We start from the raw sequence: 144,179 nt of genomic DNA on the forward strand, positions 1-144,179 counted from the left end.
TGAAATACTGTGTGTAAAGTAAAATGTTTCAATTTAACCCAGCTTTATTGAGACATCATGAACTGTTTATCCAACACTGCCTCTTAGGCAACACTAAAAACGCTAGTCTGTCTCAATTCAGTACCATTCTCCATCTGAAATATTGACCATTATAGGACAAATCGTGCCTAAATACAAATCATTAAAATCAAGACAGAAAATATTTACACAAGAAGCAACCTATTATCACACAGTCAAACTCTCATTACATTTAGTAAGTTCATGGTATCGGTCAGGTTTATCCAATGAAATTTGGTAGCTAATAGCCAATACTGTATGAGGAATATGTTGGGAAATTGAGACTATGGAAATATTGAGACAACAATGGGAATTTACAACCTACCAAGTTGAATAAATATTTATACAACGCATTGCACTTAAAAAAATATTACAATACCGACTAATATTGACAGATATCAATGTACAGAACTAAAATACACTATAGTACTATATACTCAAACGATGATATATTCTGCAAACCGCCTTAAAAGGAGGCTCCTCCTCAAGGAGAGTGACGTCAAAGCAAAGCCCCGCCCCTTTGAAAGCTTAACGGGATGTTGAATGCATCCAGTCTGGGTTAGCTAGCTAGCAATGTTCACCTTTTTATGTAACAAGAGTGGATGTTCAAGAGGTAAGAGAGTCGGAAACATGGCAACAAATTTGCGGGAGCATCGACATACAGCGCCGAAACTGTGTGTCTCACTTTTCGTCTTCCTCCTTTTTGTTGTTGTCCCCATCACGGCTCTGAGCGTCGGCGAGGCGAGGCTTGTCAGAAGCAACACCGCAGCGAAAGAGGTAGAAGACTATACAAAATACTACAATTATGTGCAAATGACCCGGCTACTGAAGTTCATGGCCTTGAAATACCCTCACATCGCCAACCTGTCTAGTATAGGCCAGTCCGTGCAGGGCAGGGAGTTGTGGGTTATGCGAATCACAAAGGACCCCAACGCTGACGTACCGGGAAAACCCAAATGTAAATACGTGGGGAACATGCACGGGGACGAAACTATCTCGAGGCAAGTATTGGTTTACCTTGTGGAATACCTATTGACGAGGTATGGAGAGGACCCGCGTATCACGGAGTTGGTGACGAGGACGGATATTTACATTATGCCCAGTATGAACCCAGACGGGTTCGAGATGTCCAGGGAGGGGGACTGCAGTGGCGGCGCAGTGGGTCGTTCCAACGCCAGGAACATGGACCTCAACCGAAGTTTTCCTGACCAGTTTGACAAAATCAACATCCAGCAAGAGGATATTCCCGAGGTTACAGCTGTCATTAAATGGATCCTGGAGAAAAAGTATTTATTTCTCTTTTCTATTTACATAGACCTACATACACCATGGTTTGTTTAGTTTACAATGTTTATAACCAAATTCAAATGGTGAGATGGGGCTCAACGTTATGGGCTACACCAGGGGTAGGCAACCCGTTTCCTCGAGTGGCCCAGGTACTACAGAATTTTGTTATGACAGCTAAACCAACTGAGATAATTGATCACTTAGCTAATTGCCTTAATTCAACACATCACACACCTGATCCTCCAGGTCAGTTAAATAAAAAATATGAAGTGGCTGCGGCACTCCGGGAGCCTGGGCTACACAGACATCCCTTACTGCAAATAAAATTATAACTGCTAAAACCAAGGATTTTACTGGCAGCCTGCATCTATCATTGTTCCTATTGTTCTGAAGCACCTCCTCATGGACCCTAAATACCCCCCTCCCTCCCTCCCTCTTTATTTATTTGATTTGTTATTTAACTAGGCAAGTCAGGACCCCTGAAGGATCAATCCATTTACCTAGGGGCCCACTGTTGCCAGCTAACAGTTGTGAATTCCCTCGATCAACATCAGACTCCAATAGGCCAACATAGGTAGCCTGCCGTACGACTTTAGTCCAGCCACCTTTGTCTAAAGACCTGTCAAAACAAACTATACCTCCTCTTCCAGCTGTCGAAAAACATCTAATGATGTCATGTTATTGCATATAGTTTATTTTATTAAAGCACATAGGGTTTGTCTATATATGGAAAAATACACATCGACTTTCGGTCGACCAAGATTTTTTTTTGTCGGCGACAACCCTATTTGTTATAAACCCGTATTGCAGCTCAGCGCTTTAGCTATACAGTCAGGACTATGCTATCTTATGTGTTGGTAATGTTTTTGGCCCTACTGCAGGATATGTTGCTGTTACCGTTATAGTCCCATCTGGTGTGTAGAACCTCCTGCATGGACAGGAAATCACTGTTATCTATTGGAACACAATAGACCAAATCAAATTATTTGTCACATGCGCCAATTACAGCAGGTGTAGACTTTTTACTGTGAAATGCTTACTTACGAGCCCCCAACTATTATTAATAAATAATAATAATAAGTTAAATAAAGAAAATTATTCATTATTAATAAAAAATGATATATTTTACTTTATTTAACTAGGCAAGTCAGTTAAGAACAAATTCTTATTTTCAATGACGGCCTAGGAACAGTGGGTTAACTGCCTTGTTCAGGGGCAGAATGGCAGATTTTTTTTTTTTTACCTTGTCAGCTTGGGGATTCAATCTTACAACCTTTCGGTTACTAGTCCAACTCTCTAACCACTAGGCTACCTGTCGCCCCATAAGTTAAATAAAGAAAAAATAGTAACACAATAGTGAGGCTTTATACAAGGGGTACTGGTACTGAGTCAATGTGCAGGGGTATGGGGTCGTTGAGGTAATATGTACATGTAGGTAGGGGAAAAGTGACTATGCAGAGATAATGAACAGAGTGTAGCAGCAACGTGTGTGAAGGAATGCTTGTGTGTGTGTGTGTGTGTTGGAGTGTCAGTGTGGTATATGTGAATGTGTGGTTAGAGTGCAGTGAGGAGTGTACATCGAGCCTGTGCAAAAAATTATAATAAGGGGGTCAATGCAAATAGTCTGTGTAGTCATTTGATTAATTGTTCAGCAGTCTTATGGCTTGGGGGTAGAAGCTGTTAAGGAGCCTTTTCGTCCCAGCACTCTTAGCACTCCGGTACCACTTGCCGTGCGGTAGCAGAGAGAACAGTCTATGACTGGGGGGGCTGGAGTCTTTGACAATTTTTAGGGCCTTCCTCTGACACCGGCTGGTATAGAGGTCCTAGATGGTAGGGAGCTCGGCCCCAGTGACGTACTGGGCCGTATACACTACCCTCTGTAGCGCCTTGCGGTCGGATACCGAGCAGTTACCATACCAAGTGGTGACGCAACTAGTCAGGATGCTCTTGATGGTGCAGCTGTAGAACTTTTTGAGGATCTGAGGACCCATGACAAATCTTTTCAGCCTCCTGAGGGGGAATAAGCGTTGTCGTGCCCTCTTCACGACTGTCATGGTGTGTTTGGACCTTAGCGATGTGGACACCACGGAACTTGAAGCTATCGACCTGCTCCACTATAGCCCCGATGATGTGAATGTGGGCATGCTCGTGTGTGTACTTCAGCTCAGCCTCGGATAGTTAAAGGTTTCCCCCCTTTCCCTTCCCCCTGCTACAGACAGGCAGACGGTAGATACTAGGCCTACTATATATCCCCTGCCTCCTGATAACATTGTGTTGTTGTTATGTCCCTCCAGGTTTGTCCTGTCAGGGAACCTGCATGGTGGCACTGTGGTGGCCAGCTACCCGTTTGATGACTCGGCCTCCCACATAATGCAGGGTCACTACAGCCGCTCTGTGGACGACAACCTGTTTAAACACCTGGCACTGACCTACGCCAAGAACCACCCCGTCATGAGGACCGGGGAGCCTAAGTGCCCAGATACCCCTGACGAGACTTTCGAGGATGGCATCGTCAACGGAGCAAAATGGTACGATGTACCCGGTAAGACTTTTTCCTCCTTAACTATCAGACCACTGATTATGCTCTTTGGGGAGCAAAGGTCATGTTCTTTTTCCTTCTTAGTTTGTTGAAAAAGAGTATAATTCACACGCAAAGTAGCCTAGACCAGCTCCAGTATCTTCCTTTTGTGATTTCTAATGTATTTTTTTCTCTTCTTCATAATTTGTTTCATTTCCATTTCTTGACAAAATATCTTCACCTGCTTTTTTTTTGAATGTTTCCCTCATTATCCCACCTCACCTCTCTCAGAACAATCACACATTATTGTTGAAACAGAAAGCGGAGTCCTGCGTTGCCATGACGATTAAGTCAATTGGGGTCTATTTTAAAATGTTCTCTTCTCAGAGACTGACGACATCATGTGGTATATTTACCTCTCAGGCGTTCATAATCAGCTGGATATCAGGTTTTACTCAGCTCAGTGGTGTATGAGTTCATGGAGGCACTTTGAAATGAATATTGAATGACATGTAGGCCTATAGTAAGGGAATAAAGGATATATGATAACATGTAAAGTGTGGGCTTTCACTGCCATGGTACAGGCTTACTTTTTGTCATTGGGACAAAGCCCAATGTGTGATGTCTAGGCTACGGGTTGCCATGAAAAGGGGTTAATTAATTAGTGTGGTGGTTTCCTCTGTCTTTGCTACTGTACATTTTCCATGGCCCAATTTTCTTTGAATATATTTCCCTAGACTCATTTTGGATCTATTTGAGAACCAAACCAGCAGCGCCACAGCTGTGATTGTCTGTCTAGTCTTGATTTAAAACCCCACTAATTAGGCTATTGAATCAGAGTACGACTTTGAACATACAGGTGTTCCATTGCGCTGACTTCACTATCTAGCAGAGCAGCTGTGGCAGGGGACAACAGACCCAGCTAGCTAGTATTGTATTATTCACCCCTGCAGGACAGACCTGCTCTCTGTTCTCTCTTCACAGAAAGCCTGACTGGTCTCAGGTTATCCTATCCGTCTTTTACAAGGTGTGTGTGTGTGTGTGTGTGTGTGTCCATGCAGCTTGCTGTCCCCCCACTACCCTCCTTCATGTTCAGGAATACCAGTGTCTGTGTTCACCAGGCAGTAACCGGACCCCCAGTCTCTGTTGTGCTGTGTGGCTGCTGGCAGGTCAGGGGGTTTGGAAAGAGAGCCAGACGAAGGGCGATGAGATGATACTCTAATCTGAGTCTGAAGGTTTCAGGTGACCGTCAAGGCTTTTCCTGTATAGACGTGTGGTGTCATCACCCTGTGTGTATTTGTGTGTAGGGGTTGTGTGTAGGGGTTGTATATTCTCAGCTATTCCTCAATAATCCCTGAATCTACTCTAACAGACTGCCTCTGCTTCAGTTGTAAATTATGACTTGGCAGAAGACTAATTCTGGTTTCTTCATTACTCACCTGAATCTAAATTGACTGCCTCTGTGGTTAATGGAGACTGCAGGAGGTCTGTGCATCAGAGGAAATCTGTCTTCTATAAGCACTACCAAAGGAACAGCAGAGGTGTCATTTAAAGGTGAAACTAGGAGGTGTAAAGTTTAGGTGTCTTAACAAGTCATGAAATATGACTCAATTCTCTGATGGAATTTGAGAATAGACTTACACAATGCTCAATGAGGAAATGACAGGAGTGAAATGTACCCAATGATATCGTAGGATCTTATTAGAACATTACAAATGTGAGTTTAGAATCTAGATAATTGTCATTATCCAAGAGCTGACTGTTGAGAGAGCGAATGATAGGGAGGGAGAGAGAGGTAGAGAAAATAGGGAGGAAGGGAAAGTTTGGGGTGACTTGGATAATTGCAATAGTGACTGATAACCTTTTGACAAGCTTTTTTTGTAGACCTAGTTTATCTTTTTCCTCTATGCCAGAGGTGGCAAATTCATTCCATGGAGGGCCTAGTGCAGCGTTTCCCAAACTCGGCTTTGGGACCCCAAAGGGTGCATGTTTTGGTTTTTGCCCTAACACTATTCAGCTGATTCAGATGATCAAAGCTTGATAATTAGTTGATTATTTGAGTAAGCTGTGTAGTACTAGGGTAAAAACCAAAATGTGCACCCCTTTGGGTCCCAAGGCCCAGGTTTGGGAAACGCTGGCCTAGTGTCTGCTGGCGAGGGGAGTTCCTATTCTAATCAGTGACGTTAATTCATCAATCAAGTACAAGGGAGGAGTAAAACCTGCAGACACTTGGCCTTCTGTGGAATGAGTTTGACTCGTGCTATTGTCTACTGTATTTGACATACCCGTAGTTTACACAGGGATATAGGCTACTCCTAGAGAAAAAGCCTTGAATCAACTGGATGTACACTGAGTATACAAAACAGTAACAACACCTGCTCTTTCCATGACTTAGACTAACCAGGTAAAAGCTATGATCCCTTATTGATGTCACTTAAGAATTTTAAGCCTTGAGACAATTGAGACATGGATTGGGTATGTGTGCCATTCAGAGGGAGAATGGGCAAGACAAAATATTTAAGTGCCTTTGGTAGTAGGTGCCAGGCGCACTGGTTTGTGTCAAGAACTGCAACGCTGCTGTGTTTTTCACGCTCAACAATTTCCTGTCTGTACCAATAATGGTCCACCACCCAAAGGACATCTAGCCAACTTCACACAGCAGTGGGAAACATGGGCCAGCATCCCTGTGGAACGCTTTTGACACCTTGTAGAATCCATGCCCCGACAAATTGATGAACTGATAATTCATGAAGTTTATAAACTACTTGGGCCTGTAGTCTATTTATAGCCTAAATCATTTTAACTAGCCTAGTCCTTTTACTCACCAGCAATACCCAGTGCTCTGTTTCTGACTGTTCATACTTGGATGACAACAGTCAGTTCTGTTGTTCTTGGTACCCTGTGGAATCTTATGTGCGGTTTAGTGTTATTTAACATGAGGCTGAAATGAGAACCACTGGACCTACTATTAGGGATGTAAGGATTCACCTGTACGCATCGGTCACCCATTCAAATAGTTAAGACCCCAAACCGATCCAAATGTTGATACTCGGTCAGAAAAACGTTACGAATCATTGGTTCACAATTCTTTTGTTGCTCATATTACTTTCTTTCTACCTTCTAAAAATACCTAATCTTTTGTGACAACTGCGTTGATCTACAAGTCATTTTGCATTCCGAACAACCCCAGGCCATATCAGTAGCCTAGTCAAACTGAGCACTGTGCCCTGCTTCATGTGTTGACCAAAGAGAGGTATGCGGCTTATTCCTGATCTTGCACATCTGCGTAGCACCTTCATCATTCAAATGCCTGTAAAATGGCTTTATTATTGATTTGATAAGTTATCAAATGCGCTGTTGTTACCGGAATATAAGTAAGCCACCAGAGACACAACTCATATGGCTATAGCTTACCTGCTGAACATGGCTTACATTACATTTGATTTTGATCAGGTTCGCCATCAGCTATAGTTTTGGTTGTTTTGCTTTATACGATCACTATATATGGTCATTTTTAGATATACAGGGTAAAGATGATCATTTCAAAATGATGACAGCCATCATCACTTTTGCGAGCGAAGCAGCACTGCATGGTCAAAAAAGGGAGGAGCTTACTCCATAACTTCCAAACAGTCAAAACCATTTCAGTTTGAGACTGGATGAAATCCAAAGTTATGCTATATATTCATTGGTTATGTCATGGCTAATTTTGTAAAGATAAATATTGATACATTACTAGCTCAAACAATTTTAATCTGGAAAAATGAGAAATGGGTGATCAAAAGTGGGGTTAAAAAAAACAACATACATTGCCTCCCCCTAATCTAATAGTGGGGAGGTAGATGCCCACTAGGATCCCTTATGGCTCAGGTGACTACATACACCATCACACATACATCAGACCAGGGGCGCAACTTTCACTGGGGACGGGGGGGACACCCCCCACATTCTGAAATTTCATTTTTTTTCCCCCCCAGTTTTATCATTGGAATGTGATACAAAACGAGACAACGATGTGCTTTAGGACCATGCGGAGGCCTCCGAGTGTCAGGTAGGCTGTTTGGAGTGTTTATCTGACTGGATAAAAAACTAAAGTTATGTCCTCCCAACTTCTAAAACCAAAGTTGCGCCCCTGCATTAGACAGACCAGACAGCAGCGCAGACAGTTCCAGCTCAGAGAGGCCCAGCTCATGAGTTCTATCAGCAGCAGATTTAAATTTAGTATGGAAAATGAATGTTTATTGACTAAATGTTAGTGCACCGAATCGCATTGATTTGTTTGTCGCATCGAATCATTTCAAACTAAAACGTTTCGTATCGGAGCCATGATACATATGAATCATCTTGAAAGGGAAAGATGCACATCCCTACCTACTATAGGTCAGTTATATTTGTTGAGCAAGGCAATCGGTCACTGGTTTGGGTGGAAAGCCTATACAAACAGTATTGCAGGGTTGATAGGCCTAATGCTACAAACAGGCATCACTGCAAACAGACAGAGAACAACAGACATGGTGATTGTAGTGATGACAAGGCTAGTTCTGGGGAATTTCTCTGTTTAAAAGTCTATTGCCATGAGACTCCCACTTGTCTTGTCGAAGGTATGTCCTCTTATGATTATCTGTCAGTCAGTGATCTACTTGTCTTTGGCTGTGAGGTTAATGTAGGGCAATTCCACGGTAACGGAATTGTGTTGAGACTCAGATTTTTCACTTAAAATGTATGCCAAACAAAAAACATTGGTTTCAAAGTTCAACAAACCATACAACTCTATGCATAAGGACAAATTGTACACAGAATATTTTACAAAAACATATTTACTGGAAGATTGCATAGTTGGGTATTCTACACATTGGCTATTATTTGAATGAGCTCTGCCAAAACAGGCAGACAGGTATTCAGTTACTGTTCGAATGAATGTTGGAATGGGCAAATTGAGCGACCTAAGCAACTTTGAGCATGGTATGCTCTGGTGCCAGGCGGCCCTGTTCCAGTATCTCAGAAACGCCCGGCCTCCTGGGCTTTTCACGCACAACAGTGTCTAGGGTTTACCAAGGATGGTGCGACAAACAAAAAAAACATCCAGTCAGTGGCAGTCCTGTGGGCAAAAAAACAGCTTGTTGATGAGAGGTCGAAGGAAAATGGCAAGAATCGTGCCAGCTAACAGGTGGGCCACAAACAAGCAATTAACGGCTCCGTACAACAGTGGTGTGCATAACGGCATCTCGGAACGCACAACTTGTCGGTCCTTGTCACAGATGGGCTATTGCAGCAGGTGACCATGTCTGGTTCCACTCCTATCAGCTAAAAACAAGAAGAAGCGGCTCCAGTGGACATTTGATCACCAACACTGGACATTTGAGGAGTGGAAAAACATTGCCTGGTCTGACAAATCCCAGTTCCTGTTGCGTCATGCTGATGGCAAAGTCAGGATTTGGCATAAACAGCATGAGCCCATGGCCTCATCCTGCCTGTTGTCAACTGTACAGGCTGGTGGTGGTGGTGTAATGGCGTGGGGAATGTTTTTTCATGACACGCTAGGTCCCTTGATACCAATTGGGCAATGTTTCCATGCCCCAAAGAATTCAGGCAGTTCTGGTCGGCAAAAGGGGTCCGATCCGGTACTAGCGATTTATCTACAGATAAATTATGAAAATATTAAATCAAGAGGTTGAATACCTACTGTTCCTGCAGTGAGGCGTGGTGAGAGACCCTCATTCTGGTCCAAAATATGATAAAACAGATTGAAGTTTATAAAATCGAATAATACCTAGTATTATTAAAGATATTGACATAAGCCTACTGATTTAATCAACGTGTCAAATGGAGTGGTCAATTGTTGCTTTCTGTATAGCAATGCCCATGTTTAACACGTGCTTCATTCTTCAGTCATACCTATAGGTCTATTAATGGACTTTGCACCCCCACTTTTATACAATCTGGCGGGGGGTTTGGGGGTCATACCACTGAATGTTTGCATTTTTTAAATAATTTTCCTGCATTTCTATATTGTTTCTCAAACTGTAAATATGACTTTATTCTCAAGAGAAGACAAGTTTAATGTTAAAGATGATCTTACTTAAAAAATGGTCCTGATCATATAGGGCTAGGCCTAGGCCATATCCAAAACTAAGAACACACTGAATTCATACATTTTCATTTTTTTGTGAAGTCATGTATTTCTACTCCAACTCATTTGACTAATCTGGGAGGTGAAGTCGTTAAAGTATTAAATAATTTGGTGTATTTCGGATGGACTCAAGGCATTAGAATGTACCAGAGGCCACCAAAATAGAGCTCGTTCTGCAAAGTAGCCAGCCAAAACTCCCTGGCTGGCTACTTTTTCTATTTGGCTGGCTACTCCATGTAGTTAGAGAAAACACTGGATGAGGGTGTGTCACTCACTGTGTATAGCCTATCCCAGGGGAGAATGACTGCCCCCTCTCATTGAAGCCACAGAAGTTCAAGGCTGACCACGGTACTGCAGGTATTGTTAGCAGAAAACAGGACCACCATTATAGTGAATGGAAAAATTGCAATCTTCATGGTTGTTTGTGTAAATAGAAAAGTGTTTAGAAGACAATCATGGCATCAATAATAGCTTCTAATACAGCAGATGTATGTACTTGAACCGATTCTTTTAAAATGGCACACAGTAGAAATGATAAGGAGAATTTAGTTACTAATGGAAGCCTACAGTACCCGGGTCGGTCCTACAACTCTCGAGTTACTCAATGAGAGGGGTCAGCCTGCAACTTCATTTCCTGGAGTAGCTCAGACGGCGCATGTTATGTCAACATGTGACGTCATCTTAACCGACTTCATTTGGCTTGAATTCGCTATTGAGTCTGCACATAGGAATAAATGGTGTCATGTGACTGATGGCTTTGTCCAGTCATACTGTGTGTATATACAGTCATTGGTGTATCCTGCCTGGAGGGAGGATGTGGAGGGTGGGGCTGATAGAGCTCACGACAGGACCTCAGGCCTATGTCTGGAGGATGTTTGCTCTCTGATATTGTCTAATGTGACATGTTGTCATATTATACACATCACGGGTGCTGCCGGGCAAATCATTAAACACAAAAAGTCACTGAGATTACTCTTATTTGGAGCATTGTTACAATGCAAACGATAGTCTTTTTTCATGCTAAGGTTATTAGCCAGTGTCCATAGAGGCACTGTCAGAGACAGCCTAGGCCTGTTGCACCCTGCTGGTGTCACCATATGGGACTAAGCCCCTGAGAACCATCCTGAACTAACATCCCTAAAGAACTCTGTAAAACAGGCTCACGTAGGGGACTGCCCTGTTGATCTGTTTCACCACAGCTGTCAGCTTAGCACAACTAGACTGGGGTTTACACACACCCTGCCATTTAACAGTCATGCAAGGCAGTCCAACATGTTTAGTAATGTTTCCACTGCCATGACTCAAGCAAAATACTATGAAAACTCTATGAAACATGTAGAAATATGTTATGCTGCTGCCATAAAGCCTGGCATCAAATAGATTTAAAATAACCCACCAAATGTCTTGTGGTTTTATATCTAAACTCTTTACCAGTCAACCAGAACCCAGAATCAATCTGCAGGCCAGGCAGTCACAGTGATGCAGCCATTTGAGACGATGTACAACAGCTGCATGTACCACTCTGGCTTGTATTCTGGCTTGTCCTAGGCTTACTCAGTACTGTGTTAGTAAGGGCTTACTCTGTGCTTTCTGATACCTTTCGTCTCTCAGTGAGAACTGGCCTAACACGCACACATTAAACCCTGATGTATGTGGATTAAACAGCCGCCTTACTGGAGATTACTTTTTTTAACTGGTGCCTGGTAAGTTAGTCACTCACTGATGATGGATGGATACCCGCTTCCTCTCACTTCCGTTTCTCCCCCTCTCCCTGTCTGTGCCAAATACCTTCTTAAGATTCCTGTACTAGAGACACGTCCTGTAGTTGGCTAAATCACTAGCAGCCACTATCCGTCGCTGCTGTGTGTGTGTCATTTTGATTATGAAAATTCTGGATCTGCTGTGTTGTCTTGCCCACACATGCTGTCTATCATATGCACACAACAAAAGTTCTAACCTGAGGCTGGTCGGCTCTTTTCAGATGAAAGAGCTGGCCTTGTTGTTTGTGCTGTTTGTCTTGTGGGTGGGTGTGCGCGTGGTTATGCGCACAAGCATGAATTTGCAAGCTGGATTGTGTCTGTGTAGAGGCGGCAGAGTGACTTGGCCTTGTTTTGTTTGTGTGTGAGGAAGAGGGTTGAGTTTCCTACTTTTATCGGGTTCCGTTAGCCAATAATAGTTGGCTTTTAGACATTTTTGGAACCAAGATTCTTCCTAGAGCTGGCCGCCTGGCCAAACTGAGCAATCGGGGGAGACGGGACATGGTCAGAGAGGTGATCAAGAACCCGATAGTCACTCTGACAGAGCTCTAGTTCCTCTGGAGATGGGAAAACCATCCAGAAGGACAACCATCTCTGCAGATCTCCACCAATCAGGCGTTAATGTTAGTTGGCAGACGGAAGCCACTCTTCAGTAAAAGGCACATGACAGCCCGCTTGTTTGCCAAAAGGCACCTGAAGACTCTCAAACCATGAGAAACAAGATTCTTTGGTCTGATGAAACCAAGAATTAACTCTTTGGCCTGAATGCCAAGTGTCACGTCTGGAGGAAACCTGGCACCATCCCTACGGTGAAGCATGTTGGTCATGCTGTGGGGATGTTTTTCAGCGGCAGGGACTGGGAGACTAGTCAGGATCAAGGGGAAAGATGAACGGAGCAAAGTACAGAGCGATCCTTGATGAAAACCTGCTCCAGAGCGCTCAGGACCTCAGACTATAAGGTTCACCTTCCAACAGAACAATGACCCTAAGCACACAGCCAAAACAACACAGGAGTGGCTTCGGGACAAGTCTCTGATTCTCTTTGAGTGGCCCAGCCAGAGCCCGGACTTGAACCCAATCGAACATCTCTGGAGAGACCTGAAAGCAACAATGCTCCCCGTCGTACCTGACAGAGCTTGAGAGAATCTGCAGAGAAGAATGGGAGAACTCCCCAAATGCAGGTGTGCCAAGCTTGTAACGTCAAACCCAAGAAGAATCAAGGCTGTAATCATTATTCTACATCAACTTTCTTTAATTGTCCAGTTGCCAAAGGCGTAATCGTAGTCATATTAGCAACACATGCTAGTTGTTGCATATCAGATCTCCCCACTTTCTAAATCTCAAATGGATATTTTCATCTCTGTCACATGAAAGCGCTCGCATGTGCGGTGCACTTTTGACGACAGTTTTCCAGCTAATTGCATTATGGTTCGAACATTTTCACTACTGCCTTGTGCACATTGCTGTGCTTATAATGCGAAGAAATAGTTCATCAAAATGTTAAGCTAAATGTTATTATCTGTTGCATCAGACTCGATGCTTTTTAACTTGCTTTTATGTAGCCTATGCTTACTGGTTGTATGAATTTGCGATCAATTGTCCCAGAGTCTGTTTGGAATAGGCTATTTCTTTTTCGACAAGCTGAACAATAGAATAGGCCTAGGTCAACTTTTCTACTATGGGGACTATGGTAGATTGACATAGGCTAGTGATTTTGCTGTTCCTTACTCATCTTGTTGGCTGAGGAAAAGTCAATGTGAACAGTTATTCTAACATCTTAAAAGTGTGTATCATATTTCAATAAGATGGATCAGACATTATTGCATCCACGTCTTGCATGGTCTAGTACGTTTCTCAAATGTCCAGTAAATTTTAAAAGCTGCCGGTCAAATTTCCAACACCACATTTTCCAAATGTAAACCCTTATTTGGTTACAGCGCCCAGTCATGGCAACCCTCCAGAGGCCTACTGCCTGCAACGCTGCCTGGGAGGCAGGTGGCACTAGGCCACAGCAAAAATATTCCTCCACCAGGCAGCCCTGGACTGGAGGAAAGGCTGGTGCTGGCCACAGCCACTTTGGATTTATCAACACCTTTTTAGCCTACTTTTTATTTTTTAACACTTATTTTACCAGGTCAGTTGACTGAGAACACATTTTCATTTACAGCAACAACCTGGGGAATAGTTACGGGGGAGAGGGGATGATTAGGTGACCATGATGGTATGAGGGCCAGATTGGGAATTTAGCCAGGACACCAGGGTTAACACCCCTACTCTTATAATAAGTGTCATGAGATCTTTAGTGACCACAGAGAGTCAGGACACCTGTTTAACATCCCATCCGAAAGACTGTACCCTACACAGGGCAATGTCCCCAATCACTGCCCTTGGGCATCGGGATATTTTTTTTAGACCAGAGGAAAGGGTGCCTCCTACTGGCCCTCCAACACCACTTCCAGCAGCATCTGGTCTCCTGACCAGGACCAACCCTACTTGGCTTCAGAAGAAAGCCAGCCAGCAATGGGATGCAGGGTGGATTGATGTAGATTTAAGGACATACCTGATTCAAAGCGTTAGGCCTGTGTTCATGCTGTTGCTTTCATGCCCTAAACAGACTTTCTTTTGACAGTTTATTTTGTATGCTAGCCCACTTTCTTTAGTTTGTGCTTCCAAAAGTGATATTGATGTCTTCATGAGTGGTTTTGAAGCAGAGAGACATTGTCTGCAGGAAAAATTATTGAAATAAATAATTTGTAATCCCTGTTCAGGAGGCATGCAGGACTATAACTACCTGAATGGAAACTGCCTGGAGATCACCATGGAACTGAGCTGCTGTAAATTTCCCCCAGCCTCCGAGTTAAAGAAAGAGTGGGACTACAACAGGGAGTCACTCATTGCCTACCTGGAGCAGGTAGGCTTTCACAAGACACCGTGTCACACTCCAACTTTCAAACTATCATACACATCATTTTATTGCACATATGAATATATGTAATATTACACTCTGGTTCTTACAACTGTACTCTTTGTTTTAATTGAAGAGATTTTTCTGTCTTGACATCTGTTTGCAGTAGTTACTTAGTTCTGGGCAGCACTTAGTTATTTCAGCTTCTTTTGTTCCCAGCTACTGAGGCAATAGAAAGTGTTTGAGGTCTCTCCTGTTTTCTCTCAGGTTCACATTGGAGTAAGAGGCTATGTGAAGGAAGCTACCAATGGGACAGCTCTGCCTGATGTCAGGATCATGGTGGCAGGCATCAACCATAACCTGACAACGGCCCAGTTTGGTGACTACTACCGTCTGCTGCTCCCTGGGACATACAATGTCTCAGCTATAGCTACGGGGTAAGTACTGCTGGAGGAATGAGCTCCTCTATAGTTGCTACAGTAACTTTCCAGGCACAAGTTACTGTAGTCTTTAACGAAAGAAGCATCCTCTACTCCTGATTTTAGTTCCTGTCTGTTTTCCTTAGAACTGATTTTGTGTATGGTGTTTTCTTACAGGAAGTAAATGTACATCTTAGAGCTTGTTACTGGTACTTTCCCATGTTACCTGACACTTCCTGGTGAAATACATTTAAAATCACTTGGATGTAGATACACTGCTGTGCACAGGGGTTTTACTTAGTTTTTTTGCATTACTAAATGTTTATTTTAACTGCAACAGAATAAACATATTCAATGTCTCTGTCTTCATAGGTACATGTCCATGACAGTAGTTGGGGTTCAAGTGGTGGAGGGCAAGGCCACCGAGCTCAATTTCACCCTGGCACCCCTGGGAAATGAACCCACAGGTGGCATAACCATACCCTTTACCCCCACTACTACCGTTCCTACCACAACCTCTGACCCTGACTCCACCAGCATCGAGACCTTCAGCACAACTTCTGAGATGGGGACCTCTGGGGCCAACGAGAGCTCCACTCCCCAGGAGGCTCGGCCCCCAGCCCAGCCTGAGCACCAGCCCATCCAGCCACAGGACTTCCGCCATCACCATTACAATGACATGGAGCTGTTCCTACGCAGGTACTGTTGTTATATTCGCTTTATAGCCTTTGCAGTGAAGCATTTAAAATGTTATGCTAGCCAGTACAGGCTACCTGGAGTGGCAGGTAGCCTAGTGGTTAGAGCGTTGGGCCGGTAACCGGAAGGTTGCTAGATCAAATCCCCGAGCTGACAAGGTGAAAATCTGTCGTTCTGCCCCTGAACAAGGCAGTTAACCCACTAGGCCGTCATTGTAAATAAGAATTTGTTCTTAACGACTTGCCTAGTTAAATAAAAAAAGTAATGTTAGGATGTTGGAGCTTGAATAAAATGTGAAAAAGCCTTGTTCTTTCAACACAACAGGTACAGCAATGGGTTTCGTTCCATCGCTCATCTCTACTCCATTGGGAAGTCAGCAGAGGACCGTGAGCTCTACGTCATGGTGATATCAGACAACCCCACTGTCCATGAGCCAGGTATGGATGTGATTTGGTGTAGCTCCAGAAGAGACTATTAGCTCTAAAGTGAGGCCTTCAATCAATGGCTGTTTGGTTTATGATGATCTAACTTCTTACAGATTGTGTTCATACACTGAAATTCATAGCAGTTCTGCTGTTTTCTTCCTTAAGAAGATCCTGATATTATTGCTTCGGCCCAATTATCTGATAGCTTCATAGCATGATGGCGATGACAGACATGGCAGCTCTGCAACTTTGCAGTATTTTGTTTTTTTTGTGTGTTATTTCTTATACTATTAGTCCAGAACGTTTTTTTTGTGTAATTACATACAGCCGGAAATAACTTTTGGATATCAGAGCGGCGGTAACTTACCAGCACTACGACCAGGAATACATATTTCCCGAATTGGATCCTTTGTTCGCAACCCCCAGGGCAATTGAACTTCTCCAAGACGCCGCCGGCGGAGAAGAGGTATTCGGAGTGGACTTCTAGTCTGACTCAGGAGGCGGGCACACCATCCACCGCTTCCAATTTTATTACTCACTAATGTTTGGTCTGTGGACATTAAAGTAGACAAGCTCAGGACGAGGATCTCCTTCCAGAGACACATCAGGGACTGTAACATACTCACGGAAACATGGCTCTCCGCATATATTGTCCCCGTCCATACAGCCAGCTGGGTTCTCAGTACATAGCGCAGACAGGAATAAAGAACTCTCCGGGAAGAAGGGTGGTGGTGTATGTTTCATGATTAACCACTCATGGTGTGATTGCGATAACGTACAGAAACTTGTCCTTTTGTTCACCCGACCTAGAATACCTCACAATCAAATACAAGACCGTATTATCTCCCAAGAGAATTCTCTTCGGTTATAGTCACAGCCGTGTATATTCCCCCTCAAGCCGATACCACAACGGCCCTCAAGGAACTACACTGGACATTATGCAAACTGGAAACCACATATCCTGAGGCCGCATTTATTGTGGCTTGGGATTTTAACATAGAACTTCGGGAGCATTTTCCTAAAATGTTCTATCAACACATTGACTGTAGTACTCACGCTGGGAAAATACTCACTGCTCTTCTCTCTTCCGGGATGCTTACAAGGCCCTCCCCCGCCCTCCCTTCAGCAAATCGGATCATAACTCTATTTTGCTCCTCCCTTCCTATAGGCAGGAACTCAAACAGGAAGTACCTGTGCTAAGGTCTATTCAACGCTGGTCTGACCAATCAGAATCCATGCTTCAAGATTGTTTTGATCATGCGGACTGGGATATGTCCCGGGTAGCCTTGTATAATAACATTGATGTATACACAGATACGGTTGTTCCCACCGACTATTTAAACCTACCCAAACCGTAAACTGTGGATAGATGACAGCATTCGTGCTAAACTGAAAGCGTGAACCACCGCATTTAACCATGGCAAGGTGACTGGGAATATGGTCCATACAAACAGTGTAGTTATTTCCTCCGTAAGGCAATCAAACAGACAAAACGTCAGTACAGATACAAAGTGGAGTCGCAATACAACGGCTCAGACACGAGACGTATGTGTCTACAGACAATCACGGACTACAAAGGGAAAACCAGCCACGTCCCGCTTTGAGAATAACACAGTGCCATCGACGCGGCCCGCACCCAAGGACTGTGGGCTCTCCTTCTCTGTGGCCGACGTAAGACATTTAAGCGTGTTAACCCTCGCAAGGCAGGCGGCCCAGACGGCATCCCTAGCCGCGTCCTCAGAGCATGCGCAGACCAGCTGGCTGGAGTGTTTACAGACATATTCAATCTCTCCCTATCCCAGTCTGCTGTCTGCACTTGCTTCAAGATGTCCACCATTGTTCCTGTACCCAAGAAAGCAAAGGTAACTGAACTAAATGACTATCGCTCCGTAGCACTCACTTCTGTCATCATGAAGTGCTTTGAGAGGCTAGTTGAGGATCATATCACCTCTACCTTACCTGACACTCTAGACCCACTACGATTTACTTACCGCCCCAATAGATCCACAGAGATGCAATCGCCATTACACTGCCCTACAACACCTGGACAAGAGGAATACCTATAGCTCAGCCTTCAACACCATAGTACCCTCCAAGGTCACCATCAAGCTCGGGGCCCTGGGTCTGAACCCGCCATGTGCAAATGGTCCTGGACTTCCTGACTGGCCGCCCCCAGGTGGTGAAGGTAGGAAACAACAACACCTCTTCACTGATCCTCAACACAGCGTACTCAGCCTCCTCATGTACAGCCTGTTCACCCATGACACACGCCTCCAACTCCAACCATCAAGTTTGCAGACGACACAACCATAGTAGGCCTGATTATTAACAATGACGAGACAGCCTACAGTGAGGAGGTGAGCGCCCTGGTGGAGTGGTGCCAGGAAATTAACCTCTCCCTCAACTTTAACAAAATGAAGGAGCTGATCGCGGACTTCAGGAAAAAGCAGGGGGCGCACGCCCTTATCCACATTGACGGGACCACAGTGGAGAAGGTGGAAAGCTTCAAGTTGATCGCCGTACGCATCACTGACAATCTGAAATGGTCCACCTACACAGACAATGTAGTGAAGGCGCAACAGAGCCTCTTCAGCCTCAGGAGTCTGAAAATATTTGGCTTGGCCCCTCACACCCTCAAACCTTTACAGGTGCACAATTGAGAGCATCCTGTCAGGCTGTATCACCGCCTGGTACGGCAACTGCACTGCCCACAACGGCAGGACTCTCCAGAGGGTGGTGCGGTCTGCCCAACGCATCACCGGGGGCACACTGCCTGCCCTCCAGGACACCTACAGCACCCGATGTCACAGGAATGCCAATAAGATAATCAAGGATATCAACCACCTGAGCCACTGCCTGTTCACCTCGCTACCATCCAGAATGCGAGGTCACTACAGGTGCATCAAAGCTGGGACCGAGAGATTTAAAAACAGCTTCTATCAAGGCCATCCGACAGTTAAATAGCCATCACTAGCCGGCTGACACCCGGTTACTCAACCCTGCACCTTAGAGGCTGCTGCCCTATATACATAGACATGGAATCACTGGCCACTTTAATAATGTTTACATACTCCTTTACTCATCTCATATGTACAGTTGAAATCGGAAGTTTACATACACCTTAGCCAAATACATTTAAACTCAGTTTTTCGCAATTCCTGACATTTAATCCTAGTAAAAATTCCCTGTTTTAGGTCAGTTAGGATCACCACTTTATTCTAAGAATGTGAAATGTCAGAATAATAGTAGAGAGAGTGATTTTATTTCAGCTTTTATATTTTTCATCACATTCCCAGTGGGTCAGAAGTTTACATTCACTCAATTAGTATTTGGTAGCATTGCCTTTAAATTGTTTTACCTCTTTTGGGGAGCGTCCCACCCACGGTTCACACTATTCAACAGCCAGTGAAATCAGAGCGCCAAATTCAAAACCACAAAATGTCATAATTCAAAGTTCTCAAACATACGACTATTTTACACCATTTTAAAGATGCACGTCTCCTTAATGTAACCACATTGTCCGATTTCAAAAAGGCTTTACGGCGAAAGCATAAAGTTAGATTATGTTAGGACAGTTCCAACACAAGAAAAACCACACAGCCATTTTCCTAGCAAGGACAGGCGTCACAAAAACCAGAAAACCAGCTAAAATTATGCACTTACCTTTGACGATCTTCATCAGATGACACTCCTAGGACATCATGTTACACAATACATGCATTTTTTTGTTCGATCAAGTTGATATTTATATCCAAAAACAGCATTTTACATTGGCGCGTGATGTTCAGAAAATATTTTGCCTCCAATACGGCCGGTGAATCAGCACAACAATTTACAAAAATACTCATCATAAACGTTGATAAAATATTAAACTGTTATTCAAAGAATTATAGATGAACAACCGCTGTGACAGATTTCAAAAAAGCTTCACGGGGAAAGCACACTTTGCAATAATCTGAGTACTGCGCTCAGAAAAAGACATCAAGCAGTACAGATACCCGCCATTTTGGAGTCATCTAAAATCATAAATAGCATTAGAAATATTCACTTACCTTTGATGATCTTCATCAGAAGGCACTTCCAGGAATCCCAGGTCCACAATAAATGTTGTTTTGTTCGATAAAGTCCATAATTTACGTCCAAATACCTCGTTGTTGTTTGCACGTTCAGTAAGCTACTCCAAATGTAGGAAGCGCGGCCAAAATGTCACGACGAAAAGTCAAAAAAAGTTATATTTACGTTCGTTCAAACGGTGTATAGCATCAATCTTTAGGGCCTTTTTAACTTAGAACTTCAATAATATTCCAACTGGACGATTCCAATGTCTTGAAAAACGTTTTGGAACACAGCTACCCCTCACGTGAATGCACGCCAATGAACTCGTGCTTTCCTGAGTCAACAACTTCCAACTTCCTTTGTTGGCTCTCTGTTCACCATAGAAGCCTCAAACAACTTTCTAAAGACTGTTGACATCTAGTGGAAGACTTAGGAAGTGCAAAATGAACCCTAAGTCACTGTGTGTTGGATAGGCAATCACTTGAAAAAACTACAGCCTCAGATCCTCCACTTCCTGGTTGGATTTTTTTCTCAGGTTTTTGCCTGCCACATGAGTTCTGTTATACTCAGACATCATTCAAACAGTTTTAGAAACTTCAGAGTGTTTTCTATCCAAATCTACTAATAATATGCATATTCTAATTCCTGGGCCTGAGTAGTAGGCCGTTTAATTTGGGTACGTTTTTCGTCCGGCTGTGAAAATACTGCCCCCTACCCAAGAGAGGTTAACTTGGGTCAAACGTTTCGGGTAGCCTTCCACAAGCTTCCCACAATAAGTTGGGTGAATTTTGGCCCATTCCTCCTGACAGAGCTGGTGTAACTGAGTCGGGTTTGTAGGCCTCCTTGTTCGCACACGCCTTTTCAGTTCTGCCCACAAATGTTCTATATGATTGAGGTCAGGGCTTTGTGATGGCCACTCCAATTACCTTGACTTTGTTGTCCTTAAGCCATTTTTCCACAACTTTGGAAGTATGCTCTGAGTCATTTGTCCATTTGGAAGACCCATTTGTGACCAAGCTTTAACTTCCTGACTGATATCTTGAGATGTTGCTTCAATATATCCACATAATTGTCCTTCCTCATGATGCCATCTATTTTGTGATGTGCTCCAGTCCCTACTGCAACAAAGCACCCCCACAACATGATGCTGCCACCCCTGTGCTTCACGGTTGGAATGGACATTTCTTCAAAAAGTACGTTCTTTGTCCCCATGTGCAGTTGCAAACTGTAATCTGTTTTTTTTTTATGGCGGTTTTGGTGCAGTGGCTTCTTCCTTGCCGAGCGGCCTTTCAGGTTGATATAGGACTCGTTTTACTGTGGATATAGATACTTTTGTCCCTGTTTCCTCCAGCATCTTTACAAGGTCCTTTGCTGTTCTGGGATTGATTTGCACTTTTCACACCAAAGTACGTTAATCTCTAGGAGACAGAACGCGTCTCCTTCCTGAGCGGTATGACGGCTGCGTGGTCCCATAGTGTTCATGCTTGGGTAGTATTGTTTGTACAGATGAACGTGGTACCTTAAGGCGTTTGGAAATTGCTCCCAAGGATGAACCAGACTTGTGGAGGTCTACAATTTTTTTTTTCTTCTGAGGTCTTGGCTGATTTCTTTTGATTTTCCCATGATGTCAAGCAAAGAGGCACTGAGTTTGAAGGTAGGCCTTGAAATACATCCACAGGTACACCTCCAATTGACTCAAATGATGTCAATTAGCCTATCAGAAGCTTCTAAAGCCATGACATCATTTTCAGGAATTTTCGAAGCTGTTTAAAGGCACAGTCAACGTAGTGTATGTACACTTCTGACCCACTGGAATTGTGATACAGTGAATTATAAGTGAAATAATCTGTCTAAACAATTGTTGGAAAAATTACTTGTGTCATGCACAAAGTAGATGTCCTAACCGACTTGCCAAAACTATAGTTTGTTAACAAGAAATATGTGGAGTGGTTGAAAAACGAGTTTTAATGACTCCAACCTAACTGTATGTAAACTCCCAACTTCAACTGTATATACTGCATACTATTGTACTGTATTTTAGTCAATGCCACTCCGACATTGCTTGTCCTAATATTTATATTTTTCTTAATGAGGTTTTTTTACTTTTAGATGTCTGTATTGTTGTGAGTTGTTAGATACTACTGCACCAACAATAACATCTGCTAAATATGCGTATGTGACCAATAAAACTTGATTTGATATCCTTTTGAATGTGGTGTACTCACTCATATCAGCAGGTCCATTACAGCATTGTGTTTTTTTCAATATTTGGTGGCCTTGAAATGGCACTGCAAGGATAAGGAGGGTTTTAAAATGATTGTCGTGCTTTATTTTAATTGAGTATGAATTTGTTCAGGAGACTTCCGCCCTCATTCTCTCTCATCCGACTCTGCCCTACTTCTCTTAATAGCACTCTAACACTTTTTGTATTTATTTTTCCCGCTCTTTTCTCCTCTCTCCTTCAGGTGAACCAGAGTTCAAGTACATAGCTAACATGCACGGAAATGAGGTGGTGGGACGCGAGCTACTCCTCAACCTTATTGAGTACCTGTGCCGTAACTATGGCAGCGACCCTGAGGTCACCCAGTTGGTCAATACGACTCGGATACACATCATGCCTTCCATGAACCCAGATGGATATGAGATCGCCAGGGAGGGTAAGAGAGGAACGTGTTGGGTGTGTGTGTGGGGTCTATTTGTGAAAATGTTGCCTGTACACATGCCAGATGAAGAAAAATGCAGTGTAGCTCTAAAAGGTTTTAACATGATTAGCGGTAGCATAAAGTCAGTGGTTCCCAAACTGTGCCCCCCCCACAAGTTTTATTTTTCTTAAGGAACTCGGTCCGGCTTTCAACTTACTCTTGAAAGTTTTAATAGTAGAATACACCAGGTGCAATTTTAAGGTTGGGTAGTGCATCATCAGTTCCTCTTGTCATGTCAGTCATTGCATACCTTAGAGAGCCATTTTTAACTTGCAAGAAATGTCCTGATCAACTAGCCCATGTCAGCCAAAACATTTTAGGTAGGTTTTTTACCCCATAGATTTTGTTGTAATGTTTGAGTCACTAAAATATCACAGGAATACACATTAGACATTTGTATAGAATTTTAAAAAAACAAAAACAAGTGTTCAGACCCAAATAGCTTGAATATGCTAACAGAAACTATCTGTAGGTCAAGTGTCATACTGAGACCTTGAAATACTTCTGAATGGAATTTCTTCTCTTTTGCTGCCTAGCTTACTTATTTGCCCTGTAGATTTTCTCACATTTCCTCTTACATAGGTCTAGTTTTACCTCAGCCAGTTGTGCTGCTGTTTTCCCCAGCACATTTATAAACAGGAAGTTGATCACCGGGGAAATATTTAAGGTGGAACTACCCTATTATTAAAAGAAGCCATGGAAATATGTGTTTTGGTACCTGGGGACTGTGACATGAGAATGATCAGTTTCTGTTGTCTCTGTATAATGGATTGAGATATAGGTATCATGTATTTGTATTGTTTTCTGTTCATTTTCTCTCGCAGGTGATGTCAGAGGGTACACGGGACGCAACAACAGTAACAACTTTGACCTGAACCGTAACTTTCCTGACCAATTTACTACCATCACTGAACCCAGGCAGCCAGAGACCATCGCTGTGATGAACTGGCTCAAGATGAATCCCTTTGTGCTCTCAGCCAACCTACATGGAGGTAAGCCCTAGCTCCCCCATTTTTCAATGTTTATAAAAATGGTATGTTGGCCTGCCACCAGTATATTGTCCCATTTTGGAGGACAGCTTTATAATTGTAGTAATATACTGTATTCTCATTGAATATTTCCTCTCTGCCCACCACAGGGTCATTGGTGGTCAACTACCCATATGATGATGACAAGCAGGGACGTACGGAGTACAGCAAGTGTCCTGATGACAAGGTCTTTAAACAAGTGGCCAGAGCCTACTCTCAGGTCAGTGGACTTCAACACACAATTCTGGTCCTTATATCAGTCCATTTAATGTAACTTTTTAATTAATACATTTATACAGTTGTAAACTATTTTAATTCTGTTAATAAAACCACTGGACAGTTAGAAGATACGTTTACTGTTTCAATTCTGCTGTTTTTATTGTGTGTGTGTGTGCGTGCGTGCGTGCGCGCGTGTCCAGGAAAACGCTCTCATGCACAAAGGACACCCTTGTGAGGACCTTTACCGATCAGAGTTCTTTGAGGACGGCATCACCAACGGCGCCAACTGGTACAATGTTCCCGGTACGTGCCCTCCCATTCCAATTCACACACTGGGAGGAACAATTTGTATGTCTGCACACCTGTGCCTGTGTATCTGACTTCTCTTTGTGTTCTCTTGCCAGGTGGGATGCAGGACTGGAACTACCTGAACACTAACTGTTTTGAGGTGACCATAGAGTTGGGCTGTGTGAAGTACCCTAAGGCCCAGCACCTGCCTTTGTACTGGGACCAGAACCGTAGAGCCTTACTGCAGTACATCCACCAGGTCAGCATACTTACATGCAGTCCTTCACACTCTCTCTCAATTATTATTATTTAAAAAGATGTACATGTAATTTCTCTCTTTCCCTATGTCTTACCTACTTATTTTGTTTCAAATGCACCAACTTGTATTTGAGGTATTCATTGTGTGTGTGGCTCTGTAGGTCCACAGAGGCGTGAAGGGCATGGTGATAGACATTAAAGATGGTACAGGCATCCCTAATGCCACCATCACAGTGGAGGAGATCGATCATCAAATTACAACCAACCTAGCTGGAGACTACTGGAGACTTCTGGTCCCTGGGACGTACCACCTCACCGCCTCTGCACAGGGGTGAGAGACAGGACCGTAGTAGTAACTTTGTTTAAAATGTAGACCTAAGACCGGTCCAAAAAAACCTGTTTATCTGCAGGGTAACCACACACTAACCCATAGAAACAGAACAACTAGAATGAACGACCTCTATGGCCTAACCCTCCCTCCCTCCCCGTCTTCTCAGGTATAACTCAGTAAAGATCTATGCCACAGTGCCAGAGGAGGGGGTGGAGCTGGTAGACTTCCGGCTGACACGGGTGCATTCTGATCCCAACGGCCAGGCCCCAATGGACCCCAGGGCCACCCAGGACCCCGCAGAGGTGGTGTTCCAGAGCTTCATTAAGGACCTGTCTCTGGGCCAGGGGCTGGAGCAGCTGGTTCAGAGTACTGCCACAGAGAGCAGCTTCAGATACAGACGCTACAAGGAGCTGTCAGAGTTCCTGAGGGGTTTGACGTTCAACTTCCCCAAGATCACCTCCCTGCATAGGTAGGCCTGAGTTATGACCCCTGACCTCTAAACCCTAACCTGACAACTAACCTCTAAACCTCAACTTTCCCAAGAGGAACTCCCTGCACAAGTAGGCCTGAGTTATGACCTCTGACCTCCTAGCTAAACGCATCAAATGTCACCTCCCTGCATAGGTAAACTTTGACCTCTAACCCCTAGTGTAACTGCACTTAATCAAAATCATTTATCTTGTCATATAAAAATAATGTATATGTATTGTCACATACACCAGATAGGTGCTGTGAAATGTATTGTTTTACAGTCTGCCATAGTAGTACGGCGCCCATGGAGCAAATTAGGGTTAACTGCCTTGCTCAAGGGCACATCGACAGATTTTTCACCTTGTTGGCTCAGGTATTCAAACCAGCGGCCTTTCGGTTACTGGCCCAACACTCTAACTACTAGGCTACCTGCCCCCCTGTACCTCTAATGGCTAACCTCAAAACATCTCCAAATGGTTTGAATTTCAGTCTACGTGTCTTTGCAGAAGTCTGCTAGGTGACCATATTATCTACAGTGGAACTGATAATAACATGCATGCTTCTGTGTAGTTTGGGCCAGAGTGTGGAGTACAGGACCATCTGGGCCTTGGAGATCTCCAACAAACCAGACGAGCCTGAAACAGCCGAGCCCAAGATCCGCTTGGTGGGAGGTATCCATGGCAACGCCCCCGTGGGCACAGAGCTGCTGCTGGAGTTCGCGGCCTTCCTCTGCATCAACTACGGCAAGAACCCCACTATTACCAGGGTGAGATGTTTTAACTGAGATGGTTTTACTACACCAATCATAACTACGTTACCTAGTGAAATTATTCACACACTTGCACAGTTGTTGCCTTGAAATTGCTAAATATTGTGGATTTCTTGATCTACCACACTTTCTAAAGTTTAGAGATGTTGTAAAATACAAAAGCTCCCATTTAAATATCTCTGATGTCCTGTTCTACCCATCATTCCTCTTTATCCTTCTCCCTCTTCTCCTCTCCACAGCTGATAAACGAGACGCGGATCGTCATCCTTCCCTCCATCAATCCAGATGGACGAGAGCTGGCCAGAGAGAAACAGTGCACCTCTACTGTGGGCATGACCAACACACACGGGAAAGATCTGGACACTGACTTCTTCGGTCAGTACCTGCTGCTGTTTGTGTATAGACAGAGATGTTTTGTGTTTGTCTATACTTGCATGCCCTTACATGTCTGATAGTGTCCTGTCTGTGTGTGCTGCTGTTGTAGGTAATGCCTCCCAGCGTGTGGTGGAGGCTCAGCCAGAGACCAGGGCAGTGATGGACCTGATCCTAGAGAGGGGCTTCACACTCTCTGTAGCCCTGGATGGAGGCTCCCTGTTGGCTACTTACCCCTACGACAAGCCTGTACAGCCAGGTAGGAGCATAGGGCTCCAAATAGAATACTTTAGTGGGAAAACTATAAAATAAATAGTTAACTAATAGTGTACTTTTTTTCAGTTGAAAATGAGGAAACTCTGAAGTACCTGGCCAATGTTTACGCCAGAAACCATCCCAAGATGCACCTGGGGGATACAGGATGTCCAAGCAATGACCAAAGTATGTACCAACAGCACCACAAATAGACCACTGTGACCTATAGACTGTCTAGTGAATTAAAAGGAAGTGGTGAATTGGAAAAGAAGATGGCTTCTATATATCTATTGACACCTCTGTTTCAGCCTCCTCTTCTCCTCTCTCCTCAGTGGGTAACATCCCAGATGGTGTACTCAGGGCAGCAGAGAGACAGAGTCACATGGGCAGCATGAAGGTATGTTCCATCAACCCCTGCTTTTTAATGCTATTTAATGCTATACCTCACAGGAGGAGGGTTGTTCTGACACCCCGGCCCAAAGAGGCATCTGCTGGTTGAGTCCTGGAACGACAGGACTATATTTATTGGTCACCAATATGCCTCTTCTGATCTGTGTGTTCCAGGACTTCAGTGTGGACTTTGGCCATTGTCCAGAGATCACGGTGTATACAGGCTGCTGTCTGTTCCCCCCGGCCGAGCAGCTGGCCACGCTGTGGGCTGAGAACAGGAAGGCACTGCTTAGCATGCTGGTGGAGGTCAGTAATACAAAAAATATATATATAATAGTACAAAAAAGGTAGCCTAGTGGTTAGAGCATTGGGCAAAAGGTTGCTGGATTGAATCCCCATGCTTACAAGGTAAAAATCTGTCTGTCTTCCTGCGATAGACTAGCGTCACAGATAGAACAATGAGACAGATATTTCATCCACGATGACTAATTTGTTCCCATTTAAAACAACTGGGTGTGGTCTATCTTGGTTTAGTTATAAAATCTTTGCTAGAGTGTGTACTTGTACTGCACATCAAGCTGCCTTACGCTACAGTAACAGGATATAGGCTCCTGCCCTATCGGCTGTTCTGGCTCGGACAAGGCTACTTACTTTTTGTTCTGTGTACTTTACATTCAATCTGTGTTTCTGTCTCTCAGGTCCATAAAGGTGTGCGTGGCGTGGTGAAGGATAAGAGTGGGAAGCCCATCGTGGGGGCCATGATAGTGTTGAACGGGGGTGTGAGGGTGTTCACTGCAGAGGGAGGCTACTTCCATGCTCTGCTGGCACCAGGAAACCACAACATAGAGGCTGTGGCTGATGGCTACCAGCAACAACGGCAGGAGGTGGTTGTGTCATCATATGAAGCCGCCAGCTCCATCATCATTGAGTTTGACATGGACAACCGCATTTTTGGCCTGCCCCGGGAGTTTGTTGTGGCTACTGCAGGTAAGCATGAGGAGAAATGGGTTTTGTGGAGATGTTACCTTTTATGTAATGTTGCCAGATGATTGCAAACAATTACATATTTTTCTACGTTTTTGTAATTTAGCAGACGCTGTTATTATAGGAGCAATTAGGGTAAAGTGCTTTTCTCAAGGGCACATCCACTGATTTTTCATCTTGTCGGCCCACGGACTATTGTAGGGAGTATAACAAGGTGAATAAGTGTCCTAAAAACCTACAGTATTTAACGTTTGTTTTGTGCCATGGTCAGAGTCCTTTAGGTGCCTTTTGGCAAACTCAGTGGGCTGTCATGCTCAATGTCATAAGTATTCATACCCTTTGGTATGAGACTCAAAATTGACCTCTGGTGCATCCTGTTTCCATTGATCATCCTTGAGATGTTTCTACAACTTGATTGCAGTCCACCTGTGGTAAATTCAATTGATTGGACATGATTTGGAAAGGCACACACCCATCTATATAAGGTCCCACAGTTGACAGTGCATGTCAAGGCAAAAACCAAGCCATGAGGTCAAAGGAATTAGCCGCAGAGCTCCGAGACATGATTGTGTTGTGGCACAGATCTCGGGAAGGGTACCCCAACATTTCTGCAGCATTAAATGTCCCAGCATTAAATGTCCCCAAGAACACAGTGGCCTCCATCATTCTTAAATGGAAGACGTTTTGAACCAACAAGACTCTTCCTAGAGCTGGCCGCCCGGCCAAACTGAGCAATCAGGGGAGAAGGGCCTTGGTCAGGGAGGTGACCAAGAACCCGATGGTCACTCTGACAGAGTTCCTCTGTGGAGATAGGAGAACCTTCCAAAAGGACAAGCATCTCTGGAGCACCACCAATCAGGCCTTTATGGTAGTGGCCAGACAGAAGCCACTCCTCAGTAAAAAGCACATTACCGCATGTTTAGAGTTTACCAAAATGTACCTAAAGACTCTCAGACCATGAGCAACAAGATTCTCTGGTCTGATGAAACCAAGATTGAACTCTTTGGCCTGAATACCAAGCCTCATGTCTGGAGGAAACCTGGTACCATCCCTACGGTGAAGCATGGTGGTGGCAGCATCATGCTGTGGCGAAGGTTTACCTTCCAATAGGACAGCAACCCTAAGCACACAGCCAAGACAACGCGGGAGTGACTTCAGGACACGTCTTTGAATGTCCTTGAGTGGCCCGGACTTGAACCTAATCAAACGTCTCTGGAGAGACCTGAAAATAGTTGTACAGCGACGCTCCCCATCCAACCTGACAGAGCTTGAGAGGATCTGTAGAGAAGAATGGGAGAAACTCCCCAAATACAGGTGTGCCAAGTTTGTAGCGTCATACCCAAGAAGACTTGAGGCTGTAATCTCTGCCATGGGTGCTTTTAACAAAGTACTGAGTAAAGGGTCTGAATACTTATGTGATATTAGTTTTTTTTTCCCTTAATACATATTTTTGCTATGTCATTTTGGGGTTTTGTGTGTAGATTCATGAGGGGGATTAAATAAATAAAAAACATTTTAGAATAAGGCTATAACGTAGCAATGTGGAAAAAGTCACGTGGTCTGAATACTTTCCGAATAAACTTTATGCTTGTCTCTCCTTCCCTGCAGCAGCCTCCATGACGGCCCTGGTGGTGACAGCCTGTATCATCTGGTGCGTGTGTTCTGCTAAGTCCAACCAGCAGAAGGATGGTTTCCACCGGCTGCGGCAGCACCGTGACGATTACGAGGACGAGATACGCCTCACGTCCATGGGCTCCAAGAAATCCCTGCTCTCCAATGAGTTCCAGGATGAGAGCGAGAGTGATGAGGACACGCTCTACGCCAACGCCGACAAACTCTGAGATCCCACATACATACACGGCCAACCTGGTTCGTATTCGTTAGGCACCAAACGGACGGAAACAGGGAAGGGACAACAAGAAAAGCTTGTTGTTGCTTTCTGTTGTTCAAAAACATTTTGCTACAGTGTGCCCTAATGAATATGATCCTGTTAGTACTGGACAATTCCACATGAACAGAGTGATGCTGAGACTCAGATTTTTCACTTTAAAACAAAAACCAATGATTGCAAAGATGAACACACCATAAAATTCTTATGCACAAGGACTACTTTTAACAATTTCCATAGAACATTTTACAGAAACACATTTACTTGAAGAACAATGCCAATGCAAAGTTTAGTAACAGAATGATGGTTTGTGCAGTTGGTGCTGTCATTCTGTTACCAAAATTTGCATCTGCACTGTTCTTCAAGTAAATGTACTTTTGTAAAATGTTCAGTGGAAATTGTAATAGTTAGTGCATAGAGTTGTGACGTTTTTGTTTGACCTACATTTTAAACATGAAAAATCTGAGTCTCAGCATCACTCTGTTACTGTTGAATTGCTCTACTGCCCATCCCTGTGACTGAGTTGGCTGGTATTGTGCTCTGTGGCTCTGCTTTACTGGAGGGAAAGGGAGGAAGCGGTGGAGCAGGGAGGGCTTGTTCTAGTCCTTTCCTATAAGATTCCACAGGTCCTATTTGCCTGTCCTCCTCCAGCCCACCAGGCAGAGCTGTTTCAGAGACTACAACTGTCCTCTGTGGCTGGTGTCCAAGCCGAATCGTCCAAATCAGCACCTGCTTAGCTCTGTTCATAAATACACACTAAAGGCCTAGTGGAGCTGGGCAACCTTTTTTTCTTTCATTCACGCAACACACACATGCACACTTATGCAGCTAACCACTCATCAACCTGTCCATATGTGTATTTGATACTTATACTTGGAACTAGTACCAATGAATACACGAACTACAGTAATTTGAAATTATTCAAGAAATGTCAGTTTCTCATGTTTTTTCTCAATGTTGTCCCAGTCCAGTTAGCCAATCTTTCAGAGGGAGCATCAAACACAGTGCCTTGGATGCTGTAGAGTTAGACACCCCACTCTCTTTTAGGGCTATAGTACAGAAGCGTGATGGTGTGGGTACTAGAAGCATAGTAAATATACTAGAATCTCGTCCAGATTATGGCCTAGTACAGATTCTAATCTGTGATCCATCAGATACTCAGGTGGCATGGAAGACATAATAGTCATCCAGGATTCATCCAAGTGTCTTGAGTATTTTAAGGGATGCACTCTCAGTGCAGAAGACTTGCAATGGGCCTGGGTTCACAGGCTGCATGTGTTTTCACTTCTATTGCCCTCTGCTTATTCATGTGCCCTCTTGGACATACAGCACAAGGCCCTCTATGCATTGTACTACACGCACTGTATGTTAAATACAAATACATGATTCCCCATTTAATTGTTCAGGGAAAGCACTTCGAAATAGATGCAAATACTGTAGATTACAAATGGATGGTTTTCTTAAAAAAAAATGCTTTTATTCTTTCTACACACAGACCAGCTTGTTTAAAATGTTTCATATCTTAAAATGACCTTTTTAAGATGGCAAATTACTTACCCATGCTTTAATAATCAGCAGCAACATAGATGTATATTTTATTGTAATTGACTTTATTTCTCTATTTTTGCTGTTAATTTTTTTCATGCATTCATTAATGATTTATTTGTACATCTGATATAATACATAATTCTATCAAATCCTTATGGTAGATGGCAGCCCTACATTACTGAAAAGGTGCAGGATGTCTGCTCTAGAACCATCCAGCAGTGGCGGGAGAGTGTTTAGAGAGGAGGGCATCTTCCTCTACAACAGTGGTCACCAACCCTGGTCATGAGGAGTATGAGGTGTGCAGACTTGTTCCAGGCCAACACTGACCCTCCCAATTCTATTCTCATCAATGTCTTATTGAGTAACTGGTTAGTTGAATCAGGTGTGTTAGTGCTGGGCTGGAACAAAATCCTGTACACCATGTAGTTATTCAGGACCAGGGTGGAGGACCACTAGTCTACAGGAGTGTCTGACTCCTAGCTTTCATCTCAGTTGCACATAATCAATATTGTAGCGAAGCCAGCTAATCTTAGGGGAGGGGGAGAAATTAAGTTATTTTTGTTTTACTTTCTGTGTATGTGTGTGTGTGTGAGAGAAAGATTGAGAGTGTGTTTCTGAATGGATGTTGGTGTTTTGATATAAATTGTTATTTTTGTTTCTTTTTATATGAAACTGAATTGATTGTAGATAATGAACTTTTGCCAAGTGTATTTGAGTGAGAAAAATAAGTGCAATTCAAGTTAACACACATTTCATAACAAACCAACCTGTTACTTTGTATGTGGTGATTATTTTTATTTTAACCTTTTATTTTACTAGGCAGTTAAGAGCAAATTCTTATTTACAATGGTGGCTTACCCCGGCCAAACCCTAACCCGGACGACGCTGGGCCAATTGTGCGCCACCCTATGGGACTCTCAGTCACGGCTGGTTGTGATACAGCCTGGAATCGAACCAGGGTCTAGTGAATCCCTGAGATGCAGTGCCTTAGACCGCTGCGCCGCTCAGGAGCCCCATATGACAGATCATGCTGACAAGAACATTCTTCAAGACACATTGATGAAATAAATCATTTTCTTTCAATATGGTTTTATGTCCTAATTTGTTGCATTGGTTTGATTCTACACTAATCTCTTCTCAGATGTCATTCAGCAGCAACATAGCAGCAAAATGTTGATGCAGATTCACAATTTTAGCATCTTCTATTGACCCACTATTGCCACTGGTGGACAGCCAATGAATGAATGTTTTCAATGAAGACAACTTGCATGGTGGCTGCTGTGAAAGATTAAAAATGTGTTACCGCAGATTTCGTTTAGTCAGTTTAATAGGCTGGGTTTTGAGATGTCAATGCAGTTTTTTTTAAAGTTTTTTATTTTGTATTTCACCAGGTTGTTGTGTTGCAGACTAGCATTTGCCATTTTATTTTTATGGGGAGGGGAAGAATAATGTAGAGAGAATAGGGCCAGTTTCACAACATTCCTCATTGCTTCTGTGGACACAGCTTATATGAAAAGAAGGCTATAACGGCAACATCCCATTCTCTTCTTCTGGCAGGTGTGGTTTGTAGCTCTCTTTAACATAAAATCATTCTGCTATCAATTACTGTTTATGAGGCTATACATACACTGCTTTTTTTTGTTCCCAAGGTTCTGACTAGTTTGTCAATGGATGCTGCACATGACTAGTTAGCAGCGCGGGGAGGCGCTGTTGTCGTGTACAGTTGTAGGAGTTTTCAGGTTCCAAGTACAGTAGGTGGGCCGTGCGTCAGCTGATGACGTTGGACAAAAATGGCAGGAGGAAGCAGCAACTACTGGGAAGGTGAGGTGGCAAACTGGCACAACTAGGGTGCGATCAGACAGAGCCATTGGATACATTTACAATGATGTTTGGTAAATTATAACGGGGTTTACAGGCCAAATGTGTTGTCAAATTTGGAGCAAATCGACACGCTGTTGGGTTGGGTGGCCTGTCTAAGAGCTCAGCTAGCTAGCTAGCAAAACAAGCTTTTGCTAACAAGTGAAGCGTTTACCGATGTAATGTTAACTTCGTCAGCTACCTAGCTAATGTTTGTTAGCATAGCCAGCTAGTTTCACATAGCTATACAAACTTTAGGTTGTAACTAACGTTAGCTATTCTACATTAATTGTATACAATAGTTAGTTTACTAGCTAGGTTGCTGTCGAGTTGATTAACTAGCTATGTGATTTCAGTTTCACCTAGCTAGCTAACAGTAGTTATTTAGCTAAATGATCAGCCAATCTAAGCAAAATTGTTTTTGTGCCAGCTAGCTAACTAAAGTAGTTGGTTAGCTAGCAAAGTTGTATTGTCAACAGCAGCAGGATGATTAGAGTGCTGCCTGATAGTTCTTTTTGTCTCCACTTAGCGAACGTTAGCTACCTACCACTATTGTATAGATAACTAACGTTAACAGAAATTCAGATGTTTAACTAGCTATACGAAAAAGACAAAGACATCTGATTTAATATGACTGATTTCAGCTATTTGGATTACAATCTTTCTGTAGGCGTACGTTGCTATTGACGCCAACCCCGTTAATCAATTCCAAACGGTGTGTGTGTGTCTGTGTGTTGCACATCCCAGATTTGCGAAAGCAGGCCAGGCAGCTGGAGAATGAGCTGGACCTGAAGCTGGTGTCCTTCAGTAAACTGTGTACCAGCTACAGCAGCTCCAGAGATGGCCGTAGAGGAGACAGGTAAGACTAAGACCAGTTCCTTTTAGATCCCTAACCCCTTCCCCTATGTCCTACATTACAGGTGACTAGTGCCTGCCACTAGCTTCATAGCCTACTACAACTTCGGGGCCAGTTTCCCAGAACAGAGATTAAGCCTTCTGGACTAAAAAGTACTTTCAATGGAGATTCTCCTTCAAACATGCTTTTTCTTGGTGTTTATGGATCTGAAAGAACTGATAAGTGTTACAAATATGGCGATACAGCACCTTCACCAAGCCCACATGTTGCGAGTCCTAATGGTCTTTCTCTCCCTCGTCTTCCTTTCTGCCCTATAGCAACTCAGATACTACTCCCCTCCTCAACAACTCGACACAGGATAGAATGTTTGAGACTATGTCTGTGGAGATTGAACAGCTGCTGGCCAAAGTAAGACTTCCCAGCAAATAATTATCATTATATGCAGTTTATATGACATTTCAGAATGGATTTTGGTCCTCAAGTAGTATTCAGCTTCACTATCGTAGGCATGCCAACATGGTTGAATCTTGCATTGTTGTGTGTATGTGTACTGACGGTGCTGTGTCTCTTAGCTCACGGGTGTGAACGACAAGATGGCGGAGTACACCAGCACCCCGGGGGTGACGTCCCTCAATGCAGCCCTGATGCACACGCTCCAGAGACACAGAGACATTCTGCAGGTCCGTCTGTCTTCTCTTACTTTCTAAATGTATGTCTTTATTCCTCCCTCTCTTTCTTTGTTTCACTTTCCCTCTCTTTTGCCTATTCCTCTCTCAGAACTTAGTCCTAACTTGAGCTCTGCATGCATCATTTTCACTTACATGGTTAATGGTTTTTCATTCCCTTAACTCCTGTTTTTTTTGTTGCTTTACCCTAGGACTACACTCACGAATTCCACAAAACCAAAGCCAACTTCCTTGCCATCCGGGAGAGAGAAGATTTGCTGGGCTCTGTCCGGAAAGACATTGAGTGAGTATCTCTTCCTTCCTCCAGCCAGCCATCCCTCCATAGATCCTGTCTTACCATAAAACTTTGTACTGACTTGAAACAACAGATTGTGTTGACCATTTCAACTAAAAAGGACGATTGATAAAGCATATGATTATATTGATTATTATGGTTCACTATGTAAGAACACGCCCTCATTTGTGTCTCAAATCCCTGATCTTTAACAGTGAAAACAAAAGAAAATAGAATACCAGTCCTGTACACTGTTTAGATGTTGAAGTTTACAAAAAAAATGTTTTAGTGACAGTTAATCCACTTTGGGCAGGGTGACGAAAGCATATACAATGAAAGGGTAAAACGCTGCATTGAACCTTTCTTTAAAGGCACTTTCACACTCACCACATACGCTGCTGCTACTGTCAATCTATCCTGTTGCCTAGTCTCTTTACCCCAACCCATGTACGTAGCTACCTCAATTACCTTGTACCCATGCACATCGACTCGGTACTGGTACACCCTGTATATAGCCATGTTATTGTTAGACCTGTGAAGCCAAAATGAGCATTTCACTGTAGTTTTCACATTTTTGATGGTATTTGATGTTTCTGAATAAAAATAGTTCTAAATATGCTTAGCGGTAGTGCATGGCAACAAATGTAGTTTTAATGAACTTTCTCCATTCTGATTGCTTTATACTGTTCAAATAAACTTCATCCAAAAATAATAGGAATACAAAACTGGCAGTGAAGTAGCGGCAGGTATCTTAGTGGTTAGAACGTTGGACCAGTAACCGAAAGGTTGCTGGATCGAGCTGACGAGGTAAAAATCTGTCGTTCTGCACAAGGCAGTTAACCCACTGTTCCCCGGTAGGCCATCATTGTAAATAAGAATTTGTTCTTAACTGACTTGCCTAGTTAAATAAAGCTTCAATATTTTTACTTTAAAAAAATAATTAAATAGTCCTTTTTGTAGAACATTGCATAGGAATGAAAATCCTCTTTTGTAACCTCACTCTGGTACTCGACCAATGGTTCTCATTTCCATAGTTATTTGTTCGATTCCAGCATTCACTTCCTGCATTTTCATACATTTCTTCATTTCCTGTGCTAATTTGTTCTCACTGTCACTTTTTTTTAGTTGTCTTAGTATGCCTGTATTTTGTCAAGTTTCATTTATGAGAATAATTATTTTCCCCTTTGACTGTTTTTTTAATTCAATTGCAGTTCTTATTTGTGCGTGGTCAACCTAATTCTGGGGGTTTTGCCAAGCTTGCCCTCCTGAAGTTGTTGACTTGTCGTGCTAGAAGGTTAGCTAGCAGTTCTCAGCTTTTAGCAGTTTTCTTACTGGTGATAAAAAGGGTGATTGCTATAATTTTTGGACTCATTACTGAATGGTTTAATGTAATAAATCAAACATTAAAATACCTTTTTAATAGAAGGTAAAGTAAAAATCCAAACCGGTCCTTGAATGAATACAGATATATATATTTTTTTTATGGTTTACCGCCCAGCCTCTAATGAGAGAGGTGCTCAGTGCTCCACTGATTGGCTTGGTAGTGAATGAGGAGATTTAAATGAGGGCTAGGAAACCAGACCATGACTCTTGTCTGTGTTCTAATGGCTTATTGATCTATATAAGATGCATCACAAGATCACTGCAGGATTCCTATTGAGCACATACACACCCCTCCTTTATATAAGCATATAGCCTTATTCATTGGTGCTCTCTGTTGTTCCATGCAGTCATGTGTGTTCTCCTTGTGCTCCACAATAACCACACATTATGGTGCCTGGGAATGAACCTTTCACTGTTCTGTTGGCTGCGGACTGAATGTATAATTGTTCTGCTTGAGAAAAGGACATTACTGCCCACTCACACAATGTGATGGGAAATGTGAGCTTTATTTTAGTGGTATTCCTATCCTGTCTTAGTCATCACTAAAGTCCCCAAAGGAGCATTTTTATTATTGTGTGCATTCTGATTCATGTAGCCTACATGGTGTATGATGTACTGTAAGCATTAACATACTCATTGGGAAATTAGATACTACATACAGTGTCTCCAGAAAGTATTCAGACCCCTTGACTTATTCCACATTTTGTTAGGTTACAGCCTTATTCAAAGAAAATAAAATCCCTCAATCTAATCTACACAAAACCTCTACAAAAAATGACTGACTTCATAGCTTGGTTTTTGCTCTGACATGCACTGTCAACTCTGGGACCTTTTTATATAGACTGGTGTGTGTGCCTTTCCAAATCATGTCCGATCAATTTAATTTACCCCAGGTAGACTCCAATGAAGTTGTAGAAACATCTCAAGGATGATCAATGAAAACAGGATGCACCTGAGCTCAATTTCAAGCCTCATTGCAAAGGTTCTGACTACTTATGTAAATAAGGTATTTGTTTTTTATTTTCAATACATTTGCAAACATTTCTAAACCTGTTTTCACTCTGTCATGGGGTATTGTGTGTCGATTTTAGAGAACCTTTTATTTAATACATTTTAGTATAAGGCTGTAACGTAACAAAATGCAGAAAGTCAAGGGGTCTGAATACTTTCTGAAGGCACTGTATATGCTGCTCCTCAAGGATTTAGACTGGTGTTGTAATGCTTTCAAAGCCCACATGCTTGACTCTTGTCGTGCTAAGGCTGAGCTAACATACACTAATAGCCAAACTACTGAAGCTAACGACAGTGCTCATAATCAATACAACAGCGCTAAGCTAACAAGAACCCCTATTGTCTTGTACTATCAAGCATTGAGTTGAGAGACACAGGCAGTCATGCAGAGACTCAGAGCTTCCACTTCCAGGAAACGCAGAGAGATGGGGAAACTGGGATAGAAAGATGGTGAGAGAGAAAGTGATGGAATGAAGAGGGAGAGAGGGAGGTGGTAGTCTGTCAGGGCACCACTGGGATGCTTCACTACTATTCTGTAACAGTTGTCCACTTTGTCAAATTCCACAAGTTCTAAGGCCATTTCAGTTTTTCTGATACAGCATTACATGATACTATACAGTTGTTATAAAATAGACCTATAGTCATTTTGTGTTCACTTCTTTGCTACTTGGCTGACTTGACTAAAAATACAAGAACAAGAACTGTTGTATCCTGTTGTTCTTCCTACCTGTTTACTGTACAGTATGTTCAAGCTTCATACAGACTTTGGATTGTATTAGTAAGTCATCTTGGCAACCCGATCTGGCACGTTTTCAGCCTCGTGTCATTCAATGGTGTCCTTTGAGACTTCCCATATATCAATTCATGTTATGTCGATCAATATTATGGCAGCTTGCAACTGTTTGTTTGGTGGCCATCCTAGTTACTTAGCTTATATGTCAAACTCCACTGTAATGTTGCGTACTGTTCTTGGGCTTCTTTGAATCAATATAGTATGTTGCGCTGTTTTATAAGTTCACCATACAATCATGCGTACTCTTATCAATACTGTTTGCATTATTTCTTAAGTGATGTATTACTTCCTGTAACTAGACAATACCAAATCCCCCAATAAGTATATTTTAAAAGATCTCTACCAGCATGACCTAACACATTATCCACCATGGATGTTCCCCTTCTAGTAGGCTTGGGCGATATACCGTATACTGATGGTAGGATTTTAATACTGTGCTACGCCACTTATCACTAGAAGTTAATTATAACTATAAGAAATCTAAGATGTGTCAAATTATACCTAGCTCAGGGCTCCAGCTATGCATTCGGTTTGCTAACTTGCTATCTAAGTGGCTAGATGTCAAGCTTCTTGGTTACAGCAGAGACATTCCATCATAGAGATCTTATTAAATTACTATTTGTATTCTGATTCTATGCATTCATCCCCTCCTGGATCTAGTATTCAAACAATGGCTGCCTCTCCTTTCCCCAGGTCAGTGGAGAGGAAGGAGAGCATCAATAAAGTGCGTATGGGCTTAAAGCCTATAGCTAGTCCAGCAGCCACTTCCTATAGCAGCCACTGCAGTGGGAATTGAGAGTAGCGCTAAGGAGCTGTCGACGGGTTGCTGGGTGCTCATATCTACTCTGTGAGCGGCCTAATCAACAGTGTGCCGTTGTGTAGGCTACATGGTGAACAGAATAGACTTAAGCAATACGGCCCGAGGAGGTTTGGTATATTTCCAATATACCACGGCTAATGGCTGTTCTTAGGCACGACGCAATGCGACGACACATTAGCCGTGGCATTTTGGCCATATACCACAAACCCCCGAGGTGTGGAAATAAATGTATATTTATTTCCGCTCAAACTTAATTAACCATTGTTGAAATGGTTCTAGAAACCCTGAAGTGTGGGGGGCTGAGTAATGTCGTTCTTGTGTAGCTCACATTCCCCTGTTGCCCACCAGGTGGCAGTAGATCTTCTGCAAACCTGACTGGGTGTGTGTGGCTGCTTAAGTAAGCAGTCAAGATGAAGGCTCTTTCTGTTTCCAACCCTACCACACACACACACACATGGCTCCAGCCATCTTTAAAGGATTCTTCTGGATTTTGGTATCTACTTCCCCAGAGTCAGATGAACTAGTGGATATCATTTTTATGTCACTGTGTCCATTATGAAGGAAGTTGGAGGTAGTTTTGCCAGCCAGTGCTTACTAGCGTTAGCGCAATGACCAGCAAGACTTCTAACGCTGTTACTGTAGCAATGACCAGCCAATCCCTCTGAGATGTGGACCATTCCATTACTACCTCGTCATCCATTTTCATTATACTTCTCCCACAACTATGGCCCTTGCAGGGTTAACAGATCACTCTGGCCAACACACACACCAAGCTATGGAGCAGCACTCTGGCCAACACACACACCAAGCTATGGAGTAGCACTCTGGCCAACACACACACCAAGCTATGGAGCAGCACTCTGGGCCAGCAGTAGTGATGGGGGGAAAAATCAATAGTTGCATATTTCAATATTATTTTGGATGGTATTATAACAATACTTTGACTCCAAGTATCGATTTGTGTCCAAGTATAGCATGTTAGCGTCAGCTAGCGCTAGTCTGCTGTACCTGTGCAAAAACGCTGGTATTTTTCATCCTATAGCTTGTTCTCCATCCTTCTTTTAAAATAGTAAGCCAACATGTCTTCAGCACTTTTATTTCCATCACTGATTAAAACTAATTTTCTCATGCTCTCTTGTCTCTCTGCAGCAGACAGAGTATAGTGAGCAATATGTTTGGAACATCACTGTAATAAAATTGCAGTATCGAATCTTAATACATATAGAATCGTAATACATATTGTATCGGCACCTCGGTGTCGGGATTATATCGTGAGGCCCCTGGCCAGCACAGTAGCGCCCTGTCACCATCCCCACTGCGACAAAAAATGTGTACATTTTAGTCATTTAGCAGACAAATCAAATCTTATTGGTCACATGCGCCTAATACAACAGGTGAAGACCTTACAGTGAAATGCTTACTTACAAGCCTGTAACCAACAATGCTTTAAGAAGTTTCAAGATTTTTTTTTTTTTTTTTTTTACAAATAAGTGTTAAGTAAACATTTTTAAAATAAAAGTAACAAATAATTATAGCGCAGTAACATAACAAGTGAAGCTATATACATGGGGTACCGGTACAGAGTCAATGTGCGGGGCCACCGGTTAGTTGAGGTAATATGTACGTGTAGGTAGAGTTAAACTAAGACACTTTTATCCAGTGTTAATTTTACATGGTGATGTTGACAGCAGGAGAAACCATCCTCAGTATTTTCCATTCAGGCCAGGCTGCTTTAAAAGAGCTGTACATCTACTGCAGTCCTATAGCTGGCTCTTTAAACCACCTCAGCATGGCTGGCCACCTATTATACATGAACTCCTCCTTCTACCAACTGTGCCCGTCTGCTTGGACTGTAGCTGCATAGACAAACCTTGTGTCAGACAAACCTTGTTTCAAATGGTCACATTGATGAATACATGGATGTTGTTTGATACAATTGTGGCTGAATTTGGTAATACCTTTAGATTAATCAGGATCCATTTCTCAGTAAATATTTCATATGGTCATAGCAGTGATGTCATCTTGAGTTGTTTGTGTGTCTGATTTAATTTATATGCACCGTGTTATATTAATTAAACCCATTCTCTCTTTCTGTCCGACAGGACATACAAGAGTGGCTCAGGAGTGAACAACAGAAGAACAGAACTGTTTCTGAAGGAGCATGAACACCTGAGAAAGTAAGAACGAACACACACACACACACACACACACACACACACACACACACACACACACACACACACACACACTGCTCCTGACTTTTTGTGCCCCTAAATCACCAGATTACTTCGCAATATCATCTTGCAATATTCTCCAAGTACCCATACTATCATCTCACAATTATTCTCTCAAGCTTTTTCTGAAGTTCTTACAAGCAAGTTGGCTTTTTGCTTCTGGCAATTCCAAGTACAGTGTCTTTGTTGTTCCCAGAGCAGTTATCATAGCTGTATCAGTTCTCAGAGGACTGCTACTTCCCAGTAACCAGACCAATAGCAGTGCAGAGCAGCACAGTGCTGGGATAACTCATGTTGATGGGCCCAGTTAGGCATTTTGAATAACTCTAAAATGATCTCACTGCTCTTGCTGTTTGCTTGCTAAGCACTGCTTAAGCACTTCTGCCCCCAACAAGACAGATGGGAAGCTGTTTGGGTTTTTGTCATTTTAAAGGTAGAGCTCGGGGTAAGGATGTTTTGGTGTATAAATCAGCGTGTGTCATCTTGATTCACTGGCATTTCTGGCTGTTTTTTTTCCGTAGACAGCAACTTGGTTGCTTAAGTTAATGATCTTTTTAAATGAAATGTAAGAGAAAAAAATAGATTTTAGGTAAAGGGTAATTTAGGCCTAATAATAATTCATAAGTAAAACAAGAAATCACTTCACGTATTATTCTCCCATTTAAAATATCAAGGCAATAACTCCTAAAGGTCAAACCCCCCACACAGACTCAGTCATAGCACAACTATACATTTGAGTTCAGGAAGGTTACTCTCATTCAGTCAGACCATAAACACCACACAGTGCAACGCAGCAATAGAACTGTCATTTTATCATTTACCTCAACTTGAATGGACTGGCATGGCGCGCTACATTTCAAGTGTTAATTCTTTGTTTACCTCTGTGTAGGCGTGTGGTGTGCAGAGGTGTTAGAGACAGCCCATTCAACCTCACACAGGGTATCAGCATGGTGCAAAGACAGACGGACACATACACATTAACGACAGAGTTGCATGTCACGGCCAGTGTCAGGAGGGAGACATTGCAAACCTTCATCTGACTGAGGGGACAAATTAGGCGTAACGGATAACTATAAAGAACTCCGATTGGTCTGCCCATTCTTTTCTGCCAACCCCAGTGTGTCCTGGCTACACTAAAGAATTGGCCCCCAAATAGCAGTTTCTCCAGATACACCCCAAACCTCCGTTCATTAGAAGAAACCGTCTGACTGTTCTGTCACAAAATGGCTGTGTCGCGTCTGTGACTATCATTAATGACATGCTATTTTATCAAATCGATTACCTAACGTTTAATTGATTATGTGATTGAATTAAATCATGCAACAATTAACTCATTAATAACCTGGGGCACCACGGAGAAGTTTAGGAGTTCCGTCTTCTGAATTAACTCTTAGCGATCTAAAGATCTCTTCCATTTCAGTCATTAATTATTCTTTACCTTCTCAGGCTCATCTGAACGTCGTAAAATTATTGGTTATCTGCACGAACCCTAGTTTCCATTATCAGCAATATACAAATTGGCTTAATTATTTATTTACTAACTAAATAATCACAGAAATACATAACAAACCAACAGTAGACATTGGTTACTAACAATGATAGAAAAGTCCCTAGTGGGTTTAGCCAATATGACGGCTTGGTAGACAAAAGGAAATGGGTGGGGACTGAGAGAGCGGGAAAGACTAAATGGATTCACTACACACAGTCTATAATTATATTAATTGAAATGATAATCCTTTGCACATGAACGGCCGCTCATTCGAGAATAATTGAAATGTATATATTTACGCCCGTATGTCGTTGTCTTCTCTGTTGGAATCCTTCCAGGAATTTACGACCTGTCGTTGTCATAAAACTGTAGCGAGAACTTCTGTGAGTGTAATGTTTACTGTTCATTTTATTGTTTTTCACTTTTGTGTATTATCTACTTGCTTTGGCAATGTTAACATATGTTTCCCATGCTAATAAAGCCCCTTGAATTGAAATGGGGTGGGGGGCGCCTATGATACCCCCAGGACGCATCATGACAGCTGAATGGTATTTTTCCAGTCACTGTGCTGAATGTGCTCATTCAAGTACACTACATGACTAAAAGTATGTGGACACATGCTCGTCGAACATCTCATTCCAAAATCATTGGCGTTAATATGGAATTGGTCCGCCTTTGCTGCTATAACAGCCTCCACTCTTCTGGGGAGGCTTTTCACTAGATGTTGGAACATTGCTGCAGAGACTTGCTTCCATTCACCCTTGCGCATGAGTGAGGTCGGGCGCTGGTGTTGGGTGATTAGGCCTGGCTCGCAGTCTGCTTTCCAATTCATCCCAAAGGTGTTCAATGGGGTTGAGGTCAGGGCTCTGTGCAGGCCAGTCAAGTTCTTCCACACCAATCTCAACAAACCATTTCTGTAAGGTCCTCGCTTTGTGCACGGGGGCATTGCCATGCTGAAACACGAAAGGGCGTTCCCCAAACTGTTGCCACAAAGTTAGAAGCGCAGAATCATCTAGAACAGTGGTCACCAACCTTTTCTGAGTCGAGATCACTTTCTGAGTCAAAATGCATGCCAAGATCTACTGCTCAGATTTGTTTTTAACGTGACTTAAAAAACGTAACCCTATGCAACATAAACCAATTAAAAACAGTACTGTAGCAATGAGGTTTGTGCAGTAAGCTACAGGCCCAATACATTATCACCGCATATTGGCTTTGCTTGAATTTACCTGCCAATGCATTGTTTGGGACATTTAAAAAAAAAATATTTAAAAAATTGAGGTAGGCTATATGATCACACCGGTAATAGATCCATTGTACTTGTGAGGCACAGCTGAGTGAGCATACATTTAAATAACTTGCTTTTTATTTTACTGGGCTGATGGTGCCTGCATCTGTTGGTCAGTCTCAGCGGAGGGAGAGAGCAGCAGACTGAGGGTCCGCCTCTCAACATCCCTCCCCTCTCCCTTTCCTCCACTGACACTGACCAAAAAGGGACACTGTCTTCCAGCCGATGGCCAAACTCAAGTCACACCGCATTAGTTCTGCCTCATGCATAAATTCATGTTGTTACTCCTATAAACAGAGAAAGTGAAATATTCCTCGATATTAAAAGACCCAAGTCGCTAATAACAACGCAAGCCTATAGATACAGTTTCCTACTCATTCATTACTGCTGCACTGCTTGTTGTAGCGCTGAGTGGAAATAGGAAGGCACATTTTATGGCGTATAAAAGTGTTGACAGTGCTAAGTAAGAACTTACCCTCACTCATAAAAACAGCTGCTCTTTGCTGTATTCGTTGACAGTCTCTCTCTAGTCATGGTTTTAAACGTTTTGAAATCTCACAGTATCAACTTTGCTGTAGCTTTGTTTTATGCCTGCTACGTTACTGCAGACTCGGTCATCTGAGCCATCTGATTGGCCAGCGGTGGCATAGTGCACTTAGATTTCCTCTCCAGGCCCACCGGGAAGGCAGGGTTTGTACAGAATTGTTTGGCGATCGCCTAGAAATGCCTTGGAGATCAACAAGTCGATCGCGATCGACCGGTTGGTGACCACTCTAGAATGTCATTGTATGCTGTAGCTTTAAGATTTCCCTTCACTGGCACTAAGTGACCTAGCCCGAACCATGAAAACATGGTTCGCCACCAAACTTTACATTTGGCACTATGCATTCAGGCAGGTAGCGTTCTCCTGGCACCCGCAAAACTCAGATTAGTCCGTTGGACTACCAGATGGTGAAGCGTAATTCATCACTCCAGAGAACCCGTTTCCACTGCTCCAGAGTCCAATGGTGTCGAGCTTTACATCACTCCAGCCAACACTTGGCATTGCGCATGGTGATCTTACGCTTGTGTGCGGCTGCTTGGCCATGGATACCCATTTCATGCAGCTCCTGACAAACAGTTCTTGTGCTGACGTTGCTTCCAGAGGCAGTTTGGAACTCAGTTGCAACACTTACTACCGAGGTCAGACGAAGTGCTTCAGCACTTGGCGGTCCCGTTCTGTGAGCTTGTGTGGCCTACCACTTCGGGCTGAGCCGTTGTTGCTCCTAGACGTTTCCCTTCACAATAACAACACAGTTGACTGGGGCAGCTCTAGCAGGGCAGAAATTTGACCAACTGACTTGTTAGAATGATGGCATTCTATGACGGTGCCACGTTGAAAGTCACTGAGCTCTTCTTTAGTAAGGCCATTCTACTACCAATGTTTGTCGATGGAGATTGCATAGCTGTTTGTTCGATTTTATACACCTGTCAGCAACAGTTGTGGCTGAAATGGCTGAATCCACAAATTTTGAAGGTATGTCCACATACTTTTAAGTATATTGTTTATCTCTGTGTAATTTCATAGTAAAGTCGGTGTAAGGGGACCCATGGTTTTTGTGTGTCTCTCAGCAGTTGCCTCGGACGGTGGGGCCCACTTCTCAGCATTGATATCACCAGCATTGATATCACCAGCATTACATTCTGTGTGCTGTTTACTTTAGTACCAAAGGAATCCTTCCAAAACGCTGTGCTGTGTTGGTGGAAGACCTGTTTGACTGGGTTTTATTTATTCAGGTGCTGCTGATGCAGGTTCAGGTTCTGTTTGTGAAGCAGTCAATTTCCCCCTCTGTGGATGAAAGAGAAGGACCATGAAAATAACTGCCGGTGCAGAACATTAAAGCCATACAAAACCTCTACAAACACATTATCCTGTACTAGCAGCCTATTGTAGTGTACATTTAATGTGATTTAACAATACAAGACAATAAGTAGGGCATGGGGACAGCTGCTCAGTATGTGTATTTTTCAATATCAGGTTAACATTATACGAAAGGCAGAACTGCAGCATTTGAAATAGCACTTATTTGAAATGCTATAGATGCGCAATATAATTTCTAATATCCATTGTTAATGTCACAGCTGCATAGTGCGTATGTTATTATTGCCCTCACTACATTGAGAAAAGATGGCACGTAGAGTTGGTCTGGGTCTAGTTCTCAGTCTCGCAATGTTTTTGTAGAGGACCTTGGTTGGTTTCGAAACCTGTCCTAGACCAATCCCCAGAACCTGTCTTTTAAGAGAGGAGGCTATCTGTAATCTGAGCCATATCTAAGCCAGTTCAGACATACAATACAATCTAGGACAATTTGGTCATATTTGCTGTCGCAGAATGGGTACACAGCCTCAACCACATGACAAGCTGGGAGCAGCACAATATGATGTTAACCACAGGAGATACCAGAGAGGACTTTCCCCTACTATACCAATGAAGGAGGAGAGCGAGCTGTAGCTTAGTGGGCTTGATTCTATTACCTTAGATCTATTGTATTAAAGAGAGGGCAGGAAAGGCGGATGGAGGAAAGAAGGGGTGAAATGTGTTACTGGCTGCTGTGATAATGGCCTATAGCAGTTTAGAGACACAAACAAATAGATGCCAAAGGAAGAAATGCTTCCGATCAAGGTTTTCAGCTCTGCTGCATAGAGCAGTGGACATGTTTGGGAGGTAGGGTGTGTGTGTGTGTGTGTGCGCCCAGTTTCCCGTGGTCAGGAAAAACTCCTTGCCCTAGGTACACTGCTCTACTGGAGGTAAACCTTACCTTGGCAGATGAAAATGGACACACACAGAATCCCCATGCCCAGGCCAGAAATGCAGAGGCTGTGTTTTGAAGAGCACTGTCCCTACGGGAGCTATATTTCTTTATGCATTACTAACTCCAAATTCAGTATTGTTGACCTGTGTACAGATACACTGTTTGTATTTATTATCGATCCCCATTAGCTGCTCCCAAGGCAGCAGCTACTGTCCTGGGGTCCAGCAAAATGAAGGCAGTTATACAATTTAAAAACATTACAATACATTTGTGCTCTTGAGTACCGCAGCGGTCTAAGACACTGCATAACAGTGCTAGACGTGTCACTACAGACCCTGGTTCGATTCCAGGCTGTATCACAATCGGCTGTATTTGGGCGTCTCATAGGGTGGTGCACAATTGGCCCAACGTTGTCCGGGGTAGGCCGTCATTGTAAATAAGAATTTGTTCTTAACTGATTTGCCTAATTAAATAAATTAAGGTTAAATACTATCACATATCTACAACACAAAATCCATGTGTACGTGTGTATGTTATGGTGTGCGTATGTCTGTGCCTATGTTTGTGTGGCTTCACAGTCCCCGCTGTTCCATAAAGTGTTTTTAAAAATAGCATTTTACTGCTTGCATGAGTTACTTGATGTGGAATAGAATTCCATGCAGTCATGGCTCTATGTAGTACTGTGCACCTGCCGTAGTCTGTTCTGGACTTGGGGACTGTGAAGAGACCTATGGTGGCATGTCTTGTGGGGTATGCATTAGAGGTCGACCGGTTAATCGGCATGGCCGATTTAATTAGGGCCGATTTCAAGTTTTCATAACAATCAGTAATCGGCATTTTTTTTAATGCCGATTATGGCCGATTACATTGCACTCCACGAGACTGATAAGGGAATAATATGTTTAAAGGTAAATGATTAAAGAATCCAGCCCTGAAATGTAACTAATTAGTAGTTATGTAGCATGTATAATGAATAATTGAAGTACTAAACGAAAGTCCCATAAGGTCTAGTAGAGACCCGGGAGGAAGAGAAATGTGTGTGTGTGTGTGTGTGTGTATTAATGTACCTAAGAAAATAGTAGACTGTGTTTGACCCGACCTAGTGAGAGAACTTAGAGAAGAAAGGGAGTAACTCTCAAGGTTTCTCTAATCTCGGGGGAAAGGAACAGACAGCGCTGTATAGTGATTAACAGTGGAGTGAACTCCAGGGAGGGATACAACTCACCTACTGTTCGGGTGTATGTATGCGTGTAGGACATCTACTGTTTGTGTGGAGGTATGTGCGTAAGTAGGAAGTGAGCATAAAATGAATGTCTTTGTATAATGGACTTCAGAACGTTCTCTGAATAAACTGTACGAACCTTTTCCAGAAGCTGAGTCTTTGCCTTATTATTATTATTATTATTATTATTATTATTATTATTATTATTAACCCAGTGTCTTACAAACCTTGGGGATTAGTCAAAGCTTATTGATTGTTAGTTATTATCATTAGGATACAAAATTCTTCTGACAGTGGCAGGCTGACCACCTGTTACGCGAGTGCAGCAGGGAGCCAAGGTAAGTTGCTAGCTAGCATTAAACTTATCTTATAATAAACAATCAATCTTAACAATCACTTGTTAACTACACATGGTTGATGATATTACTAGTTTATCTAGCTTGTCCCGTGTTGCAAATAATCAATGCGGTGCCTGTTAATTTATCATCAAATCACAGCCTACTTCGCCAAACGGGTGTTGATTTAAGAAGCGCATCACTGTCGTTGCACCAATGTACCTAACCATGAACATCAATGCCTTTCTTAAAATCAATACACAAGTATATATTTTTAAACCTGCATATTTAGTTAAAAGAAATTCATGTTTGGCAATATTAACTAGGGAAATTGTGTCACTTCTCTTGCGTTTAGTGCAAGCAGAGTCAGGGTATTTGCTGCAGTTTGGGCCGCCTGGCTCGTTGCGAACTGTGTGAAGACCATTTCTTCCTAACAAAGACCGTAATTAATTTGACTGAATTTTACATAATTATGACATAACATTGAAGGTTGTGCAATGAAACAGCAATATTTAGATTGAGGGATGCCACCCGTTAGATAAAATACGGAACGGTTCCGTATTTCACTGAAAGAATAAACGTTTTGCTTTTGAAATGATAGTTTCCGGATTTGACCATATTAAATGACCTAAGGCTCGTATTTCTGTGTGTTTATTATATTATAATTAAGTCTATGATTTGATATTTGATAGAGCAGTCTGACTGAGCGGTGGTAGGCAGCAGCAGGCTCATAAGGATTCATTCAAACAGCACTTTTCCTGCATTTGCCCACAGCACTTAGCAATGCTTGAAGCACCGCACTGTTTATGACTTCAAGTCTATCAACTCCCGAGATTATGCTGGCAGTGCTATACTGCCTATAAGAACATCCAATAGTCAAAGGTATATGAAATACAAATGGTATAGAGAGGAAATAGTTCTATAATTCCTACAACCTAAAACTTCTTTACTCATGTTAAAAGGAACCACCAGCTTTCATATGTTCTCATGTTCTGAGCAAGGAACTTAAACGTTAGCTTTTTTACATGGCACATTTTTTGTTTCTTCTCCAACACTGTGTTTTTGCATTATTTAAACCAAATTGAACATTTCATTATTTATTTGAGACTAAATAGGTTTTTATTTATGTATTATATTAAGTTAAAATAAGTGTTCATTCAGTATTGTTGTAATTGTCATTATTACATACAGTGGGGGGAAAAAGTATTTGATCCCCTGCTGATTTTGTACGTTTGCCCACTGACAAAGAAAGGATCAGTCTATAATTTTAATGGTAGGTTTATTTGAACAGTGAGAGACAGAATAACAACAAAAATATCCAGAAAAACGCATGTCAAAAATGTTATAAATTGATTTGCATTTTAATGAGGGAAATAAGTATGTGACCCCCCCTCTCAATCAGAAAGATTTCTGGCTCCCAGGTGTCTTTTATACAGGTAACGAGCTGAGATTAGGAGCACACTCTTAAAGGGAGTGCTGCTAACCGCAGCTTGTTACCTGTAAAAAAGACACCTGTCCACAGAAGCAATCAATCAGATTCCAAACTCTCCACCATGGCCAAGACCAAAGAGCTCTCCAAGGATGTCAGGGACAAGATTGTAGACCTACACAAGGCTGGAATGGGCTACAAGACCATCGCCAAGCAGCTTGGTGAGAAGGTGACAACATTTGGTGCGATTATTCGCAAATGGAAGAAACACAAAAGAACTATCAATATCCCTCGGCCTGGGGCTCCATGCAAGATTTGACCTCGTGGAGTTGCAATGATCATGAGAACGGTGAGGAATCAGCCCAGAACTACACGGGAGGATCTTGTCAATGATCTCAAGGCAGCTGGGACCATAGTCACCAAGAAAACAATTGGTAACACACTACGCTGTGAAGGACTGAAATCCTGCAGCGCTCGCAAGGTCCCCCTGCTCAAGAATACATATACATGCCCGTCTGAAGTTTGCCAATGAACATCTGAATGATTCAGAGGACAACTGGGTGTAAGTGTTGTGGTCAGATGAGACCAAAATGGAGCTCTTTGGCATCAACTCAACTCGCCGTGTTTGGAGGAGGAGGAATGCTGCCTATGACCCAAAGAACACCATCTCCACCGTCAAACATGGTGGAAACATTATGCTTTGGGGGTGTTTTTCTACTAAGGGGACAGGACAACTTCACCGCATCAAAGGGACGATGGATGGGGCCATGTACCGTCAAATCTTGGGTGAGAACCTCCTTCCCTCAGCCAGGGCACTGAAAATGGGTCGTGGATGGGTATTCCAGCATGACAATGACCCAAAACACACGGCCAAGGCAACAAAGGAGAAGCACATTAACCTGTTGAGGACAGACGTTCCGCTAGCGGAACCCCGTTCCGCCTGCGGAACCCCTAGCCAACAGCCAATGGCATCGCACGGCGCGAAATACAAAACCAACTAAAATACCACAATTAAATTTTCTCAAACAATCAACTCTTTAACACCGTTTTAAAGATAACTCTCGTTAATCTAACCACATTGTCCGATTTCAAAAAGGCTTTACAGCGAAAGCAAAACATTAGATTGTTAGGAGAGTATAGAGACACAAATAATCACACAGCCATTTTCCAAGCAAGCATATGTCACATAAACCCAAACCACAGCTAAATGCAGCACTAACCTTTGATCTTCATCAGATGACACTCCTAGGACATTATGTTATACAATACATGCATGTTTTGTTCAATCAAGTTCATATTTATATCAAAAACCAGCTTTTTTACATTAGCATGTGATGTTCAGAACTAGCATACCCACCGAAGACTTCCGGTGAATTTACTAAATTACTCATGATAAACGTTGACAAAATACATAACAATTATTTTAAGAATTATAGATACAGAACTCCTTTATGCAATCGCTATGTCCGATTTTAAAATAGCTTTTCGGCGAAGGCACATTTTGCAATATTCTGAGTACATAGCTCGGCCATCACAGGCTAGCTAATTTGACACTCACCAAGTTTGGGGCTCACTAAACTCAGAATTACGATTAGAAAAATTGGATTACCTTTGCTGTTCTTCGTCAGAATGCACTCCCAGGACTTCTACTCCAACAACAAATGTTTTGGTTCCAAATAATCCATAGTTATATTCAAATAACTCCGTTTTGTTTGTGCGTTCAGGTCACTATCCGAAGGGTGACGCGCGAGCGCATTTCGTGACCCAAAAATTCAATATATTCCATTACCGTACTTAGAAGCATGTCAAACGCTGTTTAAAATCAATTTGTATGCTATTTTTCTCGTAAGATAGCGATAATATTCCAACCGGGCAACGTTGTATTCATTTAAAGGCAGAAAGGAAAAAATGGAGAAGTCTCGTGAACGCGCATCTCCAGTGTCACTGTCCCCAGGCTGACCACTCACAAACTCTCCTGCTGTTCTTCGCCCAGAGACAGCAGACACCCCATTCCACTTTCTGGCGGCTTTAGAGAGCCAATGGGAGCCTTAGAAAGTGTCACGTTACAGCACAGATGCTGTATTTTCGATAGAGATGCAACAGAAGGACAACAAATTGTCAGACAGGGCACTTCCTGTATGGAATCTTCTCAGGTTTTAGCCTGCCAAATGAGTTCTGTTATACTCAGACACCATTCAAACAGTTTTAGAAACTTTAAAGTGTTTTCTATCCAAATCTACTAATTATATGCATATGCTCATTTCTGGGCAAGAGTAGTAAGCAGTTTAAATCGGGTACGTTTATTATCCGGCCGTGCAAATACTGCCCCCTAGCCCCAACAGGTTTAACAAGACATTTGTGGAGTGGTTGAAACACTTAGGTTGGAGTCATTAAAACTAGTTTATGTAAACTTCTGACTTCAACTGTAGTTTTTCCAGCAGCAGACAAGTTTATATTTGCATGATGTAGCATAATTCATCATTACCATTTTGTTTCATACATGTGTCAGACCACTACCTCATGAGGCTTTTTCTCTCTAAGCTGAGACCTTGAAACAGATCTTTTGTTCTCAAAACAAGGTCTGGGCATACTGCCAAATTGCAGATACTAATAAGTGAGGATTCGTTCAATCAGTCACTTGCATGAACACAGAAATTGGTTATTAGAGCAGCACATGAATAGAACACAGAAATGAGTTATAAGAAAAGCACATGTATAAAATGTCCATCACAATAGGCAGATGAACTTGTAGCCATATTACTTCAACATTATTTAACATGAGATCCTATCTAAGCTTTACAGGAATGTGGTTCTGAATATAAACGGCCATACCTCCACCTTTTGGCATTTGTCTTTTCTGTAGATGTAATAACCATGTATTGCTACCACTGTATTATCTAAGTGAGTTTCAGAGATTGTCACAATATGAATGTCATCTGTTACTAGCAAATTATTGATTTCATGAACCTTTTTTCCTTGTTTTTATGTTAGTGCAGGGTGAGCTGCAAACAGTGGACTTCCTCGTAGGGCATACCGCCTCAGTGCTAACAGTATCGCTCTGGGTCATAGGCGCATGATTACTGCATACAATAGTTGTGGGATCAGCAGAGGCATTCAGGGCAGTAAGAGGGATATAAATTAGGTTACTTACATTGCCTTCCAATGCCCCTGGTATAATGTACATTTGCTGGAGCATTATGACAACTCATTGTCACAATGGTAGGGATTAACTGAGCTGGTCTTGGGTCATTGATAAGTCGTTGTCTCAACGCAGCCTTATAATGCTGTGACAGGATCCAGGAACCTAAATGATTTGGGTGTATCCCATCCTCCTTTATAATGTGAGCTTTGTTTCCAGAAAGTATCTAAATTGTCGAATGTTAGACCCACAGAGCTGCAATAGTCTTGTAGCCAGTTATGGAGGGATAAAAGTTCAAAAGGACAAACACAATATTTCCTTGACGAACTGACTAAATGAATGGGCCCAATATATGAAACCACACAGAACATAAAATACTTCCTGGGACCCCTACTTGGTGAAGTCTGGTGTCAATGTGAGAAATATTATCAACAATTCTCCACTGTCCCATCTGAAATCATAGTATTTGTGAATGGTGAAGAAGCCTAGTTTTGGATATGGATACTAATTGATTGAAAGGGGATCTGAAAACACTATAGGCCTTTATCGAAGGTTGTAGCATATACAACTATGTTAAAATCAGACTACAGCACATGTAATAACTATTAAGACACATCCATGTTGTAATCAGATCTGGAAATAAGGTGACTGGCTGTGTGAAGTTGGAGAGTGGACTTATCCCTGTGTACCAAAATGGCTAGGGGAACTGTTGTGACATGTTTTGTCCTCCGCTATGTTACTCCCTTGTTCCCTCTCTCTCAGGGAGGAGGAGGAGGATGGGGGCGGCGGGAGTGAGGGATAGTCTGTTGTCCCTAAGGAGAACATTTGTTTTATTAGGTTTGGCTGAGGCCTTGGAAGTGTGTTGTGCCCTACTGTTTAGGTCTTTCTGTCTCTCGCTGACACACGCACGCTCTTACTGTCTCCCACTCATGCACTCTTTCCATTACATAGCCTCTTCCTTTCTCACCTTCTTTCTCTCGCTCTCTCTCTTTCCCCTCCCGCTCCGTCTGTAAAGAAAAGGTCTGGTCATGATTAAATGAGATGAAGAAGGGAGGAGCATGCTGCAGGACCATTCAGTCCAGAGTGACTGGAACTGATGTTGGTTCTGGTTCTGCTGATTGCAGCTCTCTTACAGATTTTTCGCTTTCTCACTCTGTCCTCCCTCTTCTCCTTTCCTTTTCTCCTGCCTTCTTTCTCTGCTTTTCTCTGTTTCCAGCCAGTTAATCTTCCATCCCTGGCCATTTCAGTCTAGTATCCAGCAGAATCCTGTACTGCTTGAAGACATAACATGTTCCTATTAGTGATGTGCTGTTCAAGACAGGAAAGAGGCAAAGGATCCAGTCCTCTTTTCTATTGGGAAATAACCTTCTCGGGGATGGAAAATGTTGAGGTAATTTCCACACTAAATCAGTGTCTCAGTCCGTAGCAGCTGGGGACAGAAGAAACAAAGATGGCTGGGGGAAGGGCTGTGGCAGTCTTGAAACTTTGTCAGCCATTGATCAAGAAAATAACTCAAGCAAATAACTGATGGTCTAACAGTAAATGACCTCTAATTAACATAAACACATTTAGCATCACCTGGCCTCCACACAACCTATAAGCCTCTGATGCAGACCTTTGGAACATCTACATTTTAAGTGTAATAAATCCATTTAATATGGCCTACACCATCACAATAAATCCATTATTTATTTTAGACAGGTCTAAAGAAACATTATATGAAGAAAATGTAGTCTATTTCAGAAGAAAAGAATAGCATACTCTGCATGGTCCTTATGTTAGGTCCTGATGTGGCTATGCCAAATGGCTGTGGGCTACACTAGTTCATTTAGCAGACAAGATTTGCTCATAATTCCTTGGCATTATTTTATAGTATGAAGAATACAATTGAACATAGCTGAATAAAATAGAAAGGATATTTTCTCAGTGATTTGAGGGGGTGCGTTCATGTGGCTATTCTGTGTTGAGCGGTTAACAAAGCAACAGGTACTCCTATATGCTTCATTTAGACTTATGTAACATTCGTTGTGTTACAAACATTGGGCTATACTGTGTTTTTTGATTTTTAATACATTCTAAGGCTGCATGATGTGATTCTAATGATGATTTGAAAAGCCTAATTACTGTGACTAAACGGTTGTGTGGCATTTAGCACGCGCTCCAGCGGGTATATTTCTCTGGTCACCCCCAAAGCCAATTCCTCCTTCGGCCGTCTCTCCTTCCAGTTCTCTGCTGCCAATGACTGGAACGAACTACAAAAATCTCTGAAACTGGAAACACTTATCTCCCTCACTAGCTTTAAGCACCAGCTGTCAGTGCAGCTCTCAGATCACTGCACCTGGACAGAGTCCATCTATAATTTAGCCCAAACAACTACCTCTTCCCCTACTGTATTTATTTATTTTGCTCCTTTGCACCCCATTATTTCAATTTCTACTTTGCACTTTCTTCCACTACAAATCTACCATTCCAGTGTTTTACTTGCTATATTGTATTTACTTTGCCACCATGGCCTTTTTTGCCTTTACCTCCCTTATCTCACCTCATTTGCTCACATTGTATATAGACTTATTTTTCTGCTATATCATTGATTGTATGTTGTTTTACTCCATGTGTAACTCTGTGTTGTTGTATGTGTCGAACTGCTTTACTTTATCTTGGCCAGGTCGGAATTGTAAATGAGAACTTGTTCTCAACTTGCCTACCTGGTTAAATAAAGGTGAAATAAAAAAATAAAAACTTGACTGCCGTCATGACTCGTGACGCCGGTGTGGCGGTAATACGGTCACCATAACAGCCCTAGCTGTGGCTGTTATGACTCAGCACTCAGTTCTTCAATGAAAGTGGAGACTAGCAATGAGAGATTCTCCTTCCTGCTCTCTTGTTCACTTTCTGTCATTGATGCTCTCTCTCCGAATGAATGTCTGCAGTATCGACGCAGGGATAAACGGATGAAAGGCTCAGATGTTTCTCTTCCCCTCCCTTTCTCTCCGTCAACCTATCCCATCTCTCATATCTCTCTATCTTTCTCCATTCTCTTCCTCCCTCTTTCTCTCGCTCAATTTTACCCTCCTGCTTCTATCTTTTTCTGTATCTCCCTCCATTCTCTCGCTCTGCTCTGTTATCCTCTTCTGTCTGCTCCCTCTCTCCCTCACTCTATCTCTGTCTGTCTCACTTATACTCACACACGCAAGCTCATACTCATGTCTCCCACTGGTGCTTTCTTTCCCTTTATATTGCCTCATCCTTCATCTCTCGCTCTCTCTGACCACCGCACTTCCTGTGGCTGTTCTGGTGCACGTTATGCTAGCTCCAGATATGCTAATGTAATCAGCATGAGTGGGGAGAACCCTGGGGAACCAGAGCGGGAGCGGCAGCTGCTCCTCCTCTTTGCCTAAGAACTGCTCAGGAGTGATTGGTGATGGAGCCAGTCACACCCTTTACTGGAGGTACTGGCGTTAGTAATAGTGTTCCTCATTTTTTGTGTATATCAAGTATTTTTCACTCTCGCACACTATTTCCGGAACCTCACTCTCTCCCTCATGCAGTCTCATCACCCCTCTCGTACCAGTACTCCCTCACAGACCATTTCTCCCTCCTCTCCCTCCTTCCCTCCATCTGTTTGTCAGTTCTCAGTAGCATGGACATAAACTCTCTCACACACACACAGTCCCAATGTGAAGCTGTAGCAAGACAGTGTGTTATTTTTGAAACAAAAGTAAAAACCTATTTCTCTCCAATATCTGTCTTATTTGGTCCATCAATGAAACTGTTATCCTCATAGCAGAGCTGAGGCTGATCACCCCTGTTTAATTAGCCATCTGATTTTCTAATCTGGCATCGATCATCTCACTCACCCCCATTCTCAGAAAAGTTATGAAGACAGAAACTACTGTACTATCTGAAAAGTTATGAAGGCTAACCCCAGTAGTTTCTTTCTGATTTAGGAGGCATTGTGGACAGTGTGTGACAGTATGCAGTAGTGTGGATGCCTTCAACAATGCAGTTGTTATGATTCATTAGTTCTTCACTGAGTCATTGATCTCTGCACTTGCGGTAAAGTTTTGCTCCTAGAAAGGTAGGTTTCTAGAGGCTAAATCACAATACCACATGGAATTAGCTTTGCCCTGATGGCTGATTTTTAATGACTGCAAAAACACAGCACTGAGCTAAGAGGCACTATGGAGAACACCCTAGTCGTAGCTGTGGCTGTGGCCCTCCATCCCCTCTACAACTGAACCATATAGCCTGAGAGTGAGTGAGCAACACATAAATCCATCCTCCGTCTCATTGGCGCATATAAAAATGCCATGAATTAGCTCCCGCTGCAGCTCAACAGTCATCGTCCCCGTCCCCCCCTTCTGCACCTGATGATTTACTAGCTGAGCAGTCTTCCTTCCTTTCTTTCGTCCTTCCATTCCTCCTTTTGCTACCTTGCCTTTTTATTCATTCACCCAACCTCTCATAACAGCTGTGTTAGTGGCTATCATCCCTTCCTTACCCCTCACCCAGCTGTCCTCCTTACCCCCTCACCCCTATCCTCACCCAGCTGTCACCATAGTTAATAGACCAATAACAAATAATTCCAAACCTCTCTGCCAATAACAGCTAGTTTTCAGTTTTCCCCTCCCCACTAGGACCACTCCCAGACAGTCCTAGGGAAATTGTTGCTTGAAAGGTTTTTGCTAAAAATCTATTTCTGCCCATTTTGAATGGAACTCTATTACAGCAAGGTACTTAATTGTTACGCAGAAATGATTTGATTTAAAAACTGCTGCATTGGACCTTTTTTAAATGAAACCTTTTCATTGGCTCATTCATTTTACCCATGTTGCACTACAATGTTTTCCGATTCCTTACATTTTTTTCTCACTGTCGTTTTGTGTGATTTAAAAATATATATATATATATATATTGCATCCCTCTAGTGAAGTTCTGGACACTTGTAGAATCTATGCCAAGGCGAATTGAAGCTGTTATGGCGGCACGTGGTGGCTCAACGCCCTATTAAGACACTTTATGTTGATTTTGGCACCTTTTATATGGCTTACATCCTATATGTTTTCATCTCTAGCCAAATACTTTCCAAGCTCATGATGTTTGATTTGGGTGATTTATATTATAGTTGATTCGGATCTTTACTCAAGCTTCAACGCTCCACAGAGTAGCTAATTGGGGTTTTGCATTGCATACTTGCATAGGATATTAATGAGGCTTTAGGTCATTAACAGCTGTTTGACAGATGGGAAGACCCTGTCACACAACTCCTCTAGAGTGGCCAGAGAGACAGCAGGTAGATTTAGTAGATTTGAGAGTAGTCATCTTTCCAGGAATGCCAGTGAGAACACCAACTGGAAGGAAGTAATCATCAACTCCCCATACATACACACCAGTAGGGCTTGTCAGAGCACAAATATTATACCAGAACGCCCCCATTAACTCTAGCACAGTTTAAATCACTAGGCTTATCTTGATCTCTGTCCGAAGTGGAGCATTTTGGAAACCTGTGATAGGACATCGAGTCACATGCTCCCCCATTGGTGAATTCAGTAATGTGCAGTATAAGCACTTTGGGACATCTGCTAATGTAAATTGATTTGATTTGTAGCCGTCGGATCCTGGACCCACAGAGGAGTAGTAGTACTTGGCGAACGCTCTGTTTTCCTCAAGTCCTCCATGTTCACCCTCTACTCATACATCCTCCTCAGGGTGAAATGGAAGATGTTTTCCAGCCAGTATTCTCCATCTGCGTTGCCAAACCTTCTCTTGTAGTCATCCCATCGCCTGTAGAAGTACCGTCCAGCCTGCCGTCAGTGGCCATGTCACAGCACACTTCTACGCCGGACGTTGGGCCAATGGGGTAGACGCTTTAGATGCTGCTGGGTTGGGTGTTGTCATGGTTGTAGATGTCAGCACAGTAAAAAGGCAAGGTTTACGAAGAGTGGGCGGCCACAGGAGCGAGTAGAGCCAGGGTCAACACTTCCTTTCTACCGGGTGGAGAGAGCTTCTTCACGTTGATTTGTGTCGTCTCGTTTTCTGTCTGAGATGTTTCTGCTCGACTCTGACACGACTATGCCTGTGATGAGCCCAAAATAATGTGATCAACATTACGGCTTATATGGAGTTAACTGTGCAATAGACCTTTTCTGCTGACTGGGTGAAATGTTGTAGCTATGTGTGTTCAGTGATGTTCAGGTACCTGTACTGCTTTTTGGTTCTTGACTAACAAGCCATGGTGAGAATCCAAAGCCTGTGTATTCTCCTGAACCAAGATTTGCATGCTAAGTTTTATAAAAACACATTTACAATTTGATATTGAATGTAGGTGGATTTGCACATTTTTCAAAATGTTGCCTTAAACCCTGGAAGCATTTGGTCGTAGCAACTTTTAAAGCTACAGTCTGCGATTTCTACATTTTGGGGACATTTCTGATCTTTTTCTCATTTTTTTACGGAGAGACGGGCACACTGCAACACGCATATTTACAAACAAAGCATTTGTGTTTAGTGAGTCCGCCAGATCAGAGGCAGTAGGGATTACCAGGGATGTTCTCTTGATAAGTGCGTGAATTTGACCATTTTCCATTCCTGCTATGCATTCAAAATGTTACGAGTAGTTTTGGGTGTCAAGGAAAATGTATGGAGTAAAAAGTTGATATATCCCAAAAAATGACTTGAGTAGTACTTCGAAAGTGTTTTTACATAAGTATTTTACACTGCTGATGGGTGACAATATTAGCTTATCACTTGTGAATTATACAGTGCCTTCGGAAAGTATTCAAATCCTTTACATTTTTCCACATTTTGTTATGTCCATTCTAAAATGGATAAAATATTTTAAAAAATCTCATTAATCTACACACAATACCCCATAATGACAAAGTGAAAACAGGTTTTACACAACCTTAATTACATAAGTATTCAGACCCATTGCTATGAGACTTGAAATTGGGCTCAGGTGCATCCGGTTTCCATTGATCATCCTTGAGATGTTTCTACAACTTGATTGGAGTCCACCTGTGATAAATTAAATTGATTGGACATGATTTTAGAAAGGCACACACCTGCCTATATAAGGTCCCACAGTTGACAGTGCATGTCAGAGCAAAAACTAAGCCATGTGGTCGAAAGGCATTGACGTAGCGCTCCAAGACAGGATTTCACGGTACATGGCCCCATCCATCGTCCCTTTGATGTGGTGAAGTTGTCCTGTCCCCTTAGCAGAAAAACACCCCCAAAGCATAATGTTTCCACCTTCATGTTTGACGGTGGGGATGGTGTCCTTGGGGTCATGCAGCATTCTTCCTCCTCCAAACATGGCGAGTTGAGTTGATGCCAAAGAGCTCCATTTTGGTCTCATCTGACCACAACACTTTCACCCAGTTGTCCTCTGAATCATTCAGATGTTCATTGGCAAACTTCAGGCGGGCATGTATATGTGCTCTCTTGAGCAGGGGGACCTTGCGGGCGCTGCAGAATTTCAGTCCTTCACGGCGTAGTGTGTTACCAATTGTTTTCTTGGTGACTATGGTCCCAGCTGCCTTGAGATCATTGACAAGATCCTCCCGTGTAGTTCTGGGCTGATTCCTCACCATTCTCATGATCATTGCAACTCCACGAGGTGAGATCTTGCATGGAGCCCCAGGCCGAGGGAGATTGACAGTTCTTTTGTTTCTTCCATTTGCGAATAATCGCACCAACTGTTGTCACCTTCTCACCAAGCTGCTTGGCGATGGTCTTGTAGCCCATTCCAGCCTTGTGTAGGTCTACAATCTTGTCCCTGACATCCTTGGAGAGCTCTTTGGTCTTGGCCATGGTAGAGAGTTTGGAATCTGACTGATTGCTTCTGTAGACAGTTGTCTTTTATACAGGTAACAAACTGAGATTAGGAGCACTCCCTTTAAGAGTGTGCTCCTAATCTCAGCTCGTTACCGGTATAAAAGACACCTGGAAGCCAGAAATCTTTCTGATTGAGAGGGGGTCAAATACTTATTTCCCTCATTAAAATGCAAATCATTTTATAACATTTTTGACATGCGTTTTTCAGGATTTTTTTGTTGTTATTCTGTCTCTCACTGTTCAAATAAACCTACCATTAAAATTATAGACTGATCATTTCTTTGTCAGTGTGCAAACGTACAAAATCAGCAGGGGATCAAATACTTTTTTCCCTCACTGTAGCCCAACATTTGTTGAACAAATAAAGTTACATTAATAACTCTAAATTAAGCATATAGGAGTACCTATTTCTTTGTTTACCGCCCAAAACTTGTGCTCATTCCCTCAATGTTTGGAGTAAATATCATATTCTTCAAACTATAAAATAATGCCACGGAATTATGAGCAAATTTTGTCTGCTAAATGAACTAGTGTAGCCCACAGCCATTTGGCATAGCCACATCAGGACCTAACATAAGGACCATGCAGAGTATGCTATTCTTTTTTTCTGAAATGACTACATTTTCTTCATATCATGTTTCTTTAGACATGTCTAAAATAAATAATGGATTTATTGTGATGGTGTAGGCCATATTAAATGGATTTATTACACTTAAAATGTAGATGTTCCAAAGGTCTGCATCAGAGGCTTATAGGCTGTGGAGGCCAGGTGATGCTAAATGTGTTTATGTTAATTAGAGGTCATTTACTGTGAGACAGTTATTTGCTTGACAATCACCGGCTGATTACATTTTGTCATCGCCACAGCCTTTATTCTTGAAGAATATAACGTTTTCCACATGAGCTTAGTTCAACTTTCTTACCCAATCAGAACCCTTCAAAACATCCAGGAAATAATTTAGATTTCTTGGATGGTCAGTCTTTACATCCATAGCTCTGTCTATTAATGCGAGAGTCTTTCTCCAGCACCATCCCTCCAGGCTTTTACCAAAGTGACGGACGACATTTGTTGTTATTCAAAGCTTTACAACATACATTTTGATCTCCTCTTGGGGCAACATTTTATCTATTCTTGACTAAATGTTAAAACTGTACCAACAAATGGTAAATACAGTATATAATATGGTTAATTCATTATCCAGACTTAGTACCATGGGCTATGTCTTTGAGGTACATGTATGCTGCTTTGGCTGTTGCAATAGTGCGAGGTTAGAACAGTTTCTGTTGGGAAAGGAACTGTGTGTAACCCATCTGGTATTCAGAGGTGTGACTGGTCAGGTCCCGTATGAGGACAAGCCTTTTGGCTTTGTGTCCCTCCACCAATGACTTTGCCAGAGTAACCCACTACCCTCCTCATATTCTGATTCTCTACCCTTCTCCAGAGGTGTGCACTCGTTCACTCCCAATCATGCATTGAATTGGTGCAATGAAAGCATTGGATTGGTGCAAGCATTTCTGGAAGAAGTTTCCACCATATTCCTCACACCAGTTCATTTCTTTTAAATCCATGATGGGGAGTGTATAAGTGCACACTTTAGGAGAAGGGTAGAGAATTGGAACGCAGCCGATGTCCCAAAACAACCCCTTTTAAAAAAAAATGTATAGTAAGTTTTTAAACAGGAACACAAATCATACAAACAGGAATCAAGACATAATGGCCATGTTATTTTCTGAGTTGATGAAAAGAATGATCCATGTTTAGTTAAACCAACTCACTAAATGCAGTTGTACCTGTAATCGTTTGATAAGCAGATACAACTGTTTCCTTTGGCAACACAGCTACACACACTTCCTACTGTATTGTCAACACTCACTCTCTCCACCCTGATTATCAAGCCCTCTTTTGATTCATCAATATTGACGGCCTCCATATTTCTTCCCCATGGACACGAGCCAGACCAACTTAGAGACCGCAACGCTCTGTACTCACCCTTCCTCCTTTCTCTCTTTGAGTTGTGCAGCCCCTCCCCCTCTCCTCATTTTTCTCTTCCTTCTTTGTCCCCCCCCCCATCTCCCTCCTCTCTCTCCCCCCTCCTTTGCCTCCCCACTCTCCCTCTTCTTGAGTCATGCTGTTCCCTCAAGTCCTAACCATAAAAGATGTGGTTGCCAGGCACTGGTCAGCCCATTTAGTAACGAGGACCTTGCCAGTCATAGATCTGTCTCTCTCAGTAAAGCCAGGTGGCACAGGAATGAAGGATGGCTGCACCCGCGTCGCCTACTGCCCCCCCGGAGGACATTCATCACTGGGGGAATAGGGGATGAAGTTTGTCCGTGGGTATCCGTGTGTGTGTGTGTGTGTGTGTGTGCGTGCGCAAAGCCGAGACACCATTGTGTAGGACTGTTGTGTACGACATGATTCAAATTGGCTTGACGATCACAATCACGTCCTGTCTGGGGGTTTGGAAATGATGTTCCAGATTTGTTCACCAATGACCTAGCTATACCCTGGTGTCCTGTTCCCTGAAGGGAGGACTGAACTCACTACTGACTGCTACTTTGTTTTTGTTTTTCCTCCTTTTCTGAAACATTATCAGTATTGATTCTAATTAGGAAATAAAGTGCCGAGACCGTTGTTTTTGACGAGCAACTTGAGCCACAGGGGGGATCGTGACACTAGGATAGTATGCATGCATGCTGTGACGTTATTAGGCTCTGTGGGCCTAGATGGAGGAGAGTTCTCCTCGCCATGTCCTCTCCCTCCAGGGTAGGACAGTATACTCTGGGGACTCCCCCACCCAGGGGAGCAGGATCCTGGGTCTTCTGAGCCAGGATCCAGGGCCTGGAAGACCAAACAAATGATTTACTCAGACTGACTGACTGCAGCTAAACCTCATTCTCTCCAGCTTAGATCTTACTGCCTGGGTCCATCAACATCACAACAGCACCTCTGGTTTAATTAACCTGTCAAACACACACACACACACACACACACACACACACACACACACACACACACACACACACACACTGTCTGTTCAGGAAAACGGTGAGGTGGGGGTGCTCCTTTAAAAGCCACACAGAGCTACAGGAGTAGCAGATTGCCTTGTCTTCAGAATGCGTTCAGTATTTCCATCACAGCAATATTTAATGTAAGATGCTGCCCAGTGCCCATATACTGTAACAGTCATCCCATCCAGTGCCCATATACTGTAACAGTCATCCCATCCCACCACCAATCCACACCATTAGCTCCGTTCAAATGGGTTAGCATCCATAATGCTGTAATATACACTACCGGTCCAAAGTTTTACAACACCTACTCATTCAAGGGTTTTTCTTTATTTTTACTATTTTCTACATTGTAGATTAATAGTGAAGACATCAAACCTAGGAAATAACACATATGGAATCATGTAGTAAGCAAAAAAAGTATTAAATCAAAATGTTTTGTATTTGAGATTCTTCAAATAGCCAACCCTTTGCCTTGATCACAGCTTTGCACACTCAAAGTAGATTCCATAACAGAGATGATCTTCTGGGAAAAGAGGGAGTTGGCCATTTCCATGTTGCTCCTTAAAGAGAGCTCTGAAACAACATTTTTGGATAATAATAGCAATAAAGACTTGTTGCGTTTGGTTCATCAATACATACTTAGTTACAGAACTCCCACCCTATGCAAGAGGCTAGCCTACCCTTTTATACCTTCTGACTTAATGTAGATGAATGAGTCTAGGGTAAGCTAGTAGTAATTTACCTGTTTTCATTTTTGAAGATCTTTACCATATGGAAAACTGCTCTGCACAGCCATAAGAGACTTGCTAATTGCTATAGGACAGGAAGAGAGACTGAAGAGGGCCTCGTCAGCAGCAACTGGGGCCATTTTATAATGATTAACAGCACATTGCTAACAGTGCTGATCTCCAGGCTTAATATGTTTTCATCAACTGGTTGGCTTCAGGCTGCAGATGAATGAAGGGCCGGGTCTGCCACGGCACTGACACAGTATGAGGTGACACACCAGCTAAACAGCAGGCTATTTGTTAGCTGTGTGTGAAGAGACGAGCTCAGGTGATTGGTACTGTGTCAGAGTGAAGGGGACTAGAAATGATAGCAAGGCTATTTGTTTGTAGGTTATGTTGGGGCACCTTGGGAAGTAGGAAGTTAGAAGTAGTACTATTTTGTCTGTGTGTGTACGGAGCTGTGAGGGGAACGGCACCTCCGTACCTTCAGGCTCTGATCAGGCCCTACACCCAAACAAGGGCACTGCGTTCATCCACCTCTGGCCTGCTCGCCTCCCTACCTCTGAGGAAGCACAGTTCCCGCTCAGCCCAGTCAAAACTGTTCGCTGCTCTGGCACCCCAATGGTGGAACAAGCTCCCTCACGACGCCAGGACAGCGGAGTCAATCACCACCTTCCGGAGACAACTGAAACCCCACCTCTTTAAGGAATACCTGGGATAGGATAAAGTAATCCCCCCCCCCCCCCCCCTTAAAAGATTTAGATGCACTATTGTAAAGTGGTTGTTCCACTGGATATTGTAAGGTGAATGCACCAATTTGTAAGTCGCTCTGGATAAGAGCGTCTGCTAAATGTCTTAAATGTAAAAGGTATACACTGAGTGTACAAAACATTAGTGTCTTTCCATGACAGACTGACCAGGTAAATCTAGGTGAAAGCTATTATGTAAGCCTGACTTTGACTGACAGTGAAAAAAACATGACACATATTTCAGATATACATTCAGGTGCATCCTATTTCCATTGATCATCCTTGAGATGTTTCTACAACTTGATTGCAGTCCACCTGTGGTAAATTCAATTGATTGGACATTATTTGGAAAGTCACACACCTGTCTATATAAGGTCCCACAGTTGACAGTGTATGTCAGAGCAAAAACCAAGACATGAGGTTGAAGGAATTGTCCATAGAGCTCTGAGACAGGATTGTGTTGGCACAGATCTGGGGAAGGGTACAAAAACATTTCTGCAGCATTGAAGGTCCACAAGAACACAGTTGCCGCCATCATTCTTAAATGGAAGACGTTTTGAACCAACAAGACTCTTCCTAGAGCTGGCCGCCCGGCCAAACTGAGCAATCAGGGGAGAAGGGCCTTGGTCAGGGAGGTGACCAAGAACCCAATGGTCACTCTGACAGAGTTCCTCTGTGGAGATAGGAGAACCTTCCAAAAGGACAAGCATCTCTGGAGCACCACCAATCAGGCCTTTATGTTAGAGTGGCCAGACAGAAGCCACTCCTCAGTAAAAAGCACATTACCGCATGTTTAGAGTTTACCAAAATTTACCTAAAGACTCTCAGACCATGAGCAACAAGATTCTCTGGTCTGATGAAACCAAGATGGAACTCTTTGGCCTACCAAGCCTCATGTCTGGAGGAAACCTGGCACCATCCCTACGGTGAAGCATGGTGGTGGCAGCATCATGCTGTGGGGATGTTTTTCAGCAGCAGGGACTGGGAGACTAGTCAGGATTGAGGCAAAGGTGAAGGGCGCAAAGTACAGAGAGATCCTTGATGATAACCTGCTCCAGAGCACTCAGTACCTCAGACTGGGGTGAAGGTTCACCTTCCAACAGGACAACGACCCTAAGCACACAGCCAAGACAACGCAGGAGTGGCTTCGGGACATGTCTCTGATTCTCTTCGAGTGACCCAGCCAGAACCCGTATTTGAACCCGGTTGAACATCTCTGGAGAGACCTGAAAATAGCTGTGCTGCAACACTCCCCATCCAACCTGACAGAGCTTGAGAGGATCTGCAGAGAACAATGGGAGAAACTCCTTTAATACAAGTGTGCAAAGCTTGTAGCGTCATACCCAAGAAGACTCGAGACTGTAATTGCTGCCAAAGGTGCTTCAACAAAGTATCGTGTAAAGGGTCTGAATACTTGTGTAAATGTGATATTTCTGTTATGTTTTACAAATTAGCAAACATTTCAAAACTTTTTGTGTGTAGATTGATGAGGGGGAACATTTTTTTTAAATCAATTTTAGAATGAGACTGTAACCTAGCTTAATGTGGAAAAAGTCAAGGGGTCTGAATACTTTCCGAAGGCACTGTAGGTGACACAACAGTTGTCATAAGCCATCCCATCAAATCATATGGCTTTATGACCCCAACCGTGACCTGGGACACATTCAGTAGTTCCTCATCCTAACTCAAGATGCACAAAAGCAAAACTGTTTTCTTGTAAATCATTACTTCCTACATTGAAGTCAATGGGAAATTGGAATTAAGGCCCACAACATAAATCAAAGTTAAGGATTTCAGCCCATAGGCTCTGTTAGCCGGGGTGCTGCTGGGAATGGATGGATGGAGGGATGAGGTGGATCCCAGCGCAACCCGCCCAGGGACCAGATCAGGATTCTGGCCAGCTTGCCCTGATTGTTGCCACCCTGACGCCCAGAGATATGTGGAGGAGCTCAAGTCATTCTATCTCCCCCATATCACCACACTGCTGCTGCCTCACCATAGAAACTAACCATCTCTTTCTTCTCTGGTTCTCTCTCCCTCTCCTTACAGCTCAGACCGGCTGATGGATGACACAATAAGGTACGCCTAATGCAGACAGACGTTATCTCACACACACACACACACACACACACACACACACACACACACACACAGCATATGTTTTACTATCCTTGTGGGGACCTAAAATGTATTTCCATTCAAAATCCTATTTTCCCTAACCCCCTAACCTAAGTCTAAAATGGCCTTTGTCCTTGTGGGGACCTGGGAAATGTCTCCACGAGGAAGAATTTTTGTTGTTTTACTATCCTTGGTGGGACGTTAGGGGATAGTCATACACACACACTACTCCCTAGTGTACACTTTTTTGCAGTCTTTAAACTGTCTCCAGAGCCTGTTTTGGGGGGTGGGTGAGGTGGGAGGGGGGGTGAGGTGGGAGGGTGGTAGCTAGTAGCTACACTGGACGTTAGACATCTCCATGGGCATGAGGTGAAGTCTCTCTGAAGATTCCAGTACAGAGACACTAGTGATCCTGACAAATCAGATGGTGACCTTGGTCTGTGTGGAGCTCCTTGCCTCTGACCCCACCTCTTAACATCCACTCTGTGACACCATTTAGATGAGATTACACCATTAGCCCAGAGATGGAGACAAGAACAGCTTTCAGGCCTAAGTGGGCTGATATGGTCAAGCAAAGTTTGAAGAGAGAGGAAGTGGGCTATGCCTCTATCCCTCCCACCATCTCAGCCTCCCTGTTGCCTATTCCCTCCCACCATCTCAGCCTCCCTGTTGCCTCTGGGTCTTATACTGTTAGGGGCGTCCCCAACCTCCCTAGGCATGTGTGGCCACCCAGCCCAAACTCCTCTGAATCTATCCACCCTCTTATCTATCCTTCCCTCCCTCTCCATTTATCCTTCCCTCCCTCCCCCTCTCATCCATCTTCTCTCCCTGCCGCAGCCCACCCACAGATTGCTGCCGGAGGGGAGGCTACTGGCACAGGTGCTTCATTAAGTGGATTTGTGGGCCGTGCAGCACCTCTTCCTGTCCAGCTCCTCTTCCCGTCCATCCGCCCCACCCCCCCAGTCTCCCTGTCTCTTCCCTCTTGTTTTAGCCAAGCATAAAATTACACTGGATGAGAAAGCCACGATCATTACCGGTTCCCTCCTCGTCTTGAACACGCCTAACAAGACACATCCACGCACACAGCCAGAAGATAATGAAGCTTATTTTTTCTCCTGATTAGTTTTTGTGTGTTATGCCCTGTGGGGACGAGGAGGGTTGAGCTATGATTCATTTATGTGAATGAATATGCATTGGGGTTTTAAAACCCTGTCACAGGTTGGAAAGAAAAACCGACAATATTTTGAGAGGAACAGTTGGTCGGGTACTCCAGTGAGTGCACCGAAGCAGAAAGAAAAGAGTGCGGTTCTCACAGCACATAAATGATGTTTTTGGTAGTTAAAGTAACATATCCATATTAAGCTCTGTCAAATTGGGGTTAGACTGGAGAGAATTGGTCTCAATAAACTTATCTAGAAACCCCACAGTGACTTTACTTTAGATGCTAACGGTAATGAGCTGATTTAGTTTAGCATTGAGCTGGTTTTCAGCCAGGTTGAGTCAGTGTGTGTGCTTTAGACTCGCCCCCATCAGATAGCAGCTCTAATTGTCATTAGCGCTTAGCGCTAACGCTGGCCCAGTGTTAGTCAGCAGTGTTGGGCATTGGGAAGAGAGGCGATTGGTCTTCCCTTCTGACTCTGGAGAACATGATATATGAGCTAGATCCTTGGCATAGGGACTGATTGTCCCCTCAGCAACACCCTACGAGGTGTTAGACTGTCAGCAGCTGGCAGCAATGAAGATTACAGACACAACACACACATACAGTAAACCACAACTTCTTGCTTATCATGTACCCACATCGATTGCTTTCTCGCGAGGAGGACTTTAACTGAATGGTACCGTCTCTGACGGCACTGAGGTGCATTTAGTCTATCAAGCTTAACATAATCACTAGTTAACTACACATGGTTGATGATATTACTAGTTTATCTAGCTTGTCCTGCGTTGCAAATAATCAATGCGGTGCCTGTTAATTTCTCATTGAATCACAGCCTACTTCGACAAACGGGTGATTTAACAAATGCATTCGCGAAAAAAGCACAATCGTTGCACCAATGTACCTAACTATGAACATCAATGTCTTTTTTTAAATCATTGCGCTGTTTATGACTTCAAGCCTATCAACTCCCGAGATTAGACTGGCAATACTAAAGTGCCTATAAGAACATCCAATAGTCAAAGGTATATGAAATACAAATGGTATAGAGAGAAATAGTCCTATAATAACTACAACCTAAAACATCTTACCTGGGAATATTGAAGACTCATGTTAAAAGGAACCACCAGATTTCATATGTTCTCATGTTCTGAGCAAGGAACTTAAACGTTAGCTTTCTTACATGGCATATAATGCACTTTTACTTTCTTCTCCAACACTTTGTTTTTGCATTATTTAAACCAAATTGAACATGTTTCATTATTTATTTGAGACTAAGCTGATTTTATTGATGTATTATATTAAGTTAAAAATAAATTGTTCATTCAGTATTGTTCTTGTTGTTATTACAAATATATATTTAAAAATCGGCCCATTTAATCGGTATAGGCTTTTTTTGGTCCTCCAATAATTGGTATCGGTGTTGAAAAATCATAATCGGTCGACCTCTAGTAGGGATGGTGCCAGTTTCCTCCAGACGTGACGCTTGGCCATATGATTTGATGGGATGGCTTATGACAGCTGTTGTCACCTACAGTGCCTTCAAAAAGTATTCAGACCCCTTGACTTTTTCCACATTAAGCTAGGTTACAGTCTCATTCTAAAATTGATTAAATAGTTTTTTCCCCTCATCAATCTACACACAAAAAGTTTAGAAATGTTTGCTAATTTGTAAAACATAACAGAAATATCACATTTACACAAGTATTCAGACCCTTTACACGATACTTTGTTGAAGCACCTTTGGCAGCAATTATAGTTTTGTGTCTTCTTGGGTATGACGCTACAAGCTTTGCACACTTGCACTACACGCCTCAGTGTATCTCTGCGCTAATATCCACAGGGCCTCAGTGACTCGGCTCCCCCTATAATATCCACGGCCTCAGTGACTCAGCTCCCCCAGTATTTCTCTCTCTGCATTCTAAATTAATGTGAAAGTTCCCCCCCCCCCCCCCTCTAATGGGTTTCTCTGCCTCCACCCGCCTTCTGTCTGTCACGGTAGTTGCACTTGGGTTACCACACACACACACAATCGTGCGTCATACTTTCTGCTCGAGAAAAGCTGTTTGATAACAAGCCTTACAGGTGTGATATTGTAGTGTTGCCTATACTCTCGGTTGGAGAAAAGCTGTTTTATAACAAAGCAGAAGATTTACAGGGGGGATATTGTAGGGTGGGTTACCTCTCCCCTAATTTAACCTGTGTATGTCACTCTCTTCCTCTTCTCTCCCTGCAGTATTGCCATGGCGACCAAGGAGAACATGACATCCCAGAGAGGGCTGTTGAAGTCCATACACAGCAGGGTCAACACTCTGGCCAGTATCCTTTACAACACCCAGCAAACTTTATGCACATTGGAGATTTTCCATTAAACATAATGTTTAGGACTGGGCTTAAAATGTGTCTGGGAAGCCAACCCTATGTTTATATCTGTTTGAGAAAGAACAAATTCACATGAAAAAGAACAAATTCACAAATACCTATTTAGGCATTTAATCCAACAAGAAAATCTAGAGATTGTCCAGGTATCATGTGTTTTTAAACAACTTTTATTTGATCATAATTATCTTTTAATGCCACTTAGAAGATATTTTTATCCAAAGCAATTTACAGAAGTGAGTAGATGTGAATTGATCCCCGCAGGAACTGAACCCACGACCTTGGCGTTGTTAGCGCAACGCTCTTACACATTAGGTCCTCTATTTACTGTACTATTACCTCCTGTGAGCTGCAACCAGACACAATACAGCTATAGAGTCCCTTAAACATTTAATGCCCGAGTGACTGTCGGTTTACATTACGAATCCTAACTGTTTAATAGGGGGGCAGCAGGTAGCCTAGTGGTTAAAGAGCATTAAGCCAGTAACCGAAAGGTTGCTGGATCGAATCCCCGCACTGACAAGGTAAAAATCTCTCATTCTGCCCTTGAACAAGGCAGGTAACCCACTGTTCCCCGGTAGGCCGTCATTGTAAATAAGAATTTGTTCTTAACTGACTTGCCTAGTAAAATAAAGGTTAAATAAAAATAAAAAATATAGGCCCAATGAGCATGCTCCAAGTGCAGTTTGTATTGTTATCAATGCATCTATCCCAGCAAGATTTAAAGACATCCTCCAGTGTTTTTTTTTACTTTTCCTGTTGAAAAGTGATATCGCAAGTATAAATGTAGTGAAGTACAAGTCACTAAATAGGTAAAAAAAATGTTTTAGCTAAATTTCAAGGAGTAGGGCTTTCAATGAGTTGGTCTGATGAGAATGTCTGTCATCGTCCTCCCCCTTCCTTGAAAAGCCGAAGAGGAAAGCTTCCCCACCCCCACTTGTGCATGTCATGACATACCTGGACCACCTATTGAGATGTGCCTTTTGTTAAGTAAATCAGGTGTTAAATGAGGTGAAAAGGAGACTGGAGTGCCACTTTAATGGGAGCCTGATTCTGCCTGGTATCTTCTCTTTGCTCTGAGCATGTTTGTCAGGCCTTCCAGCCGGGCGATACGATATCTTCCTCACACGGGGCACCAACACCAGCCTCTTGAGGGGAAAAACTCCTATTGATTCTAAGGAGATATCTGAGCATGCGGAGCATTTTGATCCATTCTGGTCCATTTAACTGACTGGGGGGATTGAGGGCTTAAATTGCTCCATTCCTCACTCCTGCTAGGGTTCTATGAACAACATATTGGATCATTTTTCACTTTGCTGTCAAAAGAAAAGATCAGTTGCCTGTTTCAGAAATACAATTTCAGAACAGACCAAAAAATTAGCAATGCCATCAGAAAAGCAGGCAGTTCGGCTTTTTTAGATTCTAATTAAGGATTAAGGCCAGAGGGGTTTTGGTATACGGCCAATATACCACAGCTAAGGGCTGTTCTTCTGTATGACGCAACGCGGATACAGCCCTTAGCCGTGGTATATTGGCCATATACCACAAACCCCCAAGGTGCCTTATTGCTATTATAAACTGGTTACCAATGTAATTAGAGCAGTACAAATAAATGTTTTGTTGTATACGGTCTTATATGTTATGGATTTCAGCATTCACGCTCAAACCACCCAGTTTATAATTCCAATTTAATGATTTTCTGAACATACTTTTAATAAGAGGTGGTTGGCACTTGGTTCTCGGTTTCCCTTAACTTCCTCCTCCTCCAGACCGTTTCCCAGCCATCAACAACCTCATCCAGCGAATCAACCTGCGGAAGAGGCGAGACTCCCTAATCCTGGGTGCAGTCATCGGCGTTTGCACCATCCTGCTGCTGCTCTACGCCTTCCACTGATGACAGACAGACCGGTCGAACAATCGTTACTCTGCGTTTGTAACATCGGAATCAGAACTCTGGAGAATGGGCTTGAGTGATTGGCGGCCACTGAGCAGACGGACAGACAGACACCCTCTTGGCCCAATCGGTTAACAGGATTGATCAAAGCCATCATGGACTACCTTATTTGTATTTAGCAGTGAGGGAAGGAGATGGAGCAGCAGCTTTTTGTTTAGGTTTTCTATCAAAAGTGAATGTGCTGTTCAACTCTGGTTACGGGAACGGAGACCAAATTTAATAATATGACTAGATTTTAAAGAATTATATATATATATATATAAATATATAAAGAACACTTGCTTCAATGAGGAGTTAAAGGCTCTGAAGACAGATTGTGGATACGAAAGAGGGGGACTGTTTTGCTGTTGATTTCTGAGGTGGATGGATCTTTTGTTGAATGGTTGTTTTTTAGTGGCGGGAGATTCAGGAGGTTTATCATCATCATGGGCTGTACTATGTGCATTATTAATAAATTATTAATATACACTGTGATACTAGGCACTTAACATTTTATTTTTCAATATTTTTTTTGAACTTCGACGTGTATTGAGAAATTGTATTTTTCATTGAAGGCCATTGATTCAACTCTAGTGCTGCAAATACCATTATTCCGTTGTGCTGCATGGATGACTTCATAATCACTGTAGTACTTTAAACAATGGCCCACATACAGGTGTATGGTTAAACCACAACTCTGACTTCTTTCATTACGCGTTTCCCTCAACTTACTTATTATGCCGCTTAGCAGACACCTATCCAAAGTAACTTGCTGTACAGTGAGTGCATGCATACATTTTTATAATGGAATCCACGACCTTGGCTGGTGCCACGCTCTCACCAACTGAGCCACACAAGTTCAGTTGAAATCCAGAGATCTGTAAGAGTGATCAGCAGTCAGCCCTCTCTGTGCTTCTTCATGATCAAGGACCTACTAAGTCCTACCTTGAGAAAAGTCAACAAACCTTAAGTCATACATTGATGTCAACTGGAAATCTGTGCTCAAACTTTTGTTCCAAACTGATTTTGAAAGTTCTGATTATTTTCTACCCTATATGCCCATTATCTTACAGAGCCTCAGACCTCTGTCTATCCCTTCTGCGTCATCCTGTTCTGCCTCCTGAAGAAGTTCTGGGCTGATTCATTTGTTATTTGACTAACATTTAACATCCCTAATATGAATGTTGATTTGAAAGATGCTACATTTGGAGATTTTATAAAAAAAATTATTTGAAATTGTCAATGGCATTTTAAGTGGTTTTACAGTGGAAGAGGCTGCAGATGTTACAGTAAACCAGGCTGCAGAAGCTAGATTACTGTTTAATGGGGTACTCTGACGATCAGATGCGAGTCACCTCCACACTCCCTCAGACCTCTGTTTTGTAAAAATATGCATGTGTCTGCCTGCTTGTGAGCGTGCGTACCTACATACGCAAGTGCGCGTGTGTGTGTCGTGACAGCCTCACTGCACAGGAGCTGTAACTGCAGTCTGTAGGGGGTGACAGCTTCCCTCCAGGACTCTACAGGAACCTGTCATCACTCCCATGTCACCTCCATAGCCACCTACCAGGTTTTAAATTAATTACCTTGTCTTTGTCTGTCACACCTTACATCTCACCATTTATCATCTGGTAACTAGACAAGGACGTTTTAGTCACGAAGTTGATTACGTTTTGAAGTTTGGTTTATTGGTATAGCTACATGAAGTGGAAATATCTAAAACCATTCCAAGTATACCCATTTTCCCCTTTTTTCATGGGATGTCACTGTCCACTTTATTCCTTTCATCCTTTATCTCAATTTTCAGGTTACTCTCTTCTCTGAGGGCAAATGGGGGACTGCATTTTGTCATCTGAGTGCAGTACTTCTATTGGTCTATAACTGGTTCAACAAACATCCATACAGTTAACACAGCTAGCCTACTCTGGTGCTACTGCGTATAGCTCCTGAATATTTCAGATCGTTTTGTCTGGTTTGAAGATCACTCGAGTAGAATTAAGTGTTGTGTACTTTCGCTGTGACTCAAGTTCTTCCACAGAGGTAAAAATTCTGCTGATTCTAGAACAACACACTGGAGGGAGTCTATAATAAAATTAGATTTGATAAAATTAGATTTTATTTGTCACATGCGCCAAATACAGCTGGTGTAGACCTTACAGTGAAATCCTTACTTATGAGCCCCTAACCAACAATACAGTTTACAAAAAATACGAGTAAGAATAAGAAATTAAAAGTAACAAGTAATTAAAGAGCAGCAGTAAAATTACAATAGTGAGACTATATACAGTGGGATACCGGTACAGAGTCAATGTGCGAGGGCACCGGTTTGTTGAGGTAATGGGTACATGTAGGTAGAGTTATTAAAGTGACTAAGCATAGATGATAACAACAGAGAAGCAGTGTTGTAAAAGGTGTGTGTGTGTGTGTGTGTGTGTGTGTGTGGGGGGCAATGCAAATAGTCTGGGTAGCCATTTGATTAGATGTTCAGCAGTCTTATGGCTTGGGGGTAGAAGCTGTTTAGAAGCCTCTTGGACCTAGACTTGGTGCTCCGGTACCGCTTGCCATGTGGTTGCAGAGAGAGCAGTCTATGACTAGGGTGGCTGGAGTCTTTGACAATTTTTAGGGCCTTCCTCTGACACCGCCTGGTATAGAGGTCCTGGATGGCAGGAAGCTTGGCCCTGGTGATGTACTGGGCCGTACGCACTAACCTCTGTAGTGACTTGCTGTCGGAGGCCGAGCAGTTGCCTTACCAGGCAGTGATGCAACCAGTCAGGATACTCTAGATGGTGCAGCTGTAGAACCTTTTGAGGATCTGAGGACTCATTCCAAATCTTTTCAGTCTCCTGAGGGGGAATAGGTTTTGGAGTCGGCATGACTGTCTTGGTGTGCTTGGACCATGTTAGTTTGTTGGGGATGTGGACACCAAGGAACTTGAAGCTCTCAACCTGCTCCACTACAGCCCCGACGATGAGAATCGGGGCGTGCTTGGTCCTTTTTCCTGTAGTCCAAAATCATTTCCTTTGTCTTGATCACGTTGAGGGACAGGTTGTTGTCCCGGCACCACATGGCCAGGTCTCTGACCTCCCTATAGGCTGTCTCATCGTTGTCGGTGGTCAGGCCTACCACTGTTGTGTCATTGGCAAACTTAATGATGGTGTTGGAGTCGTGCCTGGCCATGCAGTCATGAGTGAATAGGGAGTACAGGAGGGGACTGAGCACGCACCCCTGAGGGGCCCCTGTGTTGAGGATCAGCGTGGCGGATGTTGTTACCTACCCTTACCACCTGGGGGCGGCCTGTAAGGAGGTCCAGGGTCCAGTTGCAGATGGAGGTGTTTAGTCCCAGTGGTGTCCTTAGCTTATTGATGAGCTTTGAGGGCACTATGGTGTTGAACGCTGAGCTGTAGTCAATGAATAGCATTCTCACATAGGTGTTCCAAGTGGGAAAGGGCAGTGTGGAGTGCAATAGAGATTGAATCATCTGTGGATCTGTTTGGGCGGTATGCGAATTGGAGTGGGTCTAGGGTTTCTGGGATAATGGTGTTGTGAGCCATGACCAGCCTTTCAAAGCACTTCATGGCTACAGACTTGAGTGCTACAGGTCGGTAGTCATTTAGGCAGGTTACCTTAGTGTTCTTGGGCACAGGGACTATTGTGGTCTGCTTAAAACTTGTTGTATTACAGGGAGAGGTTGAAAATGTCACTGAAAACACTTGCCAGTTGGTCAGCGCATGCTCGCAGTACACGTCCTGGTAATCTGTCTGGCCTTGTGAATGTTGACCTGTTTTAAGGTCTTACTTGCATCGGCTGCGGAGAGCGTGATCACACAGTCTTCCGGAACAGCTGGTGCTCATGCATGTTTCAGTGTTATTTGCCTCGAAGCGAGCATAGAAGTAGTTTAGCTTGTCTGATAGGCTCGTGTCACTGGGCAGCTCTCGGCTGTGCTTCTCTTTGTAGTCTAATGGTTTGCAAGCCTTGCGAGCGTCAGAGCCAGTGTAGTACGATTCGATCTTAGTCTTGTATTGAGGCTTTGCCTGTTTGATGGTTTGTCGGAGGGCATAGCAGGATTTCTTATAAGCTTCCGGGTTAGAGTCCCGCTCCTTGAAAGCGGCAGCGCTAGCATTTAGCTCAGTGCGGATGTTGCTTGTAATCCATGGCTTCTGGTTGGGGTGTGTACTTACCGTCACTGTGGGGACGACGTCATCGATGCACTTATTGATGAAGCCAATGACTGATGTGTACTCCTGAATGCCATCGGGGGGAATCCCGGAACATATTCCAGTCTGTGCTAGCAAAACAGTCCTGTAGCTTAGCATCTGCTTCCTCTGACCACTTTTTTTTATTGATCGAGTCACTGGTGCTTCCTGCTTTAATTTTTGCTTGTAAGCAGGAATCAGGAGGATAGAATTATGGTCAGATTTGCCAAATGGAGGATGTCGGAGAGCTTTGTACACGTCTCTGTGTGTGGAGTAAAGGTGGTCGAGAGTTTATTTTTTTTTATTTTTTTTTTCTCTCCCCCCTCTGGTTGAACATTTATCATGCTGATAAATTTGGTAAGACAGATTTAAGTTTCCCTGCATTAAAGTCCCCGGCTACTAGGAGCGCCCCCTCTGGGTGAGCGTTTTCCTGTTTGCTTATGGCGGAATACAGCTCATTCAGTGCTGTCTTAGTGCCAGCATCAGTCTGTGGTGGTATGTAGACGGCTACGAAAAATACAGTTGAAAACTCTAGGTAGATAGTGTCGTCTACAGCTTATCATGAGATACTCTACCTCAGGCGAGCAAAACCTCGAGACTTCCTTAGATATCGTGCACCAACTGTTATTTACAAAAATGCATAGTCCGCCGCCCCTTGTCTTACCAGAAGCTGCTGTTCTGTCCTGCTGATACAGCGTATAACCAGCCAGCTGTATGTTGATGATGTCATCGTTCAGCCACGACTCCGTGAAGCATAAGATATTACAGTTTTGAATGTCCCATTGGTAGTTTAATCTTCCGCGTAGGTCATCAGTTTTATTTTCCAAAGATTGCAAGTTTGCTAGCAGAATGGAAGGAAGTAGGGGTTTATTCGGTCACCTATGAATTCTCAGAAGGCAGCCCGCCCTCTGGCGATGATCTGGGCCTGTTCCGGGGGAAGCAGTATATCATTCACGTCAGACTCGTTAAAGGAAAAAAAGGATTCTGCCAGTTATTTTTGGTTATAAGAGACGGTGGCAGCAACATTATGTACAAAATAAGTTTAAGTTACAAACAATGCAAAGAAATGAACAAAAAACACAATTGGTTAGGGATACGTAAAATGTCAGCCTTGTTTTCCGCCGCCATCTTGTCAGTATGGCGTATAGAACCACAAAGAAGTAAATGTGGCATCATCACAAAAACAGAAGATTACTTTTTGAGAAATAAAGCGAACATTTTGTATACCTTTAAGTACACATGACTTGCGTGGCTCATTGTATTTATTCATCCCCGTCTTAAATTTTTCAGTGCAGCAGGACATACCAAGGTGCTACTGCTGTAGGTAAAGAGACCCAATCTTATTGTTTAATAAAAATGACTAAAATGTTGATTCTGTGTAGTCGTTTGTTTGTGCTGGAGATGTGTGTTGGTGCGTGTTTGTATGCCCTGTTCTGTGAGTGTTTTGAGTATTCTGTTATCTTGTGTGAGAGAGACAAAAGGAGTGCGTTAGTGAAAGGGTGTGTGTGTGTGTGTGTGTGTGTGTGTGTGTGTGTGTGTGTGTTAACATGAGGGTTTAGCTCTACACCTTTCCCTGTTCCAGTCAGGGACATTGACTTTGATCATTATGTCAGTGGAGCTGCTGCTGAAGCTTTACCCCAGATACCACTTCAAAAGGCAGGTTGTCTGACCCTTTACTCTCCATCTCACACACTACTCAGCAGTTTTCCCCTTAGACCATTCCTCTGTCACACACTGTCCTTCAACACACAAACAAGCACACGCATCCATCAAACCAACCAACGTAAATCAGTCCAACTCATCGTAGACCATGCATGGTAACGTTTATTCCAGACATGCAGAATGTTCACAACAGAGATGGAAACCAGCACATAGAATATATTTATATATATATATATATATAAATATATTCTATCCAAAATGGGAAAAAATCTGCACATAAAGAAAATGATAGACATGATTTTGAAAGTCACTGTTTTACTGACACAGCACGTATGCATCTCGCAGCAGAAAGACGGCCAGAGAATGATGTGACAGAACAGTGCGGAAGGTGAGTGGGAACTATTTCATGCATAGACAAATTACCATAAAAATGTGTCTTATGGGTATTAAGTTGAATTGTCTCTTCAATGGCAGACTGAGTCACTGAATTTCCCCTGCTAGATTGGGGTCTCTCTCTCTCTGCCATTTGCTCTTACTGTATGACATAGAGCAGCCATCTACTTTCTCCCCAAAGTCAGGTTTCTAAAAGCCCTTTAGGAGTGTGTGAGAAGTTTCCAGACTGAGGCATGTCTGTTGCCCAAAGATAAACATTAGAGCTCTTTAGACAGGGATGTCTCTTCAGCCCATCTGTCCAGTGAAGCACGCTGTGGCTACAGTAGCTTCCTACTGTGCAATATAACTTGTATTACCAAAAGGGCAGCAAGTTTGTTATCATACCCATAGATGTACTGTAAGGCTGTCTTGAGTTCAGTGCCTTTAAACATCATGACCATGTTGAATCATTCACCAGCTGTGGTCCTATTTCTATTTGTTGTTTCTAGAAATACAGTACAGATGCCTAAAAATGTAACATTGCCAGGTGTTCTGCTTTTAATTGCTGTGACTTTCTGATTAGAAATGGTTTGTCAATGCTCGCTTTGGGTTGGATCTGGAGTGATCTAGTGCTTTGCATGCTTAGACAGGGGCGTTACTGGGGTTTTTTTCAGCAAGGAATGAACCAATAGGTGTTCATAGTTTAAACCATCACTTTAGATCTCTTTGAAGATTTTAAATTCAGGCCAAATAAATGCAATCAAATCATTATCATATAATTTTCTCTTTGGTCTCATTTGTGCAGCTAACACCTACATAAGCCCTTGATAATACAGGCAGTGGAATCAAGAACTATTGGCCAACTTAAAGTATTGAAATCAAATTGGACTTCAGGAGAATGTTATGAGTAGTAATATGAACATGAATGTAAGTCCAAACAAGGCTGTTATGAAGCATTATGTAGTTATGAAGGTTTTATAAGAGGTGTTATGACCTTGTAGTAAACATCTGAAGTGTGTCAATATAACAGTCCTTTGTTGTGTTACCGTAGTTGAATCTGAACAAACTGTGTCTTATTACAGATCGCATAGTGGCACATTTGAATACAGACAAATTGGTGTGTTACAGTACATGTACAGAGAGAACGGCTGCTAATCAATCAAACCTCAAAACAATGTTCCTTTAACGTTACAGCAGGTCCTTACAGTGGCATCCAAAAATCTGGCTACTGTTTAGTCCAAAGCATGCCTATATAATATTGCATATATATTCTTCATATAAATACATGTCATACCGATACAGCAGGGTGGCAATAGGTTAAGGATTTGTGTTGGTCTCTGTAGTACTACAAAATGCATTCAGTCAAACAAGCTATGTTAACAGTCCCAGGTAATGAGACAAGGTGCTGGAGTAGCATGGGTTGTATTTGGAGGGGGAGCTAGGGGGTCAGTGGGTAAGTGGGTTGTATTTGGATTGGGAACTAGGGGGTCAGTGGGTAAGTGGGTTGTATTTGGAGGAGGAGCTAGTGGGTCAGTGGGTAAGTGGGTTGTATTTGGAGGGGGAGCTAGGGGGTAAGTGGGTTGTATTTGGAGGGGGAGCTAGGGGGTAAGTGGGTTGTATTTGGAGGGGGAGCTAGGGGGTAAGTGGGTTGTATTTGGAGGGGGAGCTAGGGGGTAAGTGGGTTGTATTTGGAGGAGGAGCTAGGGGGTCAGTGGGTAAGTGGGTTGTATTTGGAGGGGGAGCTAGGGGGTAAGTGGGTTGTATTTGGAGGGGGAGCTAGGGGTCAGTGGGTAAGTGGGTTATATTTGGAGGGGGAGCTAGGGGGTCAGTGGGTAAGTGGGTTATATTTGGAGGGGGAGCTAGGGGGTCAGTGGGTAAGTGGGTTGTATTTGGAGGGGGAGCTAGGGGGTCAGTGGGTAAGTGGGTTGTATTTGGAGGGGGAGCTAGGGGGTCAGTGGGTAAGTGGGTTATATTTGGAGGGGGAGCTAGGGGGTCAGTGGGTAAGTGGGTTGTATTTGGAGGGGGAGCTAGGGGGTCAGTGGGTAAGTGGGTTGTATTTGGAGGGGGGAGCTAGGAGGTCAGTGGGTAAGTGGGTTGTATTTGGAGGGGGAGCTAGGGGGTCAGTGGGTAAGTGGGTTGTATTTGGAGGGGGAGCTAGGGGTCAGTGGGTAAGTGGGTTGTATTTGGAGGGGGAGCTAGGGGGTCAGTGGGTAAGTGGGTTGTATTTGGAGGGGGGAGCTAGGGGGTCAGTGGGTAAGTGGGTTGTATTTGGAGGGGGAGCTAGGGGGTAAGTGGGTTATATTTGGAGGGGGGAGCTAGGGGGTCAGTGGGTAAGTGGGTTGTATTTGGAGGGGGAGCTAGGGGGTAAGTGGGTTATATTTGGAGGGGGAGCTAGGGGGTCAGTGGGTAAGGGGAGAGTGATTGATTGTTCTGACAAATTTCATATCCTCAGACTTATGCCCATGCTCTGGCATGGATGTTTGGAGAGGGATGGGGAGGGGAGGCATGCACATCTATATAGTCAGACCCCTCCCACAGCAAGGAAGGGGGGGGATTCTGTTTCTGTGGAGTCCACAGTCAACCCACATGGGGCTGAAACACTCACATTATGTACAACTCACTCTCAAGTCTCTAAGCACCTGGCATGTTTGATCCCAAAGTAAAAACACAGACAAACAAATATGAATTCACAAACAAAATGAAAAAGGTTGGCTATCTACAGTCAAGTGGTCTCTTTTTTTCATAAAAAATCTACAAAATAAACAACATAAATTCGAAAACATCTCTGAATTGTATTCCTTGGTCAAATATTACATTCTTCGGCAACCTATACCAGGCGACAGCCATCTTAACTTAAGTCTCAATCATCGCAGCTCAACATACACAACTTTTATAAAATGTAAATGGATATATTCATCTATATATATTTATATTGCAAATATATCTGTATAGTTGTATATGCTTTCAATCCAGGAGGTCAGGTCAACCAAGTATATTTTCAGATTATTCAGCTGTCTTGATGTTTGTAGTCCAAAGCTTGGAGTTAATTTTCAAGGTCTCCTTCCATTCTTGATACAGAAAAGTTTATCACTTCATTCCTCTGTTCATCCCTCTCTTCTTAATTTTAAGAGTATTTTTACTCCACAGAGAGTCGAATGAGAGTAGCAAGTTCCTCAAACCATAAGTCAATCGTCCAACGTTATTTTAAAATACACTTTTTATATCAAGGATTTTATTTCAAGCAAATGTTAGTGGAATCTAATGCATGCATATCTGGATCTTTTGTGTTTGTTTCATTCATTTGCTACTGTATTTCCTACTCTTTAAACGTCTTAATTGTTTGCCTTATTTTTAATCTCAGAATCAACGGAATAAATGTTTTTCCCATGCAGCATCCTCTGCTTGGCTTGTAGCAGAGCTCTTGTTTCATGGTCTATACACTGGTCACTTGGTTACTGTTAGGGAAGAGAGAGGGGGGAAGGGGAGAGAGAAAGGTTAAGGTCCAGTCATTCCTACAGTATGGCAGACTGGTCTGTAGCTGAAACAGCAGGAGGGTTACTCTCCTTGCCACACAGCCAGTCTGCTATAGCTGCAGTCTTTAATCAATCCACACAGAGCTCAGAAATTTGCTGAGCTGACACACACACAAGGACACACACACTATCCAGTCATCAACGTGATTGATGACAGACTGGTGTATGTTTATGCATGTTAAAATATTACCTTGGAATTGTTATGCAGTATGCATGTACGTGCATGTATTTATGCACTGCAGCGTGTGTGTGTGTGTGTGTGTGTGTGTGTGTGTGTGTGTGTGTGTGTGTGTGTGTGTGTGTGTGTGTGCACGCGCATATGCATTACTTACCAGAGACCGTTACACAGACGACTATGGTGAGTATACCCAGGATTATGGAAACGACACTGAGCAGTCGAGCCAGTTTACCCAGTCTCTTAGCTCCGTCCATGTCTCCCGACTGCAGGCTGTTTCTGGACTACAGAGGAGAGGACACAACACAAGGCCAGATGTATTTACACCCTCACAGAGACACCCAACAGTCATGACACAATTTGAGTTCTTACATTTTGGTCATTTAGCAGACAATCTTATCCAGAGCGACTTACAGTCAGAATTATAATCAAGTTGTGAACTTGAACTCAAATCTTGAACTCAAATCTTGAACTATGATATCATTTGTCTCCCATGTTATCTTGTCTGTCTTATTTCCTGTCTGTATGACTTGTGCTCTTGTTGGACAAATTCATCTTACAACAACTGAAACACTTAAATCCATACAGAGATTCACTGGAACATGGTTTAACTGCAATTTACAGCTTTAAACTTTTTCTCAAACATACTTGGACGTTTCACTCAGTCTCGATAAGTGTTTCACTGTGAAATTTATCACCTGCTAGTCCATCAATCCACAGAGAAATTGCTTTAAAAGCAATTTAACGCGAACACTAACTGAGAGATTTCCTACAACTCGACAAAATTTGGGACCATATCATTGCAGACCTTTAATTTATTTACCCTTTTGCCAGGTACTTTATTGAACATTTTACGATAACGACTTGACCAAGAGATTATCCTTGATGTATAAAGTATTTCAGATATTTAAAAATGACAGTTAGGCCTATTCATTGATTGACAAACTTTGATAAAGGTTAAATTAAATCAAAAATGTAAAGTCTGCAGAGCCTATAGGTTGTTATTGGTTGAAGTTGATGAATAGTATAGTGTGGGCCTTACTGTAAATCACACAAGGCAGCTTTATACGGTACTATACAGTGCATTCGGAAAGTATTCAGACCCCTTGACTTTTTCCACATTTTGTTACGTTACAGCCTTGTTCTAAAATTGATTAAATGATTAGAAAAAACTAACATCTACACACAATACCCCATAATGACGAAGTAAAAACAGATTTTTGAAAAGGTATAAAAAAAATATCTTAGATATCACATTTACGTAAGTATTCAGCACCTTTGGCAGCGATTACAGCCTTGAGTCTTCTTGGTTACGATGCTACAAGTCCGGGCTCCGGCTGGGCCACTCAAGGACATTCAGAGACTGTGCGTTGTCTTGGCTGTGTGCTTAGGGTCGTTGTCCTGTTGGAAGGTGAACCTTCGCCCCAGCCTGAGGTCCTGAGCACTCTGGAGCAGGTTTTCATCAAGGAGCTCTCTGTACTTCGCTCCGTTCATCTTTCCCTTGATCCTGACGAGTCTCTCAATCCCTGCAGCTGAAAAACATTCCCACAGCATGATGCTGCCACCACCATGATTCACCGTAGGGATGGTGCCAGGTTTCCTCCAGACGTGACACTTGGCATTCAGGACAAAGAGTTCAATCTTGGTTCCGTCAGACCAGAGAATCTTGTTTCTCATGGTCTGAGAGTCCTTTAGGTGCCTTTTGGCAAATTCCAAGCGGGCTGTCATGTGCCTTTTACTGAGGAGTGACTTCCGTCTGGCCACTCTACCATAAAGCCCTGATTGGTGGAGTGCTGCAGAGTTGGTTGTCCTTCTGGAAGGTTCTGCCATCTCCACAGAGGAATTCTGGAGCTCCGTCAGAGTGACCATCGGGTTCTTGGTCACCTCCCTGACCAAGGCCCTTCTCCACCGACTGCTCAGTTTGTCCGGGCTCAGATTTGGTACCCTTCCCCTGATCTGTGCCTCGACACAATCCTGTCTCGTAGCTCTGCGGACAATTCCTTCGACCTCATGGCTTGGTTATTGCTCTGACATGCACTGTCAACTGTGGGACCTTTATATAGACAGGTGTGTGCCTTTCTAAATCATGTCCAATCAATTTAATTTATCACAGGTGGACTCCAATCAAGTTGTAGAAACATCTCAAGGATGATCAATGGAAACAGGATGCACCTGAGCAAAATGTTTTGTCTCATAGCAAAGGGTCTGAATACTTAAGTAAGGTATTTCTGTTTATTTTGAATACATTTGCAAACATTACTGAAAACTTGTTTTCGCTTTGTCATTATGTGTAGATAAATGTATTTAATTACCCAGGCTTCCCTAGAACTTCCCCATTGTCACGTCATGACCAGCAGAGGGAGGTATTGTATTAGTTTTGGTCAGGACGTGGCAGGTTTTTTGTGTGTTAAGTGTTGTGTTGGTGATTAGGACTCCCAATTGAAGGCAGGTGTGTTGAGTTGCCTTTGATTGGGAGTCCTATATAGGAGTGTGTGTTTTTCTTTGGGGTTGTGGGTAGTTGTTCTTGCATTGCGTTTTGTGTGCCTGCAAGACTGTTCCTGTCTTGTGTATTGTTTTGTCCGGTGGATGCTTTACTCCTTTTTGGAATTAAAATATGAGTATCCACATACCCGCTGCGCCTTGGTCCATTTTTGAAGACAGCTGTTACACCCATCTATCGAAACACTTTCTTCCCCACCTCCTTGATAACAGCCGTTCATTTTTCTCTTTGGATGATCGTGACTAGTAGAAATCCCATAGTTGAAACCTGATTCGCTGCCCTCCTGACTGACCAAGAGACACAGAAGACAACTAACCTCTGATGTCACCAGGTTGCAATTACCCAGGTTTCCCTAGTACACCACATTTTCCCATTAACCCCTCATTGTTTCCACGGATGCAACACACACACACACACACACACACACACACACACACACACACACACACACACACACACACACACACACACACACACACACCCCCACTCCACTACACTGCATTATGAAGATCAATAGTTACTAACAGATCTCTACTCAACATGCATCTCCTCCACACTCAGTGTCCAACCTCCGCCTCTTAGACTGGGTTAGAGTGGTGTATTATCTGTTTCTGTCATCACCACATCCAACAGCTTATAAACCAAAATCGAACCAATCATCTCAAAAAAGATATAGGAAAACAACAAAATGCTAACCGCAGATATACTATTTGAGCATGAAACAAAAGTACTTCAAGAAGCATGTGGTTGCTGTCCGTGGTGCTGGACTGGCCTCTATGAGGGTCTATGTTTTCATTTATATCAAAGTCAGATCGGTTTAACCACACAATGGAGGAATGAAAGGACACAGTTTCAAAGTATTCTAACTGGGGGGAAATTACATATAGCTGAATTCAATAAGCATTTATTAAACCATAATGTCTGAGTAGATGACTGGAGGCTCTGCTACAATGGTGATCTCACTTCTACACTCTTCCCCATCTCCTTGGTAATACTGATAATGCTTGATGTTAGAGCAGCGACTACCTATGCTTAATGCTGTGTGCGTAGCGGCAGCCTCATTAAAATTCAGAACTCGGGGTGATAGTTTTGTTTAAGAGCGGGCAGGGAGGAATACAAATCATAATCTTAAACAGAACACTGTCATTATTTTAGCTATGAATATTAGAAACATCCTCTGATGCTGTAGGTCTTCATCAGGGTCCGGCACAGAACCCTTCAAATGAACCCATTCTTTCTGCTTAGCCCAGTGAAACTATATTTACTGTCTGGTACAGTAACATAGTCTACTGTTTCAATATGCTCTGTGGTATGAGTAACAAAACTGCAAGAGTTGACTAATACATCAAAAAGGCATATACGCAACAGTATATGTGCAATTGGACAGCCCAATATTAATGTATAATATACAGGTAACTGCCAAAATAAAGGAAACACCAACAAAAACTTTCTTAATAGGGCGTTGGGTCACCAGGAGCCGCCAGAACAGCTTCAGTGCACCTTGACACAGAACTGGAACTCTATTGGAGGAATGCAACACCATTCTTCCACAAGAAATTCCATAATTTGGTGTTTTGTTGATGGTGATGGAAAATGCTGTCTTAGGCGCCGCTCCAGAATCTCCCAAAAGTGTTTAATTGGGTTAAGATCAGGTCACACACACACACACACACTTTAAACCCCCTGGGGCGGCAGGTAGCCTAGTGGTTAGAGCGTTGGACTTGTAACCGAAAGGTTGCTAGATCGAATCCCTGAGCTGACAAGGTAAAAATCTGTCGTTCTGCCCCTGAACAAGGCAGTTAACCCACTGTTCCTATTAGAATTTGTTCTTAACTGATTTGCCTAGTTAAATAAAGGTTAAATAAAGAAAAACTATGCTCCTTTTGAGACCCCTCTTTCAAAGTCACAGATCTCTTCTTCTAATCATGTTACCCAAAATAATGGACAACTGGGCACTTTTATACATGACCATAAACATAATGGGATGTTAAATGCTTAATTAACTCAGGAACCACACCTGTGTGGAAGCACCTGCTTTGTATCCCTCATTTACTCAAGTGTTTCCTTTATTTTGGCAGTTTCCTGTAGATATTCTCATTTAAAGCCTGTGTAACACGAATCAATTTGGACACAATTTTTGTTGCAGTTGCAGGTTGAAAATGAAATCATCTCAAGCAATTTTGCTGATACACGAAGCGACTCAAACACCATTGAGTCAGCACAATAGAGCATCTTCATGAAGCTGAAGCCTTTGACACAAACATGACGTTCCGATTTTAGTTCTCAGGTAGAACATCATTGTAGTTCAGAGGTACTGTAGAGCATTGTGTGAGCGAGCCATTGTTTCTGTGAAATAGAGCTTTGAACCATTGTGTTTCCTTGGTTATCCCCTGTTATGTGTGTGTAGGAAGAGCTCCCTGGATGACAGGTTTGTATGCTCAGGGCTGGGAGGAGGGACAGGGAGGGAGACAGGAGGGGGAGGGATGGAGCACTGGGAGAGACTCCCGCCATGGGGGATGGATGAGATTATACTTTTATCACTGCAGGAAGCAACACTCTCTAATCATAGTCGCACACCTCATGTAGCCTAGCCCATAGGCCTATAGTTGTGATACAAACCTTATTACAACATAAAGTGGCTAAATAACTTCTTAAAATTAAGCACATTAATCCATTGGCATATATAAGCGGTGTGTGAGTTTGGGGAAGATCATTTTCACCATAAAAATGCACCTTTATAATAAAAGCATTAGATGCATAATTGCATTTGCGGTCACTTTTGATAATGGTGTTTTCTGATAATGGAACATTGCGCTTATAGCCTACTACCATGTGCGCATTGCTGCGCTTATAATGTGAAGTAATAGCCTAATAGTTCTTCCAATATGCACCTCGGAATTGGATAAGGACCCGCGCAGTTGCATCCCCGATGTCTTGTTTTAGGGTGCATTACGGCCACAAAGGGGATGTCGCCATGAAATTCGAGGCATTATCAGGTGCTTGTCAAACTGTGAATGAGAGACTATTTGAGTGTGTACAGCCTTTCAAATGACTTTTTCAAATCATCATTAGAGTCTCATCATGCAGCCTTACAATGTATTAAAATTTAAACATATAGCCCAACGTTTGTAGAACAACTAAAGTTACATGAATAACTCTAAATTAAGCATACAGGAATACCTATTTCTTTGTTAACTGCCCAACACAGAATAGCCGCACGTGCACACTCCCTCAAATCATTTGGAGAAAATATTTATATTTTATTCAGCTTTGTTCTATTGTATTCTTCTTACTACAAAATAATATAAAATAATGCCACAGAATTATGAGAAAATCTTGTCTGCTAAATGAACTAGTGTAGCCCACAGCCATTTGGCATAGCCACATCAGGACCTAACATAAGGACAACTCAGAGTATGCTATTCTTTTCTTCTGAAATAGACTACATTTTCTTCATATCATGTTTCTTTAGACCTATCTAAAATAAATAAGGGATTTATTGTGAAGGTGTAGGCTATACTACATGGATTTATTAGACAAGACTTGTAGGCTGTGTTGAAGCCAGGAGATGCTAAATGTGTTTATGTTAATTAACGGTCATTTACCGTAAGACCGATAGTTATTTGCTTGACAATCACCTGCTGATGAAATGACGTGACCGCCACAGCCCTAGGAAGACGTGCTCATATTTTCTGATGAATGTGAAATTCAGCAAAAACCTGGCCTCTTGTCCTACATATGTGATTGTCGTTCTGCAGCACAACCCGGCAATCCCACAAGGCACACACACACACACACATCCCCTCCCCAGCTCTGCAGTTGTTCCCACTGCAGTTGAGGCTGGAGAGAGAGAGATGAAGGAAGAGAAAGAGAAAGAAAGAGGGAGGATAGGGCGAGAGAGGGAGAAAGAGAGAAAGAAGGAGGAGATGGAGAGCTGCGAGTCTCTAAAAAAGTGCTCTCCCTCCCTCCAGCCTGCTGCTGTCATTAATAATGAGGAGTGTGGTCGCACGGATGGAATAAGCCTGGAGGAGAGGAGATCTACTGTACTGTAGGGAGGGCCTGCCAGGACAGTGTGTGTGCGTGCATGCGTGCGTCAGGGTTGGGCTAAATTCGAATTGAAGGCAGTCAATTCAAGAAGTAAATTAAAATTACAATTAAATAATTTTAAAAAAGGCATTTATTTTCAATTACTTCTCAATAAACTGAAAAGTAGAAGCTATTTTTATTCAAATCACAAATCACACTGAATGCCTTCAATTCGAATTGAGACCAACCCTGGTGTGTGTGTGTGTGTGTGCCCGTGTGTATTCAGATAACTCTAAAATGTTTCCTATCCTCCCCTCCCTCCTTGAAGTAATCCCTGATCTAACATGATCTGATAGGCGAGATTGAGAGTTCCACTACGACCTAATTTCTACCAATCCAGTCACATCAGATTAGTGACCACTTTAAGGGAGGAAGGACAGTAGGACACATTTCTACAGTATTGGAACGGAGCCCAAGGGCAGGACAGGGGTAGGAAACCCAGGTGTGTAAGAGTTCACTGAAACACCTGATTCAACAACTTCACACCTTCATCAGTCGTATGTTACGTCCCTGAAAATATCACGGATCTTAACCACATTCTATTGGTCAGTATACAGTTGAAGTCGGAAGTTTACATACACCTTAGCCAAATACATTTAAACTCAGTCTTTCACAATTCCTGACATTTAATCCTTGTAAAAATTCCCTGTCTTACGTCAGTTAGTATCACCACTTTTTTTAAGAATTTGAAATGTCAAAATAATAGTAGAGGGTGATTTATTTCAGCTTTCATTTCTTTCATCACATTCCCATTGGGTCAGAAGTTTACTTACACTCAACTAGTATTTGGTAACATTGCCTTTAAATTGTTTAACTTGGGTCAAACGTTTCGAATAGCCTTCCACAAGCTTCCCACAATAAGTTGGGTAAATTTTGGCCCATTCCTCCTGACAGAGCTGGTGTATCTGAGTCAGGTTTGTAGGCCTCCTTGCTCGCACACACTTTTTCAGTTCTGCCCACAAATTTTCAATAGGATTGAGGTCAGTGTTGGCCACTCCAATACCTTGACTTTGTTGTCCTAAAGCCATTTTGCCTCAATTTTGGAAGTATGCTTGGGGTCCTTGTCCATTTGGAAGACCCATAGGCGACCAAGCTTTAACTTCCTGACTGATGCCTTGAGATGTTGCTTCAATATATACACATAATTTTCCTCCCTCATGATGCCATCTATTTTGTGAAGTGCACCAGTCCCTCCTGCAGCAAAGCACCCCACAACATGATGCTGCCACCCCTGTGATTCACGGTTGGGATGATGTTCTTCGGCTTGCAAGCCTCCCCCTTTTTCCTCCAAACATAACGATGGTCATTATGGCCAAACAGTTCTATTTTTGTTTCATCAGATCAGAGGACATTTCTCCAAAAAGTACGATCTTTGTGCAGTTGCAAACCGTGGTCTGGCTTTTTTTATGGCGGTTTTGGAGCAGTGGCTTCTTCCTTGCTGAGCGGCCTTTCAGGTTATGTCGCTATAGGTCTTGTTTTACTGTGGATATAGATACTTTTGTACCTGTTTCCTCCAGCATCTTCATAAGGTCTTTTGCTGTTGTTCTGGGATTGATTTGCACTTCTCGCACCAAAGTATGTTCATCTCTAGGAGACAGAACACATCTCCTTCCTGTGCGGTATGATGGCTGCGTGGTCCCATGGTGTTTATACTTGCGTACTATTGTTTGTACAGATTAACGTTTGGAAATTGCTCCCAAGGATGAACCAGACATGTAGAGGTCTACCATTTTTTTCTGAGGTCTTGGCTGATTTCTTTTGATGTCAAGCAAAGAGGCACTGAGTTTGAAAGTCGGCCTTGAAATACATCCATGGGTGCACCTCCAATTGACTCAAATGATGTCAATTAGCCTATCAGAAGCTTCTAAAGCCATGACATAATTTTCTGGAATTTTCCAAGCTGTTTAAAGGCACAGTCAACTTAGTGTATGTAAACTTCTGACCCACTGGAATTGTGATACAGTGAATTATAAGTGAAATAATCTGTCTGTAAACAATTGTTGGAAAAATGACTTGTCATGCACAAAGTAGATGTCCTAACCGAGTTGCCAAAACTATAGTTTGTTAACAAGAGATTTGTGGAGTGGTTGAAAAATGAGTTTTAATGACTCCAACCTAAGTGTATGTAAACTTCCGACTTCAACTGTATGTCTAAAAACAATTGGTTTGATTTTTGCAATTAATGTACCATTCACATAATTGTTGTGATTGGTACCTGAACTTATAGGATGCCATGTTAAGAGATCACTGATCTGACCAAGTAAGATCGGTGAAAACAATGTTTCTACCCTTCTGTTTCCAAGGGACAGATTAAGCCTACTGTAGTTCAGGACTAAAAAGCAAGCGCATTGGAAAATTGCCATTTAAAATGTCCAGGTTAAAGGTTAAATGTTGTTCAAAACTGTAGTACGATGTAATAGTGTGTAGTAATCTTTCAGTAGGCCTACTTGGCAATGGCAAAATTTCTGCTACAACGCTGTAGCATGTTATGACTCTATCTATACAAAATGATCTAATACCTTAGTCCTGTAACTGCAATCAAGCTTTGCCTTAGCACTGAATACCCATTTTCCTGTATCTGCACTGTCATTGCTCTACATTCAGCATCACACCCCATCTGTTAACATCAGGTGTCCTTCCAAGCTTTCAGAGGGAACGCTGACTTCAAATCTACCCAATGTAGCAGCTGCACAAGATTACTAATTAGCCGTTTAAAAACACACAAACACACACGGCTCCTCCTTCCGACACCTAAACAGAAAGAGAATAAGATCCATTGGGCTGAAGGCTGACGCCCATATTTCACCAGTGAATGTGCCGAACGTGCAGTAGCAGTTTGGGCCTAGCAGTCAGTCCCATTACCTGGAGAGGCCTGCACGGCCAATAAAAGCATATAGCCCTGCCTCTCTCTCTCTCCACTCCACATAATTGACTCCACGTCTTCTGTGTCTGCCAGCCGCAACCTCAATACCAATGGCCATCCGTACAGCTGTCTTACATCTGTTAAGCCTACCTTGCTTTTCTACCTACAGATCAGCATGAGTTGCCCATTGGTGGTCATACAAGATGCAGAGCATTTGCAAAGTATTCAGACCCTTTCCCTTTTTGCACATTTTGTTACGTTAAAGCCTTATTCTAAAATGTATTAAACAAAAATTGTTCTCATCAATCTACACACAATACCCCATAATGACAAAGTGAGAACAGGCTTTTTGAAATGTTTGCAAATGTATTACAAATAAAAAACTGAAATACCTTAAGTAAATAAGTATTCAGACCCTTTCCAATGAGACTCGAAATTGGGCTCAGGTGCATCCTGTTTCCATTGATCATCCTTGAGATGTTTCTACAACTTGATCGACATCCACCTGTGGTAAATTCAATTGATTGGACATGATTGGGAAAGGCACGCACCTGTCTATATAAGGTTCCACAGTTAACAGTGCATGTCAGAGCAAAAACCAAGCCATGAGCTCGAAGGAATTGTCCATAGAGCTCCGAGACAGTATAGTGTCAAGGTACAGATGGGGAAGGGCACCAAACAATGTCTGCAGCATTGAAGGTCCGCACGAAAACAGTGGCCCCCATCATTCTTAAGTGGAAGAAGTTTGGAACCACCAAGACTCTTCCTAGAGCTGTCCACCTGGCCAAACTGAGCAATCGGGGGAGAAGGGCCTTGGTCAGGGAAGTGACCAAGAACCCGATGGTCACTCTAACTGAGCTCCAGAGTTCCTCTGTGGAGATGGGAGAACCTTCCAGAAGGACAACCATCTCTGTAGCACTCCAACAATCAGGCCTTTATGGTAGTGGCCAGACAGATACTACTCCTCAGTAAAAGACACGTCAGCCCACTCGGAATTTGCCAAAAGGCACCTAAAGACTCTCAGACCATGAGAAACAAGATACTTTGGTCTGATGAAACCAAGATTTAACTCTTTGTCCTGAATGCCAAGAGTGTGCAAAGCTGTCATCAAAGGCAAAGGGTGGCTATTTGAAGAATTTCAAATATAAAATATATTTTCATTTGTTTAACACTTTTTTGGTTACTACATGATTCCATATGTGTTATTTCATAGTTTTGATGTCTTCACTATTAATCTACAATGTAGAAAATAGTAAAAAGAAAGAAAATCCTTTGAATGAGTAGGTGTTGTAAAACTTTTGACCGGTAGTGTATATACATCTATTACAATTTTTTTTGGGATACCTTAGGTGGTTGAGCAATATACTGTATTATTAACCGATTGTTTGGTATTCAGTGTTATGAAATTATGGAATGAATGTATCCACATTCTGTAGGTACAGAATGTAGACAAAAGCCATTTTCCCTTTTGATTCAATTCTGTTCAGTTTCAGTGTTTTAGAAAATCAACTTTAGCCAATCTGTAGTCTGTCTGAATAGTCGTTCCACGTCCACCCCTGTGGCAGGCAGGTAATAGTGTGATTCCTTCCTGATGCTAGCCCCGTATCCCCCTTCCTTGTGTGTGTGTGTGTATGTGGGTGGGTGGGTGGGGGGGGTGTCTTGCTCCCCTCAGGACTGAGAGGATGTTTATCAGAGCTGCGTAGCTGGCTAACTGCTGAAATTTTACCCCTGCAGAAAGGCTCAATTGACTTCTCTCGCCTGCTATTGAGTTAGTGGGCATCTCTGGTTTCTGCCCCTTCCCTCTCTTCTCTTCCCTCTCTTTCTCTCCCTCCCTCGTCTCTGTCTCACTGGGAGTGTCTTTGGTGAGACTGAGGAACAGTTGTTAATGTCAAAGACTTCAGTTAGGATGCTGGGTCTATTAGAGAGAACTGTTGTCAGAACTGCCATGCTCTGTAAACTGATTTGTTAATTATTCTGTGCTGTCCATGTCATTGAGTCAGAAGTCGTTCAGGGTTCAAAGAAGAAATGTGTTCTACTTGTCTGCAAGTCCAAAGATAGAAGACACCTGAGCCAAATCTGGTTCTTCACACCTGGCTACAGCCACTTTAACCTGGACCAAACGTGTCTTATTAGAACACTAGCATAGAAAATGTAGCCTGATGTAAGGACAGACACCAACATGTAGGCCAGTCAAGGGTTCCGCGCAAGATGGCGGTCAGTGCAGATAATTTGTTTTGGTAGCTGAAGGAATTATTGGATTTTCTTACCCAAATATGACCATTGGGTAATTTCTACGGTCATAAAACCCCGTATGAATATGGTTTAGTTTGTTTACCAAAATAATTGATTACTTTCTGCAAGTTATTCACCTCTAAAACTAAGTTTGCGACAACAGTAGATAGCCAGATAACCTAGCTAGCTCAAAAACTAGCTTGTCGGACGTACATGGAAACTTCCACGACCAGAACCAAAAGGAAAGAAATGGAGAGATCGTCAGATGGACAATTAACCACAAAAGATGGTATAATCTTGGGTACTCCTCTTCAGAATGTGACTGTGGGGGGAAATACTGCAATGGGAGATGAAAATGTGGTGAGCACGGACAACAATGCTCACAACTTGCGCCCCTCCAGTCCCCAGCTCAGGCCGTTACCTTACGACCCCGGCACTCCAGTCAAGCCCCAGGGGAAAAAGATGAGAGGCCAAGAGGGTATGTCACTTCTTGAGATGCAAAACAATATTGTAATGCTTTTTACAGCAAAGCTAGGTGAAAGGGCAAATGGCTTGGAGGACATGGTTAGTGAGAATACGATGAAAATTGGGGCCATGAAAAAATCTGTTGACTTTATCTTTGGAGAAGTGAAAACCCTTAAAAGTGACATGAAGAAAGTGGAAGTTATCTGCCAGGAAGATGAAAATAAGGTGGCTGAACTCGAGCAAAAGGTGAATGAGGCGGAGAGATACCAGCGCAGGTGGAACCTGAGGCTCCATGGAATTCCAGAGCAGGCGGGTGAGGACATCAAATGCAGAGTTGTTGACATCTGTGGAGCTGTCATCCCTGAATCAAAAGCCAAACTTCAGGAAAATGTAGACATCGTCCATCGTTTGGGAAGACTTAAGGATCAAAACAAGAGACCGAGGACAACCATCATCCGGTTCACCAACAGATCTACACGGGATCTTCTCTGGAGGCGAGCGAAGAATTGTGAATTCCTCATCAAGCAAAAATGGAGGTTCACTGAGGATCTGACCTCAGCAGACAAAGTGACAAGAGAGAAACTGTGGCCGATGGTGGCTGCACCTCGAAAGGCAGGGAAAACTGCATTTTTTTATCGGTGCGAGAGTGATCATCGATGGGAAAGAAATGCGGCCAAATCAGAACATTTGAGAGCGAGCCAGAGTCTAACTCGGACAGAACTGTCAGGCCAAAAAACTGACTGCCAGGTGAAAAGCAGCTTTTATTATAAAAAATGTAGACAAACACTTGAATGAGAAAAGGCTGACCTGAGAACTGGTAAACTAAACACAAACTATAGGTGAATAACTGCTTATTGTAAGGTCTACCCAATGTCTCCCCCTTGTGGGAGTAAGAATACTTTGGTAACTTTATGACCAATATTATTATTTATTTTTTTGGAGAGGTTAATAATGGGATGGAATTCCTTTTGAGTTACATATCCTTAGGAAAAGCTTATATTAGCATAACAAGGTTGTTGGTTGAAGTTTGTCTTTATCTCTTTGTTCAATTAATGTCAGGGGTATTCATAATTTACTCAAGCGTAATGCTATTTTCCTGTATTGAAAACGGTTTAATGCAGACTTTTACTTTCTACAAGAGACTCATGCTTGTTCTTCCGATCTATCTTTTTGGAAAAATCAAAGGGGTAACGATATCTGGTTATTATATGGCATCAACTACACTGCAGGTGTAGCAGTTTTAAGAGGTGCATTTAAAGGGAAGGTCATCAGTAGTAAGACTCACCACTCTGGATGTTGGTTAATTTTAACAATGAATATCAACAGTGAAATGTTTTTATTAGGGAATACTTACGCATCTAACAACAAACAAAACAACAGGATATTATTTCAAGAATTTGAAGAAGAGATTAATAGAGTTATAGGTGTATTTCAGGATATCAAAATTATCTTAGGTGGAGATTTTTTATTCTTCATCTAATGTGATGATTGACAGATATTCCCCTCCTACCAGATCCAGCATTGTTAATCCTGAGTTTAATAATCTATGTCTTGGTCTTGGATTAGTCGATATTTGGAGATCTAAATATCCTGATAAAAAGGACTTCACTTGGAGTACCAAGGACATGTCCAGGCAGTCAATAATTGACTTCTGGCTGATTTGTAATTCATTAGATTATACTGTAGTCAAGGTATCAATTGAACCATCAATTCTTACTGATCATAAAGTTATATTCTTATCTTTAAATATGAATGGATCTGAAGTTAAACCGAATCGGAGTTATTGGAAACTCAATAGTAGACTGTTGGAAGATGATAATTTCAAGATGGATGCCAAAGATATTATACAAGACAATTGGAGGAAAGCCCAACAATGTAAGTCTTATGGGAAAGATTGGGAATGAATGAAGTATGAAATAAGACAAACAGCCATGAAGAGAGGTAAAGAAATGGCTGAACTTAAAAGATTGAGGGAAGATAAACTTGTTAAGGAAATACTTTCTCTAATCTCTATGGAGGACCTTAACCGTCAGTTATTCTCTTTACAACTAGAAATGGACCAAATGTATGAAGAGAGAGCAAAAGGAGCATTTGTAAGATCAAAAAGGAGATGGTTGGAAGAAGGTGAAAAAAATACAAAATACTTTTACAATTTAGAAAGAAATAATTCTGAATTTACATCTATTCATAAGCTTAATATAGATGGCAAAGAAAATGAAAACCCCAAAGATATTTCAAAATATGTTTCAGAATTTTATGGTAACCTTTATACCAGTAATGCCTGTCCTACTAGTGACATATCTGCCTTTCTAGACTCTGTCAAAGACTATGCAAAATTCATAGAGGAAGACTTCTAAAAGTCTTGTGATTAAATTATTTCTATCAATGAATTAAAAAATGTATCAGCAACTTAAAAGAGAACAAATCTCCAGGGAATGATGGCATTATTAGTGAATTCTATAGATATTTTCAGGAGGATATTATTGAATTTATATTTAATGTTTTTAGGCAATTGATTTAGGGGTCCTGCCTGTTTCTAAGACACAAGGCCTCATTTCTGTAATACCCAAACCGAACAAAGATTCTATGATGTTAGAAAATTGGAGACCAATCACATTAATGAACAATGATGGAAAGCTGCTTGCATCCATCTTTGCAGAAAGACTTAAAAAAGGTCTTGACCAAATCATTGATGATACCCAGTCTGGTTTTATGAAGGGCAGACATATATGTAATAATATTCGACTAGTATTGGACTTGATAGACTACAATGAGCACATTATGGAAGATAGCCTTATTTTATTTGTAGATTTTTACAAGGCATTTGATACAGTTGAACATTATTTTATTTTTGAGACTTTGATTTTTGGGTTTTGGTCAATATTTTCAAAGTGTAATTAAGACACTTTACAATAATAGTAACAGCTCTGTTAAATTATCCCATGGAACTTCACAGAGATTCAACATTAGATGTGGAATTAAACAAGGATGCCCAATGTCTCCTTTCTTATTTTTATTGGTCACACAAGTTATGGCACTTCATATAAATAAGGATAGTTTTAGGGGTTTTCAGATACAAGACAAAGAGATAAAATGTTCATTATTGTCTGATGACACCACCATTTTTTGAAAGATCATAATGAAGTCAGGAAAGCTATTGAGTGTATTAATGCCTTCACACATGTATCAGGTTTATCTCTGAATATTAGGAAATGTGAATTATTTGTGTTGAAAAGATGTGACTTAAACTCAGTATGTAATATCCCTGTAAAATATGTGATCACATATCTTGGTATTACAGTTAGCAAAGATCAGAAAGAAAGGGACAACTTAAATTTCTCTCCTATTGTAGAGAAAATTGGAAAGAGATTTAACTCCTGGTTATTAAGAGATCTTTTTTTATCTGGACGTGTACTTTTATCAAAATTTGAAGGTCTGTCCAGATTAGTTTATACCTCCCTTGCCTTGGATGTTCCTCTGTCAGTAACTAAAATGGTTGATTTTAAATTATTTAACTTCATATGGAGGAATAAACCTCATTATTTAAGAAAAGCGGTAATATGTAGCACACAAAGTGACGGAGGGTTGAATGCTCTGGATTTTAAAACCTCTAATATAATCTTTAAGATTAAATTGATACAAAACTATTTAAGAAATAAGGATTACATTTGGAATATCATCCCTAATTTAATATTCCAACAGGTTGGTGGTCTAGAATTCTTACTCAAATGCAACTTTGATATGTGTAAAATCCCTATTAAGCTTGCAAACTTTCATAAACAAGTATTGCTAACTTGGAACCTCCATGTACAAACACAATTTTTCCCCACATAGGTATACAGTCTGGAATAATAAAGACATAAAATACAAAAAGTCTTTATTTTTCCAGAACTGGTTTGACAACAACATTATTTGGGTTAAACAATTATTGAATAATGATGGACAACTATATGATTTTCCAGAATTTATGAGAACACACAATGTTACATTCACTCCTGAGGAGTATCAAATTGTTGTTAGAGCTGTCCCTAAGGGTGCTATTCTTTTAGGAGAATATAGCAATACTCCAAGTGCAACTGTTGAGGAATTTGTAGCCTCAATACAATTAGAAGGAATTGACATTTTAAACTATAAATGTAATAACATGTATATAAGGAAACTATGTCAATATGTTACTATTCCCTCTGCTAAAATGTACTGGAATGCAGCCCTAGGACAAGTGAACTGGAACAAAGTTTCGTTGTTATCTGGTAAATATTGTATATCTAATAAGGTAAAAGAAGTATCATACAAACTCATTCATAGAATCTACCCTGTAAAGACCTTTATTATACACAGATTTAAAATAGCTATTGATAACAAATGTGTATTTTGTGGTTGTGACGCAGAAACTCTTGACCATTTATTTTGGGACTGTTCTTATGTTAGAAGATTTTGGAGTGAGTTATAAGATTTTATTTTTAAAGAAATGACTATTAATGTTAATCTGAGAGACTCTGATGTTATTTTTTATTTTGATCCAAATGATATGGAGCCTGATTTAACTTTCATTGTTAATTTGTTCATCTTTCATGGAAGATTCTTTATTGCTAAAATGAAGTGAGCAGAGAACAAACCCAATTTTCACATTATTTAAGATAGAATTTAAATATTATTTTGAAATGATCAGTAAATGTAAAAACAAAAAAGCAATAGGCACCATAAAAGTATTTAACAAATTGAAAATGAATCTTGATATGTAATACTGTTAGGTTTATGCACTCTTGTTTGTATATTTCTGTTTTTTGTATTTGTTGTGTTCATAATAAATTAAATGTAAAAAAAAAAATATTGAAAGAAAATGTAGGCCATTCACAACTTAAGTCAGACACTTAAATCAAATAACAGCAGCATAATGAGATCTATAAAAAACACCTGTAACATCTCAGTAGTTTCAACACAACCCTCTCCAAAACTTCTCTAGTTACAACACTCAGAAAAAAAGTTGCTAAGTAGAACCATATATGGTTCTTCTGTTTGTCCCTATAGCAGGGGAACCCTTTTTGGTGCTAGGTAGAACCCTTTGCACAGGGTTCTTCCTAGAACTATCAATGTAGGGTGATTTGTAAATGATTCTACCTAGATCCATCAATGAAGGGTTCTACCAAGAACCCTTTCATCATCTAGGTTCTTCCATGAACCCTCTATGAAAGGTTCTACAAAGAACCCTCTATGAAAGATTCTACCAAGAACCCTTTTATCTTTGAAGGGTTCTTCCTAGAACACTCTATGAACGGTTACACCCGCTTTATTAGCCTTTAAAACTCTTTATGACAATACATGGCACATTTCATATGGCCTTTTTTTAAGGGCTTAGTTTACTCTAAGTCAGTGGTGTTAAGAAACTCCTGGTTTGCAGGGCCTGCAAGTCACATTATGCTGGCTTGCAAAGTCATGTTCAATTCCTATTGGAATCCAGCCAGAGTTAGGATATCCAACAATTTGAACTTTTAATCAGTCGCAACCTGCATTCAGAATGACTGCCAAGGTAGGGAAGATAGACTGAGAAGACTACCTAAGTCCTCTAAACTGGAGCAACCATCTCCGCAACGGGTGCAATAAGTCCAACTACTAACAGATTGGATTAGTTTAGAAACATGTATGTTATTTATCTTTGTGTGGCGTAAGATTAATCAACCAATCAATATAAACACATAGATGTTGAAACAAACCATTTAGAAAATCAACCTGGAATAGAGCATGCTGGGAAATATGATGTTGATGGCTGTGGTTTTGCGTGTTTTACTCTACACAGTAAAAAAGGACACAATCACACTCAACTCTGGTTATTAGAACCAACACTGGGGTCATTTTACAGCACCACTGATTGATACGTTAATTTAACTGCTGAATCAACACTAGAAATGTTACACTGAAAAAAATCAACACTAGATAAAATAGGCCAATTTGCTTTTATTTTTATTTAGCAGATTACTTATACTCCTGATGTTACTAATGCTCAGGCACAATTTATTTTTAATAAGAAAAAAAAAAACACTATGAAAAAGCTTATTCAGATCCAGAAGGGTTCTATGTAGAATCCTTATTGCTTTCCAAAAAATAATCAAAGAACCCTTTCTTCCAAAAATGGTTCTTAGGATAATAAATGTTTTAGGGATACCTTTACCCTTTACTTCGGGCCCCAGGAAGAGTAGCTGCTGCTTCTGCAAAAGCTAATGGGAATCCAAATTTAAAAAAAGTATGAACCCTCGTCTTCCAAAAAGGGTACTCCAAATGTAAATGGTCCTGGTAGAACCCTATCCTTCTGCAAATAACCTTTTTGAATCCTTTTTCCTAAGAGTGTACATGACCATCCAAAAGTCTCTATAACATCAATGCCGCTAAAGAAACAGCACCTACAGCTTTGGATTTTGTTCGTTATTGTGTTTGAGTGGCAACAGCAAACCTAAAATCCCTTAAAGCCGGGGAGAAGTGGAGGCTGCAGAGCACTGAGCTGTGGCCTTACTGCAGTGAGGAGAGAGATAGAGAGGACAACAGGGCTAGACATGAACCAGGAGCCTGGTGGTAAGACTATGGTTGCTCCCCAAATGGCAACCTATTCCCTACATAGTGCACTACTTTTGACCAGAGCCCTATGGGCCTTATATAAGGAATACACTGGGGAGACTGCTACTGACTGACTGGCTCTGGCTAGAAAACAGTGGAGGCTGCTGAGGGGGGGACGGAGCATGTGGAATGGCCTCAAACACCTGGTAACCATGTGTTGGATGTATTTGATACCATTCCACTGATTCCGCTCCAGTCATTACCCGAGCCCATTCTCCGCAATTAAGGTGCCACCAACCTCCTGTGCTGGAAAAAAGTTAGATGCTTCGACTGCACTACATTCAGCTCAGTACAGGATGACAATACATACCTGACTACAAGCAGCTGTCTCCCCTTGGTGGTAGGACCGGCATTGAGAGGGAGATAGACATGAACCCACCATCACACACGTCCACTATACATGATGTACAGGCTTTGTTCTTCAAAATATGTTTTATATAGCATACATGGAGATACACACATGCACTAACATTCAAATGTAGACATTCACATAAAGCACCACCAACACGTACCACTGATAAGAAACAGCTACTGTAAGGATATGAGCACATACACATTGCTGTAACCCTTATTCGGTGAGCTGTAGGAACCACATTGTACATCTTCCCATTATAGGCCAATTCTCTCGGTCCAGCAGATGTCAGATGACCATGGCTGGATATAAAGATGTCACTGATAGGCGCTGCATTTATCCGACCTATCCAACCATCACTTCAAGTGGAAATAGGACAGTGTCTTTCTCCTGAGTCCTGAGGTGAGAAAGAAAGAAACGTATCCTTTGTAGTTTCTACTGTAGCCTATGTTGCCACGCCCAAAAGCTGTAACATCTTGCCTGAATCTCTGATGTTGTAGTTATTAAGTGTTGCTGTAAGCCTCATCTTGATTCAACAACCCATTTCAGTTCTCTTTTTTTGCAGTAAGATATCCACTACCGTTCAAAAGTTTGGGGTCACTTAGAAATGTCCTTGTTTTTTAAAGAAAAGCACATTTTTTGTCCATTAAAACAACATCAAATTAATAAAACAAAGAGATCTTCTGTTGAATCTGACAATTAATCTTGATGGTAGTACAGTCATCTCAAATAAAACTGAAGTACCTCGGCATTACTCTGGATCCTGATCTCTCTTTTGACGAACATATCAAGACTGTTTCAAGGACAGCTTTTTTCCATCTACGTAACATTTCAAAAATATGAAATTTTCTGTCCAAAAATGATGCAGAAAAATGTATCCATGCTTTTGTTACTTCTAGGTTAGACTACTGCAATGCTCTACTTTCCGGCTACCCGGGAAAAGCACTAAATAAACTTCAGTTAGTGCTAAATACAGCTGCTAGAATCCTGACAATAACCCCAAAATGTTATCATATTACTCCAGTCTCCCTACACTTGCTTCCTGTTAAGGCAAGGGCTGATTTCAAGGTTTTACTGCTAACCTACAAAGCATTACATGGGCTTGCTCCTACCTATCTTTCCGATTTGGTCCTGCCATACATACCTACACGTACGCTACGGTCACAAGACGCAGGCCTCCTAATTCTCCCTAGAATTTCTAAGCAAACAGCTGGAGGCAGGGCTTTCTCCTATAGAGCTCCATTTTTATGGAATGGTCTGCCTACCCATGTGAGAGACGCAGACTCGGTCTCAACCTTTAAGTCCTTATTGAAGACTCATCTCTTCAGTAGGTCCTATGATTGAGTGTAGTCTGGCCCAGGAGTGTGAAGGTGAACGGAAAGGCACTGGAGCAACGAACCACCCTTGCTGGCTCTTCCCCTCTCTCCACTGGGATTCTCTGTCCCTAATCCTATTTTAAATTTTTATTAATTTTTTTCACCTTTATTTAACCAGGTAGGCAAGTTGAGAACAAGTTCTCATTTACAATTGCGACCTGGCCAAGATAAAGCAAAGCAGTTCAACAACATACAAAAACACAGAGTTACACATGGAGTAAAACAACATACAATCAATGATACATTAGAAAAAATAAGACTATATACAATGTGAGCAAATGATGTGAGATAAGGGAGGTAAAGGCAAAAAAGGCCATGGTGGCAGAGTAAATAAAGTATAGCAAGTAAAACACTGGAATGGTAGATTTGTTATTTGAAGAAAGTTCAAAGTTAAAATATAAATAATATGGTGCAATGGAGCAAAATAAATAAAATAAATAAATACAGTAGGGGAAGAGGTAGTAGTTTGGGCTAAATTATAGATGGGGTATGTACAGGTGCAGTGATCTGGGAGCTGCTCTGATAGCTGGTGCTTAAAGCTAGTGAGGGAGATAAGTGTTTCCAGTTTCAGAGATTTTTGTAGTTCGCTCCAGTCATTGGCAGCAGAGAACTGGAAGGAGAGACGACCAAAGGAGGAGTTGGCTTTAGGGGTGACCAGAGAGATATACCTGCTGGAGCGAGTGCTACAGGTGGGTGCTGCTATGGTGACCAGTGAGCAGAGATAAGGGGGGACTTTACCTAGCAGGGTCTTGTAGATGACCTGGAGCCAATGTGTTTGGCGACGATTATGAAGCGAAGGCCAGCCAACGAGAGCGTACAGGTCGCAGTGGTGGGTAGTATATGGGGCTTTGGTGACAAAACGGATGGCACTGTGATAGACTGCATCCAGCTTGTTGAGTAGGGTATTGGAGGCTATTTTGTAAATGACATCGCCGAAGTCGAGGATTGGTAGGATGGTCAGTTTTACGAGGGTAAGTTTGGCAGCATGAGTGAAGGATGCTTTGTTGCGAAATAGGAAGCCAATTCTAGATTTAACTTTGGATTGGAGATGATTGATGTGAGTCTGGAAGGAGAGTTTACAGTCTAACCAGACACCTAGGTATTTGTAGTTGTCCACAAATTCTAAGTCAGAACCGTCCAGAGAAGTGATGCTGGACAGGCGGGCAGGTGCAGGCAGCGATCGGTTGAAGAGCATGCATTTAGTTTTACTTGTATTTAGGAGCAGTTGGAGACCACGGAAGGAGAGTTGTATGGCATTGAAGCTCGTCTGGAGGGTTGTTAACACAGTGTCCAAAGAAGGGCCAGAAGTATACAGAATGGTGTCGTCTGCGTAGAGGTGGATCAGAGATTCACCAGGAGCAAGAGCGACATCATTGATGTATACAGAGAAAAGAGTTGGCCCAAGAGTTGAACCCTGTGGTACCCCATAGAGACACTGAACTCTATCAGAGAAGTAGTTGGTGAACCAGGCGACGCAATCGTTTGAGAAACCAAGGCTACTGAGTCTGCCGATGAGGATGTAGTGATTAACAGAGTCAAAAACTTTGGCCAGGTCAATGAATACTGCAGCACAGTATTGTTTCTTATCGATGGCGGTTACGATGTCGTTTAGGACCTTGAGCGTGGCTGAGGTGCACCCATGACCAGCTCTGAAACCAGATTGCATAGCGGAGAGGGTGCGGTGGGATTCGAAATGGTCGGTAATCTGTTTGTTGACTTGGCTTTCGAAGACCTTAGAAAGGCAGGGTAGGATGGATATAGGTCTGTAGCAATTTGGGTCAAGAGTGTCACCTCCTTTGAAGAGGGGGATGACAGCAGCTGCTTTCCAATCTATGGGAATCTCAGATGACACGAAAGAGAAGTTGAACAGGCTAGTAATAGGGGTTGCAATAATTTCGGCAGATCATTTTAGAAAGAAAGGGTCCAGATTGTCAAGCCCAGCTGATTTGTAGGGGTCCAGATTTTGCAGCTCTTTCAGAACATCAGCTGAATGGATTTGGGAGAAGGAGAAATGGGGGAGGCTTGGGCGAGTAGCTGTGGGGGGTGCAGTGCTGTTGAATGCGGTAGGGGTAGTTAGGTGGAAAGCATGGCCAGCCTTAGAAAAATGCTTATTGAAATTCTCAATTATAGTGGGCTTATCGGTGGCGACAGAGTTTCCTATCCTCAGTGCAGTGGGCAGTTGGGAGGAGGTGTTCTTATTCTCCATGGACTTTACAATGTCCCAGAACTTTTTACAGTTTGAGTTGCAGGAAGCAAATTTCTGTTTGAAAAAGCTAGCCTTGGCGTTTCTAACTGCCTGTGTGTATTGGTTTCTAACTTCCCTGAAAAGTTGCATATCGCGGGGGCAGTTCGATGCTAATGCAGAACGCCACAGGATACTTTTGTGTTGGTTAAGGGCAGTCAGGTCTGGGGAGAACCAAGGGCTATATCTGTTCCTGGTTCTAAATTTCTTGAATGGGGCATGCTCATTTAAGATGGTGAGGAAGGCATTTAAAAAAAATAGCCAGGCATCCTCTACTGACGGGATGAGGTCAATATCCTTCCAGGATACCAGGGCCAGGTCGATTAGAAAGGCTTGCTCGTTAAAATGTTTCAGGGAGGGTTTGACAGTGATGAGTGGAGGTCGTTTGACCGCTGACCCATTACGGGTGCAGGCAATGAGGCAGTGATCGCTGAGATCTTGGTTGAAAACAGCAGAGGTGTATTTAGAGGGCACGTTGGTTAGGATGATATCTATGAGGGTGCCAGTGTTTGCGGCTTTGAGGTTGTACCTGGTGGGTTCATTAATAATTTGTGTGAGATTGAGGGCATCAAGCTTGGATTGTAGGATGGCTGGGGTGTTAAGCATGTCCCAGTTTAGGTCACCTAGTAGCACGAGCTCTGAAGATAGATGGGGGGCAATCAGTTCACATATGGTGTCCAGAGCACAGCTAGGGGCCGAGGGGGGTCTATAGCAGGCGGCAACGGTGAGAGACTTGTTTTTAGAGAGGTGGATTTTTAAAAGTAGAAGTTCAAATTGTTTGGGTACAGACCTGGATAGTAGGACAGAACTCTGCAGGCTATCTCTGCAGTAGATTGCAACACCGCCCCCTTTGGTCGTTCTATCTTGTCTGAAAACGTTGTGGTTAGGGATGAAGATTTCAGAGTTTTTGGTGGACTTCCTAAGCCAAGATTCAGACACAGCTAGGACATCCGGGTTGGCAGAGTGTGCTAAAGCAGTGAATAAAACAAACTTAGGGAGGAGGCTTCTAATGTTAACATGCATGAAACCAAGGCTATTACGGTTACAGAAGTCATCAAAAGAGAGCGCCTGGGGAGTAGGAGTGGAGCCAGGCACTGCAGCAGGGCCTGGATTCACCTCTACATCCCCAGAGGAGCAGAGAAGAATGAGTATGAGGGTACAGCTAAAAGCTATAAGAATTGGTCGTCTGTGACGTCCAGAATAGAGAGAAAAAGGAGCAGGTTTCTGGGGGCAATAAAATAGCTTCAAGGTATAATGTACAGACAAAGGTATGGTGGGATGTGAATACAGAGGAGGTAAACCTAGGCATTTAGTGATGATGAGAGAGATATTGTCTCTAGAAACATAATTGAAACCAGAAGATGTCATAGCATGTGTGGGTGGAGGAACTGAGAGGTTGGATAAGGTATAATGAGCAGGGCTAGAGGCTCTACAGTGAAATAAGCCAATAAACACTAACCAGAACAGCAATGGACAAGGCATATTACCATTAAGGAGAGGCATGCTTAGCCGAGTGATCAAAGGGTCCAGTGAGATTCAGACAGCTAGCCGGGCCATAGGTAGCAAGCTGGTGGAAGATGGAGGGAGGTCTGTTTTTAGCCACCTCGTGTGTTTCCGTCTGTGGATTAGTGGGGTTCCGTGTGGAAGGGGGGACCAGTCCAAGTTGGCCAAATAGTTAGTTATAGTGGCCCAAGAAAAGTGTCCGATAGACCTATTCAGATCGTAGCCGATAAGATAGCTAACGATTAGCGGGCCGCAGATGGGCGATCAGGTTACATCGCGACGGAGGGGCCAGTTGGATAACTCCCTCGGGCAGATAACGTCAGTGGTCCAGTCGTGAAGGCCCGATGGGGCTCCGCATCGGCAGTAAAACGGGTCCGGATAGGTGATTGTAGCCCAGGAGACACTTCAGCTGGCTAGCTCAGGAATAGCCCAGGAGTGGCTGACGGAACTCTTCAGCTGGCTAGCTCCGGAATAATGTGTGTTAATTCCGGGACCGGCGTTGCCAATAGTCACTCATGTAGCAGCTAGTTAGCTGCAAGATCCAGGTGTAAATGTCCAGAGCCTGCGGTAGAAATCCGGGGAAAGGAGAGAGAATAGGTCCGGTATGCTCTGGTCTGAGTCGCGCTGTACAAAGACTGGCGATAGCTTTTCGAGCTAATGGATATCTGAGGACCGCTAACCGTGGCTAGCTGAACTCCAACATTAGCCAGTGAAAATGGCTAACCTCTGGCTAGCTTCTGTTGTGGATTTCAGATTTGAGGTAAATAATACTTTCTTTTTTTAAATTGGTGAGGCGGGTTGCAGGAGAGTGCTTTGAGGTTGAGTTTTTAGAAGCAAAAATTAAAAAAGATATGCGAAGAAAAATATGTAAATATATATATACACGGGACACAACAAGAGGAGGGTAAAGGACGTCTGAACTGCTACGCCATCTTGGATAACATGACATTACAGGGGCTGAGTCACTGGCTTACTGTTGCTCTTCCATGCCGTCCCTAGGAGGGGTGCATCACTTGAGTGGGTTGAGTCACTGACGTGGTCTTCCTGTCTGGGTTGGTGCACCCCCTTGGGTTGTGCCGTGGCGGAGATCTTTGTGGGCTATACTCGGCCTTGTCTCAGGATGGTAAGTTGGTGGTTGAAGATATCCCTCTAGTGGTGTGGGGGCTGTGCTTTGGCAAAGTGGGTGGGGTTATATCCTGCCTGTTTGGCCCTGTCCGGGGGTATCATTGGATGGGGCCACAGTGTCTCCTGACCCCTCCTGTCTCAGCCTCCAGTATTTATGCTGCAGTAGTTTATGTGTCGGGGGGCTAGGGTCAGTCTGTTATATCTGGAGTATTTCTCCTGTCTTATCCGGTGTCCTGTGTGAATTTAAGTATGCTCGCTCTAATTCTCTCTTTCGTTCTTTCTCTCTCTTGGAGGACCTGAGCCCTAGGACCATGCCTCAGGACTACCTGGCATGATGACTCCTTGCTGTCCCCAGTCCACCTGGCCGTGCTGCTGCTCCAGTTTCAACTGTTCTGCCTGCGGCTATGGAACCCTGACCTGTTCACCGGACGTGCTACCTGTCCCAGACCTGCTGTTTTCAACTCTCTAGAAACAGCAGGAGCGGCAGAGATACTCTGAATGATCGGCTATGAAAAGCCAACTGACATTTGCTCCTGAGGTGCTGACCTGTTGCACCCTCGACAACTACTGTGATTATTATTATTTGACCATTTATGAACATTTGAACATCTTGGCCATGTTTTGTTATAATCTCCAACCGTAACAGACAGAAGAGGACTGGCCACCCCTCACTGCCTGGTTCCTCTCTAGGTTTCTTCCTAGGTTTTGGCCTTTCTAGGGAGTTTTTCCTAGCCACTGTGCTTCTACACCTGCATTGCTTGCTGTTTGGGGTTTTAGGCTGGGTTTCTGTACAGCACTTTGAGATATCAGCTGGTCTAAGAAGGGCTACATAAATACATTTGATTTGATCATAAATACAGTGTAGACATTGTTAATGTTGTAAATGACTATTGTAGCTGGAAATGGCAGATTTCTTTATGGAATATCTACATACGCGAAAACTGTTAAAGAAGCAATAAAACTGGCCTTCTTTAGACTAGTTTAGTATCTGGAGCATCAGCGTGTGTGGGTTCGATTACAGGCTCATAATGGCTAGAAATAAAGAGTTTCTTCTGAAACTCGTCAATCTATTCTTGTTCTGAGAAATGAAGGCTATTCCATGTGAGAAATTGCCAAGAAACTGAAGATCTCATACAACGCTGTGTACTACTCCCTTCACAGAACAGCGCAAACTGGCTCTAACCAGAATAGAGAGAGGAGTGGGAGGTCCCGGTGCACAACTGAGCAAGAGGACAAGTACATTAGTGTGTCTAGTTTGAGAAACAGACACCTCACAAGTCCTCAACTGGCAGCTTCATTAAATAGTACCCGCAAAACACCGGTCTCAACGTCAACAGTGAAGAGGCGACTCCGGGATGCTGGCCTTCTAGACAGAGTTGCAAAGAAAAAGCCATATCTCAGACTGGCCAATAAAAATAAAAGATTAAGATGGAAAAAAGAACACAGACACTGGACAGAGGAACTCTGCCTAGAAGGCCAGCATCCCGAAGCTGCCAGTTGAGGACTTGTGTGTGTATATATATATATATATATATATATATATATATATATATTTTTTTTTTACAATACAAAACATACACATATAAACGACAGCATTCAGACTCACACAAACATCAACGACATCACACCTGCCCAGACACACCTGCTCACACTCCCATCTCCAGCGCCCACATCACTCTCCATCACATGGCCTCAAACTGCATCAGTTTGTTTATCTCTGTCGCCCACGCACTTTCAACATAATGAAGCATTTGACCTTTCTGTTGTGTTAACAATGGAGGATTGGTTGATTTCCAGTTTTCAGGTATATGTTTTATCAAGATGATTGATGAGGAAGGTATCTTCCAACCAATCGGGTATCTCGCTGCACCCTCATATGCCATGTCTTGAAATATGCAGACAGACGGATTAAAAGTAAATTTACATTGTAATGCTTCTGACAGCCAACTTTCTAACTCCGCCCATAACTTTTGGACTTTATAGCATTCCAGAAGGCATGGATAATTGAGTCATTGTTAGTTTTACACTTAAGACATGACTCTGCCGTGCTGTAGAATTTGTGAATTTTGTCTCTTGTATAATAAATTCTATACCTTCGTGTAACCGATGTGAAATGGCTGGCTAGTTAGCGGGGTGTGCGCTAATAGTGTTTCAATCGGTGATGTCACTCGCTCTGAGACCTTGAAGTAGTTGTTCCCCTTGCTCTGTAAGGGCTGCAGCTTTTGTGGAGCGATGGGTAACGATGCTTCGAGGGTGGCTGTCGTCGATGTGTGCAGAGGGTCCCTGGTTCGAGGCGAGGAGAGGGACGGAAGCAATACTGTTACATTCGTTTATACTGGATTTAGCATACATTTACGTTATCTGTAATTTTGTTAGTTATGTTCCAACAATCCCTCCATCTTGTGCCAATATCCGTTCTTTTTAAGTCTTGGTTCCAATAGTTTATATTTTTTTCTAAAAGATTGTCAGTTGGATAGGCTCTCTGCAAGGTTTTGTCTATCTTACCTATCATATGAATATTATTTTATGACTCAAATAGGATTCCCTCAAGATTGCTTTTATGTCCAAAAGATTTTAAAACTAAATTGAGTGTTATGAAACGTTTAAGTTGCATGTACTTGAACATATCTACATTGATCAGTCCAAAATTGCTTTTTGGAAATAAATAAATGTCCTATTACCAAGTCATTTACAGTTTCTATGCCTTTAGTTTTCCATGTGGACCAATGTATCACTGAATTCTGAAAAGCTATACAAGGATTGTTCCATTAAGTCGTTTTTTGATATTGGTTCTTGTAGAATAAGTTAAATTTTCTTCCATATTGTTATAATGTTCTTAACTATGAAGTTGTTCATGTTCTTAGCTTTATCCTTTGAAAATAGACACGTGAAAAGATTCTGGGGATGAGCATGCACATCTTCAGTATGTACCCATTGTTCCTCTTTAGTGCATGTAGCCCTTTCCTGCAGTCAATGACCAAAAGCTCCCTCCTTGGCCTCATGGGTGGAATGTTATTAATATTTTTCATAATTTCTTCATTAATTATTAAAGAGTATTATTAAATATATATTTTTTTTAACAGACAAAAATCCAGTGTTTCTATGTCAAACAGTTCTGTTATATTTCAGTCTTCTGTGATGTATATAAAGTGTAATATTGGAATGCAAACTAAAAATGTAATCAATCTATATCTGACATGGTACAGGTGTCTTCTTTTTTTAATCCCATAACCATGTGTGTGAGGTTTATACTTTCTTTCAAAGTATATTTGTTTAAAACTACCAATAATCACTCTGTGTGACCCTGATTTATCCCACTGCAATAAAATTATCTATATGTCACAAGTAAAAGTCTTGGGTGGCGAGTTGATACAATTCCAAGTTTCCATTAAATCACCCTCAAACTTAGGAAGATGTAAAACCTTCTGTTTTATTCTATGAGTTGAATTTGCCTATATCAAGTATATTAAGACTGAGTATACTTTTTTCAATAATGTCTTCGGTGGGGAAATTGGTATTACCGAGAATAAATATAAAAACTTTGGAAGCCATGCCATTCTGAAGGTTTTTTCTACCTGTAAGATTTATAGGAAGATTGTTCCATTTAATTAGACCTGCATTCATATTGTTGAGTAATGTGATAAAGTTATCTTTACATATTCGTTGTTTGTTCTCACTTATTAAGCATCCTAAGTATTTGATATTTTTTGTGGTCCACTTAAAGAATTTCTGTAGATCATGAGTTCTTTTTGTAATTTTTCCTATTGCCATTATTATTATTTTTCCATGTATATGTTATTTCCTGGGGTTTTAAGAGTATTTTTAGAGAGGGGGGCATTGATTTTTCAATATTGGTCAGGTATGTCATGTGATCATCTGCAAATAAGTTTAGTTTATATTCATGTTTACCAATACTGATACCTGTTGGGTTTGGGCCTTGTCTAACTCTTTCTGCAAGCGGTTCAACTGCCAGTTCAAACATGAGGGGTGAGAGAGGACATCCCTGTCTCGTGCCCCTTTCTAAAACAATTTCGACCACGCGACCACAGCATTGATTGTGACCAGAACAAGAGGTTGGCGACTGTAACGCCGTGTGCACACAGGTTGCATCACTATATTGCTGTATGGTACATTTGACGTAGTATTCACAATCCATTCGGCGCATCACAACAAAAAGAATCACGCTACACATTAGCAATTTCTTCTGTGGTTTATCTACTTCCGTGTCTGATACCACACTGCAAAGCAATGCACAGAAGTTGGAAAAATCCAATGAATGCGACACACTGCACGCAGTGCCACACATTGTATCTCCGGCAGATGAGTCACAGCAGTGAGGACTGCCTCCCATTGAAATGAATGGACTTCTGCCAGAACGCATACAGTTTGACGCAACCGGTGTGCACGAGGCTTAACACCTTAGCCTACCTACACTGGGCCTCTCTTAGGGCTGTGGCAGTCATGACATTTTGTCAGCCGGTTATTGTCATGCAAAAGACTGCTCGTCTTACGGTAATTTATCGTTAATTAACATAAACACTTTAAGCATCTCCAGGCCTCCACGCATACAAGCTGCATACAAGCTGCTAGCGTTGATTTGTTTTTGCAGAGACATTTTTTTGGAGCATCTGATGACATAACGTGGTGAGTGATTAACATAAATTTCTCTGGTCCCTACTACAGTGTTGCAGTCATGACGCAAGTGGTGCTATGATGTCAAATCCTCCCACATATAGGCCTTCCGAGTGGCGCAGTGGTCTAAGGCATCGCAGTGCTAGCTGTGCCACTAGAGATTCTGGTTTGAGTCCAAGCTCTGTCGCAACCGGCCGCGACCAGGAGACCCATGGGGTGGCGCACAATTGGCCCAGCGTTGTCCGGGTTAGGGGAGGGTTTGGCTGGCAGGGATGTTCCTGTCCCATCGCACACTAGCAACTCCTGTGGCGGACCGGGCACATTGCGGGCTGACACGGTTGCCAGGTGTACAGTGTTTCCTCCGACACATTGGTGCAGCTGGCTTCCGGGTTAAGCGGGCGTTGTGTCAAGAAGCAGCTTGGCTGGGTTGTGTTTCGGAGGACGCACGACCTTCGCCTCTCCCGAGTCCATATGGGAGTTGCAGTGATGTAACAAAACTGTAACTACCAATTGGATACTACGAAAAAGGGGGAAAAAAATCAAAAACAATCAAAAAAAGAAATAATTATAATTTAAAAAACTCCCACGTTTATAGTTTGACCAGCTGTTTTCAGCAACTGATATTTTTGAATTTGGTTGTCATCTTGGCAGGTTTGCTTGCGACAAACTATTTAGCTAGCTTCTAGCCTAATGTTTGGTATTCAGTGCGATCTCCTTGTAATGAACTTTGTCCCGACAATAACTTTTCTAGCTATGCTAGGCATAAACGGGCATTATCAGTTCATTGTTATGGATGTATGCAAATGAATGTCAATAGAAAACAACTACTTCGCAGTTATTCTGGCTCCAGAGGAATTAACTGTGTTAGCTGTAGCTAGCTGGCTAACTAGAAAGCAAGGGATAAGAACGTTGCCAGTGAACATGGCAACGGAACATAAAGAACGAACGACTGGGTTGTTTCCATAAATATCGAACTAAGCGAACGAACGAATGAGTCGCGTTTCTAGCAACCAAAAGATGAGAAACGATGAAACATTTGAATATCAACAACAACAAAAATAATTTATACCGCTAAATATGTGCTTTCATATTGTTTTCCTTGCCAACTGTGGTATAAGCGGGATAAACGCCTCCGTTGTGTACATTACCTTGGAAAAATGAACTCCGCAAAGGAACACGGCTCCGCCTTGTGCCGCTGCGTCATCCAGTATTTCCAAGGTAAAGTGTCTGTGTTTATCCCTTACTTTTACAATGGCATTGTTGAATACTCCTTTCTGTTTGGTTTGAAGGGCATTCTAGAGCGTGCATTATTTCCTCATAACACACGGTATATTTGCATTGTAGAATTCAATGGCTATAGTTAATTTTTTTCATTTCTTTTGAAAGCAAAGTCGAATTGAAAACAGTATTGGTATTGTGGAATTAGATTTCCATAATAGCAAGCTAGGACTGATGGTTTGGTTAGCTAAACTAGAAAGTCTGTTTGTTTGTTTACCATGCCAACTACTGTAGCTATCTAGTAAATTTGCTTGCTACTTCAGTGGATGTTGAACACATTTCTACTGGCAAATAAACACGTTCTAGTGGCAAATGTTTTCAATTATAGCCATGGTATAAAATAGATAATCAGGGGCTCTATGTATTCTCTGGAAAATGTCTGGCACTATTACATATATGTGTGTGTTCTTGTATGCGTTTATTTGAATGAGAGTGTGTGTGTGTGTATATGCATGTGTATAAACACTTGCAAGGCATCAGCCTCAGGCAAATCTTGTGATTAGATTTAAAAACACTGCCCCTCAGTGTCATTCAAACGTACTTTTTATTATGTTTTACTTAGACTTAAAAAAAAATACTTTTATCTTTGACCATCATTCTATCTCCCACACAGCAACTCCACTCCCACTTGTCTCCAATTCCACATCCCAACCCTCAGCTTCCCTCAGCCCATCCCATCTATCTCTGCTGGCCACCCACTTTGGGTTTCTACACAACACATATCTTTCAACTATGTTGTGATGTTTAACGTACAATTTCAATCGATCTAATCGAATAGAATCCACAGATTGCGAGTTGAAGATTAATATTTTTACTAAGAGTATTAGTATATTAGTAATTGACTGACCCGGTCTCTCCAGATCTCTTAACAGTACTATTTCTAGGGTCATTTTAAAGCAGTGCTATGCATTTTCAGCCATTCCTGAACCTGAAACCAGAAACAGGCCACCTGAGGGGAATACCAGAACAAATGGTCTATTGATTCTGTATCCTCACAACAAAATCTGCAGTGTTAGGGGAAGGGTTAACTAACATCCTAAGTAGTTGCAAAGTAGCTCAAAAGTAATTTGTGAAAATGCTAACGTTATCCATGATGAGAGTCGAACACACAACATTTGGGTTGCTAGACGTTCGCGTTCTACACCTGCCCATCCCCCCCCACCCATTCTCCCCCCGCCCATCCTCCCCCCGACCAACCTCCCTCTAATCATTTGTGTTATACACCTGCCCATCCTCCCCCCGCCCAACCTCCCTCTAATCATTTGTGTTATACACCTGCCCATCCTCCCCCCGCCCAACCTCCCTCTAATCATTTGTTATACACCTGCCCATCCTCCCCGACCAACCTCCCTCTAATCATTTGCGTTATACACCTGCCCATCCTCCCCGACCAACCTCCCTCTAATCATTTGTGTTATACACCTGCCCATCCTCCCCCGCCCAACCTCCCTCTAATTATTTGTGTTATACACCTGCCCATCCTCCCCGACCAACCTCCCTCTAATCATTTGCGTTATACACCTGCCCATCCTCCCCGCCCAACCTCCCTCTAATCATTTGCGTTAGACGCCCACCCATCCTCCCCGACCAACCTCCTTCCTGTCGTTTCTGTCTTAAGTAACCTACTGTCTTTATCTGTGATTGTAATGCATGGTAATGAACTGCAATGCACTGTGAAAAAATATACTTTTTCGTGTGCCTGTCAAAAAAAATCCAATAAGCAATTTGGGTTTATTTCACAATAACCTGTGATACTGGGATGGATCAATCACAGTGAGGTGAGTTTTAAAAGCACGTACTGTTTTGATGATAAGTATTTGATGTGATTTTCGATTGCACTTGCATTGATGTCAGAGTGGTTAAGAGACAATAGTTACCTGATAATCATTAGCGAGTAGGGTACTAACACAGGGGCAGAGTGCTTAAGAGGAGATTATCATAACTCAACGGACACATAGAATTTTACTGCGGTCATGACTGCTGGTGTGGCAGTAATACAGTCACTGGAACAGCCCTAGCCGCTCTCCGTGTGTTATTTCATTAATTGTAAAAAATATATATATAAAAAAAAATCCTCAGTTGTCATATTTGCGACCCACTTTGGAATGTAATTAATTGGAGGGTGATGGATATGTCAGGTGATGCCTATTTTCGTGATCTCTCAGAATCTCATATTTGGACTCATCAGACCAAAGGACAGATTTCCACCGGTAAAATGTCCATTGCTCGTTTTTTGTGGCCCAAGCAAATCTCTTCCTCTTATTGGTGTCCTTTAGCAGCAGACCATGAAGGCCTGATTCACGCAGTCTCCTCTGAACAGTTTATGTTGAGATGTGTCTGTTACTTGAACTGTAATGAATTTATCCTCTGCAGCAGAAGTAACTCTGGGTCTTCTTTTCCTGTGGTGATCCTCATGAGAGCCAGTTTCATCATAGCACTTGATGGTTTTTGCGACTGCACTTGAAGAAACTTTCAGAATTCTTGAAATTTTCCGTATTGACTGACCTTTATCTCTTAAAGTAATGATGGACTGTCATTTCTCTTTACTTATTTGAGCTGTTCTTGCCATAATATGGACTTGGTCTTTTACCAAATAGGGCTATCTTCTGAATACCACCCCTACCTTGTCACAACACAACTGATTGGCTCAAATGCATTACAAAGGAAAGAAATTCACGCAAATTAACTTTTAACAAAGCACACCTGTTAATTGAAATGCATCCCAGGTGACTAACTTATGAAGCTGGTTGAGAGAATGCCAAGAGTGTGCAAAGCTCTCATCAAGACAAAGGGTGGCTACTTTGAAGAATCTCAAATATAAAATATATTTTTATTTGGTTTAACACTTTTTTGGTTACTACATGATTCCATATGTGTTATTTCATAGTTCTGATGTCTTCACTATTATTCTACAATGCAGAAAATAGAAAAACTAAAGAGAAACCCTTGAATGAGTAGGTGTGTCCAAACGTTTGACTGGTACGGTATGTTGCTACATAATATATTGTACTTGGTTTTCAATTGCGGTAAGAATATTGCTATTTTTTCTTTACGACCACTTTTCTGTGAGCTCTTTTTTATCTTTCCAATACTTGCCAAGTCAGGGCTTAACTGGCCATTTACGCTGCACAAGGAGCATTCACCCACTCACGCTAGCCTCACCCTCATGTGGATGCTAACAAGCTAGAAAGAAAGCTAGGTAGTGCTACGTATCAACAGCCATTGGCAGACAATCCAGTAGGGGTTGGAAGCTGTGGTGAGCTTCGATTAGTCACTCTGGTCACGATATCTCGCTTTTCTTCCATTGAAAGCAAATGGCTTCTGATGTTTCACTGCAGGATGCAACTTCCTAATGTAAATGGCCTGTAAATCGCCCCCTTATGCATAGAAACCAGAAACACTGTTGAAACCAGAAACACTGTTGCTTAAAAACAATATAATTCTGGTCAGCATACTCATTGATAAACCTGCTGCAACAAAGGCTGCATCAATGTGCCAAAACTGGCCATATGATTGTCTAGCTGGGACATCATGGCACCCTGTACAGGAAGTGCAGCTATGCTGCAGATCTTTCCTGAATGAAGCAGCAGGGAGGGCTGTAATCGAGTCACTAGCGGTTCTGGGGGAGGGGGCCAGTGCCCCTGTGACAACAATTTTGGACCCCCTTGTGGCCCCCCTAAATGTGGAGTATGAAATAATTTTTACATAACTAATTTTTGCTATCTTTCTTTTTTTACATCCATTATTAGACAGTGGCAACGCGGAACATGGTCTTTTGCCCGCTAACGCCTGCAATGCAGTGAAGAAAACGATATGACAACAATAAGTGTAATGTAACTGGCCCCTCTAACAGTACAACTGGCCCCAGCCCCCCCCCCCCCCCCCCAGTTGAAATGGTCTAGAACCGCCACTGGATCGCGTGTGCGCTCATGATTCCCTTATCCCCCAATGTTTTCTATATAAATACAACATGGACAATGATTAACAGTGAATTGACAAGAAACGACAGGTGTTTTTAGACCCCACTTTCCTAGACAGACGATGGATATCCACTTACCATAATTGAATATGCCAAAGCAACAATGCTGACGGGCCAGAAAGGGCAGAAGCAGGACAATATGACCAGTATGAGATAGTCTTTGGGCTTTTGCGCCTCTTGGACCGCGGCGTTCCCGATGGAAGAGGTGCGACTGCGACTCAAACTGACCCGGGACGGGGAGGGGGGGGCAGCGGCCAGGTGCCCCGCAGAGCCCGACCTAAAGGGCACACTGTGACCGTTCTGGTCCGCATCCAGGTTATTTTCGCTCCCCACGTTGATGGTAAAGGAGGAGGACATTTTCATACGGTTGCCGCCAGCAGGCTCCGTGGTTACGAGGCTGAGAAGTTTCTCGGTTTCCTGAGACTCGTTGGTGGGCGCGCAGCCGCTCTTTCCCAGGTTAGATTTCTCGAATTCAGTGTCTGTGTTGATTGCCATTTCTTCAAAATTCCAAATATTTAAATTCGTTTCCAATAGAGGAAAAATAAATGCCTAATCGTGTAAAGTACTAAGACTGGTTATAGTGATGCTAAATTCCCATTATTTGACCTGATACATTTGATTTATTTTAATCGTGCCAAGATTCATTCTCCAATTTCTTTCGATGTTACAATAAACTGTAAGACTAGGATTACGCAATTTAACCAATTACGTGGCAAATTAATATGTATACTAATGCACCATTTAGGTAGGCTATGTCATCCACATGCGTTATAAATCAACCCCTTTCAATTAGAGATAAAACATTTAGTGGTATTTTCCCGTTGGATTTGCGTATCATTCTTCATCTAGAATCAAGAATAATGCCTTCCGTCTCAATTCCGCAGTTTCATTCAACCCACACTCGCTGTCAGAAAGCGATCTCTGAAATGTGCACTCCCTCTCTCTATATATAACGCCAGAGCCAAAGAACAAATCACTCAGTGAAGCAAGCGCCTGTCGCCTGCCTTTTTAACCCCGCCGCAATGCTCTATTATTACCAGCTTTATATATCACGTAAATAAACGTTTTCTTTTTCATTCAAAATCTTAAAGAATGACGGAAAACAGATGACTTTCTCTCAAATATACGCCCAGAAACAGAGAAAGTGAGTTTGTGTCCTGTGTGTTGTTCCGCAACGGGCCGTGTGTCAAGGCTGTTTCTCACGCTGCAGCGACAGAGCCACTGGGTTGAACTTGTAGCAGAGCAGTGTGGCGCCCCCTCCCCACCCCTCTCCTCTCCTCCCCCTTCTTTCTCTCCTTCGGCGGGTCCCAACATCAGCACCACTATGGAAGCGCGCCAGGGGCAGTAAAGACAGGGCGTAATCTCTCTGGCGCTTTGATCCCCGCGTGGGACGTATTAACGCTTCTTCTAGTATAGGCTAATATAGGCCACTTTTACTATTCTAATTTGTCGAAATAGCATTGATGATCTTAGGTTTGATTGTGTAGATTTGCTCAATGTCCCGAGGTCACGCGTGGTTGAACATGTGTACAGGGTGTGGTAGAAATGTTAACTTTCTTCCACTAGGCTCCCTTTATCAGGAACCTGATATAGCCTACTGGTCAATTGATACCAAATCAATAACCTACCAGGGGGTTGGTTTAATTTGTGGATAATGACATAGAAACTTTATAGTTCAACTTGAATTTAGGCTTCCATCCACATTCTGAATGACTGATTATAAACAGTGGGTACATTTTTTTCGGTTACAGCATTTAAAGTTCTGACTAGATTGATAATATGTACTGTATAGAAAGCCGTAAAGTGCTACATGTAATGATAAGGGAAAGGGGGATACCTAGTCAGTTGTCCAACTGAATGTATTCAACTGAAATGTGTCAACTGTGTTGAACAGTTGAAGCAAGAGAGAGAGAGAGAGAGAGAGCTAGTTATATTTTGTATTTTCACTTACACTTTCACTTACTTAGCTAGCGAATGCAGCTAGCTAGTTTAGCCTACTCAAACACTTGGCACAAACAGAGAGGGATACTATGTTACCTAGCTGGCTATGGCTATCCAACACTGGAACTCTTCCAGGTCAAGGTAAGCTTTTGGTTATTTAAATTTGTTGCCACCGGGGCCCGCCAATGTAACTGCTAAACTGCATGCTAACTGTACACTGTACTGCATTATTGTAGCAGGTTTAACAACACATTAGTTCTAGTAGCTATGTTGACTTGACGTTAGCTTTTATGGTGACAACGATGCAGGCTGTGTGTAGGGGTAGCGGTTATGATATGAAGGTTTGGCTTGGGAAGGTAATTTTTGTTTGCGTGTGATCAGGGGTGTATTCATTCTGCCAATTCTGTTGAAAAAAAGTTTCTTATACGGAAGCAAACGGAATGAAATGGGGAAAACATACCTGAATTTGTCCAATAGAAACTCTCATTTGCAACTGTTGGACTAATGATTACAATCTAGATCAACTAGATGCAGGCAAGGTTGTTCAAGGTGGCATTGAATGTGTCAATGTCTGTCACCTTGATTAATCAAATTTCTCTCAACCTGTGCACCTATGTTGTAAACTTTCACTCATAAAAAACATAAATAACTTATTTACATTCAGACCCTTTACCATGAGACACAAAATTGAGTCCACCTGTGGTAAATTCAATTGATTGGACATGATTTGGAAAGGTACACAGCTGTCTATATAAGGTCCCACAGTTGACAGTGCATGTCAGAGCAAAAACCAATCCATGAGGTCGAAGGAATTGTCCATAGAGCTCAGAGACAGGATTGTGTCGAGGTACAGATCAGGGGAAGGGCACCAAAAAAATGTCTGCAGCATTGAAGGTCCCCAAGAACACAGTGGCCCCATCATTCTTAAATGGAAGAAGTTTGGAACCACCAAGACTCTTCCTAGAGCTTTCCGCCAGGCCAAACTGTGCAATCTGGGGAGAAGGGCCTTGGCCGTGCTTCTACACCTGCACTTCTTGCTGTTTGGGGTTTTAGGCTGGGTTTCTGTACAGCACTTTTTGACATCAGCTGATGTAAGAAGGGCTTTATAAATACATTTGATTGATTGATTGATTGATTGGTCAGGGAGGTGACCAAGAACCCGATGGTCACTCTGACAGAGCTCTAGAGTTCCTCTGTGGAAATGGGAGAACCTACCAGAAGGACAACCATCTCTGCAGCACTCCACCAATCAGCCTTATGGTAGAGTGACCAGACTGAAGCTACTCCTCAGTCAAAGGCACATGACAGACAGCTTGGAGTATGCCAAAAGTCACCTAAAGACTCTTCGACCATGAGAAACAAGATTCTCTGGTCTGATGAAACCAAGATTGAACTCTTCGGCCTGAATGCCAAGCATCACGTCTGGAAGAAACCTGGCACCATCCCTACGGTGAAGCATGGCAGTGGCAGCTTCATGCTGTGGGGATGTTTTTTTAGCAGCAGGGACTGGGAGACTAGTCAGGATCGAGGCAAAGATGAAGGGAGCAAAGTACAGAGAGATCCTTGATGAAAACCTGCTCCCGAGCGCTCAGGACCACAGACTGGGGTAAAGGTTCACCTTCCAACAGGACAATGACACTAAGCACACAGCCAAGACAACGCCGAAGGATCTGCAGAAAAGAAAGGGACAAACTCCCTGAATACAGGTGTGCCAAGCTTGTAGCGTCATACCAAGAAGACTCAAGGCTGTAATCGCTGTCAAAGATGCTTCAACAAAGGACTGAGTAAAGGGTTTGAATACATGCAAATGTGATATTTCCAGGTTTAAAAAAAATAATACATTTGCTAAAATAACTAAAAACTTGTATTTCCTTTGTCATTATGGGGTATTGTGTGTCGATTGATGAGGGGGGAAACAATTTAATACATTTTAGAATAAGGCTGTAAAAAAAGTCAAGTGTTCTGAATACTTTCCGAAGGCACTGTATATAAAAATTTTTAGTAAAGGGTTCTTGAATCTCCTCAAAAAAAATCTAAAGGTTCTATAAAGAACACCAAATAACCCTTTTTTCTGAGTGTACAGAGAAAAGGATATGACGAATAGGGGATTCCCTGAATGAAAGTGAGCTCTGTATGCCATCGACCTGATACTGTAACACACACACACACACACACACACACACACACACACACACACACACACACACACACACACACACACACACACACACACACACACACAGTCTTGTACAGCTAACCTTGTGGGGACACACAATTCAGTCCCATTCAAAATTATATTTTCCCTAACCCCTAAACTTTAACCCGTACTCTTACCCCTTAACCCAAAAACCTAACCTTAACCCTAGCTCCTAACCCTAAAACTAACCCTAGCTCCTAATCCTAACCCTTAAGGTAATGCTAACCCTAACTCTAATTCTAACCTTAACCCTAAACCCCCTAGAAGTAGCATTTGACTTCGTGGGGACTAACAAAATGTCCCCAGTTTGTCAAATGTTTGTTATGCAATCTACCTTCAGCTGTTTCCTAAACCCCAGGGGCATTACTCATCCTGAGCACTCTGTATTACTCAAACACAAACAAACAAACAAAATAGCACGCATGCAGGCACGCACACACACACACACACACACACACACACACACACACACACACACACACACACACACACACACACACACACACACACACACACACACACACACACACACACACACACGTGTCTCTCAGACATTTACCCAATTATATTACTGTACGTAGCCTACTGGAGCCAGCTGTGGGTGGGTGGGTGGGTGTGCTGTCTGTCATGTTACTGTGGGAGTGTCTCCATCACTAACCTGTTTGTGGCCCCTATCACTCAGTCACTGCAATCACCTATCATTCCTTTCACAGAAAAGTGATCCTTCATGTTAACATGCAGGCCATCAGAAAGCATATCAGGTCAACACATTAACTTAGAGCAGGGTTCTCCAAATCTAAAGCAGAGTTCCCCAACTATGCTCCTGGTGAGCAACTGCGTGGACAGGCTTTTGTCCCAGCTCAGCACTAACACTTCCTGTTTCCAATAATCAACGCCTTCAGTCTCGACCATGATTAGTGTAATCAGGTATGTTAGTGCTGGGCTGGAATAAAAGCTAGAAGCCTCTGTTTTAGAATGCCGTCTGTTGGAGAATGTCCTGCCATTGTGCCATACTGGTGAATTAATTCTCCTCTTTGTTACTTTGTTATTGGAGTAGTTGTTGATATATCAGAAGTCGACTTTGATAGTACAGTATTTAGCCCTGAGGTCTATGCTATCGAAATAATGCCATCTAGTGGAATGTAATGGTGGCAACAAGATACAGAGAAATGATTACTCTTATTTTTTTTAACCTTTATTTAACTAGGCAAGTCAGTTAAGAACAAATTCTTATTTACAATGACAGCCTAGGAACAGTGGGTTAACTGCCTTGTTCAGGGGCAGAACGACATAATTGTACCTTGTCAGCTCAGGGATTTGATCTTGCAACCTTTCAGTAACTAGTCCAACACTCTAACCACTAGGCTACCTGCTACCCCATGGAGGGTAGAACCCCAATTATTTAAGGGTATAAACTTTGTAAGTGTGTGAAAATCCCTTTAAAACAACACTGATACCATGGATTAAAGGAAAGAATAAAAGGCTATATTCATTCAAAGTACATCATCTACAACCAAGCTTGATGTTTTTTATTTTGCCAATTGGCACACTTTTACTACACGGAGCCCTGCTGATCCATCACAACTGGTTTGCCGACGTAACCGCACGAGGGGTCTACAACAGACTTCTTCCGTTGCGACGTCCCTCTAAGGCACTTCTGCTATCCCCGGCCCGCTAGCTGTCTGAATCACCGTGTCTCCGGCCCGCCGAGCTACTCACTGGACCCTATGATCACTCGGCTACGCATGCCTCTCCCTAATGTCAATATGCCTTGTCCATTGCGGTTTTGGTTAGTGATTATTGTCTTATTTCACTGTAGAGCCTCCAGCCCTGCTCAATATGCCTTAGCTAACCCTTTTGTTCCATCTCCCACACATGCGGTGACCTCACCTTGTTTAAATGGTGTCTCTAGAGACAATACCTCTCTCATCATCACTCAATGCCTAGGTTTACCTCCACTGTATTCACATCCTACCATACCTTTGTCTGTACATTATGCCTTGAATCTATTCTACTACGCCAAGAAATCTGCTCCTTTTACATTTTCCGACAAGATAGAACTGCCAAAGGGGGCGGAGTTGCAATCTACTGCAGAGATAGCCTGCAGAGTTCTGTCTTACTATCCAGGTCTGTGCCCAAACAATTTGAACTTCTACTTTTAAAAATTCATCTTTCCAGAAACAAATCTCTCACCGTTGCTGCTTGCTATAGACCACATTCTGCCCCCAGCTGAGCCCTGGACACCATATGTGAATTGATTGCCCCCCATCTATCTTCAGAGCTCGTGCTGTTAGGTGACCTAAAGTGGGACATGCTTTACACCTCGGCCATCCTACAATCTAAGCTTGATGCCCTCAATCTCATACAAATTATCAATGAACCTACCAGGTACAACCCCAAATCCGTAAACACAGGCACCCTCATAGATATCATCCTAACCAACTTGCCCTCCAAATACACCTCTGCTGTCTTCAACCAGGATCTCAGCGATCACTGCCTCATTGCCTGCATCCGTAATGGGTCTGCGACCAAACGACCACCCCTCATTACTGTCAAACGCATTTCTAATCGACCTGGCCCGGGTATCCTGGAAGGATATTGACCTCATTCCGTCAGTAGAGGATGCCTGGTTATTCTTTAAAAATGCTTTCCTCACCATCTTAAATAAGCATGCCACATTCAAAAACTTTAGAACCAGGAACAGATATAGCCCTTGGTTCACTCCAGACCTGACTGCCCTTGACCAGCACAAAAACATCCTGTGGTGTACTGCATTAGCATCGAATAGCCCCCGCGATAAGCAACTTTTCAGGGAAGTTAGAAACCAATATACACAGGCAGTTAGGAAAGCAAAGGCTAGCTTTTTCAAACAGAAATTTGCATCCTGTAGTACAAACTCCAAAAAGTTCTGGGACACTGTAAAGTCCATGGAGAATAAGAGCACCTCCTCCCAGCTGCCCACTGCACTGAGGCTAGGAAACACTGTCACCATCGATAAATCCACGATAATTGAGAATTTCAAAAAGCATTTTTCTACGGCTGGCCATGCTTTCCATCTGGCTACCCCTACCCCAGTCAACAGCCCTGCACCCCCCACAGCAACTTGCCTAAGCCTCCCCCATTTCTCCTTCACCCAAATCCAGATAGCTGATCTTCTGAAAGAGCTGTAAAATCTGGACCCCTACAAATCAGCTGGGCTAGACAATCTGGACCCCCTCTTTCTAAAAGTATCTGCTGAAATTGTTGCAACCCCTAATACTAGCCTGTTCAACCTCTCTTTCGTATCATCTGAGATTCCCATTGATTGGAAAGCTGCCGCGGTCATCCCCCTCTTCAAAGGGGGAAACACTCTAGACCCAAACTGCTACAGACCTATATCTATCCTACCTTACCTTTCTAAGGTCTTCGAAAGCCAAGTTAACAAACAGATCACCGACCATTTCGAATCCCACCGTACCTTCTCCACTATGCAATCTGGTTTCCGAGCTGGTCATGGGTGCACCTCAGCCACGCTCAAGGTCCTAAACGATATCATAACCGCCATTGATAAGAGACATTACTGTGCAGCCGTATTCATAGACCTGGCCAAGGCTTTCGACTCTGTCAATCACCACATTCTTATCGGCAGACTCAACAGCCTTGGTTTCTCAAATGATTGCCTCGCCTGGTTCACCAACTACTTCTCAGACAGAGTTCAGTGTGTCAAATCGGAGGGCCTGTTGTCAGGACCTCTGGCAGTCTCTATGGGGGTGACTCAGTGTTCAATTCTCGGGCCAACTCTTTTCTGTGTATACAGCAATGATGTCGCTCTTGCTGCTGGTGATTCTCTGATCCAACTCTACGCAGACGACACCATTCTGTATACTTCTGGCCCTTCTTTGGACACTGTGTTAACTAACCTCCAGATGAGCTTCAATGCCATACAACTCTCCTTCCGTGGCCTCCAACTGCTCTTGGCAAAGGGCTCAGTTGGTAGTTCATGGGGTTTGCAATGCCAGCATGGTGTGTGCAACGCCAGGGTTGTGGGTTTGATTCCCACGGGGGGCCAGTACAAAACAAAATAAAAAATGCATGAAATGAAATTAAATGTATGCATTCACTACTGTAAGTCGCTCTGGATATGAGCGTCTGCTAAATGACTAAAATGTAAATGTAAATGTTAAATGCAAGTAAAACGAAATGCATGCTCTTCAACCGATCGCTGCCCGCACCTGCCCGCCCGTCCAGCATCACTACTCTGGACGGTCCTGACTTAGATATGTGGACAACTGCAAGTACCTAGGTGTCTGGTTAGACTGTAAACTCTCCTTCCAGACTCACATTAAGCATCTCCAATCCCAAATTAAATCTAGAATCGGCTTCCTAATTCGCAACCAGCATCTTTCACTCATGCTGCCAAACATACCCTCGTAAAACTGACTATCCTGCTGATCCTTGACTTCGGCGATGTCATTTAAAAATAGCCTCCAACAATCTACTCAGCAAATTGGATGCAGTCTATCACAGTGCCATCCGTTATGTCACCAAAGCCCCATATACTACCCACCACTGCGACCTGAATGCTCTCGTTGGCTGGCCCTTGCTTCATATTCGTCACCATACCCACTGCCTCCAGGTCATCTATAAGTCTTTGCTAGGTAAAGCCCCGGCTTATCTCAGCTCACTGGTCACCATAGCAGCACCCACCCGTAGCACGCGCTCCAGCAGGTATATTTCACTGGTCACCCCCAAAGCCAATTCCTCCTTTGGCTGCTTTTCCTTCCAGTTCTCTGCTGCCAATGACTGGAACGAATTGCAAAAATCACTGAAGCTGGAGACTCATATCTCCCTCACTAACTTTAAGCACCAGCTGTCAGAGCAGTTCACAGATCACTGCACCTGTACATAGCCCATCTGTAAATAGCCCATCCAACTACCTTATCCCCATACTGTTATTTTTATTTTTTATGTTTTTGCTCCTTTGCACCCCAGTATCTCTACTTGCACATTCATCTTCTGCACATCTATCACTCCAGTGTTTAATTGCTAAATTGTGATTATTTTGCCACTATGGCCTATTTATTGCCTTACCTCCCTTATCTTACCTAATTTGCACACACTGTACATAGACTTTTTGTATTGTGTTATTGACTGTATGTTTGTTTATTCCATGTGTAACTCTGTGTTGTTGTTTGTGTTGCACTGCTTTGCTTTATCTTGGCCAGGTCGCAGTTGTAAATGAGAACTTGTTCTCAACTGGCCTACCTGGTTAAATAAAGGTGAAATAAAAATAAATATATATATATAGCCCTTTATGACTAGATACAGTACTTGTTGAGTTTGAACCCTTCAAGTCAGACATAATGGATATATGTTCTACCCAAATGGATTGATCACCAAACAATGTTACAAGAAAAACGTAGATAAATAAGTAACAATGACGTAGGATTTGTTACTGCCCGTCCCTCCCCTCTTCCTCCACAAGCCCCATCTGTGCTGTCCACTTTAACATTGACTTGGACATTGACCCTCCCCCTCCATATGTTCATATCTCCTGGGCCATGTCAGAACAGGCCCTTGTACTTGACTTTATCCTCCTCATTCTTCAACTCCATCCTCATGTTGAGAACACCCAGGTCCTCCTTAACAGCCTTCTTCATGCCAAGGTCCAGATCTAGAAGCCTCTCGAAGTCAGCCCGCGCCTCAGCCTCGATCCACACCTCCATGTGGGCCCTCCATCGCACGTAGAACACCTTCATTTCACCTAGGATGAACACACGCATATGCAAACACATAGAGATGCACACACACGCAGATACACAGTTAAGATAAAAATATTGGTTTTCTTTGGGCTAGATCTAAATGTTTTATTTCTTCACACTTCGACCATCGACTGTTTGTTGTTTTCTCAAGTGCTTTTCCTTTAAGGTGTCATGACATATTTTGTGTGCCTGAGGTACCTGGGTGCTGATGTGCTCTATGAGCTCGTATTCCTCCATACGGAGTCGACACTGGCAGTAGTTCAGAGTCAGCATGTTCTCTATCTTCTCTAGCTTCAGCCTGGGGGTTTCCCACGCTTTCTCCATGTTACACACCATAGATGAATACACTCATATATGCACGCAGCACTCACCCACACACACAGACACACATGGACATGCACACACGCACGCACGCACACAAACACACAATTCTCAAGCACATAAAGCGTTGAGGCTGCACTTTGTACATGGTCATGATTCAAATATGACTATACTCTCTCACAAAACACATTTCAAGAACTCCAAAAACTAAAGCCAAAGTCATTATTCCACACTGCCATTCCTGATACTTTGTTACCTTGTGCTGTATGTTCTTGACGTAGACGATGGCCTTTTTGTATTTGTTGGTGGCGTCCTGGTAGCGCCCCAGTTTATAGAGCTTGTTCCCCTGGCCGTGGAGCAAGGGCACAGCCTTCAGCCTCTCCTCATCATTCAGAGCCCACGACTCCCTGTCATACTCACTGGGCCAGTGCACCTGGGATACACAGACAGGCAGTCAGGCACGCACACACACATACACACACACGCACATTTGTTTTACTATCCCTGTGGGGACCAAACTATTTATTCATATTTTCCCTAACCCTAAACCTAACCCCTAACCCTAATTCTAACCCTAACCCTAATTGTAACCATAACCCTAAACCTTAAGCCTAAAATAGAATTTTCCTTGACTTCTGGTCCCCACAAGGATAGTAAAACCAAACACACGCAGTATTTGTGTATTTATGTGTTTGTACGTGTGTACAATATCTGTGTCTCTGTGTATGTCTCCATTCCAGTGTTTCCCTCTAACCCTGAGCAGTTCCAGTACAAAGTAGAGAGGCTGAGGCTCCTTCTGTAGCTGGTCCAGGTCATCATAGCCCAGGGTGTGGTAGGCAAACATGTTGGCCATGCCACACCAATGGATGTGCCAGTCCACAGGGTCCTTGCCCTCCGCGATGTGTGTGTGTGGCCACCAGGGGGTAGAGGCCAGTGTGCTGGGGAGAGAGAGTCAGAAAGACGGGGCAAGCAAAGTTAATCAGAGCCAGTGGCGATTTTACCATGTAAATATTGGTGGGGCAAACTCCCAAACATTTTTTTAGATGCATGCCAACAAAGCCACTACACAACACTAAACAATAAACGAATTGCACTATAATGCTGACAAACAGTGTCCCACAAACTGTTAGGGCTTACTTAAAGCTGTCCCAACAGCAGAGCGTTCTTTTCAGCACCATGGAGTAAATCCTTACCACTGCTACACCTGGCTATAAGAGGAGCCTTGTCAGTCAATATAACTATTTGTTCAGCACTTTTGAAATGTACAGCGACAGAATTCAGAACATGGGCCGTTCTTACAGTATTCTCCCTGTACACCAAGTCAGAACCGTAGGATAAATAAAGGGGGCATATAAGCAGACAATGAAAGCTCTTACAATATTCAATGATTACGTTTCTAAAACAGGCTATAGGCTACATGTGCACCACCAAGTCAGAACAGTAGGCTAAGTTATGAGGGGGGACCAAATTATTAGGGTGAGGCACATGGGCTACTAACAGCTTACTACACAACATACACTTACTGTAGTATTACTTTCTTAGCTACAGTATACATATCTCCCTGGCATATTACATAATTTATGCAGCAGCATACAATACATTTTTCGACTCACCTTGTTGTGCTGTGCTCACTTGAACAGGAAGTCCTTCTTATGGGCACATTTTGTCATGAAACTTCATCATCAAAGTCTGGCATTCTCTGGATTTATGGTGCTTGTGGGATTGTGGGAACTCTGAAAAAAATGAGCTCCGACTGGGAAATACATTTTGAACGGTCATCCAACTCGGAATTCCAAGTCAGGAACTCTGCCCCTTTCTAGAACTCCAACATGAAGATCACTGACGTCATGATTCAACCTCATTTTTCAGAGTTCCCAGTTGTCTTGAACTCACTGAAGTCTGAGATTTCCCAGTTCCAAGTTTCCAGTTCTTTTGAACGCGGCAGAAGTCATGCTGGGTTGACAGCATGGCCAATGTATTCAATCTTTTCTGGCCCATGGTGTTGGATGTCTTTCCTTTTAAGCTTGGAAAAGAGACACTTAAATCCAAACTTGGACCACACACCCACAATGACAAGGATTGAAAAGGATTTGCCAGTAGATTGTTGACGTGATTCATGATGATGACTGCTTGTCTAGCTTCCTAGCTAAGATTTTGAAAGTATGATGTTGACATGATCAGTCCAATCAAAGCTACGGTAGATATAACGTGATTTGACGTCATTTTATCTGTGGCCAATGACCTTGAGCATTCTTGGATGAGCATTTCTAATGTAAATCTATGGCAGCACCCAAGGGGCTTGAATTTTCGAGCTCTCCCTGTAGATTTTGTGGTGACGTAGTGTCTCCATGAGTGACAAAATACTCAGCCAATCACGGGGCAACTAGAGAACATTACCAACCGCTACACTCCGTGTTTTCCTCAGGCTGCCCCACCACCACAGAAAGCACTGAGCTAGGCTGAAACACCTGCATTTTGGAGCTGCCTTACTCAAGAAAGAAAAAAAGAGACCATGTTTGTATGTGGCTTTATTAACTACATTTTTTTTCTCCATTGTTTTCAAACTGATATGTGACACATATTAATGCCAAAATAACATGCAAAACAGGCAAAAAAGAAAAGACGGGTCACAACTGACCAGAGCTAAATGATATAAGATTTTTGTTTAAATAGGGTTTCCCCTTTTTTACTGATTTGAATGGATTGGAATGGGAGGAGTACGACATTGCTCATTGTCTGTCATACTTAGTATATCAATTAAACCAGAAAGGACCCTGGTGTACTTGTGAGTACACAAATATTTGTGAAACCCTGCCAATTCTCCTCCTCAACTGAACTATGTCTCCTATGTAACAATATCGCCCTCCGCTGGTTGGGATGAGTAAACACTTCATTTTCCCCTCAACACTAGTAGAGTCACAGAATGTAGCCTACTGTAAAGCACCCAGGTTGTAGCTACTAGATAAGGAATGAATGGCTGTGCCCCAGCTGGTTTAAAGCCCGTCCCAGGTTGTGTTCATGGTGAGTCAGCAGTAATCACAGGCGATTAGGGAAAGTTGAAGCTGCTGCATATTAATCACACTCTCTATGCTCTCCATCTGTTTGTCTCCTCCATCAACATACACATACAAATGCATGCAAGTATAAACACACACACATACGAAAGTTTGCACACATATATGCACTTATACACACACAGCCAGACTCTAGTAGACACAAATAACTGGGAGGAAAAGAAGAGGTGTTGTAGATAGAAACCTTAGGTTACCCTCCCTAACGGGTGTTGTAGATACAGTAGCAACCTTAGGTTACCCTCACTAGCAGGTGTTGTAGATACAGTAGCAACCTTACATTACCCTCACTAGCAGGTAAGCCTTCCCTGTAGCTCAGTTGGTAGAGCATGGTGTTTGCAACGCCAGGGTTGTGGGTTCGATTCCCACGGGGGGCCAGCACAGAAAAAAAATGTATGAAATTAAATGTATGCATTCACTACTGTAAGTCGCTCTGGATAAGAGCGTCTACTAAAAAATGTAAACAAAATGTAAACTAGCAGGTGTTGTAGATAGCAACCTTAGGTTACCCTCCCTAGCCGGTGTTGTAGATACAGTAGCAACCTTAGGTTACCCTCACTAGCAGGTGTTGTAGATACAGTAGCAACCTTAGGTTACCCTCACTAGCAGGTGTTGTAGATAGCAACCTTAGGTTACCCTCACTAGCAGGTGTTGTAGATACAGTAGCAACCTTAGGTTACCCTCTCTAGCAGGTGTTGTAGATACAGTAGCAACCTTAGGTTACCCTCACTAGCAGGTGTTGTAGATACAGTAGCAACCTTAGGTTACCCTCCCTAGCGGGTGTTGTAGATACAGTAGCAACCTTAGGTTACCCTCACTATCAGGTGTTGTAGATACAGTAGCAACCTTAGGTTACCCTCCCTAGCGGGTGTACAAAACATTATGAACACCTACTCTTCCATGACATAGACTGACCAGGTGAATCCAGGTGATCCCTTATTGATAAACTTGTTAAATCCACTTCAATCAGTGTAGATGTAGTGTAGATCATTGTCAATCAGTGTTGGGGCTCTCGAGTGGCTTAGCGGTCTAAGGCACTGCATCTCAGTGCTTGCGGCGTCACTACAGACACTCTGGTTCGGATCCCGCCTGTATCACAACCGGCTGTGATTGGGAGTCCCATAGGGACGCACAATTGGCCCAGCGTCGTCCAGGTTTGGCCGGTGTAGGCCGTCATTGTAAATAAGAATTTGTTCTTAACTGACTTTCCTAGTTAAATAAAAGAGGAGGAGACAGGTTAAAGAAGGATTTCTGAGCCTTGAGACCATTGAGATGGGCAAGACAAAATCTAAGTGCCTTTGAAAGGGGTATGGTAGTAAGTGCCAGGCAAACCGGTTTGTGTCACGAACTCAACCAGCTGGGTTTTTCATGCTCAACAGGGGGGGGTGCAACACAATATTAGGAAGGTGTTCTTAATGTTTTGTGCACTCTGTGTAAGGTCACACTTTATTTGGATAGTCCGGATAGTCCATCGATAAATACTCTTCAGATGGTCATGCTATCAACAAACTATCTGTTGATAAGCAACTGCTTGCTAAGGTTACAGTTAGGGTTAGGATAAGCATTAGGGTAAGGGTTAGGATTAGGTTTAGAATAAGGGTTAAGGTTAGAGCTAGGGTTAGGCTAAGTAAGGGTTAAGTTTAGGGTTAGGATAAGGGTTAAGGTTAGGGTTCGAGCTAGAGTTAGGGTTAGTAGATAGTTCATTGAAATGTTACTGTAGATAGTCTGTAGAGCATCTACAGATGGACTATCCAAATAAAGTGTTACCAAATATAAATGTATAACCAAACCACTGGAAAGCCTACAATTGCAGACATAATATGTTGAAGAGCACAGATAAAACAGACAACAGGCCTACATTTTCGACCAATGTGTGCTTTTCATAGCTTCCTAGAGATGTGTTGAATTGTCTGAGAAGGGACAAATACCAAAAAAGGGGACCTGACAGAAATGCCTGGATCCTCTTCAATAGTGGGTTGAGGTTAGCATTGACATGACACAAGAGCTAATCTGTTTCCTTTTACCTGTCCCTAATGTTGTTTCTAATTATCATCATTATGACCCAACACTGGCAATGAACACACACGGGACAACAAAGCACCTGTATTAGGTGTATGATATTAGGTGTATGATATTCCAGTGTGTTTGTATTTTGTCTCATGCTACTGAGAGAGTTATTGAGATATTTAAGTGTTTACTCAGTATTTAAGTGTTTACTCAGTATGCTCTGAATAGAATGAGCTTCTGTGTTTTTGACAATACTGTAAAAGTGGGTGGTGTCTCTTTTAGTTCCATGTAAGATGCAGGCCGACCATCATGAGAGAGACTTTACTCTGATGTGATTGATACCTTTCAGCTTTTGTTAAACGTCTCCCTAGGTAAAATAATTGTTCACTTAGGACAAACCTTTTTTAATTGAGATAGTCAGTTGACTTCTGGATAGGTGTTTAGACTCTGGAAACATGCTACTGTGGCACTGCATTGTGGGAGAATGAGTCCTACTCACAGTGACATCGCACCAGAACTCGGCCACCTCTCCGAACTTCATGGAGGTGAGCAGGGTCTCCCAGATCTCCAGCTTGAACATGTTTCGATCATGGGCACGCCCACCCCCTTACTGTCGTCTATCACCGTACAATCATCACACAGCTGGGTACAGAAATGGAAGGCTACCTGTGGAGGAGGGAAGGAGGTGGTGGTGGGGGGATAAAAGGGGATAGGGATAATGGAGGAGGATGTACAGTATGAAAGAGGAGGAGGAGAGAAAGGAAGAGAGGGACGGAGTGGTGAAGAGGACATTTGGGTTTAGAGAAAAGTGGGATCAGAGTCATTTTCCTTCAGATTCTCCAGTCTCACCAAATTCCACCCCTTTATGCAATGACCATACTGTTGTGGGTATGTGGTCCCTGTTGACAGGCAGGATGCAACATGATAAGATCTTGTACCATGTCATTACTAATGGAATGAGTAGTGTCATATGACTCCATAAGTAAGACAATTTTATTTGTCCTGATTTGAGTGAGACAAACATTATTTCTATTTTCAGAATCTACCAAATGTTCTAGAATTTATTGCAACCATCTTCTTCACAGTAATCCGATTTGTCTGGAATTGGAGACAGAGCACTGGATGAGTAACTGTCTGTGGTCTGGAGAAAACCTCCACTATTTGAGAAAGAGGATCGAAAAGTCGATAGATGGAGTTATGTTAAAATAGATAGATGGAGAGATTCATATTGAGAGAAATAGAAAGAGAGAAAGACTGAGGATCATAAATTAAGTAGATAGAGAGATCGAAATGGATGAATTTGGATAGCAATAAAGAGGTTGACGTAGAGGAATAGGTAGAGATGGAGAGATTGAGGCCTACCTTGGTCCCAGTAATGAACGGGGCATCTCAGCTGTCCCTCCATACAGGATGGTTTTCTTAATGTCTTCCACCCCAGGAGCACAGCCCCTTCCATATCTGAAGACATCTTTCTACATGTCTGTCTATGTGTACAGTAAATACTGTAAATAGCTGTGTGTGTATGTGTGTCTGTATGTATGTGTTTCTGCTAGGGTAGCCTATAGACGGTGTGAGGCATAGAGAGTTATGAACACACATTAATGTTACTCCTCAATGATTAGGAAAGAAAGAATGAGATTAAGAATCCCTCCTCCACTCATCTCATTCTCCCCTTCCCCCATTCATCCATCCCTCAATCAGCTCTTCTCAGCGTTTCTCCTGATGACTATCTATCATCTGCTGGACTAGAAACATCCAGAACGGGATAAAAAAACAGTACTTCAAGCCCACAGCTACAAATCATTGTGATAGGGGCATAATGTGAAGCACTTAGAACGTGGACATCCTTATGATGGCTTGCTACTATCACCCAGTAATGATTCTGAGACAGTATCAGCCATTTTGAGGCTGTTGTTGATATATTGCTATCTGAAATGCATGCTTATAACTAGTAATAATGGTTTATTACTGGTTTATTATTAAGTGTTGCTAAAGTTTCTAGTTTCTATTCAGTCATGATCAAAGGGAAAAGAAGAAGACCGTCGTCCATCTCATAAAGGTCTGTCCGACTCCTTCCCTTTTAATATCCTGTGTTGCTGAGGTAGAAGCGAATATAATAGAATGTATTAGATATTTTAGAGTAGAACATGGTTTCCATTCCACAGGAAATTTCCTGGATTTACCAATATCAGGATGAATAGATAGACATTTCTCAGTGCTCTTTAAGACTCCTATGTCAGGGTAGGCAATTATCCAGCGCTGGTACTGTGGACTCTGTGACCCCAGCTTCATACATCACATCTGCATCCCATATGTGCTGCTGAGTGGTGTGTATGTGTGGTGCGTGAGTGCGTCCATGCGTGCCTGCGTGAGTGAGTATGTGTGTGTGAGCGCACGCATGTGTGCACATTCGAGCATGTGCATTCATGCAGATGTGTGTGTGTTTTAAATCAAAGCTCCTGTGGTGGTGTGTGTTGCAGCCAAATCCAGTAAATAGTGGAGCAGCATTTCTCCTCAAGTAAAGAAAACATCAGGGTGTGTGAGTTTCTTTTCTGGAAATTCTAACTCTTTTCAGGGAACTCTAATAGGCTACTCTAATATACGAATAAGAACCAAAACAGCCTTCAGGTAACGGCCAAAAATAATGGAAACACGTGAGTAAATGAGGGATACAAAGTATATTGAAATCAGATGCTTCCACACAGGTGTGGTTCCTGAGTTAATGAAGCAGTTAACATCCCATCATGCTTAGGGTCATGTATAAAAATGCTGGGCAGGCCATTATTTTGGCTACCATGGATAAACCCCCATAGGATGACAATGCCACAGTGCACAAGTGGACACTGAATGATTTGATGAGGATGATGTAAACGATGTAAACCATATGCTATGTTTATCTCAGTCACCAGATCTCAACCCAATTGAACACTTATGGGAGATTCTGGAATGGTGTCTGAGACAGCGTTTTCCACCACCATCAACAAAACACCATATTTCTTGTGGAAGAATGGTGTCGGATCTTTTCAATAGAGTTCCAGACACTTGTAGAATCAATGCCAAGGTGCATTGATGCTGTTCTGGATCGTAGTGGCCCAACGCACTATTAAGACACTTTATGTTGGTGTTTCCTTTATTTTGGCAGTTACCTGTATTTTTAATGGTTTTATAGTGCATTATGAATCTATAATGTGGTCATTAAATGCCAGATGTACAGTAGGTGGAACACTAAACCCTATATGGTAACAAGCTGATCTCAAATTTGCATTCCACCAATCATGTGGTAATCAGGATTGTGCAACAGTGCCTTATGTATGATTTACACTCCAAGATGGCATAGCAGTCAGACGTCCTTTGACCTCGTCTTGTCGTGTCCCGTGTATATATATATATATTTACATATTTTCTTCGCATATATTTTTATATTTTTTTCTGCTAAAAACTCAACTTCAAAACACTCTCCTGCAACCCGCCTCACCAATTTAAAAAAAAGTATTATTTACCTCAAATCTGAAATCAGAAAACAGAAGCTAGCCAGAAGTTAGCCAGAAGTTAGCCAGTTCCCTAGCTAACATTAGAACCCAGCTAACTACGGTTGGCGGGTCATCAGCTATGCCTTGGCTCGAAAAGCTATTGCCAGTTTTGTACAACGCGACTCAGACCAGAGCATACCGGACCTATTTTCTCCATATCCCCAGATTTCTACCGCAAGCTCTGGACATTTACACCTGGATCTTGCAGCTAGCAAGCTGCTATCCGAGTGACTATTGACTAACGTCGGTCCCGGAGCTAACATCAATTATTTCGGAGCTAGCCAGCTGAAGAGTTCCATCAGCCACTCCTGGGCTACAATCACCTATCCGGACCCGTTTTACTGCCGATGCGGAGCCCCATCGGGCCTTCACGATTGGACTACCGACGTTATCTGCCCGAGGGAGTAATCCAACTGGCCCCTCCATCGCGACGTAAACTGAACGCCCATCTGCGGCCAGCTAATCGTTAGCTGTTTTATCGGCTGCTATCTGAATAGGTATATCGGCCAATTTTCTTGGGCCACTATAACTATAACTATTTTGCCAATTGGATTGGTCCCCTCTACCACACGGAACCCCACTAATCTACCGACGGAAGCGCACGAGATGGCTAAAAACAGACCATCTTCTGCCAACCCATGGCCCGGCTAGCTGTCTGAATCGCCGTGACCGCAACCGACCTCACTACTCACTGGACCCTTTTGATCACTTGGCTAAGCATGCCTCTCCTTAATGTCATTATGCCTTGTCCATTGCTGTTCTGGTTAGTGTTTTTTGGTTTATTTCACTGTAGAGCCTCTAGCTCTGCTCATTATACCTTATCCAACCTCTCAGTTCCACCACCCACACATGCGATGACATCACCTGGTTTCAATGATGTTTCTAGAGACAATATCTCTCTCATCATCACTCAATGCCTAGGTTTACCTCCACTTTATTCACATCCTACCATACCTTTGTCTGTACATTATACCTTGAAGCTATTTTATCGCCCCCAGAAACCTGCTCCTTTTACTCTCTATTCTGGACGTCGTAGACGACCAATTCTCATAGCTTTTAGCCGTACCCTTATCCTACCCCTCTTCTGTTCCTCTGGCGATGTAGAGGTGAATCCAGGCCCTGCAGTGCTTAGCTCCACTCCTATTCCCCAGGCGCTCTCTTTTGATGACTTCTGTAACCGTAATAGCCTCGGATTCATGCATGTTAACATTAGAAGCCTCCTCCCTAAGTTTGTTTTATTCACTGCTTTAGCACACTCTGCCAACCCGGATGTCCTAGCCGTGTCTGAATCCTGGCTTAGGAAGGCCACCAAAAACTCTGAAATCTCCATCCCTAACTACAACATTTTCAGACAAGATAGAACGACCAAAGGGGGCGGTGTTGCAATCTACTGCAGAGATAGCCTGCAGAGTTCTGTCCTACTATCCAGGTCTGTACCCAAACAATTTGAACTTCTACTTTTAAAAATCCACCTCTCTAAAAACAAGTCTCTCACCGTTGCTGCCTGCTATAGACCACCCTCTGCCCCCAGCTGTGCTCTGGACACCATATGTGAACTGATTGCCCCCCCATCTATCTTCAGAGCTCGCGCTGCTAGGTGACCTAAACTGGGACATGCTTAACACCCCAGCCATCCTACAATCTAAGCTTGATGCCCTCAATCTCACAGAAATGATCAATGAACCTACCAGGTACCACCCCAAAGCCGTAAACACGGGCACCCTCATAGATATCATCCTAACCAAATTGCCCTCTAAATACACCTCTGCTGTTTTCAACCAAAATCTCAGCGATCACTGCCTCATTGCCTGCACCCGTAATGGGTCAGCGGTCAAACGACCTCCACTCATCACTGTCAAACGCTCCCTGAAACACTTCTAATCGACTTGGCCCTGGTATCCTGGAAGGATATTGACCTCATTCCTTCATTAGAAGATGCCTGGTTATTTTTTTTAAATTCCTTCCTCACCATCTTAAATAAGCATGCCCCATTCAAGAAATTTAGAACCAGGAACAGATATAGCCCTTGGTTCTCTCCAGACCTGACTGCCCTTAACCAACACAAAGACATCCTGTGGCGTTCTGCATTAGCTTCAAACAGCCCCCGTGATATGCAACTTTTCAGGGAAGTTAGAAACCAATATACATAGGCAGTTAGAAAAGCCAAGGCTAGCTTTTTCAAGCAGAAATTTGCTTCCTGCAACACAAACTCAAAAACGTTCTGGGACACTGTAAAGTCCTTGGAGAATAAGAGCAACTCCTCCCAGCTGCCCACTGCACTGAGGATAGGAAACTCTGTCACCACCGATAAATCCACTATAATTGAGAGTTTCAATAAGCATTTTTCTACGGCTGGCCATGCTTTCCACCTGGCTACCCCTGCTCTGGTCAACAGCACTGCACCCCCCACAGCAACTCTCCCAAGCCTTCCCCATTTCTCCTTCTCCCAAATCCAGTCAGCTGATGTTCTGAAAGAGCTGCAAAATCTGGATACCTACAAATCAGCCGGGCTAGACAATCTGGACCCTTTCTTTCTAAAATTATCTGCCGAAAATGTTGCAACCCCTATTACTAGCCTGTTCAACTTCTCTTTCGTGTGGTCTGAGATTCCCAAGATTGGAAAGCAGCTGCGGTCATCCCCCTCTTCAAAGGGGGTGACACTCTTGACCCAAACTGCTACAGACCTATATCTATCCTACCCTGCCTTTCTAAAGTCTTCGAAAGCCAAGTCAACAAACAGATTACCGACCATTTCCAATCCCACCGCACCTTCTCCGCTATGTAATCTGGTTTCAGAGCTGGTCATGGGTGCACCTCAGCCACGCTCAAGGTCCTAAACCATATCTAAACCGCCATCGATAAGAAACAATGCTGTGCTGCCGTATTCATTGACCTGGCCAAGGCTTTCGACTCTGTCAATCACCACATCCTCATCGGCAGACTCAATAGCCTTGGTTTCTCAAATGATTGCCTCGCCTGGTTCACCAACAACTTCTCCGATAGAGTTCAGTGTGTCAAATCGGAGGGCCTGTTGTCCGGGCCTCTGGCAGTCTCTATGGGGGTGCCACAGGGTTCAATTCTTGGGCTGAATCTTTTCTCTGTATACATCAATGATGTCGCTCTTGCTGCTGGTGAGTCTCTGATCCACCTCTACCTAGACGACACCATTCTGTATACTTCTGGCCCTTCTTTGGACACTGTGTTAACTACCCTCCAGACGAGCTTCAATGCCATACAACTCTCCTTCCGTGGCCTCCAACTGCTCTTAAATACAAGTAAATCGCTGCCTGCACCTGCCCGTCCGTCCAGCATCACTACTCTGGACGGTTCTGACCTAGAATATGTGGACAACTACAAATACCTAGGTGTCTGGTTAGACTGTAAACTCTCCTTCCAGACTCACATCAAACATCTCCAATCCAAAATTAAATCTAGAATTGGCTTCCTATTTCGCAACAAAGCATCTTTCACTCATGCTGCCAAACATACCCTCGTAAAACTGACCATCCTACCGATCCTCGACTTCGGCGATGTCATTTACAAAATAGCCTCCAATACCCTACTCAATCAATTGGATGCAGTCTATCACAGTGCCATCCGTTTTCTCACCAAAGCTCCGTATACTCCACACCACTGCGACCTGTACGCTCTCGTTGGCTGGCCCTCGCTTCATACTCGTCGCCATACCCACTGGCTCCAGGTCATCTACAAGACCCTGCTAGGTAAAGCTCCCCATTATCTCAGCTCGCTGGTCACCTTCGCAGCACCCACCTGTAGCACGCGCTCCAGCAGGTATATCTCTCTGGTCACCCCCAAAGCCAATTCCTCCTTCGGCCGCCTCTCCTTCTAGTTCTCTGCTGCCAATGATTGGAACGAACTACAAAAATCTCTGAAACTGGAAACACTTATCTCCCTCACTAGCTTTAAGCACCAGCTGTCAGAGCAGCTCACAGATCACTGCACCTGTACATAGCCCATCTATAATTTAGCCCAAACAACTGCCTCTTCCCCTACTGCATTTATTTATTTATTTTGATCCTTTGCACCCCATTATTTCTATTTCTACTTTGCACTTTCTTCCACTGCAAATCTACCATTCCAGTGTTTTACTTGATATATTGTATTTACTTTGCCACCATGGCCTTTTTTGCCTTTACCTCCCTTATCTCACCTCATTTGCTCACTTTGTATATCGACTTATTTTTCTGCTATATAATTGACTGTATGTTTGTTTTACTCCATGTGTAACTCTGTGTTGTTGTATGTGTCAAACTGCTTGCTTTATCTTGGCCAGGTCGCAATTGTAAATGAGAACTTGTTCTCAACTTGCCTACCTGGTTAAATAAAGGTTTAATAAATAAATAAATAAAAATGTACTTGGACCATGGCCAGGCTAGTAACAGGGTGATTTGTCGCCCTCTTGTGGCTGCGTCAGGTATACACACATCAATGACCAGGTTTTACTGAAATTAGTACGTCATAGGAGCAGCAGTTGAATGAATAATTGAATGAATGAACGGACTATATTCATTGTCCTTCAAGACTGAAGTCTTAGTGAATGAAATGACCTCATATCTTGTTTTCAAAGATGAGATAATAATGTGATAGAGCACTTGAGTTCAGTTCTATGGAAAACATATCATTGCTGTCTGAATAGGAAAAACTAGTTTGACCTAACCCTGTGTCTACTGTATGTATGTACATATTACTGTATATATTTATAACACACACACACAGAGAGAGAGAGAGCATCAGAGAAAGGCGTGGGTGAGGTGACGCAGGCTCTATGAGTGAGTCACTCTGACACAAAGACTGACTTACAGCACTATTATCACCCAGTTACGTCTTCAACAGGTGTAGAGATAAACAGCAATGCAGCCATTTTTGTCTCAATATCAAATCATTTCTGGGTAACAGTTAAGTACCTTACTGTGATTGTTTTCAATTCAAAATTCAAAATAAACAGCTTCTTAGCAAAGAGCAATTTCTCAAGCAAGAATTTAGCTATGACTGTCTGGGAGTGGTCTGAGTCGAGAGGGGAAAACTGAAAACTAGCTGTTATTGGCAAAGAGGTTTGGAACTCTCTTTCTATTTTCTAATTAACCAGACAGGCCAAAATTCCATCCCACCAAAACAGGCTGTAATTTCAGGCGGTATTTTCCAACAGCTCTCACACTAAAAGGGCATTATCATCATTTTCACAATTTCACAGTATTATTTCAATCTCATAGTATGGAAATATATATATAAAACATACACTGCATGGCCAAAAGTATGTGGACTGCTCATCGAACATTTTGTTCCAAAATCATGGGCATTAATATGGAGTTGGTCCCCTCTTTGCTGCTATAACAGCCTCCACTCTTCTGGGAAGGCTTTCCACTAGATATTGGAACATTGCTGCGGGGACTTGCTTCCATTCAGCCACAAGAGTATTAGTGAGCTCGGCACTGATGTGGGGTGATTAGGCCTGGCTCGCAGTCGACGTTCCAATTCATCCCAAAGGTGTTCGATGGGGTTGACATCAGGGCTGGCCAGTGCAGGCCAGTCAAGTTCTTCCACACCAAGGCCTCCCGAGTGGTGCAGTGGTCTAAGGCACTGCATCGCAGTGCTAGCTGTGCCACTAGAGATTCTGGGTTCGAGTCCAGGCTCTGTTGCAGCCGGCCGCGACCGGGAGGCTCATGGGGCGGCGCACAATTGGCCCTGCATTGTCCGGTTTAGGGAGGGTTTGGCCGGCAGGGATATCCTTGTCTCATCACACTCTAGCGACTCCTGTGGCGGGCCGGGCGCAGTGAACACTGACACGGTTGCCAGGTGCACAGTGTTTCCTCCGACACATTGGTGCGGCTGGCTTCTGGGTTGGATGGGCATTGTGCCAAGAAGCAGTGCGGCTAGGTTGGGTTGTGTTTCGGAGGACGCATGGCTCTCGACCTTCGCCTCTCCCGAGTCCATACGGGAGTTGCAGTGATGAGACAAGACTAACTACCAATTGGATACCACGAAATATGGGGATAAAAAATTACAAATAAATAAAAATTCTTCCACACCAATCTTGACAAACCATTTCTGTATGGACCTTGCTTTGTGCACTGGGGCATTGTCATGCTGAAATTGGAAAGGGCCTTCCCCAAACTGTTGCCACAAAGTTGGAAGTGTAACAGTATAGCTTTCATCCCTCTCCTCCCCCCTACCTGGGCTCAAACCAGGGACCCTCTGCACACATCAACAACTGCCTCCCACGTAGCATCGTTACCCATCGCTCCACAAAAGCTGCGGGGAACAACTACTTCAAGGTGTCAGAGCGAGTGACGTCATCGATTAAAACGTTATTAGCATCCACCCGCTAACTAGCTAGCCATTTCACATTGGTTACAGAAGCACAGAATCGTCTAGAATGTTGTTGTATGCTGTAGCGTTAAGATTTCCCTTCACTGGAACTAAGGGGCCTAGCCTGAACCATGAAAACAGCCCCAGACCATTAGTCCTCCTCCACCAAACTTTACATTTGGCACTATGCATTCGGGCAGGTAGCGTTCTCCCGGCATCCGCCAAACACAGATTCGTCCATCGGACTGCTAGATGGTGAAGCGTGATTCATTACTTCATAACTCATTGCGCATGGTGATCTTAGGCTTGTGTGCGGCTGTTCAGCCATGGAAACACATTATATGAAGCTCCCAACGAACAGTTTGTGTATTGAAGTTGCTTCCAGAGGCAGTTTGGAACTCAGTAGTGAGTCTTGCAACTGAGGACAGACGATTTTTACGCGCTATGTGCTTCAGCACTCGGCGGTCCCATTCTGTGAGCTTATGTGGCCTACCACTTCACGGCTGAGCCGTTGTTGCTCCTACACGTTTCCACTTCACAAAAACAGCACTTACAGTTGACCGGGGCAGCTCTAGCAGGGCAGAAATTTGAC

General features: G+C 42.7%; 4 protein-coding genes across 9 annotated transcripts; 2 read left to right on the forward strand and 2 right to left on the reverse strand.

The window, feature by feature from the left end:
* The first annotated feature begins 568 nt into the window (after positions 1-568).
* LOC106581036 (carboxypeptidase D) lies at positions 569-32,836 on the forward strand. 3 transcript variants are annotated; one of them, XM_014162708.2, is made up of 21 exons: positions 569-1,343; positions 3,639-3,886; positions 14,518-14,660; positions 14,922-15,091; positions 15,446-15,772; positions 16,094-16,206; positions 22,716-22,907; positions 23,777-23,944; positions 24,091-24,200; positions 24,400-24,502; positions 24,604-24,746; positions 24,907-25,076; positions 25,243-25,545; positions 26,118-26,313; positions 26,556-26,691; positions 26,801-26,947; positions 27,031-27,129; positions 27,252-27,340; positions 27,508-27,639; positions 28,032-28,320; positions 29,926-32,836. In XM_014162708.2, the coding sequence occupies exons 1-21, from the start codon at positions 631-633 to the stop codon at positions 30,156-30,158; spliced, it is 4,224 nt and encodes a 1,407-aa protein (XP_014018183.1). In that variant the 5' UTR covers positions 569-630; the 3' UTR covers positions 30,159-32,836. The 3 variants fall into 3 exon arrangements, with proteins under 3 accessions (XP_014018183.1, XP_014018184.1, XP_014018185.1); XM_014162709.2 differs by having other exon boundaries at positions 29,929-32,836; XM_014162710.2 differs by having other exon boundaries at positions 27,276-27,340.
* A 633-nt stretch (positions 32,837-33,469) lies between these two features.
* Positions 33,470-73,773, forward strand: gosr1 (golgi SNAP receptor complex member 1). 4 transcript variants are annotated; one of them, XM_014162688.2, is made up of 9 exons: positions 33,539-33,645; positions 34,358-34,469; positions 34,784-34,874; positions 35,039-35,146; positions 35,344-35,435; positions 41,536-41,610; positions 67,739-67,768; positions 71,203-71,285; positions 73,115-73,773. In XM_014162688.2, the coding sequence occupies exons 1-9, from the start codon at positions 33,636-33,638 to the stop codon at positions 73,237-73,239; spliced, it is 726 nt and encodes a 241-aa protein (XP_014018163.1). In that variant the 5' UTR covers positions 33,539-33,635; the 3' UTR covers positions 73,240-73,773.
* Positions 73,774-81,796: 8,023 nt separating this feature from the next.
* Positions 81,797-119,700, reverse strand: LOC106581038 (trafficking regulator of GLUT4 1-like). The gene is made up of 3 exons (XM_014162711.2): positions 118,531-119,700; positions 83,371-83,497; positions 81,797-82,960 (listed from the first exon to the last, which is right to left on the reverse strand). Exons 1-3 carry the CDS (start codon positions 118,945-118,947, stop codon positions 82,950-82,952), a joined length of 555 nt encoding a protein of 184 aa, XP_014018186.1. The 5' UTR covers positions 118,948-119,700; the 3' UTR covers positions 81,797-82,949.
* An 8,433-nt stretch (positions 119,701-128,133) lies between these two features.
* On the reverse strand, positions 128,134-134,310 carry LOC106581024 (aryl-hydrocarbon-interacting protein-like 1). The gene is made up of 5 exons (XM_045703389.1): positions 134,243-134,310; positions 129,407-129,590; positions 128,909-129,085; positions 128,508-128,649; positions 128,134-128,333 (listed from the first exon to the last, which is right to left on the reverse strand). The coding sequence occupies exons 1-5, from the start codon at positions 134,308-134,310 to the stop codon at positions 128,134-128,136; spliced, it is 771 nt and encodes a 256-aa protein (XP_045559345.1).
* Positions 134,311-144,179: the final 9,869 nt, after the last annotated feature.

Source organism: Salmo salar, chromosome ssa20, assembly GCF_905237065.1.
Source record: "Salmo salar chromosome ssa20, Ssal_v3.1, whole genome shotgun sequence".
Taxonomy (NCBI): domain Eukaryota; kingdom Metazoa; phylum Chordata; class Actinopteri; order Salmoniformes; family Salmonidae; genus Salmo; species Salmo salar.

What these genes read in the sequence shown, in the direction of transcription:
- LOC106581024 (XM_045703389.1), bottom strand. Translation starts at nt 134,310, where the DNA reads ATGTTCAAGCTGGAGATCTGGGAGACCCTGCTCACCTCCATGAAGTTC. An exon ending in GGAGAGGTGGCCGAGTTCTG is followed by an intron (nt 129,591 to 134,242) that starts GTGCGATGTCAC and finishes CTCTCTCCCCAG; the next exon opens with CACACTGGCCTCTACCCCCT. An exon ending in TCAAGAACATACAGCACAAG is followed by an intron (nt 128,650 to 128,908) that starts GTAACAAAGTAT and finishes TGTAACATGGAG; the next exon opens with AAAGCGTGGGAAACCCCCAG.
- gosr1 (XM_014162688.2), top strand. An exon ending in GACACAGAGACATTCTGCAG is followed by an intron (nt 35,147 to 35,343) that starts GTCCGTCTGTCT and finishes GCTTTACCCTAG; the next exon opens with GACTACACTCACGAATTCCA. An exon ending in GAGCATGAACACCTGAGAAA is followed by an intron (nt 41,611 to 67,738) that starts GTAAGAACGAAC and finishes CTCTCCTTACAG; the next exon opens with CTCAGACCGGCTGATGGATG.
- LOC106581036 (XM_014162708.2), top strand. Translation starts at nt 631, where the DNA reads ATGTTCACCTTTTTATGTAACAAGAGTGGATGTTCAAGAGGTAAGAGA. An exon ending in ATATGAGATCGCCAGGGAGG is followed by an intron (nt 22,908 to 23,776) that starts GTAAGAGAGGAA and finishes TTTCTCTCGCAG; the next exon opens with GTGATGTCAGAGGGTACACG. An exon ending in AGAACCCCACTATTACCAGG is followed by an intron (nt 26,314 to 26,555) that starts GTGAGATGTTTT and finishes TCCTCTCCACAG; the next exon opens with CTGATAAACGAGACGCGGAT.
- LOC106581038 (XM_014162711.2), bottom strand. Translation starts at nt 118,947, where the DNA reads ATGGCAATCAACACAGACACTGAATTCGAGAAATCTAACCTGGGAAAG. An exon ending in CTTTGGCATATTCAATTATG is followed by an intron (nt 83,498 to 118,530) that starts GTAAGTGGATAT and finishes TCTCCTCTGTAG; the next exon opens with TCCAGAAACAGCCTGCAGTC.